The sequence below is a fragment of the Melanotaenia boesemani genome, chromosome 6 (assembly GCF_017639745.1).
Source record: "Melanotaenia boesemani isolate fMelBoe1 chromosome 6, fMelBoe1.pri, whole genome shotgun sequence".
NCBI lineage: Eukaryota > Metazoa > Chordata > Actinopteri > Atheriniformes > Melanotaeniidae > Melanotaenia > Melanotaenia boesemani.
The window spans coordinates 28,203,007-28,316,824 of record NC_055687.1 but is presented as its reverse complement, the minus strand read 5'-3'; the positions used below and the strand labels follow the sequence as shown (position 1 = coordinate 28,316,824).

The window sequence follows — 113,818 nt, the reverse complement described above, 5'->3', positions numbered from 1 at the left end:
TGTGTGTGTGAATCACCTTAGATTAATAAAAGAAAACGTGCTCAAGCCTTAATTAAAGTTAAAGGATTATTTCATGTGGAGATTTTACTATAGGAACTGTAGAAAATAGGATCTGCATCATTTCTTGTTGAACTTGGTACAGGAAGAGGCAGAATAAACAGACGCATGTAGAGCGGTTAACATTTCAGCACTGAGTTTACCAGGTTTTACCGTGAAACAGATGTAATTTCAGTCAGATAACATACATGTGAATGTTTATAAAAATTTATTTAAACACAAAGTTGACATTTGGCAGTTGTGTCCCTGTTCCAACCCACCTGTGGCCTTTAGGGCTCAGTTGAGCAGCCCTGCTTTATTATACACTCATTAAATGCTTAAAACCGACCTTACACAGAAAAAAGGTTTTGGAAAGCAAAAAATGGAGCAATGATAATTCAACGCAGTTTTCTGGCTGTGTGCTGTATTGGCTCCACTGCTTTCCTGTTAATTTCAGGGGAAATTGTGCATCACTTATCACTTTGGCTGGAATAAACAAAAGTGGGCATACTTCAATTAGAAACACTTGATGACAAACTGATTACATTCTTTTTTTTTTATAGAATATTATTTCAATAACTTCTCAAAGATTTTCAGGTGATTTGATTTAGAGGACAGAGAACATAACAATAACGTAAATAATGGATGATGTAAAAACTGTAAGCCCAATTCCCAGAGCTACATGGTTCAGGGTCCTGGCTGTACTGCTGTAGCGCTCTGCTGCCACCTGGTCACCACGTTGAATCGCGTCACGGGTCTGAAAAAAAACAAAAAGTCAATTTTAATAGTTAAACAAAAATTATAAAATTGTCATTAACAAAGCTAATTTTGCCCAAAGTAAGCACATTACAATAAAACAGCAGTTTAATCCAACTGGAGTCGTGTAACAACAGCAGGCCAGAACAAATGAGATGAAGGATTTCAGATAATGTAACACCAAATAAAATAAATAAAAACTCATCATAAAGGAGCTTACACAGATGGTTTAACTAAGATGACAAAATTCTTCAGGGAACTTAGTGAGCATAAAACTTGATTATCTCTTTAGTGCCATAACTCCAGTCCTCGAAGGCCACTATCCTCCAGGTTTAAGATGTTGTCCTTCTCCAGCACAATGGATTCAAATCAAATGGATCCCACATTTTATGTCAAGTTCTGCATAAATGAGCCATTTATTATTGTCCAATGATTTATAATTATGATATAAAAGTTGCTGGGCAGCTCCTACCACCAGATGCTTAGTGTCTTCAAAACAGTCTTTTAAAAAACAAAAAATAAACAAACAAACAACAAAAAAAAGAAAAACAATTACTTTGAGTCATTGTTGCTCAGCACACACCACTGCTGTGGACATTTGGAAACTTCAAAAGAAGGATGTGGAAATTTCCAGCTTTGATAAACTGTCAAAATTTCAGTGGAAAAATATAAAAATTGACAATCCTTTTAAAGACATGTGTTTGCAGTCAGTGATGTCATAATCTTTGAAGTATTTTACCAAATAAACAGCTACCATAAGGACATAAATTGCATAATGTGGTTTTTATGACCCAACACATCACCTAACCCTTGAACTGCTGTCACAACTATATGACACATGAGCTGAGGCATACATTTCTCATAAATCAAAGGTTAATATAGTTTATTGTTCATTTCCAGGATGGTCAGTTTACAGTTGAGTATGCACACGTCTCCTCACTAAAACAGCTGATCTTATTAAACTAATAATTCTCATTGGATTGTGCATCATTAAGTAATTTTCCTGAAACTTACTGTGAATTCAATATCACAATCTTTCTTTAATAACCAACAAGCAGATTTATTGTTTTTAGGGAATACAAAGAGTTCAGAAGAGGGCAGAGCTGGTGTATAAAAGGCATGGCTTCAAAGTATTTGTTCCTGGAATACCCTACACCTGCCAACCTGTTTCACATTGTACTTCTCTTAACAGAATAGGATGTAATTGCTACTGCAAGGAGATTTAGCTATATGTTGCTCTTTTCTCTTTGCAAGATGTGCAACTGCCACGACTCTGTCAGCATTTGACAAAGGTAATACTGTAAGTATGGTTGTAATTATGTACTGACATGAAATTGTATAGCAAGTATCCACAGGTTTGACAACAAATTACCTTTGGCTTTTTGCATGGTTTTCAGACAAAATGCTTTTTTTCTATTAAGAAGTATCAAATTGTATCCTGTCAGTTCATTTCATTACAGTGATTTCTTTTAAAAAATCAGGCATTAACAAAAAATCTTCTCGAACTGTGTGTTAGTTGAGGTGCTGCTCGCCTCTCTTCTCTATGAAATAAAAAAAAGCTGCTACCCCAATGCCTCATTTTATTACCCAATGTTATTTTTTCCTCCTTTTCTGATATCCAGACTTCACTTTCTTTGGGAAGCACATGACTATCCCCTCCGGCTGTCTTGCTGCTCTCTGTGTAACTCGGTTGAACCGACTGCTGCAGGTGCGGACTTAAACCATTTTTGCACATTTTTAGAGGGTCGATAGAACAGCCATCATTACTGTTAGTGCAAAATTAATTCTTTCTGCACCTTGATTCAGGCAAACTGACGTAGATTATGATATTAATTAATTAGAAATTTTAAAATAGAACATAAAAAAATCTTTTAATTCCAGGATTTTCAAGGGCCCCCACCTTGCAGTGAGCCCTGGGTAAATAGTACCGTTCGACCTCTTAGTTGACACCACTGACTAGACTCCTCGTATGGAGCCAGAGCTTGGTCTGCATTGCTGGCAATAAGTTAGATTAATTGGGTTGGACTCCACCAAGGCTGCCCTTTGTCACAGATTCTGTTCTGTTATGGACAAAATTTCTAGGAGCAGCTGAGGTGTTGAGGACCTCCGGTGTGGGTCTCTGCTTTTTGCAGATGATGTGGTTCTGCTGGCCTCATCAGGCTGTGATCTCCAGCTCTCACTGGAGCGATTTGCAATTGAGTGTGAAGCTGAAGGAATGAGAATCAGCACCTCCAAATCCGAGACCATGGTCCTCAGCTGGAAAAGGGTGGAGCCAGATGATGTGGTTTGGGCATCTGGTTAGGATGCTACTTGGACATCGACCTGGTGAGGTGTTATGGGCACGTACCACTAGGAGGAACCCTGGGCAAGACCCAGGACACACTGGAGAGACTACATCTCTCAGCTGGCCTGGGAAAACCTCAGGATCCACCCAATGTGCTGGCAAATTTGGCTGGGGAGCAGGAAGTCTAGGCTTCCCTGCTTAGGCAGGTGCCCCCACAACCCTACCCCGAATAAGTAGCGAGAAAATGGATGGATGGATAGATGAACTTTTCTGCTGCTGCCTGACTCATTTACAGCTTATTTTATTTCTTATAAAGGAAAGTGTATATTAAAAAAACATACAATCTAAATATGCAAGGTTATATTACAGCTAATTTCCATCTTTAGTCCCTTGGCAGGTCAACAAAATACACTATGCTAATATATTGCACATGGGGTCATGAGTCTGTTCTGTTTTCAGCAGTTTGAAAGAAAGTTTGGAAGAGTATACCACTACTACAACTACTTCGAAAGGCAGAGAATTATATCTCTCAAATATCTATCAAAAGAATTATACTGATCTCTAAGACTGCATTGGCTTCCCGTTAGCTTCGGAGTTGATTTTAAGGTTCTGTTACTGGTTTAAAAACTCTTATTAGTCTTGGTCATGGCTGTCAGATATATCAGATCTATTTTTTTGTGTTAACCCTCAAGAACTAGAGGAAGGGCTCTTCTGAAAGAAACCTTTTATTCAGTCGCAGAGTGAGAACAACAACCATGGTGACTGGATTTTTTTTTTTACGATGGTCTTTTTATCATTAGAGTAAGATAATGTTTATTAAAATCAAACTAAAAAACAAACTTTTTGTCTTAATTTCAACAGAACTTTAAAATATTTATTAACATTAGTTATACATTTTCTGTTTCTTCACAAATTGTAATCCACAGTTTATTTAGAGCTGGTGTGGTACAGAGTGGGATATATTGTTCTTAATGCTTGTTTTTATTGTAAAAAATCAATATTGTCAGTATATCCTATTAAATAAACAAATACAGTAGAAGAGATGTGGCAAATCCATCTGAAAGTTGCATTATATTTCCCAGAAATGAAAAAGAACCAGCAGGAAAAGTGTGTCTGTAGCAGCATACAGATGCTACAATGCTCTAAACTTATGATAGAAACAGAATTCTGATTGACATCCTCCTGTTATGAGCAATACGATGACTCATTCATTACTCTTGCATGAAGTACATGATATCAGCCTATTATCTGTAATAGCGTGGCCAGTTATAGCGACGTAGGATTCTGTTGCAATGCAGCGTGCATCATGTCGAAACTGTTCTACTTTCTTTCTTAAATTTTTCCATGACTTCTGTGCTGGTTTGGCTATAGTGTGAGGAAATAGTGGAGACAAAATCTGTTGTTTAATTAAGTAACAAAGGAATGGGACTGAATAATTAGGTCTGGGAAAAAAATGATTAATTAAGCTGAAGATAAATATTTGCAAAGAGAGACTTGAAGACATTTTATAAAACAAGTTAAATCCAAATATATTGGAGCTATTTTATTCTAAAAGGAGTATGGGTTGGGTAGGTAGGAGAAAATAGAGTTTGGTAGGAACCAGCAGACAAACTTCAATGTTCATTCAAGGATTTTGATTTGGAAACAAATACAAACTCTTTTGTGATGCAGTGGTGCAGTCATGAAAGATAAAGAGACTTTGTTTAGGTTTTATTATTCATTCTTGACTTCCTATAGGCCACTTCAGTGTTGTTAAATTACAAAGCACCTGTGTTTAAAATGTGCTGCTCTTAAAGTACCAACCTGTTATTCTATATTTCAGGAAATGCTTTGAATGTGTTAATTTAGAGATTAATGAAAATTATGGCAACTATATTTTGATAAATTTTAAAAGGTTTTAGTTGCAGCCCTATATGAAATACAGTTACAGTATTTTCAAAGTGGCACAAATAATTAAATGATAAACTGAGGACAAATTAAGGGGTGAAGTCTGGTTCTTTTATACAATCCAGTGAAGGAGAAGGCTGCACTACAGGATTATAGCTTATTATACAAAAGTCACAACCCATAAATAGAAACAGGTCAAAAATTGTGATTTATTTATTGTATGAAAGCTTGTTTCATTCTACAGAGCAGGGATAGGCATGCGTCAGTTGCTCTGTGGACTAGGGATGGGGTTTAAACATTCAAATGTGCATCTAATACAGTGCACCAGTCAAGGAAAAATGCTGCACAATTTTTAGAAACTCACCGAGATGGAGTGGACGAGGGCACAAATTCCAAGTGGCAGGCAACAGCAGAGCAAGGTGAAGATGGAGTAGCCCAAGTAGTCATTTACTGGGACTTGTGGTGAGGCTGGATTCCTGAACATTGCCGGCTGCACAGTGATGATCCTTGGCTGTCCTACATACTGCTGGCCCATGGAGTAAGGCTGAGGCTGCTGCTCGTATCTCACACCTGCATAGTGTGGTGCAGCTCCAAAGCCCTGCAGGCCACAAGCACAGAAGTAGCCATTAACAAATGAAGTATTTTATTTCAAGGCTTCAATTTTTCACTATACTGACTGCATTTTAGTATAAAAAAAAATAAAATAAATAAATATATATATATATATATATATATATATATATATATATATATATATATATATATATATATATATATATATATATATATATATATATATATATTTTCATATTCATTTTCTGTACAGCTTAGTCAATTACGGGTTGCGGGTAAGCTGGAGCCTATCCCAGCATTAACAGGTGAAAGACAGGGTACACCCTGGACAGGTCACCAGTCCATCGCAGGGCCAACTCATAGGGACAAACAACCATTCACACTTGCACTCACTCCTAGGGAGAATTTAGAGTCATCAATTAACCTAACATGCATGTCTTTGGGTGGTGGGAGGAAGCCGGAGTACCCAGAGAAGAACATGCAAACTCCACACAGAAAGGCCACCGCCCTCAAGGTATATATATGTATATATATATATATATATATATATATATATATGTATATATATATATAATTTATTTTTTTTCATGCTGTTAATTTGCACTTAGGTCAGTTTCTAAAATATTGCCAGTTTGCTACTTTTTCCCCATGTATTTATATATTTGATGGATGATGGGTCTGGACAGAAGTAAGTTCCAGAGTAAACTTAATTATAAGATAAATGTTCACTGTCCAGTTATGAGTGTTTCTATCTGACCAGCATAATTTCTGAGTCTAATTCTAATAAAAACATCAGTCTTAGCTACTGGGCCTTAACCTAAGATAAGATTTAATTTAATTTAATTTACCATGTATCAAATTGTCCTATTAAGAGGTCTTTTCTGAGCAAGCGTGGCTATGGCTTTAGAGTGTTAGAGTGGAAGGTTTCTCTGCTTAAAATTAAGTATTTAAAATATCCAAACAAAGTAATTTAAACCAACAAAATGAAACAACTAAAACATGAAAAATAGCTGTTTTCCTTATGGCAATTTCAATTTCACACTTATCGTGCAGGTCTACTCTCTCCTTACTCACTCAAAGTAATACTGACTGTTTGGACAGGTGGTAAGATACAGTAATCTGCAAACAAGGTCCAAATGATTTGATTAGAGAAGAATAAATCTTTAGCTCTTATTTTCTGCAAACAGTAAGTGCAGCATTTTAAAGGCTAGGGTGTGTTTTTGCTCCTGTTTTACAACAAAGATTCTTGGACTCCAGAAACACTTGTAGTAATGCCGAACGCTGCAGAACACTTTCATTGTTTGACAAAAAGCATTACTAAACATCATAAAGAATCGCTCACACTCTCGCCAGGTAAAAAGTGCTGCAGCACAAAAGGCAGAACTTGCAGACCAGCAGGTTCCTCCCACAGGCTGTTAGATTGTTGAACTGCTGACTTGTATAACCGTTTTATTAACCAGCACTGGCATTTTAGTCACAGGATGCTGCTTATGGACATTCCAAATAGAGACAATTTTACTATAAATGTCTTGGTGATGTGTGTGTGTGTAGGTATGTGTGTGAGGAATTTTTAAAGTTTTTTATTACTTATGACCATGGAGAAACAATCTTTTTGCTTGCACTACAGTTCTGTGGATAGCTATTTGACAATAATTATGGATTAGATTTATATAGCGCTTTATATAGGCATCCAAAGAGCTGCCAACCAACCGTGGCAGCCAATCCGCACCTACGGCCATCACTGAACATTCATCCACATTTATACACCAGTGTTGCCAACACTGGAGGCAAGGAGGGTAAAGTGTCTTGCCCAAGGACACAACGACAGATGACTGGGGGAGCGGGAATCGAACCGCTAACCTTCCGGTCATTTGTTCAACCTGCTCGAAAGCCTGAGCCACTGCCGTCCCAATAAACCTTGATTTGATTTAAGTTTCATTCCAATGACAGTATATGAAAGTACAAATAGTTTGTGACAGTTTTACTGACTTTTTAAATGGATAACTATGTTTTTATTACTAACACTAAACCTTAGACATCAACTAAAACATATCCCAGCCATAACTAACTGAACAAAAGAGAGAAAAACATTACTTACATCTTGTGAAGAAATAAATATTTCAAGATAACTGCTTTATAATTTATTTACATTAGCTTCCAAATTGCAATGTTGATGTGAATGAATTGTTTCAGAGTTTAGCCCACAAAATGAACATATTTCAGTCTTTTTGGTTCAGCTTACCGGCTGCTGTGCAGAGTATGCTGGGGGAAGCTGAGTGGGTTCCGGGTATTGGTACTGTTGATTCTGGCTTGGTGGCGTGGTTGACTGACCAGTGGAATAAGTTCTGTTCCATCCCATCTGAGAAGTACCTGACTTGTTGTAATCCATGATTTAACAATGTGGTGGTCCCCTTTTCTTTTCACTGTAAGCTTGTTTCTTTTTCCTTCCTTCTTCCTCTGAAGAGCTTAATAGTAACTTCAAGTTCTTAGCACCCCGTCAGATGGACAGTAAAGAGGACTGATCTTTTGAGAACACGTCTACAAGTATAAGGATGCAATAAACATATGAATGAGTTCCGGTCAGGAGTTTCATATCACAAGTATGCTAGAACATGGGCTGCATCCTTAGCAAATCTCTGCGGCCAGATATAGAGCAGCAGTGTCATATAAGGGCCAATGTCCGACTGCACTGCAGTTTATGACAGAAACTGATTCAGAAATTAGAATAGTAAAGTAATTAACTGTGAAGTAAAATAGCATTTATTAACTCACATTTTCAAAGTAGCTTCACTGAGTCTTGAATGTGGTATCATTACACCAAAATGTCCAAGACTTTTATTTCTAATGCAAATGGATTTAATTTCCGGTTGCCTAACAGATTGCAAGCTTGTGTCTCTCTTTACGGGAACAGGGAGGAGCAAAGAAAGGTGAGCTCAGGTGCTATGCAACATCTGGACACTTACTGGAAAATGAAAACCTTACAGCTTATCAACAACATAGAGGTAATTTATGCCAACATGGATTACAGGCACCATAAATTTAACCATTTGATGAATATTGCCACAAATTTGCTGTAAAACCACTTCTGGGCTTGTTTTATTCTTTTTTTTTTTTTTTTTATCAAATTAATTTACATATTTTTATCAAACTCGTTTACATATTTATTTTATAGGACTTATTTACTATTTATCTTTATTTATTCTTTATTAATTGAGTTAATTTTTAATTGTGCTTTTAGTTTGGTCTTTTTCTATTTGATACGTTTTTTTTTTCCAATTTTCTAAAATGTATTTATTGTGTTTATATTTAACTGGAAATAAAATCAGGCATTAAGGGGTTAAATAAAAAGAGTCTCCTAGTCTAGGAGACTATGGACAGCTTAGATAAGATTTACCTATCTGTTGACTGAGCCACAGCCTCTTAACGAACAGGAAAGTGAAATTAAATTCTCTCTGTACAGTACAAGGTATACATTATTAAGCCGTGTTTGTCAGAGGCAGCTGAGCTTCATCACAGCGGCCATTTTGATGTGATATAGACTAGTGGTTTTCAAATTGGGGGTCACGAGATAATTTCAGAGGGTCCTCAGATAATTGAAAAAAACATTATCAAATAAATTTTGGATTTTTACCAGGCTGTCAAAATTTAACCATTAATGAATAGATAAATCTTTGAAATTAGCTTATTAATTCTTTAATGCAATAACGCATTCCATAAAAAATATCAGCGGCCTCTCCGCAGAAAAAGCTGATTTTGGGCATGTGGGTACCGTATCACAGCAGTGAACCACCACAAACCACTTTATCCTCCTTATATGTGAAGACTCTGACAGTTTTCCAGCTTTACATTTAGATGACTGCAAGATGACCTGTTTGATACATGACAACATTAATCACTAAATCATCTCATGGGGGTGGGGGTCACGAATACCAATGCATCTTATCTTGGGGATCATGGCTCAAAAACTTTGAAAACCACTTATATAGAGGGTAAGCACAGATACTAGTCCAAAATAGATCATAACAGGGCCCTTTCACACCTTACTTGAAAAACTCAGGTGAAGTGAAACTTTTTGTTGAGGGCTTTCACTTTCTTTGTAAAAACCCTAACAGTGAGCCGGCATGTTACTTCATGTCCTAATGTCTGCAGTCTGTTGAGTTTTTGTACTGAAAGAGAAAAGAATCATAAAAATTATTACTGGTAATGAGTGTGATTAAAAAATAAATTAAAATGATGAGCTTTGAAAAGAGTCTTTGGTGACCCTTTGTTTTTTTTCTTTTTTCTTTTATTGCATTCTTTAATTGTTTTTTCTGACATTATAAAATCTTGTAGCTGGCAACAGCAAAATCATCACACTGTCTATGATCATTTTAAAACAATAATAATAATAATAATAATAACAAACAATTTGGCCATCGTTGATCTAGTACTCTATTGGCTGGAAGATGCTTGACAGACAGCTCATTCGGAAACCCAAGAGAGAGAAAAAAATATCCAAGAGCAGAAGTTTTGAGAACACAGAGAATGAGTGTGAGGGAAAGAAACCAAGCTTGAGCTAAACTTGAGAAGAGGAGCAGATCTTTGGAAAGAAAAATGACATATTTGAGTGTGAGAGCAGTGTGAGAGTAGAGGGCAAGATGATATTTGAGCATGAAAACAAGAATACGTGCTCTCAAATCAAACAATGATGCTCTTGATTAAAAATAGGGAAATACCCCCATAGCTAGCCCAGTCCATCTGGCAATGACAACCATGCCACATTCAGTACCCTTTCTGTTGATCTGTTTGAATTTTAGCAAGTCTAAATTCCTAAATTCACTGAGTTGCTGCCATGTGATCGGTTGATTAGATATCTGTGTTAAACAGTTGAACAGGTGTACCCAACACAGTGGCTGGTGAGTATGTCACTGTGGATACCAGAAAAAGGGCAAAGGCCTTCTTCCCTTTATAGTTGGAGCTCAGGTACATGTACTGATGAATGAACCACTGGTACATCTGTCTTAGAAACAACAAAAAGGAAGACAAAAATCTACAATTATAACTGATATAACTGCAATATCAGCAGTAAATGTATTAAATATAATAAATGTAAAAAACACTTTACTCTGGCTTGTGCTGAAATTCAGCAGATAACAGAACACAATGAACAATAATGCGCCATAAATTCCATTAACAGAAACTGTAAAAGAAAAAGAAGAAGAAAAAAAAAAAAAAAAAAAAAATATATATATATATATATATATATATATATATATATAAACAATCAAGACATACTGATGATAACAGGTATCAAGTATAGGGCAACTCAGGAGCAGATAAAAGCATGTAGAGCCCTCTTGGGGCAAAAAGATTGCTCTACAGCAGGGGTGCCCAAGTCCAGTCCTTGGGATCTACTGTCTTGCAACTTTTAGATGCATCCCTTCTCCAACACACCTGAATCAAATGAATGGCTTATCAGGCCTCTGCAGAGATGAATGACATGTGGATGGAGGAATTTTGCCACTTGATTTAGGTGTGTTGGAGAAGGGAAGCATCTTGCAGCATAGTAGCTCTGGACTTGGGCGCCCCTGATTCACAGTGCCTTCAAATTTAGGAGAGATCTGTAAACTATAGCTGTATTTACACTTCAACTTACCTCACCAATGGCAACAGCCTAAAGATGATGAAAGATGTATAAGACATTTGTCAGGATAATATTTAAAGTAGCGGGAAAGCGAAAAGTTCAAGGACACCTAATTAAACGCTTGCATCAAAACTACACCCGTTTGCTTGGAGTAGAACACTATGCAGCTAAAACACAGCTAATTTAGATAATTAAAATAAGGAAATTTCGTCCATAATTTTATCCTAAATGAAAGAGGAATAAAGACCTACTGTAGTAAATATTAACATATCTCATATATAAACAGAACAGGCTAAAACAGCTGACCAACTCATGACTTGTCTTCATCAAGTCACACCATGATGATGATGATGCATAAAATTTACTGTAGAATTAAACAGGTTGCTCATTGGCCCCTTCCACCAGCTAAAAAAACTGTTTGCGATAATCTCAGTTTTTCGTTTTGTAGATATTTGTTGGGCCTGTGCAATTTTTATTTTTAATGGTTGCTTCAGTGTTGAAATGTCCTGTCCCATCTTCACCAGTGGGCAACGTAATCTTGAGACGATTCCTTTGTATGTCTTGTACATGTGAAGAAATTGACAGTAAAGCTGACTTTGACTTTGATTACTGGAGAAAAATCTACAGCTAACTAAAACTTGAAATTTAGGTAGCTTAGTCACAAGGTGGGCGCCTAGATTTGGCTCTAAATGATACTGCTGGCCAGTTGTGCTGAAAGGATGCTTCTTGACCGAAAGGGAAACAGAAACCTAATCAAGCCGTAATTAAGGGAACACTTTTATCTTTGCTCCTGGCACATCTGGTACATCATTTGAGATACTTGATTTTGAAATTTGAGGAACAGATATACTTTAAACTTTTAATAGATTTAGTTGAAAATGCCAAGATGCTTAAACTTAAGGTGAAACTAGTGGCATATAGAAAATAACCCTTTGGATCATATTTACTCAACATTTAATCCTCAAGGTGGTAAAAAAAAAGATCCTCTAGCTCCTCCATGTGGTTCTAGTGTGCTTTGCAATAATCCGCTATGAGTGAAAGCACTGCACAAGAGCCAGAGGGAATCTAACCATCAACAGTCTTGTGTCCAAGCTGAACCTCTCCAGTCCAGCTAAATGCTCCCTTTTAGTCAAGACAGAGAAAGAGGTTTATGATCAGAACAAACAACAGACATGAAAACTAAACATCAAGATTTGAAGCTGTAGGTTTGTATTTCTAAATATCTTATTAAAGGAAAAATACAGGAGGGATGCACCTCCAGACTGCACACACACGCATACACACACTGAAGTGATGTCCACTCACATGGTTGTTTTAACAGTTATTTTATAGAAACAACCCTCTGAACAGTACAGTCATCTACAGTCTTCCATGGACTACACATAGAAATGAACAGATTCTTATGAATTACAGACGCCACACTTAACACTCACAACTACATGGATTTCATATATTTGACATGAAAACATAACCAGTGGGTTAGGTTGAATATCTACATCAATGTTTACCTTACACATACAGAATATATATAACAGAAGGGATGCCAGACAAAACCTACAGTATATGGACATTTAAGATTTATTTATTTTTTGGTAATAAATTTACTTTTCTATGAAGCCATTTTCACTTCAGTCAGTTGAGTCAGGTAACGCATAAAAAGATATTTTGGGTGAATGGCCAAGTATTTTTTTTCTTTAAGGAGGATTTCTCAAAAGTTAGCGGCTCACAGCTAGTTAATTCAGGATATGTCAGCTAACTGGAGTTCAACTGAGTGAAATGAAAGTGACAAAAGTGTATGTAGAGTATGTAAGTGAAGAGGTTGCAGGTTGCAGGTCAGTAGCTCTTTTATCAGGCAAAAAGCTTCACACCTTGTATCAGGCACACACTGACTACTTTCTGTGGATCTTACTAAATAACAGCAAAAGCATCATGTCTGGTGTGATGATTCCCACTGCTGCTCCTCTCTGTTATCTGTAGATTGCAGGTTTGGAAAGTTAGTGTGATCTGGCTGACATCTAGCAGTCACAGGCACGACCTGTAGACACATGCAGAAAGACAGGAAGAAGGGTTTTAAGTGAGAATCATCTATCCATCACATCACTTGACATTTCTTTATTTATTATCTTTTCAAATACAAAATTGTTTTAGTTTTAAACTAAACTTTCCACCATTATCAAAATAAAATGAATCTTGTGACAGTTAAGTCCATATTGGCAGAAGTGGTTACTAACGTGTCACACTTCTGCATTTGGCTTAAAAAAAAAAAATCACCATGAGAACAGAGGCTCTGCAACAGCTGGCATCAACTGTAACATGAGAATCTGAACTTCCTGTGAAAGCTCACTCTGCATGTAGAAAATGAGACAAAAGGGTAAAACACTGCTGCTTTTTATCTGAGAACTAGTGGCAGAGAGGAGGGTATAGAGTGTGTAAGTGTACCACTGTATAAGTCCCTATGGGTTCTGGCTGAGTTGCTTACATATTACACACACATACTGTTTTTCCATATGGGCCACAAGGGTATTTTACCTACATCAACAAAGTAGTTAGAATCAGGCATAGCTGGCTTTCCAGTAATAATAGTAACAAAAATGTTATACATTTAATTTTAGATTAAAAGTTTTAACAGAATATTTGTGCATAACATGTAATCCTTGTTTATCTAGCTGTGATGTGCTGTTACGCTGGCCTGTCAGAAGCTCTGGAAAGCTGTGGAGACTTGCGGCAGGTTGTGGCAGATGCAGGAAGTGATGCTGTAATTTGAACTGCCACAATCTGAGCTGCTGTCTGTCACCAGATGAGGATCAGCAGGTAAAGAATAAAGTCCGGTGTTACCTTTACACCCCTCAAAAGCACAAGTCCGTCCCACTGCAGGAATATTTAATCAGAAACTCTGTGAAAGAATAAAAGTCTGAAACTAGCAAATCTATAAGTTCACATCCAATCATATGCGTTGGTGGGCGTGGTTTTTTTTTATGCCTGCAAGGTGAGGATCCATCTATCTGCATCTGGAAGGAGGGGCTGTGGGGTTTTAAAAATTTTCTCACGACGTAGATAACCTCTCTATGTCACGAACAACATGACCTGGTTTTACCCTGTAGAGGGCGCTATGAGCCATTTTTTTTTAACCCATAAAGTCCCATTTTTAAAATAAATAAAAGAAATGCTAATTTTATCAACAGTATAGGTGGTTTCCTTCACAATTAAGTAATACTGTGTTGTTCACAGCTCAAAAAACACATTTTTGGATGCACTACCCCTTTAATTGTTTTGGGTTATTAGTTAGATTAAAAAATATTTATTTTATATAGAAGGCATTCTTAAATTTTTAATATACAAGAAAAAAAACCCAACTAAATAAGTTAAAACCCCCACAGGAATCTAAAGTTTTGATGTGGCATCTTTACATAACTGCACTACAATATAAAACCATAGTGTGGCTGCTTCCAATGCCCCCAGTTTGCCTCCTCCCCTTCTCTGCCTGAAGGGCACCCAGTGTCCCACCACCTGTTCAACAGCAAGGTCCATGATATGTCAGTCCAGCTCTACGAGTGTTTTCCATTCTGTCAGTATGTGTGTATGACGTGAGGCTGTTTTTAGTGAAGCAGATGGACAGAGTAAATATAACCTTAGACCTGGGCTGTGTGCCATGTGGACGATCAAAAAGCAGAGCATTTCAGAGTAGCCACGTTTTACAATAGACTGTCATACATAGAGCCTTGATTTTTCTATACATCATATGAGTTATAATCCAAGTAAACAGATACACTGAACTTAGAAGCTGAAACCAAATTTTTTTAGTTTTGATATTTTCAGCCAACATGCACATATCTACTAAAAATACAGTTACAATATGATTTATAATGTAGGACATAAAATACCTTAGCAGAACTGTACTTAACTGTTGTCAACTTTTCTCAAGCAGTTCAATATTTCATCTCTTTACAAAGATATCAGCATGAGTTTTTGGGTTTAACACAGTTATATTTAAAAAGCATTTGTTAGCATGTGGGTGGACGTTACCTTGGTCAGTGAGCATTGGCTGAGCATTGCTTCCTGTCCTCCTTCTGAATAAAAAGAGAGAAGAGATTCAGAATGAAAGAAAGTGGAATTTCTCTAGTTACATAAATATTTTAATATTTTCCTGTATGATGGATCACCTCTTGTCCTGGTTGAACTTGCACCTGCAGTGGCCACCTACAAGAGAAAAGCATCTTTTCTTTATGTCTGCACCTCTGCGTGTCACCCAGGTCTATAAATGATTATACATCATGTGGGTACAGATGTGTTTAGTATGCATCTTACTGAGCAGGATGGTAATGCCAATGAGACAGAGGACACCAGCTAGAATGAGGCCTCCAACTCTTAGTCTCTGGTCATCTGTACAGGAAGATTAAGTTTATAATTAGACAACAAATCTTTTGCAGTTGTGAAACGTATTAGCACGTTACCCAGTCACAGAAAAGAGAAGGCAATGAAAGATTGCTGGTTTACACCATATTCTTATTTCCATTAATTATAATCGTGTTGAAATAGAGTATTACCAAAGGTAAAGGGGTCATCCTCCGCTGAGGGAGCAGAAATGAAAAATGTCAGTATGAAGAGTAAAAACAGTGAATATTTACAGTAATATCAACATGTAAAAAAAAGGAAAAAGTTCAAAGAATGATGGCCATGCACACAACATTTCAACCTTTGAACTTAATGTGAAGACATGAAAAACAAATAAATAAATGTTCTTACAGTGCTGCTCTTCTGCAAAAACCAGGGACACAACTGCAAAAGGACACATAATGTTGGTGAAATAACACTTTTCATGCTGTTCAGTAAAAGTGGTCAGGGCTGGATAAAAACCACAGTCCACTGATGTGTTTAACCAAACTATTAACTAAAGTCTCACAACATCTAAATCCTGCTGAGAATAGAAAAATAAAAAACATACTAGCACCAACTGTACACACTGCAGTTTACCACCTGAGTTTACAATCAGGCCAGGTGCTTCCTTTCTCATGTTAGAATAAAAAAATGTCTCTTCAACAGACCGTCGGGCACAATTTCCTCTGCTACAAAGTTGAACCAACAGCTTATACATTAACAACTGATGCACTATACACACACACACACACACAAAGATTTGCAATCTAAACATAGATGTTGCACCAAGAATGTGTTGTCACTACACTATTCCCTTTTTTCTTGTAAGTACAATCAATTTTAAAATTCAGATTTAAATGTTTTGGTTGCAAAACTAAAGTTTTATTGAATAAAAGCTGGCAGGATCCACATTGGGCTGAAAGATCCAGCCCTATTGATCTGTCCTGATGAGAGTGACTGCTTTGCCATCCTTCTCCACAGACATCCCCCTCATTGTTGAACTGTGGATATTGCCAGAGTAGTTAGATGTTCGACCGGCCAATAGAGGCATCTCTTACATATTTTAGTGAAGGTCTTGCTTATAAAACTCAGCTTAAAAATGAGTACTAAACTTCTGGGTTTGCAAACAAATCCACTTACTTTTATAGTCTAATTTATCTTAAACCACTTTGTAATTACAACCCTTTACTGCTTCTGTACATAATAAAATATAGTAACTTAGTAAGTGGTTGGTGAGCTGACATTTTCATTTTTTTAATGCAAGCTCACTAATTTAAAATAGTACTTCTTTTCTTTTATAAAAAATGGATTAGATGATAGAACTTCTGACTTTCACTTACATGTCACCAACACCAAAGCCCCGATCTTTGACATCCTTAGCATCGAGTCTGTTCAGATAGAAAGAAAACATTCAGTAAATGAAACATGAGCTAAATATCATTCATTTTGAATGAGAACATGATCGTCAACATGCGGTTCACTAAAAAGTCTATGTCCTCATTGTCATGGGGAAATCAAGTAATCAAATCTTACATGACGTGCAAGAAAAGTGCAGTTAAACATAGTCCAAACTGGCTCAACAAAAATGCCATGTTGGGCCTTTCTGTGTTTTCTGAGGGGCACTTAAGCACACAAAGACACACTTAGTACTCTCACAGGACACTGATCAAATTCAAACAGGCACAAAGTGGTCTCTGTCTTCTTTTTTGTCACACAAACTCAGAAACTTGAGCTGATGTTGATGGGCACCAAGTGCTCTGATGGTGCCTCAAATCTCTCACAGTAACTGCATTACAATACTGCCACGAAAAAGCTTCAAAGCCTCAATTTTTTCTTTGTTCTTGTCTCAGTGCTAACTTTGTTTTTCACTACAATTACGAATTACAGATAAAAAAAAAATCTGAGAATATTATTAAAGTACACTCACCCTTCTTTTCTGAGGGTGTCTGAGATGACACTTTGATCTAATATTCTGTAGTACATCAGAGTATAAGTGATCAGATTTGTTTCTTTTTAGATGCTATTAATTAGAGAATATATTTCTACTTTCCAGAGCTTAATGAACGTTGTGCTTTAAATTAAATATTTATCTTCCTTAATGAATACATACATTTCTAGAGAGTTCTGTTTATAATGCACACACAATCCGAGCTAGTCTGCGTCATGCAGTGTCAGCAGTCATGTTGAAGCAGCACTAGCAGAGGCTCCATGTGGACTGGGAGGAGACGCCTTAAATTACACAGCAGTGATTTTCCACTTACTGCACTTTTCCATTTAGAACACATCACAAAGAGCAAACACACTCAAGCCATTTCAAGTTCACACTCAATCACGTTACAGTCGTGCATGAAAACGCACCATTTAGACATCTGAAAAGTTGACTGACTTCATTAGTTTTAAGATTAGTTTCCCTCCTGCAGCTGCTGGTTATACTTCTCAGAAAGGATCATGACTTTTCTGTTTCACAAGAATTTACTGAATGGGGAGGCAATATAAATCATGCAGATTAAGCTACAAAACCTGAGCAAAAGAAAGATTTTACTGGTTCTACAGAGCAGAGAAAGTCTTCTAGTTACACACTAACTAATGATGCAATGATTGGTTTAGAACATATTTATGGTCTTTGTAGGTGAATAGCCCATCTATTGGTTTTTCAATATAAGAATCACATACTTCAGGCAAAAGTTTAAAGACAAATAGTCCATCAAATCTACTTGCTCTCTAGTGTCATGAAGTATTAGTTTGTGTGAAAACTAATGTAAAAGCAACCTTAAAGACAATGTGATGAGTAGAGGTTGCCATTTAAACAATATCTGTGGGAGTTTGGCAACTAGGGAGAAAAAGAAGAGTGGGATGAGTACTTGTCTCTTGGTGCTTCCCCACAGCAACCCCAGGCGAAGCAGGGGGAATGCAGAGGGATGGGGAACATGCCAACAACCACAAGAGAAGAAAGACAGAGAGGGAAGGAGAGAGAAATGAGAGAGACAGAGGACAAAGACAGAAACAAGAGAAAGAGAGACATAAAGAGCACACAGTTTGAAAACTGAAGGTGAGACGACTGAAAGGCTAAGCAAAGGAGAGATAGAGGGCAGGATACAGTATAAAGACACGTCTTTGTGTCTCTGTGCTCCTCTATGATTATCATATTCTAAAACAAATGTTTGTGTAAGGTGGGGTCGAGAGAAAAGTGTTGTTTTGATGGGAAGCTATAAGCCCAGTGCTCTGCTGGGGAAGTAATGTGTGGTATGTACAAATTATTTTAGTAGAGAGGAGACTTGCTGTCACTCAGTACCACAAAACCTAACCAAAAAATTGCTTCAAGACTAAAAAGTTTTTGCAGCCACTGTTCAATGACTTGGTATGTTTTGTATTTCAGTTAGGTATATGTATATACCTAGGTAACAGTATATGCTTACCTTTGGTCAAACAAAATTTTGGCTCTGAAACATTGACATCTACTGTCCATTATTTTCTGAAATTTAATAGACTCTGTATCCAGCTGATAGATAGATAGATAGATAGATAGATAGATAGATAGATAGATAGATAGATAGATAGATAGAATACACTATAACCTTCACAGATGAACATAATTTGGCTTTCTCTAAACTTTTGAAAGCACATGTACAACTGTTCAAAGTTTAAATAATTATTGAACAGCAGGCTGTTATCTAACAAGATGACCACAAAACCTCCAACAGAAATGCCTGAACCATGGATGGACCACTAAATGTTCTTGCTCTTTTATGCTTCATCAGACTGTTTATATTAGGACATCATGAGACCAAAAAGACACATAACATGACAAGTTATTGAAACATTGACATTTCTAGGTTGGGGTATACCCACACCTCTGTTTTTAGCTTCTTTTTCACTGAGCTGTTTGAGAGGAATGAACTACTTTGGCATGATTCTGCTTACATGTCCTACATTCATGGTGTAATATGAGTGCAGCATGAATGTTTTACATTTTCTTTTTGTAAATAGCATATATTACCAAACAACTGCTGATGGCTGATATATTACAGTAAAGGGTGGTTTGGTTTCCTTGGGCACAAACTCCCTGTGGAGATCCAACTCCAGCTCTGCCTGGTGCGGGGATAAAGACTTCTCTGTTCTGGCTCTGTCATGCTCCTCTGCCTATCTCCGACTGTTGTTTTCAGCTCTTGCTGTATCTCTCTTATTCTTCCTTGTTTGGGAGCATTTTCCCTCTTTTTCTTTATTTTCGCATAGTTGGTTTCTTTCAACTTGTCTTTTATTTCTCAATGTCTGGGAGCTGAAAGAATTGGTTGCTTGTTTGAAACCAGTTTTATACGCCATTCTTTCTTTTGGTTATGCTTCTGTCTCCTCTGTTGTCCTCTTCAGCTGTGTTAGACTGCTTCCCCTTCATAACACACTTATGCATGTCCATGAACCTTTGTCATTTCCCTTATTTAATTCCTTTTGTTCAGCTTTTTCCACTCATTTATCCTTTACATTAAAAACTCCCCAGTGTCACACTCTGGAGGTTCTTTGCTGAAGACCATAATCATCTTCTTTCCACCCACACTTCTTCTCCTCTCTTTAACTGTGATAAAGCTACACAAGAGCAGCAACCCACTCAGTACTAACTCTATTTGTCATGGTGGGGCTTTGTATGTGTGTCTGAAGTTTGCAGGTGGGGCTGAGCAGGTTGCCATGAGGACTTAGGGCGGAGACTGGAGCCACAATTGACACCACCTGCAGCTCATCATCAGGCTCGTTGTCCTGCTCTTCTCCCAGCTATTTAAGGACAAGCAGGAGCTCCAGTCTTTGCCAGATTGTCTCACAATTCTGCGTGGTAATCAGGCCTGCCCTAGTGATCTTGTGCCTTGCTTTGCATTTAAACCTAACCTTGTGATCTCTACTCCTCAGCACATTGACATCCACCCCCTTGGAACTTATTAGCAGCTCTGGACCAAGACATCTCCTTCCACCACCTCAAGTTGTACCTGCCTGCTCGCCCTGCCATCCATCCAACACTTTTCCCACAACTGGAGATCCTTCACTGGCGTACCCCCTCCGCCGTCATTTCCCCACAGGAACACAGTAAGCCGTTCCTCCCCGCTGTTATTTCCCATACCTCGTCATATCCACACTAACCGTCTGCACTCTCTTAGGAACAGCATTCCGGACCTGGACCAAGCCTTTCACACTTATTATCAATAAACACTGTTATTTTCTCCCGCAACTCTGTGTGTTCTGCTTTTGGGTTCTCCTCCACTCTACAGCCTCGGATCGTGACACTATTATTAGGAACAGTCATTTTTAAAATGTCCTTAAGATGTGTGTGTGTTTTACACAACATATCATGAGTTAATCAGCCAACTGTACTGTAGCTGAGGATTTCTGCAATGAATGTACATTTCGCAACTGAAGGTCTCAGAGAGGTGAGTTGGAGGAGCCAGTACAAACTAATCCTAGTGTGCATTAAGGGGATATTCAAAGCTACTGTCCTAGGTCTGTGTTAGCAGAAGCTAACAGCTTCAGAAATGAGTTTATTATATATCAAATGATCATTTTTCCATAATGTTAAAATGCATGTGTCTAATGCATCATTGTTTAGCTAAGGGCCCCTTTTTTACTGCAACATGCTGCTGTGTTGCTGCTTTCTGTTCAGTGACATGTTGCTTTATTGTAAACATTAGCCTGCTGCTGTTGGAGATGACATTATTAGCTGAGAGATCAGTTAATATGATTTACTGTGATGCATATATCTGCAAATAATTCAAAATCTGATTGACATCACTCAACAAAGCAGATTACAAGAAGTCTGGTCTATGTATAGATTAGAGTCATTCTAGATAAGGAACGGCGCTAAGATGATCAAATTTTTCTGTCAGAGAAAAAGAGGAAAAGAAAAAGAATTTATTAAATAAAAAAAGAAAATATATTAAAACAGTGTTCTATAGTTACATTAAACCAGAATTGATTTCATTTTACAAAATTAAAAATATATTCCGGCTGCACTTAGAGCTTCCATATAACTGTGACTTAAGATTTCAATTCAAAAGCTAATATATTTTTAAACAAGCATTATCTAGGTGAAAATGGCAGGATAATGAAATATTATGAGGAAAAATAACAAGAGAAAAAACATGCCATTTATATTAGTTAATGTTTTAGGGAATAACGGGTCTAATCATCTTTCAATGCCTCACATATGTCTCAAATCTACATTTAGGTTGCTGTAAAACTTTGCTAAATCTAAACAATGTTTACAATGCATATCAGCAGTTTGCATAATGGAGACTGTCTCAAGTCTGACTGAATGACAGATCACTGAGGCTGCCCATCTGCTCAGCAATGAGAAATGGGACTATGCTGACGTTTGGTTGTGTTCATATGTGTTTGAAAACATAAGCAATGAATTGGAAAACAAGGTCTCATTTTTCTGATTAGTAGCCTTATTCTGCAACTTGAGTGGTACAGTTGGTGCTGTGACACCTGCTCTGAAGGCAGGAAGCTTGAACACTTCTGCTGGGAGATCTGGGGAGGACTGCAATGGGGCAAGTTGGAGTTTTGCATTTACAAGCAGTCATATGCAAAGTTATAGGTCCCATGAATACAAAACATATGTGTTCGGGTTGAGTCCTAGACAATGCAGACCCAGTTTAATCCGTTTACTAGTGTATGTGATGTATGATCTGATCTTGATATAAACCTTGAGTAGCTTAACAAAACAATTATTTGACTAAATTTCAGGTCTGAGTAGTCCTATTGACCCATAACAGACTTCGCCTGAGACAGTCTATCTATCTATCTATCTATCTATCTATCTATCTGTCTGTCTGTCTGTCTGTCTGTCTGTCTGTCTGTCTGTCTGTCTGTCTGTCTGTCTGTCTGTCTGTCTGTCTGTCTATCTATCTATCTATCTATCTATCTATCTATCTAAACAATATATGATGCCAATCTCAGGTGAAGTATTGAAGGCTTCATTCCACTTCTACACCTGTGTATGCTTGTAAATTGCAGAGCATCCACAAAAGCCCAACTTCCTCCAAGTAGGATGCAGCCCTCGCTAACACATCTGCTTTTTCTTGTGCTTTTTCTTTTTCCAAGTCCAAATGTCTTTGTGATATGGCCACTGTTTTTGCAATATATTGATATTGTGCATCTTAATATTGTGAGGATGGTAAATCAGCTAAAAGCTACTGTTTAAAAACTACTGAGGTTTGTGAAAAGTATTACAGTACTCAACATTATTGGGCTACTGAAAAGCTACTGTTGAAACTCTTTATAAAATTTAGTGCAGAAAATAATAAGCTATGCATTACCAGAGTAGGACTGGCTCAAACAGAGCCAAAGCTAGCAGAAACTCTTCAGGTCAAAACCATGTAAGAGCAGCTGCTGATGTTTGTGACAACTGCCAAAGCCGTTATGGTAGTTTGGTGCTTATATTTTCAGCTCTATGGGCATTGGCTAAAACTAAACCCAATGACTTAAAAAGTATAAAGTTATTTCTTCATTTTGAGTGAAATGTAAAATAGCTGGCAACAACTAATGGGTACATTTTACCATCCAATGGAATAAACTGTGGATTGTGAAGCTAGTTATACATTCACTTGTGTTATCAGCAATAATGTTTTAATGGTTCTATAGATATTTGTATGTTGATCTTTGCATATTTAAAAAAGAAAATTTTTTGCTAAGCTGCAAGATGGGAATATGCCATGGAATTGATGTCTACTGGCAGCAACATCGTGGCATCCCTATAAATTAGGTATAAATTATGAATGTCTCTCACCTCATGCCACCTCAAAAATGAGTCTCAACTCACGTGGCCTCAACAATGCCGCCTCAAACTAAAACTAAAGTTTAATAGAAAGTTGTTTTATCTAAAACTGTATGAAGAACAAAGTCACATATCTTGATATAATAAACTCTAAGTAGAAGGTCATTACTGGAAACCCTGTTATATGCAGGGCCCTCTTTACAAAAGCAACAATAAGTGAACTTTATTAAAGCTTCACTTATTGTCTGATCATAGTCACTGCGATCAGATAGACTTCGGCATTCCCACTACGATCAGCAGCTGAATAATGAATGCGACTGCTATATTAAAGTAATGTTACCATATTTTTTTGATGATTAGCGACATTATGGTAAACATGATAATGCACATTAATATGTTGACATTCAAACAAGTGTCCAGGAAAACATAGTCCCAATTTCTGGTGGCGACGTACTTCTCCATGACGTTAGTCAAACATGGGTGGGAGGCGACGTTAGACACGTGTTGGTAAGTGCAAGTCAGCTTCTCAAACAAACACATTACACGACAAGTCTCTTCCTTAGGCAAGCCATGGCACCTTCCACCCGCCATGCAACTTGTCTCTATTTTCCCCCACGACTCTACACACCCACCCACGTGTTAAAAAGCTGGACATTGGTATGTCTGCACTACAAAGACAGCTGGCTATTCTCAGTGGCGTTTTTTTTTTCCTAAATTAGCAGCAATGCATTCCAGAGAGCAACACATCCTCTTTGTGAGACAAACACACTCGCACACACACAGACAGGGAAGTCTGTGTTGTAGATAAAACACATAAAAGAAAACATGAAACAGCTTTGAAATGTTGAATGAATAATTAGCTTAAACTCAGCTAAAACACAGGTGAACCTCTTGTTATTCAGGAATGATTGATTATATTGGTACAGTATGCTGCACTTGCTTTAGATCAAATAGCTGCAAACTTAGATGATGGTATGCTTGACCTCAAATATATTCCCTAAAAAACGTCCGATTGACGGTGGCTGCTGTCAAATCGCAGCAGGGGGTGGGTGGTGCAATATAGGGAGGAGAGGATAAAATTAACTTGACCTTCTTAGGAGGGCAGCAGTTGCTGTTTGAGTTGGGTGCCCCCTAATATAATGTTAGGGGAAACACTGTAATGGATGGAAAATTAAACAGCTAAGTGATGACATTAATATGAAGACAAATAAGGAAAGATGAAGCATGATGTGGGGAATCAGTGGAGGAAGTACAAGGGAAGGGAACATGGAAGTTTAAAGATTTTTTTTACAGTTTGGAAGCTAAGAGTGAACAAGAGAAGGAGCTAGGAGAAGGAAGAATTTAAGCCTCAGGGTAGAAAGGTGGCAGGAAGACAAGGGAGAGCATTTGGGAAATTGAGGGAAGGAGGAGGGTGAGTGATACAGACAGAGAGCACGAGGGAGTATAACATGCTGGAGCCATGAGTCACACATGGTTACCACAAGTCTAGCAGTGAGCAGCTAGCAATGGACTTCATTCTCACTCCACAGCTGTAATCAGCGGGTGAAAGGAGTACATTTCCCTCCTTTTATCTCACCTCTTGACCTTGAATCACAAATCTTTTAGGTGATGACAACACTTTTCTGATAAACTTTGTGTAAGACTTGACTCATCTGTTGCAGTTTTCTATCAAAAGTAATAAACATATACAGTTAATACATTATCAATGACCTGCTTTGTCTCTGCTGAGCTCTATATAAAAGCTTTGTGGTTACAAAGTGAATGCACTGAAGGTCACAGCTGCAATACTGGTAAAAAAAAAAAAAAAAAAAAAATCAATGTTCTCTGGTTGAGGTTTCTAAATTTGTCTTTTTGAATGTTCAAAGTGCCAAACTGAATAAAGGGGAGAACACAGTGTTGTCTGGGATTGCTCTCTTTCCTCTTCACCTCAATATTTCTCAACAATTTTCATTAGTTCCTTTTGATTTTTCTTCATAATGATCAAGTGAGGAGAAGTGAGGACAGAGAACTAAGTCTGCCTTACTTTAGAAAGGAAAGAGAACTGTCTGTCACCACACACATTCACCCTCTCTCCATCTCTTCCATTCATCCTGCAATCTCTCCATTTTCCTTTTCTCATACTGTGGCAACAACCCACAGTGCACTTCAGACCCATAACCTGAAATTTATTTTTTGTTAAAACTTCTTATCAAGAGGTTCAGCAAATGCTCAGCAATATTAATGTTTTACAGCCATGCCAAAATTAATTACATTATAGGTATAACTCTTTAAAATGCTCTGTGCCTTCTCCTTTTACCAGCTCCTGTCCTCTGTCCTTGCGCCTGTTTGCCCTGGTGGCTCTTAGCAAACTGTAGTCACCATTGCTCTTATCAGGTGGCCTGTTCTCACACACGCACACACTCATATGCACACTATATGACATATGTAATTCAGAAAGCAGGCAACAATATGACCCTGAAAAAAAGACAATGTGAGGACTTAAGCTGACAAGCCCACTGAGTAAAATGTCTCAAGGTGCTAATGGGTAGTATCATATAATGTGCAGTCATGTCATACATTCAGTCGTATCTATTTGATATTACATTTTTAAGTTATCTGGTGAGTTTATACAAGGAAGGCTAAACTAAACAGGCTAAACAGACACAAGATGACGTTTTTTTTGTTACCCTGACTTCTTTTCCTAAAACACTATTAAAAGCGCGTGAACGACGATTCTGTATCCAAGTCCGTTACGCACGTTGGCGAGTGGGCGCGTGCCTTCCGTAGTCCGAAAAATGTGTAAAAACTGCGCTATTGTACATCTCGCTTTAAAAATAGCATTCATTATATACTTTAATAAGGAAGTGTGACGTTTACCATTTTTATCTGAGCGTCTCTTAGTTAAAAAAAACGACCTGAGCCAGTTGATTAAAAAAATCTGTGACTTAACAAACTTGTTTAGAAAGCTCTGGAATGCTTTACCCCATGATCGCCCGAAATTTGTTCAACTGTTTAAGATTTGAGGAAAGGGGGGGCGTTATGGAAAACTTTAGCAACCAAATTTTCAGTCTAAGGAAAACATAACAGACGACAACACCGTGCGAAAGATGAGCTAATTTATTCGTTCAGTACTTACCTAGGACACGAAAACACGAAGATTTTTCTTAAAAAAAATCCGACGTACAGTCGGATACGTGAATCAGAAGCGACAACTTCTCTCCTCTCTGTGCGCCAACACCCTGCCTTCAGCACTTCACTGACACTCAACAGGTTGGCTTGGTTTGTAGAAAAGGGGGCAGTGTTTACAACGCTCCTACAGCTTTGTTGTAGAATTCTGATCCAGGGTCGGTTTCTACTTCTGTCTTGTTGCTGAAGGGCAAACGGTTAAGTGGGGCGTGGAATCTGATCCAGGGTCAGCAGCGCCGTACCGTAAGGAGGACAGCACCATTAATGTTTGCGTGTCGAGAACGAAGGTATCGAAATTAGCAAAAATTGCCAAAGTGACCTCACTGTGATATGTAAAAGGTGGGCCATCAGCATAAACTAACATAGGTAAGCTGTAACATTCAGTATATTTACAAGAACAGTCAGTAAAAGCTAACTTAATGAATTGCTCTTTATTAAAAAGTAACATGAAAATGATTAATTTGAAGACAACACTGTGTAACACATAAGGAAAATTTTAAAATGTACTGTAATTTATTTCACTTGAAAGGTGTTGCATTGATATATTCTTAGCCACATAATAGAACTGATCAAAACTAAAATGGTCCCTAGAAATATATAATATTATAATAAAGAATGAATTATTTTCATGTGTTGTACAGACCCTGTGTATTTACAGACATAAACAGAAATGAAAATAAATTACCCTGAAACCTCAAGGGTGGGAACTTAATTCATTTAATTTATACCAAATAACATGCCAAAATTAGAAGAATGATTTCAGATCATTAATTTTAAGACATAATTAATTAACATTTATTTCAAATAGAAAATAGATTGGGACAGCTCTTTGCATTTCTTCAGTCAAGGTATAACCTTGTTTGAGCAGGTGTGCTTCCATTTAATTCCCATCACACACCAAGTCTCTCCACCAATTCCCTTTTAACGCCTCTTCCGGGATGAAACCGGTTTGTCAGGAGTGTTATCAGATTTCACTTTTGTCAGTTCTTTTGCTGCAAGGTAAGAAAAGAGGGCATGACAGCAATTAACAGTTTGTGAAGAAAAAGACAGAAGTGGGAAAGAGCAAAAGGGGGCACAGCTTTAAATTAAGACGCATTAACTCAAACATCTTACCTTCCTATCATGGAGCATCTCTTATCTATGAAGACAGATGAAGATGTATTTAGACACAACACAATTACTATAGGTATTTTTTTTATGATAGATACTGGCGTGTGCAAATGTTTGGGCAATTTCTGTTACTGTAAAAAAAAAACGTAATTCAATAAAGGATGATTTAGAAAATAAAAAAAAATAAAAATAAAATAAAACTCTAAAGGTATAAAGTTAAAAATTTAAAGAATTCTGAAATTCAACCAATTTCTAATAAATTTTGACCCGTTGGGCTACAATTCCCATGACCCTCCATTGCAATCAGCAGATATAGAAAGTGGATGGAAGGATGGATGGACAGTAAACAAGCCTATGTTGGTCTGATACCTTGGTAAGATTAACATCTCACATTTCTTGAGATTCCCAAGTATTTACACAGTTCCTTTAATTTTTTTCTACTCTAAAATTCTTCAAAATAGCAGCATAATCTTACTTAAAGTGTTGAAACAAATGATTCATCTTGAACTTTTTACTATTTAGATACAGATTCATTGTTTCTGGTAACAGACATGAGTAAACCTTTCCATGCTGCTGTTTACCAGATTTTCTTTTTTTCAGCACTTACAGAGTAAGGTGCTGACCCCTCCAGCTATTAAGAGGCCGGTGAAGATGAGCCCTCCAATTTTTAGCCCTTCGTAATCTGTTGGATACAAAGCAAACCCATCCTGAATTAAGTAAAGTGGAATACAAGTAGAGTGAATATTGTGAATATATATATATATATATGTATATATGTTGGCACTTACTGTAAACAAATGGGTCTGCAGACCCATTTAAAGGGAGAAGGAGATATAGAAGAAAAATGGAAATAGATTAGTGATGCTTTTCACAGAATCAATAAAACAACAGACTGACTTAAATCTTTTACAATCTTTTAAAATAACAGTTTCTTAAGTTTTGGTCAGAAACTAATTACAACATGACCCTAAAAGCTGGTGACCCTGAAATAAACCTTTTTTTTTGGACACCTCCACCACAATATTAATTAATAAAGAGGCAAATAGTTAATGCCAAACTAAAAACTTAGGGGAATGTTTGTTCTGTATTGGTTTTATCTGCTAAAACACCTTTTCTGTGGAAATGATTTATTCACAAACCAGCTCTACAAAAGAAAAGAAAAACAAAGTCTTAGGCCTAAATTAAGTGTAAGTAGAGTTTCAGCCTTACTTGCTTCGGATTCCACGAAAAGGGAAAACAGCACTGCAAAAAATATCAGACAAGTAACTTGTTCATTGTCATCATGGAAAATCTTGTTTTCCACAGCAAAGACATATTAGGTGACACACTATCACATAACATTTTATTTACACACACACTTCCTTGAACAGTATGTACGGTATGTATTCATAGTTACCTGCTGTGAAAGCCACAAGAGTAAAATGTCCCATCTTCAACACAAGTCAGCTAGAGAGAGAGACACAGACAAACATAAAGGAAGAGAGAACCTGATTGTGAGACATTTTTCTCATCACTTTTTCCTCCTAAACACATACTTGCAACACTGTGCACCCTTTGCCCTCTCCCCAGGAAGAACGTCCTTGTGTATGAGAGGTCATTGCCTCGTCAGCAGGGATGCATTGTGAGTGTTTGAAGAGTAAACAGCGGATCACTTTTTGTTATGGAACGAAACCCAGCAGGTGTCCAGACAACTTTCCTTCAGCCTACACTCAGCTACAGAAATAAATTTATGTGCCCCACCAAACACTTTTCCTGTGCTTTTCAGTACAGTTTTCTTTCAACGTCACTATTTACTTCCAGAAAGTCAATATGGATTCAGAACAGACAGATCAACATCTCTGGCATTAACTGACTTAATGGAAAACATTGCAGGTTGTATAGACAGTACAAAAATAGCAGTAGGACCTTATAAAAGCCTTTGATACGACTGATTACAGCACACTATTAACTAAACTTGAAAGGTATGGAATAAGGGGGGTTGGGTTGAACTGGCTGAAAAGCTATTTGTGTAAATATGTAAATATAAATCTCAGAGCATGGAAATCACATGTGGAGTATCACAGGGGTCAGTTAGGTCTGAAGTTATTTATAATATATATCAATGACCCATGCAGAGTATCAATATTACTGAAAATTGTGTTGTTTGCAGATGACACAAAGATTTTCTGTTCTTGGAGATGATTACAACAGAAATAAACTAAAGACGTGGTTTGATAAAATATAAATGATCATTACATCTAAGCAAAATACAGTTATACTGTTTTAAACTAGGAGGAATAACAGAATCACACATAGAAGTGATAATTGATGATACACAAATAAAAAGAGTAAATGAGATCAAATTTCTTGGTGTAATCTTGGACCAAAACATCTGCTGGAAACCTCATGTAAGCCATGTAAGAGCAGCGCTCGCAAAATGCACTGCAATTCTTGGAAAAATAAGTCACATTCTGGATGCCAAATCACTATATATTATATAATCATGCATGTTGAAATGTATGGACTTGGTTAAAAATAAAACAGTGCAAATAATGCACAAAGCAAGAAATAATCTATTACCAAATAATATCCAGAGAATGTTAATGGAAAAGGAAGGAGACTATAATCTAAGGGGAGATCTATATTTAAAAAAAAAGCACAAAGTAAGAAAAACAATGTGCATATCATGCTGTGGGGTGACTTTGTGGAACAGTCTGGAGCAAGACCTAAGCAAAGCACAAACATAAATATATCTAAAAGAGGTATAAAAACTTAATTCTGACAAGGCATATGGAAGATAAGGGATAAAAATAGCTTAAAATCTGGGATATTATAAGTGCATACGGATATTTATGTAGTATATATATATAATGTTTTATATACTTATATGGATGTAATATTTATAGATATGGATACTTAGGTAATGTGTATATGTCTTATATTAGTATGAATGTAGTCAAAATATGATATGTATATTTAGGTTGTATATACGTTAATTTGGATAATAATGTAGTAATGTAGCGACAGGAAATTGCCTTAGAGGTCGGCCATCTTGTCATGTCAAGTCAAAAATGACCTTGTACTTTTAGCAAGTTTAGATTCAGATTTTTAGATTTTTTTTTTAGATTTAACCATCCTTTCTGGTTCCCTGTATTTTTCTCTTTAGCTTTAAAGACTTAAAATCCCTGCCTGTTATTTAAATTATGCAAAGCAAAAGCAGCACTACATGTTAGCTACCACTGCTACCATTATCGAGTACTGGCTCAATGCATTTTTTTTTCTTCCTGCATTTTATCCTTCTTTTGCACATCTTTCCTTGCAGGGATAAGTAGTTCTCAACAAATGGACATCGAATGGAGACAAAGACACTACAAAGACTTATTGTGAGGCTGTTTTTGTCACGTCATCATGACCTTTGTGAGACAGTGCTAAAGGTACGGCATCAGGTAACAAGGCAAAGTCAAGGTTGATCGAGTCTTTGTCTTTTAAACACCCCACACAACATGACAGCAACAGAGAGCTGAAGCAGTGACTATGTTCTGTTGTGTTTGAAAAAATGTCAGTTTGTCTTTTTAGGGTTAGGTCAAACCATAAAACCACAAGCATCTTTGTAATTTGATCAGATTTGACAAGATTTACAAGCTGTGCGAATGTAATAATTTGCTGAAATTAACTTTCATATTGCTGTCTGTTAGAAACAAATTCCCTTAAACTGCTTCACCTATACTGGTCACATGAGAGTAGCTGGTTAAAAGGTTTTAAACCCCCCCCCTTTTTAAAGAAAAACCTGGACTACCATACCAGTGCTTACCTGAGGTGATGGCTCAAGAGCAGAGATGTCTATGTGGACAGCCCAAGCCACTGTCTGGTTAAAAGTGTCTTTTTTTTCTATTTTACCTGAATAAGTACCTTTAGCTCCTCCTCTTTATTTGGGATACAAACACTTGTAGGTGTATGTTCACAGTACAAAAGTGTCATGGCTGCCTAGGCGAGACCAGTGCCGGTGTTATTCCATAAACATCAGCAAGTCCTTGTGCACAGGACAGAGAAGAACATCTGTGATTTGTCTCAAGGAGGTCCTTTTTACACCTAAAAAAAATAGTCTTTATTGTACAGGTCATCCATTCACCCATTCCCAAAACTGTTTAATCCATTTCAGGGGGATGGAGGCAAGAGGAGCAGAAGTGAAGCTCAGGCCTCTCTATCTCCCTGAGAGTTCCCCAGCCACTTTCAGGCTAGCAGGTATATGTTTATCTCAATTGGGGTGACCTTAAAGCCCTCTGTCTGACTGGCCTTGTGGGGAAGTGCACAGGAGGCATCCTTGTCTGGTGCTGGGATCATCACAATGTGGAGTAACAGTGGCTCTCAGCCTTTCTGGGATGTCAGACCCTCTCAACCCATATCCCAAATTAACACCATACACCATCTGGAGAAAGCTTAGCAATTTGTCTTCTATCATTACCCAAAGTTCAGAGACTTGATGTTTGCGCATAAGTTTGGAAGGGACGAAGTTCCTGGTTTATCATTGGCTTTGTATTGTATTTGGTGTATTCAGCAAAGAGACACTCAGCCTATTGATCTCACTGCCCTTTTTCCAATCACTAGAGAAAAAGACAGAAAGATAAACACCTACACCTGAGATTCTTCCCTTCGCTTCAAGGAAGCATGTCATTGTTTTCTGAAAGAAACTGTGAACCGTGATGGAACTAGAGGGAGAAGTTCATCTGCAAAAAGAAAAATATGATATCTCAGTCTGCATGCTGGATGTCTTTCTCAATGTGACAAAGTTTTGAAATCCTATCCATTAAAATCATAGAGTTTAGAGATGAGATGCAGTCTTTTGTTGCCTGCCAGTGCCTGTCTGCTGAGTGGCAAGTTCCACAAGCTAACAAAGCTCAGAATTATTCTTTTTCTCCAGCCTGATGGCTTCTGGTGTCTGTCAGTGGGTCCTTTAATCACCACCATGCTAGGCACAAGACAGGCTTCTGCAATGAGAAAAGAAGAAGATAACACAATATGTTATCTTAATTTTGAAGGTTCAAGTCCAAAGATTTTATTATTTTCAATATATTCCTAAATATAAGAGACAATCATGAGATAGTGGTTGTTTTTCTTCCCCCTTATCTCTCTGCTATTCCTGACATGCAACTTCCTCTAACCCTATTGTTTGCCTTCTGCACTGTGAGGCTCTGTCAGGTATCCAGGTATCTCCTATTTCAGCTCTCCCTACAGAGCAGATTGCACAGTGTTGGTCTGGTGGGTGACGGGCCTTTTCCTTTTATTAGACTTAGGCAGGAGGTAGAGATTTTCCTTCCAGCGTCTTAGTGGAAATCACTTCAATTTTGCCTGAATGTGAAAGTGTTAACATTGTTAGCTCATTTATGTTCACACTGAAATCACACTTGAATCTATTTAAAGCCTTACAGAACAGGAATAAATTATTTCTACTAATTAACACTTCATTTGTACACATCCTACAAAGAATGCTCGTACACTGTATGCTCCAGCATCATGTTGTAGATTTGTTGTGTGCATGAAAAATGTGTGTGTTCCAGCGTGCTGAAATATGTGAGTGCAAATGCCACCATGGTGATGTGACTATTTATACTTCTTTCTGTCACACACTGAAAAAGCAGAGGTATGTATCAGTCTCTTAACAAGTGATAACTGCTAGGACAGGAGAGAAATAGACACAGAAACAAAGACACACAGCTCAAGGTGTGTGTAGTGTTGGTAAGTGATAATACAATCATTTGACAACAGACAGAGGGGCAGCTGGTGACAACGCAGCTGAGAGAATTAAGATAAAAGGTACAGTCAATGCAAGCTGCTTACAATTCACAACAGGGGTATTACTTATTTTACCCCACGGAAATGACTATATGGTCATGTTTTTTGCAAATGTTTAAATAGCTAAAATTGATTTGTAATCCCGTTGAATTAGTTCTACAACGTACAAAAGGAAATGACTGAAGTGCTTTGTAACCACTCGTGTGTATGCTGGTTGTTTGTATCATCATGCATGAGGTTAGATAAAGGTCACAGTGTTCCAAGATATTTGGCCTGTTAGAGATTGAAATAGAGGAATACTAAAGAGAGGATACTCAGTATGGTAATACTTTCAGGAAATGAAAAATATTTCTACATTATCTGTGGTCATTGCTTCAGGAAATCTCCTTACTTTACTCTAGATAAAATTTTTCACCATTTACACACCCTGTAGTGCACATTAAAGTGCATTTTAATTATAAAATTATCAGAATTCCTTCCTTATTAGAAGTATTTTTGTGTTAAACTAATGGTTCAATGCACAATGCATGATTTTTGGAATCTAAAAACAAATACTACTATAGGAATCCCCTTTTTCTGAGACAATATAACTAATTAATCAATGCCACCATGACAAAAAAAAAAACAAACAAACAAACAAAAAAAACCAAAAAAAACCAAAAAAAACCCAAAAACATAAAAAACAACAACAACATAAAAAAAAAGCTCAGTATGTTTTATTTGTCTTCATTTGGAACATTTGAACACTTTTCCATCAGCTGTCATAGATATAAGTAAGAAAAATAGTTTTTTTTTATATCAGTAAAAGGTCAACTTGTAAATGCACAGTAAACAATGTAGGTTATTACACACATGCTTGACAGGACACATCTCTGTTATGGTGGCATTTCAGTATGTTTGCCCATAAACAGGAGAGCTGAAGGTCTAAGGACAAAAGGATGGGGTAGCTCACACAGCAAAGCGAGTCTGACAGCAGATTAAAACAATCCTCTACAATATCTTGTAAAGTCTCATAGATAATAAACTTGTAGGTCATGGATGTGAAAATAAATAACTTAAACCTTCCACTGTCTCTACAGAAATGCTTGTGTCGATAAAAAGAAAGTAGAAAAACTACTTTTTTTTCTTTTTTAAAGAAACCAATCAGAGCAAAGCTAATGTTGGATTTAAATGGGAAATATACTGTAGTTAATCTTATTATCTTTTTATTTGAGAAATCACATTTGGACACTCAGAGAGGTGAATGCTTGTCCTTTGGTTGTTACATTACTCAGATGTTTGGTATTTAAACAGAGTTTTACACATACATTTTCTCACAGGCCGAGCTGAGACGTGAGCAGTTCAGGAGCAAAAGGACCTGAGTAACTCTCAAACACATCACATGACATCGTCTACTGTGCTAAAACCACAGACTCTTCATTCTGGTGTTCAAAATAGGGAAGAATTAGATGTCAGAAAAGGAACCAAACCTATCATGGAGAGAACCAAGTTGTAGATTTGCAGCTGAATCAACAGTTTGCTCCATACTAAGTCTGTTGTATCAGATAAAAACTGAGGGAGAAATCTCTCCTGCTGACTGCTCTTTGTGTGTGCTGAGTGTATGTGCGTACGTGTGGTATGTCAGTGTCTTTCTAGTTATTGAAAACTCATAGACAACAGTTAATAGTTATATGACATTTTATCATTTTATTTATAGAACTTCAATGTCAATTAGAAATCTTTTTCCCTTACAGTGATGGGAACATCTCTAGAATATCTAGTCTAACACGATTAAATAAACGGTGTATTTAGCAAATAAGTAGTTTATCTTTCTTTTGTTCATGTTATCTAAAACAACATAAAGGCAGAAGAATGAACATTTCCTAGATTACAGAGGTCTCAGCTCATGCACGCATGTGAGGTCACAACCAGGGAAATCAAACCCAAGAGGCCACTTATGCAACTCCGTGTGCTTCTTTTACTCTGTGATCTCCACTGTACCTCTCACACATTGCTGTGTTCATACATGCTTTTTATTTATTGATAGGTGAGATACTAAAAAACCAAAACAAAAACAGAAAAAAAATAATAATACCAAAAAACACAGCAACTAGGCTTAAAGAGAAATCCATAAAAGGGGTCATATATTAGACACTAGCATAAAGTTTTAGTTCACCTTGGTTAGTTTTTCTGCACCTAAATTTAACAAAATACATACAAATGATAGGAAGGTATCTGATGTATATGATGAACCTTTGATATCATCAAAGTAGACCTGACATCAGGGTCAGGTCTACTTTCTGTTCCCAGAGTCAGAACTAAACATGGCGTTCAGTTTTTATGCTCCCCACATGGGGAACAAACTCCCCGAAAACTGCAGTGAGAAAAGAAGTTAAAAACTTTTCTATTTGCTGCCTTTTATCAAAACAGCTATTAATTCTTCACACTGTAACTTTTATTTCTTGCATTTTATCTTTTTTATTTGAACTTTTTCTGTCTTCATTTAATTTCTTTTATTTCTTTTAAAAGTTAGTTATAAATGTAATATTTAATGCTTCATCTGCACCCCACCGTAATGCTTTAAATCTTTTATGTTAAGCAATTTGAATTGTCTTGTACATGAGATGTGCTATACAAATAACCCTGCCTTGCCTTGCAGAGCGATTGGAAACATAAAGAACTTCTTTTTTAATCGAGCAAGTGTGCTCAGTTTTTGCTTTGACATCTGTTAAATTTACTCTGGTTATAAAGGCAGTGTGTGCAGAGGGAGCAGACAGCAGTTAAACTAGAAATGAGAGATTTTGTGAGAGGAAAATAGAATCATAGAAAAAAATAGAACCATAAAAAAAACCACACACACAAAGAGTTGTGAGAGGAAAGAACACGGACACGATCAATGGTTGAACTGGCCACTTGTATTTCTCACTCTTCTTCTGTTATTACATCAATCTGTTCAGTTATAGAGCCCCCTGGTGGTGAAGGGGAAACAGATTCTTATACAGTTCCCAGTTTAGGAGCCCTCCACCTCAATAGAAGTATCTGTAAACACAACACAAGGCCATTGCCAGACCAAGTGATACATTACTTAAATTATGAACAAAGTAAACTCCTACATTATTTACAGTGATAAACAAAAGCAACATGCCCTGATATTGCTAGAAACAGTCATTGCTGTCATTGTTATTTCATGTAACTGCTTTCCTCTAGTGGACAAACTGTGACAGTGCAGTTAAACAATGCAGTGTTGAATGAATATGAAGTTTGGTTTTGTGATGCTTTCATGCATAGTCACTAACTTACCCAGAGCAGACAATTGTCAGTTTTCTCATTTTAAAAAAGCAGGCAGGAATTCTGATGAGCTAAGATAATCAAGTAATTCTCATATTACCCACTAACCCCCCAAAAATTCTTCAAACAAACCCCCATGAGTGAAAATTTTACTCACAGTGATGAAGTTTAGATTAAAGTTCAGCTGTTTTTCTTCCTAAAAAATAAAAAACGGCCAGGTCTATAATCACAGACATGTTCTTCACTTTAACAGCATCTTCATAACCACTTTGTGTTCTGATCATTGGCTCAACTTGCAGGAAATAGTGCTTTTTAACATTTTTAATAACATTTCATGAAACTGAACACATTGTCCCTAAGACCTGGGATTTTAAAAACTTTTCTCTGTTTGACAAAATCTCTGCTGTCTACATAAAAACTGTTGGAACATTAGAAACCAAAATAAAGCAGGTTCATTTTGGATCAGTTTAGACAAGATCATCTCCAGACCTTGATTAACCTGACTACTATCTCAGTTTTACTCTGCAGTTACACAGAGCAAGAACAATTACTTCCATTTCTTCCTTTAGTCTTCTCGTATTCTTCTTTTAGTCTTTTGTTACTATTGTGTCCAAGTCGTCTTCTGTGTCATCTCCCTCTAAAAACACAAAGAAATCACAGAATATGCTGTAATTATTCAATCTGTTGTTAGATTCTTTTTCTTTAGTGTAATATTTTATTGCTGTGAGATGAAACAGGGCTTACGGAGGCACAAGGCACGCTGAAGGGTCCCAGAACTTTGCAGTACGATGTAAAGTAGAACAAACACCAACAGGATGCCAAAGAAACCCCCAATTAAACAGCCAATGAGCGTTGCGTGACTCACACCATTATCTAGGACTGAAGAAAAGAGAAACTACATAAATTATCAACACATTTAACAAAAATAATTGGATAATCATGTTGACAAGTAAGAATGAGCAAATCCAGTAAAGACATCACCATAAACATGCAGGACGGCAGCAGCTGCCTCCAGATTCTTTGACTGCTGACAAATGACTTTTGTGCCATTGTCTGAGAGAGAAGTTCCCTTGAGAGTCCACTCAGCCGATGACTCTCCGTTCTTCATTTCACAGCTCCCATAGAGAGCCTAAATTCAGACAAGGGAGTACAGATAAATTCAGAGACGGCAGCAGAAATATTATAGATTTTAAAAGATTAATACTCCTTCATGAGCTGAGACAGATGGAAAAAAAAAACTATGCCACCAGTGGGATTATATTGGTCCTACAATAAGATGGTAAATTTTGTACCAGTGTTTTAATTATTGCTGAATAAAACCACACTGAAATGCATGACAACAGAGTAGACAGAGTAGAAAACATAAAAACTCTTCAATAGTCATCTTTTGTTTAAAATCTTGATCAAACTTCTTCCTCCTCCTTGTATATTTCATAGTTCTTCTTGTCTTTAAGCCAAACCACTAAACCTTCTGTTAGCTTATCTGTAATAGCACTCTTTCTTTCTCCTACCTTGGCACTATCTTCCACGTGACCATGAGGGCAGGTGAGTGTGTAGTTGCCAAGATTCCCATAAAAGGTGAACGTGAGATTCGGAGATCCTTCAGGTACTCCACAGTTAAACACTGCAGGTTCACCCACACTCACATTGACATTCACTGGCCGTGTTTGGTAGCGGAGAGCTGGCGTTAAATTAGTGGCAGTGCTCTGAGGGGAGATGGTTGTCAGGGTGTTCTGTGCTGGAGGAATGATAGGGTGGGGGACATGTGTGGGAGATAGGGATAAAAATGGCAGAGATAAAATGTAAGCAAAATTAATTGGACACACAGAACTTATCAGGTCGCAAATCTACAGAACACTTTGACAAACATCTAACTTATTATTGATATACTCACAATCGCTAACTGAATGTCCCAGAGACCTTAAGCAAAGTCCCTTCTCTGATTTCAACATGCGGAATAACTCATCTAATGACATTCTAACCGGGTTGGGAGGATTTGCAGCAGAAGAATGAGGAAATATTCCCGATTAACTATCTGGCGGATGGCAGTCAGAGTGAACTGAAGCCTTCCTGTCTGCAGCAGAAGTCCAATTTATTGGGTTCCCTTTCAAACAATATCTTCTTAAAACACCACAACAGATTGCTGTGGAACTGCTGCAAATTTACCAATGACATTTATAAAATCAGTACATGTGGTTAGTTACCCGAGGCGAGTGTGCTGATTTGGAGCACAGCCAGAAGCAGCAAGCAGACATGGGGAACTTCTCTTTTCTTCATCATTTCGCCTGTTTTCCTCGTTTTAACTGCTTCTCCAGACAGCGATTCTTATTTCATGGATTAATCTGAACAGTTTGAAAAGTTACTTTTCACACAATGATATAAGAATTCAATAAATAAAAACAGCACACACCTCATTCTGAACATTACATTATAGTTTTTAGATTAAATTTCAGCAATTTTCCAGCTGTTAGATGGCTCGGTTTCACATTCAAAAGCTGCCAAAATTATTTAATATATCCATGTGAGAAAACAGAGAAATCACCAGCATAGCAGATATTTAAAATCAAAGCCTTCATTGGCTGAGAAGTGAAACAGCAGTGGATTCAAATCACTTCAAAATAGTGTAGAAACTGTGCCTGGGGTGTTTCAGATTTACAGACCTAGTCCTATGAGTTTGGATGAACTGGAAAATCTTTTCCAGATGAAGTAGCAATATAAGCAAAAAGTTCTACTTTCTTGTAATTATTATGATGTGCAATAATAATAATATGACTAACATCATGATGTATCTAGACAGTAAAAATGCAGTTATTAATTAAATTAATGAGTCACATATATGTCTTTGAGCAACTAGTCAATACTTGCCCAAGCTAATTCTTAATCACTATTCTTTAAATCAAATAATGCAATCATTCTCTCTTAAAAATAAGTTTAGCGAAATAATGTTAAATGAAAGAAAAAAGAAAGATAACACTAACCACAAAACAAATAGGAAATTCCTCGTTAGTTCTGCAGACGGCTTCCGTATGTTCGGAATATGATGATGGTCCCTTTAAAAGTGAATATTGTATATAAAATTAACTTAGTAAATGTCTTGACATCGTCTCAGCACTGGTCTGACATCTCTTGCTGCTCATGAACGGGGAATGGACTGCCTCTGACTCCTTCTTTTTCTTTTTCCTTCTCTAAGAACAAAAGAACAACAAGACACCTGAAGAATGTGGAAATGTTCCTGATATACAAGTTAGATTTCCGCAAACAACAAACAGGTTGAGCAGGCCCAACCTAAACCAGATACAGCTGTTTGGACAATTACACGTAATGTTTTTCTCAGAGCAATTAACTGTTTACTTACTCATTCTCACACAGACATAAATCTGAAAGAACCCCTCACTCATTCAGCATCCTGTCTTTTTAGACAATTAGATTAAAATTCCTTTTCTTATTTTTAGTTAAGATTCCTCTTTCTGAAAGACAAGCAAGTTGCCCTGGGGTCATCAGCACATAAGTTGCATAACCCTTTTAAACTATACACACACCTCTTTTATTCTGCTTTTTGCTCCAAATCAATGTGGTAACCAGGCTGGCAGCTCTGTGGGGATGTGTTTAGACACAATGGCCATGCTAACAATCTGATGATTGGAAGCTATGTTATTTATCAGGTTCATCATCTCAGTTGTCAAACACAAACATAATGGTAGGAAGCCATGAAAACATGCTTGTTTTTGCAGACATTTGGACAAAGTTTAACTTGCTGAGAAAAAGTCCAGGGCTTACAACAATAACTTGAAACTTGCACCAGGAGATACAGTAATTACTTGTTGACATCCTGTAAGGGGGAATTAAAAGGACTTTCATTCATCAAGTTTTATCAGTAGTTTTTCCTGGCATTAGTAAGTGGGTCACTTGATGTAGTTGATGTCATCTGTCATCGTTTAGTCAGACTTGACAGGCTCCATCGTGACTGCCGGTGATGCAGGACATGCTACATGCTATCTATCTATCTATCTATCTATCTATCTATCTATCTATCTATCTATCTATCTATCTATCTATCTATCTATCTATCTATCTATCTATCTATCTATCTATCTATCTATCTATCTATCTATCTATCTATCTATCTATCTATCTATGCTGGACCATCTTGAAATCTACATACCTGGGAATATCCCACAAAACTAAATGTATAAATGAACTTGAGCCAGTGTGTTTGTAGAAATGTAATAGAAAAACTACTGGTTATAGAGAAAGAATCTGGAGCTCATCTGGGGATCAGATGTACCTTTTCCCAGCATTACAGAAAAAGAAAATCCTTCTCTGCATCTTTTAATGTTTTGGGTGTGTAATTACACAGTTTCAATAGTGAAATATGACAATGATGCTTTTTAGAGCACCAGCAATTCTTCTTACTGAAACTGAGATTGCACCTTTTTCTGAATGTCTTGTGTGTGTTTTATTGTTAATTTATGGAAAAATTACTTTAGAATTGTAGAAGAAGACAAATGAGGAAGGATATTAATTTGATGGACAGAAGAACCGAACATATTACTTAAGTTGAAGCTATCAGTGATTTTTGGCCAGTCTTAAAAACCTCTTTGTTCTCAGTTCCTGTAAAATCTCAGAATATCCTGATGACTCATTGGGTGGCTGGGAAGTTGGGTAAGAGCTAACTCCCCTCCCTTATCATGTAACACTATGTTGTATCTTTGCATGTAACCTCTTTTTATGCATGTCAAGAATTGTGTTACTGTGCTCCAGTTTTCTCATTTTCATCCTGATATACACAGCTTGCTGTCATGCTCACAGATGACCAACCAAATTTAATTTCCAGTCCACAGGTTGTTTGAAAATTTGGTGTTTTGTGCAGATGGTGAGGAAATAATTAAATTGTTGTTGCTTCTGCTAATGAAGCCAGGTAAGATCTCTTTATTACATTAATTTACTCTTTTTTATACTATAGCTATTATAGTTTGTGTATTGACCGCACCTGTTACTTCATATGGCACTTTTTATCTGTTTCTGCGTTAGGTGTATAGTAAGACGCTGAAACTATAAGTAGATGCATTCAGTTGTTCAACTGGTTGTATGCACTGATAAATTAAATAAAAAAAGGACTTTGGGCAAATAGTAAAAAAAATGGTTCTCTTTCATTTTTTAAATTTTTTTTAAATATCCCATATTTGCTAAAACATCTTTAGATAGATTCTGTTACACTGAGCTACAGAATCAATTCCAGTACAAGGCGGCCCTTAATGCCACCTTCTTAATAGGAACAAGAAAGTAAAACCAGACATTTGCATGTAGACACAAAGCGCTAATATTCACGCAGACATTTCTCTTTTCTGTTAAAGCTGCCACTTGATCATAACCACGGGTGTCCCATCAGTTCTTCCACTTTCTCAGTCAGCATCACTCTCCTCACATGTTAGGTTGTTGAGAAAGCAAACGTCGACCATGGCGTTGGTCGAGACATTAAATGAGGGATGTCCATATCTGGTCCTCGAGGGCCACTGTTCTCCAGGTTTTAGATGTTTCCCTGCTCCAACACACCTGATTTAAATGAAATGGATCCACTCAACAGCTTCCCAAGTTCTTTCCAAGCCTAACAATGACTTAAATAAACAAATAACAAATAATGGTACTACTGATGACTACACATAAAGGTTGATCTCTGTCTTATTCATGTGTATGTAAGAAACTGTTTACATGTCAAATGTGAGAGGGTATGCCGGTGTCTATTGTCTATTATGCTCTGTTTTATTTTATTAGAATTTTATTGTGATGTCTTTCTATATGTTGCTGCCTTTTTCTACTTTTTAATGCTTTCTTTGCACCATCTGTAATGCTTTTAATATTTTATGTAAAGCAAATTGTCTTGTATATGAAATGTACGACACAAATAAATTTGACTTGCCTTGCCTGTTATCACTCCTTTTAATTTCAACCTGCTAAATGTAAGCAATAAATTGCTGGAGATAAATTTGCCTCAGTTGTCTTTTATGATTTTTCTTTTAGTGCTGCGTATGAATCGATTAACTGAGCAGAATGCACTGCATGTCATGTTTCATATTCTCTCTACAGGAAGAACGAGTCCTGTTTGGTGCATAACTTTTGAAAATCCAGATTACTGTGCTTTGAAGGGAACATTAGTGGAGTTAAAGTGTTTATACACTTACCCCGATGAAGACATCACTGTGGTTAGACCACAATATGCTGCCCTCCTGAGTTTAAAATAAACATAGACAACATTTTCTGATAAACTTAAAAATGCTTTGTTAGCTGTAGTCTACTGCCTTACTTGTGTGCTTATTAGTATCAGAGGCAGCTATTTCTACAGCTTAGATGAGGTGGGTTAATGTTTCCCATTTTAGATTCTCATGGTTCTTGAAGTATGGCTAATTCAGCAAAGAGACGCAAGACAACATTGTTGGAGGAAGCAAAAAAAAAAAAAAGAATGAGATGAAACAACAGAAAAAGAAAGAAAGAAACGCAGAAAGAAAGAAAGAAAGAAAGAAAGAAAGAAAGAAAAAGAGGCATGGATGTTTGTTGCCCTCTTGTGGTCAGATTGAAAAACTACCAGAAAATTTAGTTAAATGTTATTTTTTTTCCTGTTCACAATTTTGAAGTATTTTAAACTAATTAACCTGAAGAGAGATTAATTAAGTCAAACCTAGATCTGAAACTTAAACATTTTCTTTCTAATGTCAGTGATGGTGCAAATTATTCTTACACACCAACTGTAATAAAGTGTTAACAATGAAAAACGCAGGCAGACTTTAACAGTCCGGTGCCCCAATTCAGCATCTGTTTTATATCCTGTCTCCTCTCTGAGCTAAAAAGTCTGAAAGTCTGTCCAGCATTGACTCATCTTATCTGTTGCTTGGCTCTCTCTTTTTCTCACTTCCTCTGATAATGTCCTTCTGGGTTTTTGCTGAATCAGCCATGGTGTGTATTCTAAAAGGCCTGTGTGTTGATATCCAGTTGCTGGCATGGCATGCAGAGCTGTAAAACAAAATTCAGCTGCCAGGTGTTGTAGGCAGGAAAAATGTTGTTAAGGGGAACAGTCCCATTAATGTGCATAGCAAAAGTCAGTGTGCCTTAAAAACGAGTTAGAAGTACAGAGTTTTAAAGTCAGAAACTTATGTACAGCTACAGTCACAACATTTAATCTTGAATAAATTCTTGCTACTGTACAAAATTTAAATTATATTTTTGTGAAGCAGATTGCCATATGCTATTTATAAGTGATATGGTCCCCCAAATTTTTTTCTGTATTTTTGCATGTTTTGTTAAAAATATATTGTGTTGTATAACAAACTTTTTTTTTAAATTTAAAAAAAATGCTTTTAAACATGACATCTTCCTTACATTTTTATAAATCTTATTGATTTTTGTTATTTTGTAATAAATACATAGAATAAATCTCAGATAGTGAGATGTAAATATAAAAACAGTATCATCATATGTATCCCCAGGAGCCACCCCAAGAACAGACAATAAAATTTGGCTAAATATTTAGCGTAAACTGATCTTTACCTGGATAAACCTCAGAGACCCAAGTGCAGCATGTTATGTACTTCTAAGGTCTACATTACTACTACTGGGTTCTTAAACATATTTTAGCATTGATACAGTATCATCTCATCAGCTACCTTTGTGGGTGATAATGTTAGTCTGTCCAGACCTTATATTTTGTGAAGAAGATGCAAAAGTCCTAATTGCCAACGATTCTTAAGAAAAACAGATCAAATTTGTGAAGTGGCTCAAAGCATTTTTGTCATTAATAATATAGTATAGGTCTCTGGAGCAGTAATAATAATCATGAAAACAATAAAAAAAATGTGTAAGCCAGACAATAAAGGATCATCTTACATAAAGAACTGTTAATAAGAAAACAAAAGAAAATGTGTCTTTTTGCCTTTTTATAATTTATTTTATACATTAAATGAACATTTTAGTTGTATTAAATAAGCTCATTACTAAAATCTACAGCCCATTTTTTTTCCAACCATTTTCCTGGTCTATGCCCCTGACTGACCCCCCCAAAAAAAATTTCTAGAACCGCCCCTGCTTGCACTGGCAAACATCTCTGAACAACCTGCCTTATTCTTCACTTATTTAACATTTAGTAATAAATTTGTGCGTCCCACTTTACATGGCCTTGCTGACACAAAAACAGAAATTAGACAATAATGAAGTTCTAAAAACAGAGCATGAAGAGTGGAAATCCAGGACCATCTTGTAAACAGCTGTGCTGGTGTCAGAGTCACTGTCCGACTGGTTTTCATCGTCCCCCACTTCTGCTTGTGCTCTGGTAAGTGTCTGCTAGAATCAAAAGTTTACTCAAAAACACACAAACATCGCCCAGTCTAAAATGATAACAGCTCTTAATTGGTTCGTGGTGACTGTATGTTCTGTAAATCAAGCTCATTATCGTCATCGTCACTAACCGACTGTTGCTAAGAACTTTTTCTGACCCTACAGATCTTGTTAAACTCCAGTACACTCTCACTGGGACCAGATGTGATTGTCTTCATATGCAACGAACTGAGGCAGATATCCTGTGCTAAAATAAAAAAACAGTTAAAGGGAAAGAAATAAAAAAATCTTTCAATGTTAAAATAAATACATCGACCTCTTGGTTATTTCCTGGCATCAAAGTTGAGCTCATCCATTACTGAAAACACACTTTCACGCAACAGCTTCTTCGTTTATGCCCACATTTATAACAGCACAGCTGAGAAATGACGGGTTGAGATTTGCATCCTCGATGCTTGATTAAAATCTTGGGGCAACTAAAGCCACTGAAAAGAATCTTGGATCTTCTTTTTCTTCTCTGTACTATCTTTAAAGTCATGGACTCGTGTGTAGAGCTCATTATTCATTTCTAGTTTAAGATGTTTGGGAGAATTTCTTGGCAACATGAGATGTTTATATAATGGTATAATAATAAAACTGAGCACTGAAGAAAATTTCTTATTTTCATGCTGGTTGGAAAATGCTGTTGATGAACAGAATAAGTAGAAGAAGTTCTGTTGATATTCAGTCTTTATGGGTCTGTGGCTGTTGTCTCAGTGAGGGCATATGACTGATGTGTGTTTGTCTTCTGTCTCCTGAAAGTGCAACAAAAACTGACATTTACATTTTAAACATTTGAGGAGCTTAAAATTCACAACATACTTAATGTAATGGTAAATTTTTTGGTTACATTTACAGAGCTTTCAAACAGCAGTCATTACAAAAAAGACGTGGTATAAACTTGAGATACTTTGTTGTTTACAATGCTTATTAAAGGGACTCGAGCAATCACCAATTCCACTAAAATAAAAATGCTGACATCAATTACATAGATATATTAATGTGAGAGTATGCAAGAGAAGTAAAGACCTCACCTTTTCAGCAATAAAGCAATTATGGCAATGATAGCCAGAAGGATCCCAATAGTTACGCTGATGAGCAGCACTTTGCTTCCCGAGGAGTCAGATGGAGTCACTGCTGCAGTCACAGAAAAGTTGTGAGGAAAATTTAATTTAATCATTTAAATGGTACAAGCTGTCTTTACTAAAAGACAAACACAGTTAAAAGACAAAAATAGTAAAGGATTCTTTAGTATGGAGGTTTATGTTCTCTGATTGCTTCTAGTTTGATGGCACTCAGTGTAAAGTGTAAAGCGTCTACATATAATATTCACAAGTTTATAATGACACAACCAAAGTCTGAATTGAGTGTGTATGTTTATTAAACATGGGTGAGACACTCTTCATTTACGTACCTCTGGAACCTTTGAGCATTACACTGGAAATCTGTGATCCATGCCTGTTGCGTGCTATGCAGCAGTGCTGTCCATGTTCCTCAGCGGTGATGTTGGCACGGCTCAGTGTGAGGCCGCTTCCTGTTGGTGTAGCCAGGGTTTGTCTTCCTTGATGAAAGCTTTTGTCTGCTGTAGGAAGACACGCTGTGCCCTGATACCAGATGTATGTGTGTACGGGTGGGTTAGCATCACTACTGCAGGTCAGAGTCACAGGGAGCTCGTCCTGTAGCTCTCCGGGAGGCCAGACTAAGATGGTTGTGTTTTGAGGGGGGTCTGGACAGAGGGAGGACCAGTTAATAGATATATGAATTAAAAACCTGAGTGGAGGATGTTGCACATAGATGTTAGTGTGTTTTCAGGATTTTAGATTTGTAATGAATACAACACATTGTTTACATTACACATCATGAATTTAAATAATTTAAAACCTCACTTACATTGTACATTAACTGTTAACGTTGTTGAGTTCTGCTCTTTATCTCCAGTTTCTATGTGACAGTAGTAGCTGCCAGATTCCTTAGATGAAACTGCATTGATGTTCCACACCTGTCCACTATGTAGTAGGCTGGTACTTGTGCTCTTGTACCACGTGAAACGAGCCTGTGAACTGGCTTCTGGGCTGCAGCAAGCCAAACGCAGGGCTGCTCCCTCAGTGATGACAGTGGATGGACCAGCTAAGACTGCAACTGTACTAGAGGAGTCTGGAAAAACATTAAGAGTAGACATTTATATAAAGTTACTTCTCTACATAATGTCTTTTATTAAACAATAATATATTGTAAATATTTTAGCATGATAAATAAGACATACTAAAATTTAATTAATTTTTCTTTGTGGTGTTAAATTTCATTAAATTGTCTTGCAAGGCCTTGTTCAGGATATTAGAAATAAATTTACATGTCTTTAAATGGCATCGTAATTTCTACCTAAAATTAATATTTATCTGATGTTATTCAGTAATTAATATGTGTTGTATTGTATATACATTGATTGAAAAACTGTTTATTAATTGTGACTACTTCTTGAATATCTTTAACTTAAACATGGTTACAGTTATGGCCCACAATTAATGGCGTCTTTGCTCATAGTGACAGACATGTCTCATTTCCTTTCAAAAAGTTGCATCAATTCCCTGCATAAAAAAAACAAACAAAAAAAAAAAAAACAAAACAAAAAAAACCCAACTGTAAACAGGAGTAAAACTGTGACAGTGTCTGAGCTTTACTACATGATTAAAGTAGCCAATATAATTCACAATAATGTTATTATGATGATAATCCACAACTCTGAAATAAATATATTGTTATCAGAATATTCTGCCTTTGTTGTGTCTTTTTTTTTTTTTACATTGTGCTCAAAATGGGGGGTAAGTAGCTTGAATTTGTATAAAAACAATCTGTCTTTATCAGCTGAGATCGACTCATAATATTATCATTGCAATTAATAACATGATAATAATCAATACTGGTAAATTGTGACAACTCCAAAACTCCAAATGCAAGTTATTTTTCTGATATGATTTATTTATTAATTTACCAGTAATAGCTTTAAATATATATATTTTTTAATTCTTTTAGCTCACCACTAAATGTTTGATTCATTTCAATCCTTAGGAGTAGAAACATTAAGAACTTTTTCTATGCACCCTATAAGTTGTCAGTGCTTATTGGGGGTTTGTAAAATACAAATGAAGATGTGGCATGGTAACAAAAGATGAAGTAAAATTTATTTCTAAGTAATTTCAGTTCTCAGAAACATGTGAAGTGTTGTGGTAAAACAACACTTCTTTCCACATCGCTTCTAGTCTTACACACAAAATGAGTCAACCTGGCTGGTTTTCATCAGATTCAAGTTTAAATCCTCTTTTCTAAGTTCAGCAAAAACAGGCTATCCTCATATGTTCAGCTTTGACAGTAATTTGTCAGCAAACACTATGTTATTTATTATATATTGGCTGATTTGTGGATTGTGCGTCAGCTGACTCTTCCTCGGTCAGAAGGATAGACGGACTCCAGTAGAATGGATCAGTTGCATTTAATGCAGAAGATTCAGTAGGTGGGGTGTGGGTCCGGGTATCAAAGTATAATCCGTTTTTCTGACAAAACCAAAAAACGAAATAACAGAAACAGCGCCCCCTTTTCTTTTTTTCGTTTTAAACCAAAAACGGAAAAACGGTTTTTGCTTTCGGCCCAATAAAACGAAAAAACGAAAAGATCCAAATCAAATAACGGCCGAAATTTGGTTTTTGCAAATTCCTTGTTTCGTTTTTTTGTTTCTTATTCGAGATAGTGACGGCTGGCAGACCGGAAGCGGAAGGAGAGTGTTAACACTTCAGAACAAAAGTAGCGTGCAAACAGCTGGTTGTTTGCCAGAACGAGATGTTTAATCATTATTCTATCTGTGTAGGAGCCATATAAGTCGTCATGGATAGTGATCAATGGTTTTATGGATTGTTTTTTTTGGTTGCCATGGTGATGGGGGGCTCTGGCGCTGGTTTGCCAGAGAGAGGAGAGCTGGTCAGCCGTAGTTTTGTTGACCGCTTCAGTTTGTCCAGTTTGCCACGCACTCATTTGTCAAGTTGAATTACAGTTTGCCTTGTTTAATGTTCCACAACTATGTAGCCTACATTCCATTACGCATGTCATCAATCACACAATAAACCGGATCAAAGCAGCAAATCTGCGTGCCTCAATAACGAAGCTGTTAAGTGCGTTTAACTATTTTAACTTTACATAGACCACAGTAGCCTACAGACCTTCGTTGCTGTATGCTGGCACATTTATTGGCACCTCCCTCTACAACGCGTTGTGTTTTTCTTTCTGATGGATGTTAAGCATCATCTCGCCGTTTCCCACCAACGAACCCCTTTGTTGAAGCTACGAATTCACTCATCATTGCATCAATGAATAAACTCAACAGTGTACGTGTGTGTGTGAGCGCGCGTGTTTATGTGTGACAGCAGGTGTGTAGTGCATCCAGGTGGTGGGCGTGTCCAAACAAGGAGCGGCTGCAGCTTTTGACAGATTACAGCAACAGGCTGAAATCTCCGAATCTAAATGTCTGACAGTTCCTCAAACATTTTCTCTAGTCTCGTCTCCTAACTCGCGCACGCGTCTCGTCATGGGTCGTCAATGAAATAATTTCGTCATTGTTCACGAAAACAACTTTCCAGGATCTGGACCGGATCTGGTTTGCGGGTATCAAAACTACCTGACATCACAGCAAAAGTCGCTGATCTAAAATGACAAATGGATTGCGCCTTACAATACTATACACCTGATTTGCACGTTTGCCTGGAGAGAATCTGCATTATGGACATTTCAGCCAGAACGTGCAATGATGACTGGGATGAGACAGCTCTGCACGCACTATTTGAATACTACTGTAATTGTGCGGCCGCTATTTCTGCGCCTTGATTTAACACTTTTTAAAGGCAGGCGCGAGGCTGCACCCTCTGGGTGAGAGCGGAGGCAGCCATCTGCAGGAGTTCAGAGGTGTATCAGTCAGATGTTTGGTGCAGTCATTTAGTTCATTCTTAAATGTATCAATAATCAACACATCAAAGGGAAACCGTGAATCAACCTGAGTTTATATAAATGAAACTGAATATTCAACGCTTTGATCAGCGGTTATTAAATCAGACATGTATTTTGTCTTTCTATTTTTACTTTTAAACTCTGATGTTTGCAGTGCGCTCCTGACCTGGATGGAGAGCTCACCAAGCGCTCAGCTCTCCCTCCTCTACTTCCTGTGTGCCGTTCCCATCTCCAAGTCGCTCGAGACCAGCTGGTATTGAAAGCTATGTACCCCAACTTTGATCCCTTGCACCGGGACATAAATGACCAGCGTTACTCCTGATTCAGCGCTGTCATGGTTTACCTCACTGTATGGTCACAGAAGACGCACCTCATGATGTCAGACCATGTTGGCACAACACAGCAACTGCTTATCCATGTCCTGATTAACTAGCGACTTTTTTGGCTGTGCGGAGATACTTTCATCTATGGATTTTCAATTTTCCAATATTTCTCTTCCAATAATACCTCCATCTCCATCTTGCTAGTTGTGACCTTGGCGCAAGCAATCTTAGCGAATCACCCACAAACCCTGGCAAACTATTACTGTTATTTTTATCCCTCTAATTACAGCAATGTGAGGTTTTTACAATCAGTGGCTGTATCACTCTTCATGAGAGGTGTCCTTACTCTACAAGCAGAGCCTACTTTCACTGGAAGTACAGAATAACAGTGAGAACTGGGCTAAATTAGTACTGTTCTTTCCTCCTTTGTCTATATCTTGGCACACAGATGTTAACCTTTTAAATGCGTATTACTCCAGTGCTGCACAAGATCACATCATCTGAAAATAATACAACCAGTTCAGTTCAGTTGTTACTTATTAGGCAGAGGTCTGGTAGAAAAGGTTGCTGTACCATTAGGGCAGCATTCTTCTCTGCTGCTTTGATTACACTCTGAAACCTCTTCCTGTTGTCCTCAGTGCAGGCCCCGTGCTGTGATAGTTAAACCAGCAGGCTCTCAATACTAGAGTGGTAGAAGGTCTTCAGCAGTTCGGTGTCCATACCGTTCTTCCTGAGGACCCTCCTGGAAGGACACTGTGATGTTGGTCCTCCTCACTGTCGGGCCCATGTCTGGACCGCTGGAAATTACAGTAAAATACACCCTGACATACATTTAAGAGTGGATATGTTAGACCGTGTAATGTAAGGTTGTATTTTGCTAATTTGAAAACAGCCAAAAGCTTGCAAGTGGAATATCATTGTCTTGGTTTTAATGTGCTGAAACAAAACAACTGTATGCATGTCTGTGTGGTGTGTGAATAACTAATGGAACTAACACCTCCAAATGCACAATTCAGGAAACAAATAAGTACTCAGTAAACAAGAGTGCAAACACAATGTCATTTATTCCGACCACATAACACATCTCAACAGAACTATTTAACTAACTTAAACAAGTAACAACAAGAACCATATATAACCATTAACGCAAACAATGACCAAATATGGACAAAAGAAAATTAAACACATATTTCCCTCTAGACTTGTTGTCTCCGCAAAACAGAGATCAGCTCCATTACAGCTTCCTGGAAGGGGCGATGCTGTTGGTTCACGGCACTGTTAAACAGACTCCCCAAGTCTGGGTATGCAATGTTGAACTGCTGTTCTGCATTTTGCTGGTCTTCCAGAGACTGAAAGGGATTGGTGCCAAATATTGACTCTCTGGTCAGGTTTGCCCCCCTCTCCTGCAGGTAGAGATCAGCAGCCTCTGCTGAACCTGGCAGATGTTGTTCTGACAGCTTCACCTGACATCCACCTTCAGCCAGGACATTTGGAATCCCTCTTCCTTATGAAAGACAATGTTGAATCAGTGTACAGTATGTTTCTCTTGGTATTGAGACACACTCTGCTGTACTGTACTGTAACAAACTGTCCCCATCCCAGTATCAGTAATGCTAAAGTCTACTGACATTACACAGAAATAAACTGTTTGTGTCCATGTATGTCTGATTTGGCCTGACAGGCAACTGTAACACCAACAGTAAAGTGTTGTCAGGTGCTTAACTTATGTAATATCAAATTCATGTGAATGTGTCATCAAGAAGGAAATCATTATGTGCTGATTTGCAGCCAAAAAACAATAAATGAGCTAGTTTGTCAGTTCTTATGTAAATCTAATGATTATATTTTTAAAATCCTTTAAAATCCTTTAATTTGTGTTGAGTTATGATGAAAAAATTAAACTTATTATCAAATTAAGTCTATAAAACAAAATGTGTAATAATTGAGGGACTCTTTTAAAATGCTTTTAAGATGAGCTGTATTTACACATCGTTTACGGTAACATTTTGAACTTGAAAATGTTCAGTGGGAACAGAGAAAGCAGCAGGCAATACCAGGTGCTGCTGAGGGGGAAGTTATTCTCATAACAACCTCCCAGGTATGGGAACTTATTTTTGTGTCGCGGTGACAACTCATAAAATTGAAGAAATACCTGAAACTGTGTGAGAATTCCAAGCATCAATAAAGCGTTGGATTCCGATCCTGGCTACCTGACAGGTCAGGTTTGACACACAGTATCGGACTGTGCTGTCGTCCATATCAATAAGCTCTTGGTCCACCAGGTGAACCAGGGCTGCCTTCAGTGGATAGGTGACCCTGTTGTTCACCTCTGGCCACACACGTTCGATCCTGTGGTTCTGTGAAAATGTAGAGCAGAAGGGAATTCAAAAACATCAATAAGTTCTGTTCTGTTCAATTCTGTTGTGAAAAATACATACCCATACACACATATTTCATGTTGAGAAAAATTATATTTTGAAAAGCTTTTAAATACCCTTGTTGATGCTGTCTGCTGGCATGGTTCCCTGTCTTGCCGAAACCTGTACCCTGACAGTTTTTCCTGGATATAGAGTGAGAGATAGAATTCTCCTCCGTGATCCACCCTCAGCTGATCCCAAAGGCCATAGGTCACAACAGCATTCCTTTTCAATCAATGAAAAGAGAAATAAAAGCTCAAAAAAACGTAACCATTTCATTCAAATTGCACACCCTATCACAAATTAATGACATATTTTATATTTGAATGGACTCATCAGTTGGCTGTGGATAATTACAATGTATAATTTTATATTTACTACTACCCAAATACATTCAAAAATTTTTTCTCATCCCTTAATCATGTCATGCTGCATTAGAAAAATTAATAATAATAATACTACAAAACATATAATAAAAAGCCAACAGGGTAAAGACTTTTCATTTTTATTGCTATGAGCTGCACATTGTTTTGATCAGTCCAGTCCAAGCTGGCTCTTATTCTTTCCTATACAACTGTAAGCCAAAACACTATCAAACTTTCTTCAACTTAAACTTCACTTGAAGGGCAGTTGTTAAAAACTTTCATCAGTAAAACATTTTTCATCAGAAATCACACAGCTTTGTACATATATAATCCACATATCAACTCACCTGTACACTTCATCATATATAACAAGATTGTTTTTTACAGGCATGATGGAGTAGGCCACAATCTTGCTGCTATAGCCATCTATGGCCACCACATATGTCACCCCATACATGGCCATCTTTTCATTTTGGTCCATGTGAAGCTTTTGACCAAAATATGCCGCTTGATACGGCATGGGATTGAGATTCCTCAAGCCCTAGAGAAAAGATTGACAATGGTTTCAATGTAACTGAAAGGGATATTTGACTTAAAAGATAGAAATGGGGCAATAAACTGTTTGTAGGCAAGCTGTAAATGGATAAAATTTCATATCTCACAAAAATTGAGCCATTTATTGAAAAGCACTAACATCAACTAGAAGAACATGTTTTTGGGATTGTATGCGTTTAACTGATTCGGGATTGCGCGTCAACTGAATCGTCCTCGGTCAGAAGGAAAAGGCAAACTCCATCAGTACAGTTCAGCCAGATTTACTGAAGGTTCAGGAGGTGCAGATGATTTGTTTCCTGCATAGATGTATTTGTATGGTTGTTGGTGTGTGTGGTTTGTCAAGTACGAACGCACACGGAACTCAGACACACAGGATTAATGCAGCATATAACACAAATGGCAATTTCTGCGGTGTAGCTGCTAGGCTGCTAGGCTCATGCGGTCAGGCCAAAAATGAAACTTAAAACAATTACGACACAACAGAACTACAAGAGGCCTGGTGCATTCCGAGTAAAGTAGTCCCAGTAGGGCACAGACTTTTAAAAACATGAGAAAGGGAAATCCAGACCTTTTCACTGGCTGATTTATTGTCACACATGTGAAATGCATTTGCATTTACCGTTGAACTTAAAATAGGCTACAACACAAAGAAGTTTTAAGTGCATACTCACTTGGCAACGAGTCTCGTGGTAAGGAGGCTGAACAGCCTTCAGTGCAGCTGCAACTCTCATTTCTGAGGCATGGATGCCTTTGCTATGGAGGTATCCCTTCATCAACCTCCGACCATAAGTCGGCCCTGTCTAAAAAAGAATAAAAGGTATTAAACACAAACACACACACAAGCTGAGGTTTGGACACATAAAATGTTATAGTATCATAAAGATACATTGGCTGTGGTTAGACCAGTAGTAGACTGGACGATTATGGAAAAAATAATAATCACAATTCTTCTGATTGATATTGAAATCACGATTAATGTACACGATTATTTATTGATTTTAATAAGTGTTTATTGAACCACCAAAGCTCAACCTCAAATATAACTTTTTAAAGAAACAACTGCAAATAAATTTGAAATAAGTAAAGGAGTAAAATAATATATTAAAATAATAATGGTAATAAAAAAATGAATAGCCAGTCTATATGTGTTCCTGTTATACATGTGACATTAATGATTTTTCTTCGATTACAGTGTTTTTATAATTGTTAGAAGGCATGATTGTAATCATGATTAAAATTCGATTAATTGTCCAGCCCTAACATGTTACTGGGCTTCTAGCGGAGCAAGTTTTTCTCGGCATGCGTACAGGTGCTTTTTTCAGCAGAACACGGGTGACAAATCCGTTCATTGTGTAGTGCCACTGTGGCCAAGAGCTGGCCACCCAGCACCAATATGCAGTTATTTGTGTTGCCATCATGATCTGAAGAGTAATGCATGACAAAAATGTCAGTCTTCAAATCAGGCTATCCCGTTTGTGAATAGGCAGTTTACAACCATTAAATTAAATATGATGCTATCAATTGCTGTTTATGTAGGCCTACTACAGGCAGCGCCGCTGCTCTACCTGGCAGTGAGCAATGTTCAAACTTATTATCATATGAAGGCCGTTTACCTCTTGAATTGCATCCACAACTGCGCCCTCCAACTGACACTTTGACACCAGTCTATTTTTTTTTAGGTTCCGACTTGCGCAGAATTTCTTTATACTCGGGACCGACGCGCCTTTCTCCAAACCCATTGAAACCAACGTATTGGAAATTTCATTGTAAGTTTTGCCATTTGACATCATAGTTTTGATTAAATCTAGGTGTGCATCAAGAGCCATCTCTGTGTGAGTATACGCGGGAGCAACTTCGAATTTGAGCGGGTGAATGTGCGTGATACGTAGGCCTATTAAGGACTACTAATACCCGTTTGACATGTCACAAATTTGAGCGGGCAAAGCATTCGTTTCTGCAAGGCAGACGGTGTGAAACGAATAGCATTGCTCTTAATTCCTCTCTCTGGTTCTGGATATGGATATGGATCTCGGAAGAGTGACTTTGTGGCGTGGGACCCGCAGTGTTAATGTTCGGCACATGGACCTGACACTGGACAACATTTCCCGGATTTTTAAGGTAATTCTTATTTTTCTCATTACAGTTGCTGTAATTACATGATGGTGTTTAACAATAACGTGGTAGAGTTATGTTCAATCAGAGGGAAACTTTTAATGTTCTAACTAAAACTCTTCCATAACAACAGTTAATATGCTCCATTTATGGCTTTGTGTCTGCAGTTTTTGGCTTTGTAACAAAATGTGAGGGAAAATAAAGTTTGGTTGTTGTGGTGGGATGGCACATGGCGGATGCAATCCAAAACTTTATATGTTTGCTCTGGCATTAGATATTCAGGTAAAACTCTAAAACTACATTTAAACAGCAGATATTAGTTTTCCACATGTTATCATTCTTTCATTCATTTCTTTTTCCGAAACAGCACAAATAAGATCATTCCAGCTCAGACCCAGCAAGGTCTCTTTGTCATCCTAAATCAGATTCTTACCTGATGTTTTCAATTACCTCATACTGTGATCTTGTCTCATTTCATCCCACTTTTATACAGTATATCTGTGGTGGGAGAGGAAGGAGGTCTGGATAATAGCTAGAGGGCACTGGATCTAAAAAGTTTGAGAAGCACTGATATAAACCATGTCAGAAAAAAACAAAATCTGCAACACATTAAATTAAAGACTAATAACAGGACAGAACATTGGATGGAAGCATTACAGACCAATGTTATGTGATACCAGCCATAGTTCATGACAATATGCCAACTTGGAAAATATAACATTAAGATCTGGCTGGACAGTGACATGTTGTTCTTTTAGGAATGAAGGAGAAGAAAACAAAGTTTGAAGTGGGACTGTGTGGATGCATAACAGTGTATCAAACTTTTGAAAGTCATTGTCTTCCATTCTCCCTTAGCTGATCCCATCCACAATTTATCTAATAAAGGACGGTGGTGATGTCCTACTGCCCAGCACCACAGGCTACATCGATGATGATGACTTACATCGATGTGAGGTCTGTGGGGATGAGGAGCGGTCTGAAGCGGTTCCTGGTAAGGCCAAAGCATATGATTATTGTAACTGATTTATCTGCTATTATCTGTTATTGATGCGCCTTGAGATGACTTTGTTATGAATTGTCGCTATACAAATTAATTGAATTGTAATTGATTCATTATTGGTTCTGTGTTTCTAAAATGGGTGAGAAATGGTAGGCTACTTTTTCTACTACAGTTAAGATAGCATTGACAATTGTTTGGTCCACATCTAAATTGTACATTATATTTACAATCTTAGAGGAACAAAGACAACCTGTGTGAAGTTGGGCCCCCATCCTCAATAAAACTTGATGAAAATAGTCTCAATAGTACGCAGTTTTGTGCTGCATTTGCGCTGGTTTGTGTTGAAAAAGTGATTGTTGGTGCTGCTTTAGATTTCGAGATATTTAACACTCTTTGAAAAGTGAATTTGAGGTCATGCAGCTTCCCATTTTCCAACTGAGCCTAAAGTGGTCTCATTCGTTTGTGCTGGATTATGCTGAAAAATTATCATTTGTGCTGGTTCAGTTTTTTCCAGTATTGCATAAACTCATATAACTTTCTCTCTGTGGGCTGCCCTTGACACTTTGACGTGTGTTTGATGTAGCATGATTGTGACATCGACCACTCGTGATCACAACTGCAGTTGCATTAATGTTTTTATTACTGACAGTCCCATTTATATAAACCGTGTACTTATTTTAAGTTTGTGATTGTAATGGCCATTTGATATCAATGCATTATCAGTGTTCGCCTTAGATACCACTCGTAAACTCGTGATTTTACATCAGCAGGTGAAGTGCAATGAAAAATGCAAATTTTTGCAGTACTTTGGAAAGAGACCATTTTAAGTTCATGTTGACTACAATGGGAGGCTGCAAGCCCTCAGGTGGGCCCGGTATTTTTGCAGGAAGGAAACTACAAAAACACACGAGCTGCAGTCTGCAGGAGGTAGGTTCTGGTATGAGAAAGAGGCAGCTCCCAGCAAGCCAACACACCCAGCGCTCATTTTGGGAGAAACTCCCTCTGCTGGCAAATTACAGCTATTACACTTACAATTTCATATTTAATTTAAGTAGGCGTTTATAGAGATGGGATCATCCGTAATAAAAACACAAATTAAATTGTAACTGTGATCACGAGTGGTTGGTGTCACAGTCATAGCAATGTTACATCAAAACACATATCACAGTGTCAATAGTAAACTTGCAATACCATAAATTCTAAAACAAGACAAACGCTAATTTTTTTCAGCATAAACTAGTGCAAATGCTGCACAAACAATAGAAACTATATTTTATTGAGGATGGGGGGCAAACTTCATGCAGGTACAGACACCATATTCATCTCCAGGAAGCTAGAGGAGTTAAAAAAAAAAACATGCTTGATCATCAAACCAGCTCCTACTTTTTGCTGAAGCACACGTGCTTGCTGGCTTGCACTGTTGTTTTGGATGTTTTTAAAGGTTTTTGTGGGTTTTTCACTGTTTGTGTTTTAAGCCTTAGCCTATGGAAGTTTGTCCAGAAAATAGCTTTTATTCCCTTGGTCAGCCTCTTGGTAACTCGTGAGTTGGTTTTGATAGTCACCTAACATCATAAATCTCATGAAAAAAAAAAGATTAATTGTCACAGTTCCTCCTGCAAGACAGCCAGCCTTCACCTTTATGACAAGACCATCTACATCCACCGGACATGCTGGGCCCCCTACCCCACGTCCTGCCAAACTTTTCACCAGGTATGAGACCAAATAACCTTCTTTGTCATGGTTTATTAACAGAAAATAAACAAGAAATGGTGATTAAAAACTCTCATGCATAACATGCACAAAAGTTCTAATCATCGCCAAATCTTATGTACCTCTCCCCTCTTTGTCTTTGCATTGGAAGGAATATATTACTTGGAAGGGTGGAAAGAGGCAGCCTGACGATAGATGGTGCCTCACTCATTGTGGAGTTCAGCCTGGCTGATGCCACAATTCCAGCAATGTCTGAAAAAGTGAGGAGGGAGCTGAGGAGCGATATGGACATTGTTCTATGCGATGGACATGGGAACAAGTTAGTGGAGTCTAGTGGGACTAATGGTATGTTAAGTTGTTTACCTTTGGCAGAATGCCTTGTTCACTCGATCCTTTGATGAAATTAAATGTTTTATTCAGGCAAGCTTCAACTCTTTTTCAAGAGGTAAGTGATGTAACCTCATCTGTTGGGTGATACCAATCACCTGTTAGAGCAAATATCTTATTCTTATTCCATAAGCGTCAAATACCACTCATAATTACTAAACAGTAATCAGTAACATAGACTAATCGCAATAGTGTATTTTGTGTTGCTAACATTGCTTTGTTTTGTAACAAACTTTAACTTCTGAATGTTACTCTACTTCTTTTCCTTGCTTATAAATCATTGACATGGGGTGGGGTCAAGGTTCAAGCTCTTCTGTGAATTTGCTGACATCTGTCTGCCACAGGACAGCCCATTAAAGCCATAAGTTCAGAAAGCCTCATGCTTATTCATACATGGAAAGTCTTAAACTAAAACTTATTTTATTGACAAAACAACATTTAACATGCTTATTAAACTGGTAAAGAAACACCAGTAGACATTATCCTCCTTCAGCAAAATAATCAGCGTTGTATCTTTGCTTCAGGCCTAGCCTTCTGGAGACAAAATGCCAGGAAGGTTGTTGCTGTCCCACAACTGGACTTTGAGGAGCTGCAAAGGAGGAAGAAGAGGAGGAGTGGGTAAGAAGTGTTTTTAAATATGATTTTTCATGCTCAATGGAGATAGATATATGGATGACAGTGTTACAATGTTATTTTTTTATTTTTCTTTTATATTTTTCATTCTTTAAATATATATGGTAAAATATGTTATCCTTTTAACTAGCTAACAACTATTTAAATTGCAAGGCCAAGCAAGTAATCTAAGTACTAAGCTGCTTGCTTATCTACTCATGACTAACTACAGTGTCAACAAGTTAAAATTGGAGAACCGCAGGGACCTTTTCTCATTTGCAAATTTGTTTTGCCTTCCACCAGTGTCACAGAGGAGAGCCACATCACAAACATGGAGGAGCTGGTCCTGGCAGCAGAACAGCTGCCAGCAATCACCAAAGCCCTCCAAGACCTCGGACAATTTGCCAGGGCCAATAAAGTTAGCACAATAGCCTTGACGGATGAGGAGGTGGCATCAGTCAAGGCCACATTCAAATGCGTCATATGCAGAGGTGTGTAAGGTAACACATATAAGGCATAGTTAAGCATTTAATAATCCCTAAGTTGTATGAGTTGGTTAATTTCCTTCAATTATCATTGTGTGTTGAGAAGCTCACATCGCTGCCCCACAAATTAAAAAACAAAAAACACTGATAATCATAGGGAATGTACCTACTAATCTATTTAGGGGTAGACCGAATGCAGTTTTCTGGCCGATCACAGATCTTTAAAAAATTTGATCTACCGATACCGATTTTTGCCGATTCCGATTTTTCACCACATAATGCTGCCAAATTGAAGACATGTTTTTCCGGTGGACCTTTGTTAACCCTTTGGACTCCAGGGGGCATTTTTGGGGGGATTTATCGTCCGGTACGTCTTGTGTTATTGCTGATAAAAAAGTTATCTTTAAAAATATAACTTGCAACTATAATACAAATGTCAAAATTGTCCCATTTGCTCACTGTTTCTCATGCCATTCTTAGAGGCAGTTTTTATCTGCTATGAGCTCCATCAAATATTTTACCCTTTGCAGTGTATTTTTCTAATATACAATGAAAAAAAGTTGCACAAAAACAAGTAACAAGGGTAATAGTAGCATAAATTACAGCACTGTGTAAAATTCCATACTATTCCATTGATATATTAGTCCTTAGACGTCAATTATTGCGTTCATAACAAAGTTTCATTCATGGAGACGACTCACAGACAGAGGAGTGAAGCATCTCGACAACTAAAGATCTTTGACACAGCACGTCACCGCAAGAAGCTTTACAATTGGATCTTTCAGCTCATGTGATACAACTCGATAATACGATTTGACACTGAGATTCCAACACAAACACCTTAGCTTAGCTTGGCTTCTCTACGTCCTGAAGAAATACCGGAGCTATCGGCTCAAATCTTGAACTTTTCTTTACAGAGAAGAAGACAGTAAGATCGGTTTCACATGTACTGATCCGCCGATAACCAATCCCCCAAAATTAATGAAATCGGGGACATCCCTAAATCTATTGTTTATAATTATGGGGATAGGTTAATTTCGACAGAGAGCCTCCATTCTCACTCCTAATCTGTCAGGTCATGTAATTAATTATGTCAGCTATTCCGGACCTCCGGCATATTTCCTCTTTAAGTGAATAAACTGACATGAAGCTGCTAATCATGAACAACTAATTGTTCTTACAAACAATTTTCATGCATCTTGCAGATCCAATGAGGAACCCTGTGGCAAGCTCATGCTGCCGTGGCCTGATAGGTTGCCAGGTGTGCATTGATCAATGGGTGGCCCATGAACCCAGCTGCCCAAAGTGCCGGGATGCAGACTTTGTTACAAAAATGTTTGAAATGACAGGCATGGAGGAGACTGTTCAGTTACTCAAAGACACTATTCGTGATTGATTTTTTTAATTTTCTTTTGTCCATATTTGGTCATTGTTTGCGTTAATGGTTATATATGGTTCTTGTTGTTACTTGTTTAAGTTAGTTAAATAGTTCTGTTGAGATGTGTTATGTGGTCGGAATAAATGACATTGTGTTTGCACTCTTGTTTACTGAGTACTTATTTGTTTCCTGAATTGTGCATTTGGAGGTGTTAGTTCCATTAGTTATTCACACACCACACAGACATGCATACAGTTGTTTTGTTTCAGCACATTAAAACCAAGACAATGATATTCCACTTGCAAGCTTTTGGCTGTTTTCAAATTAGCAAAATACAACCTTACATTACACGGTCTAACATATCCACTCTTAAATGTATGTCAGGGTGTATTTTACTGTAATTTCCAGCGGTCCAGACATGGGCCCGACAGTGAGGAGGACCAACATCACAGTGTCCTTCCAGGAGGGTCCTCAGGAAGAACGGTATGGACACCGAACTGCTGAAGACCTTCTACCACTCTAGTATTGAGAGCCTGCTGGTTTAACTATCACAGCACGGGGCCTGCACTGAGGACAACAGGAAGAGGTTTCAGAGTGTAATCAAAGCAGCAGAGAAGAATGCTGCCCTAATGGTACAGCAACCTTTTCTACCAGACCTCTGCCTAATAAGTAACAACTGAACTGAACTGGTTGTATTATTTTCAGATGATGTGATCTTGTGCAGCACTGGAGTAATACGCATTTAAAAGGTTAACATCTGTGTGCCAAGATATAGACAAAGGAGGAAAGAACAGTACTAATTTAGCCCAGTTCTCACTGTTATTCTGTACTTCCAGTGAAAGTAGGCTCTGCTTGTAGAGTAAGGACACCTCTCATGAAGAGTGATACAGCCACTGATTGTAAAAACCTCACATTGCTGTAATTAGAGGGATAAAAATAACAGTAATAGTTTGCCAGGGTTTGTGGGTGATTCGCTAAGATTGCTTGCGCCAAGGTCACAACTAGCAAGATGGAGATGGAGGTATTATTGGAAGAGAAATATTGGAAAATTGAAAATCCATAGATGAAAGTATCTCCGCACAGCCAAAAAAGTCGCTAGTTAATCAGGACATGGATAAGCAGTTGCTGTGTTGTGCCAACATGGTCTGACATCATGAGGTGCGTCTTCTGTGACCATACAGTGAGGTAAACCATGACAGCGCTGAATCAGGAGTAACGCTGGTCATTTATGTCCCGGTGCAAGGGATCAAAGTTGGGGTACATAGCTTTCAATACCAGCTGGTCTCGAGCGACTTGGAGATGGGAACGGCACACAGGAAGTAGAGGAGGGAGAGCTGAGCGCTTGGTGAGCTCTCCATCCAGGTCAGGAGCGCACTGCAAACATCAGAGTTTAAAAGTAAAAATAGAAAGACAAAATACATGTCTGATTTAATAACCGCTGATCAAAGCGTTGAATATTCAGTTTCATTTATATAAACTCAGGTTGATTCACGGTTTCCCTTTGATGTGTTGATTATTGATACATTTAAGAATGAACTAAATGACTGCACCAAACATCTGACTGATACACCTCTGAACTCCTGCAGATGGCTGCCTCCGCTCTCACCCAGAGGGTGCAGCCTCGCGCCTGCCTTTAAAAAGTGTTAAATCAAGGCGCAGAAATAGCGGCCGCACATTTACAGTAGTATTCAAATAGTGCGTGCAGAGCTGTCTCATCCCAGTCATCATTGCACGTTCTGGCTGAAATGTCCATAATGCAGATTCTCTCCAGGCAAACGTGCAAATCAGGTGTATAGTATTGTAAGGCGCAATCCATTTGTCATTTTAGATCAGCGACTTTTGCTGTGATGTCAGGTAGTTTTGATACCCGCAAACCAGATCCGGTCCAGATCCTGGAAAGTTGTTTTCGTGAACAATGACGAAATTATTTCATTGACGACCCATGACGAGACGCGTGCGCGAGTTAGGAGACGAGACTAGAGAAAATGTTTGAGGAACTGTCAGACATTTAGATTCGGAGATTTCAGCCTGTTGCTGTAATCTGTCAAAAGCTGCAGCCGCTCCTTGTTTGGACACGCCCACCACCTGGATGCACTACACACCTGCTGTCACACATAAACACGCGCGCTCACACACACACGTACACTGTTGAGTTTATTCATTGATGCAATGATGAGTGAATTCGTAGCTTCAACAAAGGGGTTCGTTGGTGGGAAACGGCGAGATGATGCTTAACATCCATCAGAAAGAAAAACACAACGCGTTGTAGAGGGAGGTGCCAATAAATGTGCCAGCATACAGCAACGAAGGTCTGTAGGCTACTGTGGTCTATGTAAAGTTAAAATAGTTAAACGCACTTAACAGCTTCGTTATTGAGGCACGCAGATTTGCTGCTTTGATCCGGTTTATTGTGTGATTGATGACATGCGTAATGGAATGTAGGCTACATAGTTGTGGAACATTAAACAAGGCAAACTGTAATTCAACTTGACAAATGAGTGCGTGGCAAACTGGACAAACTGAAGCGGTCAACAAAACTACGGCTGACCAGCTCTCCTCTCTCTGGCAAACCAGCGCCAGAGCCCCCCATCACCATGGCAACCAAAAAAAACAATCCATAAAACCATTGATCACTATCCATGACGACTTATATGGCTCCTACACAGATAGAATAATGATTAAACATCTCGTTCTGGCAAACAACCAGCTGTTTGCACGCTACTTTTGTTCTGAAGTGTTAACACTCTCCTTCCGCTTCCGGTCTGCCAGCCGTCACTATCTCGAATAAGAAACAAAAAAACGAAACAAGGAATTTGCAAAAACCAAATTTCGGCCGTTATTTGATTTGGATCTTTTCGTTTTTTCGTTTTATTGGGCCGAAAGCAAAAACCGTTTTTCCGTTTTTGGTTTAAAACGAAAAAAAGAAAAGGGGGCGCTGTTTCTGTTATTTCGTTTTTTGGTTTTGTCAGAAAAACGGATTATACTTTGATACCCGGACCGGGTCTGTGGGTGTGTGTGTGTGGTCATATGAGTAGGAACGCACACAGAACTCAAAAACACACAGGAGTAGCTTAGGATGGGCCTGAATGGCGATCTTTGCTCGATTAATGTTGCACGTGTACTGTAGAGACTGTCGGACTGTAAAACGAAACTTAACTCGCTATTATTGAGCTGAACTACAATAGGACAGGGGAATTCTGGGTAACGTAGTCCCTGTTAGTCCACAGACTTTTAACACACTATTTAGGATTTGTTTTGACAATGGAATCTGTCTCTTTATAGATCTAATCTGAAACCACAGACCTGTGTCGTTACAACACGAAGAAGCTTGTGGTTGGTTTTAGTTCCACTTTCCTTGAATGACACATGTTAAACTGATGCTTGCATAAAGGAAATGGTTGCTGGCTCAGTAACCTGCTAATAAAGCACTCTTTTCACGAGGTTGTTAAATAAATTAATGAGCAAAGTATAAATAGTTAGATGTCTAATTCCTGGGTGATGATGCAGATTAGCAACCCCTCAGTCATGTGTTTATTTATAATAGTCATGCCATAGCGGAAGGATAGAATTTATGGTAGGTGGTTTGGCTTGTTGACTTGACACAAAGTTTAAAATGGTTGATTATTAGGACATCGAAACCCAACCAGTACATTGTAATATTGTTCTCACTTCTGTATTTATATTTTTGAATTATTTAGGATAATTATGGTGAAAATGCTCTTCAGAAAACTGTTTACACAATTATGATAAATTCTGTTGCATTATTGGGACCCTGGTGTCAGTAATGGTGATGGTAATGGAACTGGAAATGCATATTAGATGATGATAAATGTCTCACCTGCCACCAGGAGCTGTATGCCGTTCTGTGCAGGCATCTTCTCAGTTGGATGGCTGGTGATGAGGTAGAACACGTAGGTTCCACTGTCTGAGATGGTCAGATTGGTAATCTTCAGAGAACAGTTCTTGGTTCCTGGTTTTCCCAGATACTGCACCCTGTCCTGATAGGATGGATCTGGTAAGATACCAGCGCTGTGGAACACATATCTGACAAAGAGAGATGACAAACTTTTTTTAAAAGATTTTAAAATATTTTTATATAAACTTTGCTTTAAATTCTTGCATCTTGTGCATTTTAATACCTTTGAGTAATGCATCGGCTGTCCCCCAGACACCACATCTCAGACAGAACTTTATACTCTTGTATTTGTTCATTTCCTCCTACCTAACACAGAACAATGCATTAGACTCTTGACTTTCAAACAAATAACCTGCAGCCTTAAAATAATAGTACAGTTAGGTAAGGTTTAATAACCATGCTTACTGACTGATTCTTCTCATTCGGTTTACTGAGAAAGGGGGGATGCTCTGGTTAAAAGTACACTGCAGCCTGTATTGCTTTGAGTAACAATGCTTTCTTTATTAAAGTACCTGAGCTGGGGGCTGTCCTTCTTTCTTCAAGTCATTAGAACTTTGGGGGTAGTCATAGGAACAAGGGAGGACCACTGAAGAACCAATCAAAGCACAAATAGGACTAGAGGGGACATGAATTGACCAATCACTGGCAGCAATTCCTAAAGAGGATAGAATATGTTTTACATAACAAAAAGGCACAACTTTATGACAAGGTGAAACAAACTAGCTGAACTGTGATGGTGCTGCACTGCTAAATGTGTGGATGCCACAGTGAATGCCACACAACAGTCATGCATGCTCTTACCTTTTAAACAAAGTGTGAAAAGCAACCAGTAGTTGCATTGATGTGCCATGTCTTGACCAGTAGTGTGATGGCGATGTTATAGTATTGTCCTCTGACTTCCTGGTGTCAGCCTTTTAGGCTGTATTGCCGTTCCTGTGTTTCTTTCAGCCGTGCTGCGTCTCTGTAATTCAGGTCCACCAATCTGCACCTCTTTAATCTGTCCTGAAGTTAGTGATTTCTATTCTTCTCTATCTGGAGGGCAAAGATTTAAACGTCCAATTGTCTAGCTTCCCTTTTATTGTCTCTGCCAATAAGGAACTTGATGACATAGCAGTCAAGTCAGCAAAGGGAACTTACTAAATAAGTGTGTGTGTAAATTGTGGCTAAGGGAAAGAGTCTCTCTCTCTTTCATATTTTGTTTTTTCCTTTGGTTTGTTTTGAGGCTGATCAGGCTGCATGCATGATGAGAGCCCCTCCGTTAGCAATGTCTGATATTCCTCAAGTTAATGAGGCAGCACTTATCTTACTCAGTCTGTGCTCAGTACTTTGATGTTGGACAATGTGTTCAGTTCCAGAAGGCCTGCAGGGTCGGACAGTTCTAAGAGCGCTCTCGTGCCCAGTCTATCCACTCAGAGACGTCGACGTCACTCGTGCACCTCTCGTGCGCAGCTGACCGCTCACAGAAGGACCACACAGCACAAAGAGACGAACTGCGGTTAAACTTTTAATAACTTTGGTTTATTCGCTTTAGTCTTCCAAATGGTGCTGTCTTTTAAAGTAGAAGCTGGCGCAGGTGGTTTTGGTTGATAAAAACGGATAAAACCGTGGCTGGAAACTTTGGTTCACCTTTTTCTCATTTTTCTTTGTTGGGGTCAGTAACCTGTGAAGAGAGGAAAAAACAGGTGAAAAACCGGGATTCATCAGTGGTGGTGTTAAGACTGAAATAGCGCATGTTAGAAGAATTTATTATTGTCTAAAGGCGACAACCAGGATCCACCTGTTTAAACAAGCAAGCAAACAAACAAACAAACAAACTACAGGTGAGTCATCTTTTGGAAGGAAACTCGTGTAAATCTAAAACAAATTAACGTAGCTAGCAAACTCTTTTGTCTAATTAAAGTAATAAGAAAGCTGCTAAGAAAGGACCTGAATTTAAGTTGTTTAATAATTTTAGTTCTTTAAAAATGATAACTTTGGTATTTTGAAGCGGTTCTATTGTCTGTCTTAAATTGTTATAATTAGCCTACCTTGGAGGTAAACACAGGAAATATAGCAATACAAATAGTATACATTATGTTTATAATTAGAGACTTTTTGTCGTGCCATTAACGATGTATATGGTGAAATAATAGTTTCAGAGCAGGGCTGAGTCTAGAAGATTTTTGATAAGGCGGCCTGTCAGGGATACAGACTGGGAAAAGGGTGTGAAATGTAAACTTGACTTTTAAAAAAGGGTCTAGATTTTAGTAAAAAAAAAAAGAAAAACTGGTAAACTTTCTCAAGTATTATTAGCCATTTAACTTTGCACATCTGATGGTTTTATGACATCTTCATAAAATTTAAACAGTTTAAACAGACAAATATTATTATGCACAGAGGTAATGAGTGAGATAATGCTGTATAATGATTAAGAAGATACATGCTGCTTTCACTTGGGAATGAGAGGTTTACCCAGGTCAGTTTAATTTGAATATTTGGGAGAATTTGATCGTTTACTTGGGGTGGTATCTTGGTTCTAGTCAGATTTTAGTCATGGCACCTCTCTGGCCCTGCCTTGGCTTAGAGACATAAAAATGAGTCTGAATGTTATTAAACAGCATGCAACATGTCTGTAATGGTCAGATTTGATTTCATGTCCATGATTAATCACCCAGTTAAATGTAGATTTGAGAGGGCTTGTTTCCCTCTATTATGACAGAAATATCAGGAATAGGCCGTCACTTAACATGTAAAGGGATGTTATTATTCTTGCTTGAGTATAGTCATCTACACTTTGAGTTCTTGTTAACAGATGTGGAAGACTAGGCCTTTAGTTTATGTGTATGTATTTACAAGAAATAACTGAAAACAAAGAGAAAGTATCAGCTTTCCAAACTATTTAATTATTTATGTATCTTTATGAATATCAAGGAGTATTCTTAGAAATTGCTAAATTATTGTCTTCCCATTTAACTAAACTAAATTACTTAGATATTTTTTGTCAGTCTGTGTAATTAGAAAATCGGCATTAAAGAAATATGGAATATTTTTCTGAATACCGGCTGACATTACATCACCAGGTAAAAGGGCTGCCAAGGGATCAGAGGAGGAAAGTAACCAACCCTCATCATTGTCTACTGCTGCCCTCTTCTTCCTACTGTGCTGATATGTATGCTGAGAAAGTTGTGACAGAGGGGAAGATGGGTGAGTGCTCATGTTACATACACCCTCGTTTTTGCTCTCTTTCATCCAGCTTCTGTCCTCTGACAGACTAACACAAACATGCTGTACATGAACAGATTAAAAATGCTATGCGGGTCATGTTGCAGCTCATTTCTGCCTGTTTTGTGTACTGGTACACAGACGTCAGCTCATTTTACAGTTAACCATTAACTGGCTTTTTCAGCACTGTTTAGCTGCCTGTCTGACGTTTCCTGGATTTATTTTTAATTTATTTTATTTTTCATCTTGGACAGCATATACCGTACTTGTCCTTGTTTGCTATATTTTTTTGCATCAAATAAATTGTAATTTCAAAAAAGTAATATCTTCAGTCACAAACCGAAACACCAAAGTTCATATTTTCAGCAACCACAACAAACTCCCTAGGGCATCATAACTCATAATAACATGTTACTGTAAATATCAGGTTTTCCTTCCCTGTTCCAACACAGCCCCATTACAATCAATGCAAAGGATGCTTGTCTTTATCTTTCTAGAAACAGATACAGCTGTGTGTTGCTCAAGTGCTGGCAGGATGTTTTGCTGCTGTATTGCTCCCAGTGAGTTTATTGTGAGTTTTATGAAGCTGTTATGAAAGGAAAGATGAGATCTCTTACCAGAAAGCTCTTATGTCTATGGTTGTTCAAATGTAATCTGATTGGATTTCAGTTATCGGATTGGATCAAATTTTGAAAATGGGTTGTTCAAAAGTGAAAGAAGAATTTCGAAATCGGATTGGATCACGTAATCCAATCCTGGTTGTTATCCGGTTAAAACCCTCAGTTTGTGTTGTTCAAAACTTTTGAGTAGGATCTGGATAACTTTGATCCAAGAAAACAGGATTTCCCTGATCCCAACAGAGGGTAGGATTACAAGGCAGATTTTAGGAGGAAACTGCGGTTAAACCTCAGAATTAAACAAATAATAGTAACTTTTTACTGTGGTAACAGAGAGCGACGTTGCGTCTTTGTGAAGACGTTTCCAGAATATCCATAATATAGTTGTTAACGGATTAGTTTTATATTTGTTGTGGCTCCAATGGGAAGTTATACAGTTATACATAAAAGTAGTGTTAATTTTATCAGCCTTTTTTAAATTTAGTCTCAGTTTTAGTCCAGTTTCAGTCATGCTTGTTAGTTTTTATCACGTTTAGTCAACCTCATCCCGTTTTTATTTAGACACGTTTTAGTCGACTATAATTTGAGCATTTTAGTCTTTATTTTAGTCCAAGAAAACATCATTTATTTTGACATCACAAAACTCTGGTGACGCCAGACATTCAAAACAAAGACAATTTTACATACTTAGAAGTGGAGGTTCATGATTGCTGTGTGTTGTCTTAAAATAACCCCCATACCTGTTGTTCTTCACATAGCCAGAAGGCCACATTATTTTAAATGCTGGTTAACTGGATTTGGTAATCCTGAAAAACGGATTCTGGATCAGGTTGATCCAATCCATTGTTGCTTTGAACAACCAGGATAAAAGTTATTTAGTGATCTTCCATCCTAAAAATGGGATTCCCAAAACCGGATAGCTTTTATCCGGATTAAATTATTTGAACAAACGCCCTATATGATCTGATAATCTCTGTTGGTGGTGTGCACAGAAACATGTTGACCATTCACAGACTGCTATTGCTCTGAAATCCCATGTTGACCTTATGAATTGATAAGATAATATTCTCCCATGTCTAAATATTTTTTGTGACAGCTATTCAACCATTAGTTGTTATTACCTCATACATCTATAAAAAATATTGTGACTTACCTTATATTAGATACAAATGAAGCGCCAGCACAATGAAGCCAGTTGTTTCTCCACAGTTAAAATTGGTTTCAACCAAAAGATAATTTCCACATCTTCCCCTGTTCTTGTCAACACGTCTGCTAGGTCCCTGCGTCCTTGCTGTGATTTACTTTGTGTCTGAACATTGTCAGCCAGACATTAGGTTACTATTGCATGACTAAAAGTAGTCCACGCATAGTGCATTGACTCACGTTGGGTTTTTGGTGTGTGTAATTGCAGGAAAAGAACAGTCAAGCTTAGGAGTGGCACATATGGTGTGGCTTGTTTTGTTCAGATCAAGTTGGTCACCACCTATTTTCAGAAACTGTTTACCTTAGCTATGACATGCTTACACACCACAGATGTGTGCACAAGTACAGAAGAGAAACACAAACAGAGACAATTTTTCTTCGTGCACTGATGTCACTTATGTTTATACATTTCTATTTCAAAGCATGATTGTGTTTATTTTTCTTTTTTGCCATGCCAACATGCACTAGTCAAAGCTTGTGCTGTGGCTTCAACTCTTTGTGTACATGTGAAGTTCTCCCCCTATTATTAGCCTTACTCAATCCCTCTCTTACTGTACCATGCATTTATCTGCTTTAAACCAGCTTATGGGGTATTCCTCAATTTCCATCATGAAAACCCTTTAAGCTCTTTTAATTTTGAAATGGGATCTAATTTGAATCAAGCTCTGATTGGTTTGATGGACAAGTTTATATTAATCTTATTTGTAATGTGAGAATGTGAGAGATGCTAGAAGAACACAAGTTAAGTTGCTGTGAAGAAAAACTTCAGTCTAGACATGTTGAGCATTTTTAGTCAACTCATTAGTAAACATTGCACAGCATGGGCTGAAATCAGATCAACTATTAGTCAACACATCTATCCCCATGACAACCGTGCAAACTGTCTGCTGCTGAAGATTGTGTGATATGGTTAAAAACTCTGGAATGAAGACATAAGAAAACTTGAGCTAAAATTATTTGATCAAATCCACAAATGTAACTCAAATTATCTTTAATAAGTGTTTTAGAGGGGTATCATAAAACATTTCTACCTGGTTGACCTTTTGTGTTTCCTTAAAAAGTATTTTTACCAAAGAGCTCAGCTTAAAAAAATATTTAGGCAAACTTATATTTTTGTTGAAAAATTCCATGGACAAAGTTAATTTTAGATGAACGACTGTTAATTAAGAAATAATGGCTGTGGACAACAAAAATAAATGATTTTATTCTGTAATATATATATATATATATATATATATATATATATATTACAGTTTTGTTTGAGGAGGCAGAGGACTGCAGCCTTTGATCCACAGCTGCTTCTTATTAACCAGCAGTGGGGTGCTACAGTTAGTGGAAGTGGCGGGTGGGGTGGGCGTAGTATACAAGGGTACCCCTCCCAAGATCTCACAGACTAAGTAACATGTGACTCACTGGAGAAGACAGAAACAACCAACAACAGAATGTGTGGATGAAACAAATGAAACGTAAAATGTATAACTATAATAAAACTAAAAAAAAAAAAAAACTTTACATTGTTATTGTTAAGAGCATAGAGAAAGTACTCAACCTGTCCAGGGTGTACCCTGCCTCTCCCTCTTGTGTGAACATAAAGTAGGTGAGTTAGGCTTTGGCCGGTAGACATACTGAAGTAAGTATATGATATACTGTATATAGACGACTGTCCAATAAACAGACAAGTCCTCACAGAGGCATTTAGGTCCATCTGTAACTGCAGAGTTGGGTTTGTATGATCACATAATTTTAATTATTTTTTGCCATCTCCAAGTCCAAGTCTTCTTTCCCAGTTGACTTGTGTGATTGGGAGTGCTGCACAATGTGATAAATGTAGTTTATCTCAGCTGGTGTCATGTCATAAATCGGTTCATCTCCTTTTGAGCTTTGTGTGACTTTGGCAAAAAAAAGACTCTGAAATTTACTTCTCTGAATTACAAGTACTTTCAAGGTGTTGAATTGTCTTGTACTTGAAATGTGCTATACAAATAAACATGCCTTTCTCAGTCTTGCTTGCAGCTTAATTAGCTCTTCTTTGTTGTAGTTTACATAATTTTCCACCAACATCTGTACACACCAAGCAAGGACTTTATAGTTTCTATTTTTAACTGTGTGGAGAGTCTAACGATGATATAAGTACAATATTTGGTCACCAAACAATTCATTTGCTTTTACTATTGCAGAGTGGTAATTCGTATGTTTTACCACAATTATTTCAAAAGAATCCTGCCTCACAGGACACAAAATAACACACAAACACGCCCGCCCGCGCGCGCGCGCACGCACACACACACACACACACACACGCACGCACGCACGCACGCACGCACGCACACACACACACACACACACACACACGCACACACACAGATAAACACACACACACACACACACACACATACCACACAAGGAGGGGTTTCAGGTAGGGGACACAAAGGATTGCTTGTTCTGTCTTGCTATGTGAATGGAAAGAGTACAGTGCAGGGGAATAGAACAGTACAGGTAGAAAACAACTTTGGGAACAAGGTGGGTGGGACCAAAGGTTCCTGTTAACCTATTGTAAGTGTGTATGTGCTGGGACTAAGATATGGAGGAAAGGTTGTGGTACATCCAGCAAAAGACCATCTCAATCTAAAAGAACAGCTACAAACCTTGAGCATCCTGCTGATAATATGTGTGTTCGCTTCTTTTGGTTATAATCCTAGCATGGTTCAAGACGCGGGATACACCCTGGACAGGTTGTTTGTCCATCACAGGGTCAACACGAAAACAAACAAAACAAACAACCATGCACTCACTCTTAAGCCTTGTTTCCACTGAGCAGTTGGTGCAGGTGTGGTCCGGTACGCTACTTTGTGTGTTTCTATTATAAAAGAGGTCCATACAACCGAACCATACCGCACCATTTCTGGACCCCGTTCAGTTGTAGGTCCATAGGACATTGCTACGGTATGGTTAAGGTGGAGGTACTGGTATCTAACAATAAAATCAGTTGATTGGTGGACAGAAAAACGTCACTGCCCATGCAAGTGTGAAACAAGCACAATGTTGCTGTTCAGTTCATGGTTCAGTTGGACGTTGGAAAGATAGTAGGAAAAAGATGCCTACAACAACAGTAAGGTCTGGTCATACAATGCAGCATGTATCATTGGTACAAAGAACCAAAAGCCAAGCAGAACAAAAACAAGTTGCTGACTGGCCTTGATTGTTATGTGTAGTGTCATGTTTGTTGTTGTCGCACTAGTATGATGCCCCGCTAGGCATTTGGTCTGAACCCTGCATGCCCAGTGTTGCACGTAGAAAGGATGTAGAATAGATATATAAAGGGATTCTTCTTGCAGTGAGGCAACAGTGCTAACTATTACTCAGTGCTACTATCACCGTGCATTTGCATTAAGGAAAATACAGTTGCTTATTCTCAAAGCATTATTCGATTATTATATGGCAATACCACAATTTAAAAAAATATGGTGCGCTTTGCCCTTAGCCCCTCTGTAACATAATTTCATATTTCAGGAACTGTTGCCCGTCTGTGTAGTTTGTCTGTCAGTTCAGTCCACTGAACACCTGCATGGGAAATAAGATCTGAAGCTTTGAAGTTTGTCTGTTGTTTCATATGGCTGGCTGTGTAATGCTGGGGCTTTTTGCTGGCTTTCATAATTACTGCCTGGTAAATCTAAGTTGGTTGTTGAATGTGAGGTTGATGGAACACTGTATTTTCAGTTTAAGGTAGGTAACAGAGGCGATGTGAAGGGCACTGCTGCTGCTGTCTGCTCTCAGTCAGTAGTCCTCTCTTTGTCTCTTTCCGAAACTCACACCTGCATATACACTTTCTTTTGTTTGTGCTTCTGCAGAGATGTGCTTTGGCTGACCGTATTTTCTAAAATGACGTAAAAAAAGAGGGCCTGCGTATGGTAGGCAGAAATTCTGCAAGAAATCTGGATACATGTAATCACAAACTGACCAATCACAAGGGAGTACTTCCACATAACCTTGCTGATAACAGGGTTGCAAGTCAGGTCTGGAAGAGGTGTCTCCGCAGATCTCTGTGGAGCTTACAGCGGTGACACCATAACAGACCCTATGCAGATGCTGCACAAGTATAAATCCAGCTTAAAAGAGATTGTTTAACAAAAACACCATTATTAGAATGACTTGCTGTTAGGAGAGAAAAGAGGGAAGAAAAGGGAGGGGAGAAGACTTGAAGCTTAAAGAGGAGGCTGGATTTAGGAAGAGTTTGATACAAAAGGAGCTTAAAGATGGGACGATTTAAAAGAGATGGCTGTAATTGTGGATGTACAGTAGGCCAAGGAGACCCTGTGGTGTGATGGGAGGGAAGAGATGTTAGAGAGAGGTAAGGTCACTGGGCTAGCAGGTCTACACAACTATCATGTTTCCTTGGCAGCAAGATAGACTGTGGGGCAAACCAGTGCCATTGTATTACACTGGTTTCTTGTCATTCCTTGAATTATTTCCTACAGCAAATTGAGGTGCAAGCATCAAAGGCACAGAGAAAAACGTTTGCTGTTGTACATCCGGACTTGGTGTGTGCTAAATGGCTTTGTGCCTGAATTTCATGTTTTTTTTTTGGTTTTTTTTAACGACTTTTTATGGCTTTTTTCCCTTTAATTGTGGGAGAATAGTACAAAAAATGTTAAACAGATGGCGAAAGGAAACTGCCCATGTGAATGTTTTCTTTGATTCAACAGGGGTCACTCATACTTAATGTAGCTCCAGCCACCTCCTGGCAAAAAGAATTTGGTCTTTGGTCTCATGCAATGGGGTAAACAGAAAATAGACATAAAGTCACACAGTATAAATTACCTTGAGAAAGTATTTCTTTGGTATTTTTCTTATTTTGTTGCTTTAAAATCTGGAATTGAAATGGATTTTTATAGGGGTTTAGTTAAACAGAAAATAATATCCCTACCACTACAAAGGAGCAAATCACACAAAATACAAACAAGAAATAAGACAACAGACAGAAAATTTGTGTTTACACAAGCATTCAGTCAAATCTTTGTAAATTTACAGCTACAAATCTCCGGGAAATGTCTTCAAGTTTGGCACATCTAGTCACTGGGATTTTTGCCCATTCTTCATAACAGGATTTTTTTTTAAAGTCAAACCACAGGTATTTAGACACTCAGCATGTCTTTAGTAGTAAGACAACTGCATACAGCCTAACAACTCAGTTAGACTTAGCTTTGAGTTTATTGTCTTTATCAACTAAATACAGATAATGTGAATAAATTACTTAACCTATTAGGATAGAATATCAACAAGCAACAATTTAACCCCCATCTCAGAAAATAACTTTTACCTGCTTTTAATAAATAAAGCTTGAGTGCTAATGTTAGATGTAGCAGCTCTTGGTCTCTTGGTCAACATTTAAAGAGGAGAAAAAAAAATTACTTTGGCTTTTATGGTAAAAGGAAAATATGACCCAGGTGAAACACATTAGGATGTAGCTGATGTTGACTACAGGATGGCAGAAAACGAAGATGCCTGAAATGAGACAAGGCATTAATAAACAAAGTAAAACAGGAGACAAAAACAAAACTGAAACCATGAAAGAAGACTCAAACAGCTTGAAATGTTTATAGCATGCCTTCACCTGTGTCCAGCCCTTTATATTTTTTTTTATTTTTTACACAGTAACTGAATACAGCAAATTCCAAAATTTTTAAGTTCATTCACATATTTTATGTTACTTCTTGTCACAAAGAGAAACTCTAAAATTGTGACTAAAACCAGACGATTAAGACCACATATCAACTCGCGGCCACTCCGTGACCATTTCTAGACTGATTTGACTCTGGTAAATTACAGATATCATAACTGCTAAATCATCTGAAAAACATGCCACCCAAATAATTTAAGGAAACATCTGTTTAGTGACTTTGTCTACATCAACATTTACTATGATGTCCCAAAGAGAAAGTTAGAAAAAATATCTCAAATATTTCGTCATACCGTTCACAGGCTTGTATGATGCACTGCAAGCACAACAAAGCTGAAGCTGCTTCCCAGCACAGCTACCTTTCACCAAGCAGCAGATCAGAGGTAAAGAGAGGTGTTTCTGCTGCAGGACATAGATCTTTGTATGACAGGACTGTAAATCACCAAGTTGGCAAAACTGGTGATGTCTGTCTCTTCTTTTTTACTTATGCTGTATAAGTTTTAGTTTTACTGTGAGAAGAACAAATTAGTGGTGTGATGGTGTGTGAAGATGGAAGAAAAGTACCATATGTGGATCTTATATTTAATATAGACTTGAGAACTCTAAATCCATGACATTGCTGATGCATCATCAGTGAACATTTACTAACACCAGCAAAAATTGATAGAAGAAGTGAAGGAATTGATCATTTGAGAGGCATACAATACTTCGAAAAATGCAGAACCAGTTCCCAGCTTCCATCCCTTTTTGTTTTACATGCATCAATTTTGGCTAACACACCAATGAGAGGCCACTTTTAAGTACGCGATGGAGACAGCAACCCCCCCTAGAGCTTAGATATATTTGCTGCTTTGCTCACGGACAACAGGCTAAAAGATTATTGGAAAATAATGACAGGGAAAATTAAATTATTTTGATACTGCAGGGAAGTAGAATGAGAAAGAGTATAAGTCAGCTGGAATAGCTCATATTTTCCATTAAAGAAATGTAAACACAAGGGAGCAAGTCTTTTATCTATATTGCTATTGGTGATTAAAAACAGCCAGATAAGCAATGATGGACCACTGAATCTGCCTTAAAAGGGGTACCTAACTTTACTTACCTGCTACATCTCTGAAACAGGTTACCTTGATCAATCACAAAGGTTAGATTAATTAACCTTAAAAAGCTTTCCCTGCTGCAAGGCTTGGACAGGGCCAGTGTGCACGGCTGCCTGACTTTAATGTAGTGACTTTTTAAGTTTCTTTGAGAAACATTTAGATGGTGTACAGAAATGTATTTGTATACCACAATGTAACAAAGCAATTCACATACCCTTACATAAAGTATAAATCAAATTTAAGCAAAATATCCATCCATCCATCCATCCATTATCTTGACCTCTTATTCCATATGGGTCGCGGGTGTCTGTGTTGGCCCTGCGACAGACTGGTGACCTGTCCAGGGTGTACCCTGCCTCTCACCTGTTAAAATGCTGGGATAGGCTCCAGCTCACCCGCGACCCATAAGCAAAATATATTAGCAATAATACATACAGTTGTATGCTATAAAAAAACAACCAGACGTGGTAAAAAGTGCAAAAGTTACAAGTTAAAGTTATAAATCATGGCTTCAGTTTGCAGTTTATGTGTTTATCTTCACCTTGCTGTGAAGTTCCTATATGTTCCTATAAAAATTACCTTTTCGCATTTACACAATAGTGAGGATGCACTCTAATCGTACCTCTTTTCTAATTTGTGTTTGTTTCTTTTAATTCCTTTCTCCTCATTTTCTCAACAACACAGAGGAGCACATCACCTTGAAGGATGTCTGTATTCCTATAAAGCATCTGAAAAAGTGAAGAGTAGGATTGCCAGTATAGCTGTTTGCAAGGATGAACTGGTTGTTCTTACCAGCCACATAAGTGATAACATGTTAGGGGTTTCAAAAAATATGATTTTTTTTATTTGGGAAAAAAGTTACCAAAGATCAAATCCAGGGGACTCGATGGTGAGCTGCAGGAGTAAGAGTGTTAAACTCCAGTAAATTCACCTGCAGGGTCTTATATACACATCTTTACATACATTTTCTTAAACACACTATTAATGCTTATCAGAGAGAATATTGTTGTAATGAAAAACAGTGAACATATAGCTGTGCCACATCATAACTAACTGGCTTTGGTTCAAAATTATTATTCTGAAAAATAATTATTGTGATAGGTTTGAAGAAACATAAAGAAGTCCAAGTGTCTCTTTCTGTCATATACCAGAAGTTCACCTAACACAATGATGGAGACAGTGCGTGACTACTAAACCTAGAGTCAAAATTTATAGCTATGATTTAATGATTGGGAGGTGGTCTCTGACAATTGTCTGTGCTGTTGCTCTAATCTTAATGATGGGAATGTTTTCTTGTGCAAATGGACGTTGGTAGGAATTTAAAGAGCTGACCTGCGTTAAGTGATAAAATCACGTTCATGGCAGGCTGACAGTTCACACTGTACTTTTTCTAAAAACAGTTTTACATATCTAACTCAGGCATGCTTAAATAAATTTGTTGTTAGCCTATCTGAGTGCCCCTCAAAGCACCTATAACAGGGTAGAAAGAGGCACACTGAGAAAAAAAAACATTGCATGCAGGTGCAAGCACTTACAAACTGGATGTGCACATGGGCTGCTAGACTTTAGACTATTGATCAAATCAGAGTCATTTGTACTTTATAGTCTGTTCCAGAAAATGAGCTGTGTACCTCTTCACTTTGGGCCAGTGAGCTAAAAACAGCTGTTTGCAAAGCCCAAATCAATCATTAGTCTGAGCTTTTGTATCATTACTGGAAATGTATAATTAAATTAGGAAAATTTATAATTAAATCTAAACTCTTTAGTTGATATTTTAATGTTTGTCTGTACATGTATGTTATATAATGTTTGAATGCACATGCCAAAACACATATGCATATCCTTGTTGCCACTAGCCTGAGCGTATAACATTACGATGATGACATACTCTGCATGTGTGTCTGAATATAGGGAGCAGGGGGATCTCTTTGACCTGTGTGCTGACCCCCTGGCGGGTGATCATGGTATGTGTAACATTGATGACCCTTGGAGCCATTGGAGCTGCTGTTTGGGCCGTAGGTCAGACTACATCACTTCCTCACATACACCATAAATACATATTTTTGTCAAACATGTAATGAGCATTTTTGTTGTTGTTTTGGGTGTTTTTAGATGTTTATACACAGTGTCATGCCGTCAGATGATGAAAAACTCTTCCATCTAACTGAATTGTTTTTTTTTTACACGTCTGTAGTGACATTTTGCACAATGGAGGAAGACACGGGACTCTATGATGGTGAGTTAGAGGACATGCTGATGATTTCAGATTAGGGATTTTGTAGTAAATTTTTGTTTGTGTTTAATTTTAACTAGTTTTACATTTTTCTAATAATAAAAAATACAAACTCAATTGGTCCTTTAGAAATGCGTGCTGCTAATCCGGAGTTTGTCTTTTATTCCATTAAATTAAAAAAAAAGTAACAGTTGTCTGTATGCCTCTATGAAGTCCAGGTAAATTCACCTGACCAACGTCTCAGAGTTTTCGACTCTGCTCAGAGGAGGTGGCGCCAGGTGTGTTCCTCCTCAGCCAATGAACTTCTAGCTAGCATCAGCTGTGAAGAAGTTGGATTTGTCAGGTGAGATAATTATGGTTTTAACATATTCGTTTTCATCATTGCACAGACTTAATTGCCGGTAGTCACAGTATTAGGAAAGCATATTTGTAGCATTGGATCTCATTTGGTATATGATTGGCTTTTTGAGAAATTGTACAAATTGTGACATTAAACAGTGAAAGTAATGTTTCTGTGCTCTTCTCCATCAAAGTTTTTCCTTCCATTATTATTTGCACCAACTAAGTTGGTGCAAGTTATTCTCAGCTGAGCAAGAGAAAGTATAGTGTATGCATAGTTTTGGGCTGAGGTGGAGCTCCAGCCTCAGTACATACAGGTTAACAAATTGTGGACATCAGTGGTTGTAGCAGCCACCCCATATGGAGTCAGAGTTTTTTCTAAGCAAGTTATAGAAAACTTAGGAATAACTGAGAAGCTGATAAATACAGCAGTATACATACATAAAATAATTCATGACTAAAGTGTGTGTATGTGTGTGTGTGTTTCAGTGTGGTAAATTACTCAGTCACATCAGTGCCAGAAGCCAGCGGTGATGGTGGAGAGTTCTTCTGTGTCCGACAGGAAGAACTTAGCTATGGCAAGAAAATCAAGGACTCATTGTTTCCATGGTAACTAACATCCTGTGTGGTTTATCCCGCCACATGTGTCTTACACCAGGGGGCGGTCCTAGAGAGCTGCAGTCCTGCAGGTTCAGGATGTTTCCCTGCTCTAACACACCTAATTCAAATTAAAAGGCTTATCAAGCTTTGCACAGTAACTTATTTATTTGAATCAGGTGTGTCGAAACAAGGAAACCTCCAAAACCAAACTTGCCTACCCCCATCTCACATCATAAGTTCAGATGCTTTTCCAGTCTTTAGTTTCACTCACCTACTCCGTTAACACCAAGGAAAGCTGAACGCTGCCTTCAGTTTGCATGTTTTTCTTTCGTCCGTCAAGCTGTGGCTAACTCTGTCTGTCTTTGTTTCAGTGATTGTGAGAGCAGGGAAGTTCTCACACTTTTGTGCCAGGGTAAGATTTAAAAATCTGCTCTCATTATGTCTGACACACTTTATACTATGTTGATACTGTACACCACCCTCTAGGCTACGTTTGTATTCTGGATTGTAATTCTTCCTAGCAGTACACAGCATTATTTTTACATCTTATTATTTTTATTTGTTATTTTCTTCCTGGCTTGCAGTTTTCTTTCCGCTAGATTCTCACTCAATTATTAAACATAAATTTTTTTTAAAACAGAATAAAAGAAAACAAGAAAGAAAAACAAAACACATAATCAAAATTTTCTTTAAATCATTTTAGTCCAAACAAAAAACAGTGTTATTATCAATGAATATTCAATATATTACACACAAAAGTATGTCCTTATAAAACTATATAAATTATACCTGTATCCATACAGTAACAAGTAATCCATAGTCAAACATTCATGTTACTTCAATGACAAAATAACAATGGGTACAATAGGTCCACACTTTTCCTCCAGTGCCTACTTTTTTCAGCTTGTACTCATTATTATACCCAAATTATACCCAAATTTCCCTGAGGGCTCTCTGAAGGGATTAATAAAGTATTATTTATTTATTCTATTATTATTCTTTTATTCTCCATAAATGTATTTCTTTTGCGCTCTCTCTTTCTCTCTCTCTCCATAGACACCCCTGCAGATCTTTCAGATTTGGTTTGGTTTTTAACATTTTAAGCTTATGTTTTCATATATGTCACCTCTTATTCCTCACTTTCCCTTGCAGACTGTGGCAGACGGAGTTTTGCAGCAGACCGTATAGTAGGAGGTGTGGATGCAAGGCAGGGTAGCTGGCCGTGGCAGGTCAGTTTACAGTATGATGGTGTTCATCAGTGTGGAGGATCCATCATCTCAAACCGTTGGATTGTTTCTGCAGCTCACTGCTTTCCAGAGTGAGTGATACAGCTGATGGATTAGTTATATAGGACTGGTGACTGTGTATTAATTATTGAGAATATGAGAAGGTATTTTAAAGAAAGTTTAGGTTATTATGGAATTATTATTATCATTTTTATGGACATGACAATCACAATGTCTCTTTTTTTTCTACTTCTCCCATGCCAGGCGCTATCGCTTTGTTAGTCACTGGCGTGTACTGCTGGGCTCCATCTATAATAAACCAGTCAATGCTAACGTGGTGGAGGTGAAGACCATTGTTTACCACAGCAGCTACCTGCCCTTTGTAGACCCCAATATTGACGACAACAGCAGAGACATTGCTGTACTGGCCCTTACCCAGCCTCTCACTTTTAATGGTAGGACATGCAGTGGCACAAGAGCATGCAGTTACATTTTTTTAAAAACACTGAATGTCTGTGCATGTACGTGTGATTATTCTTTATCACACACTGGTATGTTTACAACGTGCTGTGAATGTATAGTCATACCAAGAGGCTTGACGTGGTTACAGCAGTGACACTGTACTATTCTTTATAGTTTCAGACACAGTTTACTGGATATTGTCACATCTCAGTGGATGATGTCTGACATCTAGTGTTTGGCATGTGTAACTACAAAACCAGCAAAGCAACGTCTGTTAATTTATTGACATTAAATCTCAGCACACAGGAAGGAAATGCACAACAGTTCATTTTAAGTGCATGAAACAGACAAAGAAAATTACATTATAATCAGTAACACTTTTACTGTTTGTAATGTAATTTGTTGACAGACCATGTTATTGTGATACGAAAAGGAAAAGACAGCACTGCATAGCACAAAGAAAAAAAAAAACAAAAAACAAAAGTAGATATGTGAACAGAGCACAATCTCCTTAAGGAACACTGTACATACAGTACATGCAGGAATTACAGTCTTCCTACATCTCCTGATTTTCTTGCCTGTCGGGCCACAAATTCCCCAGAAGGGTCATCTGTATATGTTTCTGGCAATCATATACTTTCCATCTCCATGCTGAGAAAAAAGTCCTCATTGGGGTTAAGGTATGGGGAAGGATGAGAGGAACTTCATCAGCATCCTATTGTCGGTTGCAAACCAGATGATGTTGAAGATGTTAGAGCGATGGAAATGGACATTGTCCCAAATTATGACGCGCTTTGGCAAGTCATCTCCAATCTGACCCCTCTCTCCCCTGTTCAGGGATGAGTTCCCTTCAGAGAGTATCCAAAAAAGGTGACAAAACGCTCTGCATTGTAAGGCCCATTAATGGGAATAAGCGTTAGCACACCATTCTCAAAGATAGCAGCACCCATGGTTACGTTCCTGCCTTGTTGGTCTGGCACATCAATTGTAGCTCTGTGGCTGATGAGATGTAGATGAAGTTGTGAGGTTTACTTGCTTCCAGTTCCATCATATGCTATATCCAGAAAACACTAAATATGTTTCATAAATGACATGTTTCTAATGTAAGATACATCAAATATAAACAGCACAAATTGCATATTATTTTCTACAGCCATAGCAAATGTGTAACGGTCAAACTTACTGTATATCACTCTACAATGTTGTACTCTTTGCTGTGAGGTACAGTTACTACATGCTCATGCATCTTTTACCTGGACATACTGGTAGTGCAGTCCCTTCACTCTTTCATCATTTCTTTCTATTCTACAATCATTTAGCAGACGCTTTTATCCAAAGCGACTTACATTTGAGAGTAAGAACAACACAAGCAAGAATTCAAACAAGATGGGACATCATAATAAAGTGTTAGTCAGACTGCTTTGAGTCCAGTTGGACCCAGGTGCTGTCATGTTTCTAATGGAAATGTTTTCTTTTTTATTTTATTTAAAGGGGTAGTTTACCCAGATGTGTTTTTTGAGCTGTAAACAACACAATATTACTTACTTGTGATGAAAAACTCCTAAAACGTTGATAAAATTTGTATTTTTCAAAAACAGGATTTTGTGGGTAGAAAATGGCTCATGACGCCCTCTACTGGGTAAAATCAGTTTTTGTTTTTTGTGATATAGAGCCGTCTCTACGTCATGAGAAATTTTATAAACCTCACAGCCCCCTCCCTCCAGATGCAGATAGACGGGCCCTCACCTTGCAGGCATAGAAAACCACGCACCAAATCATTTTTTTATATAAAGACTTATCCAGTGAACTAATGCCTAAATGTTGTGGGGGTGAGACTATTCACCCGAAACCCATTATAATAAATTTTGATAAACATAAGCAATTGATAATGTAGGACACAGCAGAGTATTGTACATAATCATTTGCATGGATGTCCCAAAGCATTTACAACTTGTTCAAAGAAATGAGAAGCTGCTTTTCTTGATGTACACAAGTGACCCGTGTGATGTGAAGATTGAACAGGTAGTTTTGAGAATTTCAATTCTGATCTGAAAAATGTACCAAAGCAACTGAGGAAAAACTGTAAGAGAGGAACAAATTCATGAAATGTAGGGAAAATGACAGCAGGAAGTCTCACCTTAAACAAAATACTGGATTTGTCAGAGTGGTGAAAATTTATTCTGATCAATAAAAATAAACTGAGTGACAGAAAAATGGAGAATCCGTTATTCATCAACTGGACAGCCTGACATGTAAAACATTAAGGTGATAAGCTGACTGTATAACTGTGTAACAGTGTAAGATTTTATTGTACTTTGCATTCAGGCTGTTGTTTTTTTTTTGTTTATTTTTTTAGATGCTATGCTCCCACTTTTTTAGACATGAGTTTAGAGTTTAGAAAGATAGCCATCATCAGATTTCCCTGCTGACATGGGTGTTGTCTGCTTCCCTCCGTGGCATCACAGATGTACAGCGATGCTTGTGATGATTATGTGATAGGTAAATTAGTGAGTTATTAATGAGTTAATAAATTGTGGTGAAGTATGTTATTTCTTGTGTTAATTAAATGTATGGATTGATTGTTGTTGTGTTCTGATTTTTTCATCATGTGCTTGTAGAGTACATCCAGCCTGTTTGTCTGCCAGCATATGGCCAGAGACTTATAGATGGACAGATGGGAACAGTGACAGGCTGGGGAAATGTAGGATATTATGGTGAGTGCACATTTCATTACAGATGTTCTCTTATTATTATTATTTCTAATTTTCATTTTTTGATGATGACATTGTTGCTAAAGTTACTATTTTTCTGTCAGTTTGTTGGCTTCATGTGCATTGACACCAGCATCGGTGTGTTTTATATATATATATATTTAAGCTAAAAATGTGCTGAAAAGCTAAAACAAAGAAACTAAAACCTTCGCAGTCTTTATTGTAATTCTTTTTGATGAAACACACTCACAGCTCATCTAGCAGACGTCCTCCAGGAAGCAAACGTCCCCATAATCAGTGATGCTGTCTGTAATGCTCCTGATTACTATGACAACCAGATCACCACCACTATGTTCTGTGCTGGCTATGAGAAAGGTGGCACTGATGCCTGTCAGGTCAGAGTTGGTGCATGTTTATGACTTTGGCACATAAATCAATGATGTTTATGTTGTTGAGTTTCTAATAGGGGAAATTCTAGTTAATGCATATAATTAGATCCAGTTTTTGTTTGATTTCTATTGAGTCTGACCAGCTGTAATCCTCTGTTGATTTAGGGAGACAGTGGTGGTCCTTTTGTGGCAGCTGACTGCCTCTCTAAGGCCACTCGTTATCGTTTGCTTGGAGTGGTGAGCTGGGGAACAGGCTGTGCCATGCCCAAGAAACCAGGTGTCTACACTAGGGTGTCACGATTTCTGCCCTGGATATCTACAGCCATGAGGGTGAGAGCCTGCTCCCTTGGAGTTTGTTTGTATTTTTTCCTTGTTTGCAAGCTAGAATTTCTTCACATCAAACACATAATTGCCAAATCTTTGGAAGGAAAGTGGAAGGATCCAGATGCAGGACTACAAGACAGGCAGATTTAGAAACAAGGATTTATGTAGAGAAATAAAGGGCACAGCAGTAGCAGGATAACAAAAGACTTGAACCAGTACACAATAACAAACCTCATTACAGAGCAACTGACAAAGAAAATCTAGGGTAACACAGTGATAAACAAGGAGATATTAGAGGATGATCTAGTAATGAATAAAAGAAGACCTGGAGGATTCAAACTGAGGAAGAAAATTGCAAATGATGAGCCAGTGTGACATTTAGCAGCTGATAACCACGTGATGCAGAGAAGCAAGAAGTGAAAGCAAACTAAAATACAGAAGGGACAGACTAAGACAGAAACGTAAGAACTAAAGGTTCCTCAGTCAGATCAGGACAGTAACTTGTTTTAGTCAGACATATAAATTTCTTTTGGTCCTAATAATAAAAATTTTCTTCTTATCTCCAGAACTATCAGAACTCACCTGGTGTCCACAAGCTAGCACGAACATGAAATCCCTGCACCTGTCACTGCACTTGGATGGTAGTATGTCCAGTTCCTGTCGGTGATACTGTGATCATACGAAGATGAAACGCTGTGATCTGCCTTCATGGCTTCAAATATTAGTTCTCATTTGAACATTTACCCAGACTAACATTTAAGACATGAAGCTTGAAAGTCATCAGTAAAGAGAACATTTTTATTATGAAGTTATAAATAAACATTATAATGTAAAAAAATGTTTAAAAAAATCACTGTACTAGATTTAAATTTTCATCAGATGTTCCGAGGTGTACTCTTGAGTTAGAAATAACTAATGTAACTCCTGAGCTAAACAACATTAAATTGCTATTACAATGTGAAACGGAAGTCAAAGAATTCTGGAGATAATCAGAGATTTTATCTGCTTCCTTCAGATGAATCACTTCCCTTAGTGCTGGGCTTCATGTAGACCCCGCTCAGCTCCACCAATTAAAGTAAACTAGCACAGGTGAACAAACCCAAGCTGACTATATAAATAATGATATATTAAATTTTTTTAAAACTATTACACAAAGGTTCTTTTTGGTAAACCAGTTCAGAAATTCAGGTCTGTGGCCTTTTACCTTCACATGTTTGGGCTACTTCCTGTAGCCTTCCTCAGAAGGGTCACGTGATGTTCTTGTAAAGTGTCTTGCAGGTTCTTTCTTAGGTTTTCCAGACAAATAATAATCTCTTATAACAAAATATATTATTAGGGAGATTTATTTTCCTAAATTACAAAACAGTAAGGGTTACCTTTTACGGTATAACACAAATTCTTGTGTGTGTAGTAGTCCTGTACTTTTTATGTGCAGTAGTTTGTCTTTTGTGTGTAGAAAATAATTATCCACACGATTCATTGTATCTCATATAACATATCTAATCCAACTTATACTGATGAAAGGTGCCTATATTTCAATCTGAGTTTTGCTGTAAATATTAGTTAATATCTTGTGTGTGTTGATTTTTTATTTCAGTCATGCTATATGTCTGAAAGATCCACAGACCTTCAGAGCCAAGGGTGCAATAACAATCATGTTCTCATTAGAGATAGAAAAAAAGAAATGTTTTTCCTCACATAAACTGACTTAAATATGTATGTATATATACTGAATGTACAAAACCTGCCCCCCCACAATGAGATTTATCAGAAAGCCCCACAAAAACAAAATATCCCAGCAGAATATTAAGTTTTTAATTGGTACTTACTTATTTGTATTATTTAGAGTAGTGACCACTACACACAAAGATGCTGCTGTACCTTTTATATGTTCTGTTGCAAATTAGAAGGTATTTTATATTGTTAATAAGCAAAGCAAAACAAATGCACCATAAAAATGAAAAGAGAAAAGTAGTTATCACTGAATGTGTGTTGTGTCTAGTACCTCTTCCAAATAAATGTGGAAGCTTTTCCTGGAGTGGATGGAAAACTGTTGACTAAACAGAATGTAATGTGTTTCAGACACAAGAAACTGATCTTCAAGTTATTATGTCCCAAACTACCCACCAGCAGTTTGATTGATGTCTGTTTTATAGCGATTATATGTACATGAGAAATGCATATTGTAAGATGAAAGCTGTTGCATTGAATGTTATATGGAAATAAAAGCTAATTATAAAAACAGGTGTGTTTAAACTATTTATTTACTTTGAAAGCCTTTATTATTTACAGTTGGGACTGTAGTGCCAAACAATTATAAAATCTTTCTGACACAACAGACATGAATAAGATTATGGGCTGTTTCAAGATGATTTTCTAGCTGCAGCTTAAGGATTCATGTCCAGTAAAATAATATTACACCATCTCATATTTCTCTGTAGAAGATCTAATATTAACTGTTATTGTAACACACACTTTAAAACCTATTAAATATAAATACAAAATGCAATTTAATTTTTCACACTTTAAACAACATTGGTGCTACAAATAAATAGCTTAAGAGGACGACTCCACAGGACAAGATGTGGAACATCAGCTGGGTTTAGCTACAGTGGCGTAGATCACAGAGTTGCTGTTCTGTCTTACACTAGACCTGAAGAAAAAGAAAATAGTGGCCCTGTGTTAACAACATATTCTCTGTAATGATACTGATAACATGCTGAAAGTTGCCTTGAAGCCTTGAGCAGCATGCAGAGGAGATAGACTCCACTTTTGTCAGCTACTACCCAAATCATGCCAGGTGTAACTTGATATTTATACTGATTGAGACTGAAGGTCATAACCCATTCAGATATAAGACTTTGTTTTATAAAGCCATTTTAACCTGAGGGTAAATTCCATTTATTATTTATTTTCTTGCTTATATTACACAGTCACTTAAAGCTGCACATACAAACATGAGTATGAACTTACGAGGAGTTGTTTGACAACCTGCTGTTGTTTATGTGGTGTTGAGGACTCTGGTTTTTGGGTTTGATGGTCACTGTGGAGTAGGTAACCAAGTCCTCATTAGAAACTGAAGCCTGACAGAAAAAAAAGGGGGGAAAGATCATCATCGGTCTATTCCATATATCTTTTAGCTGTGAGTAGGGATGTGAACTTGAACAGTGTTGTTGGTGCACAATATTTACTTTGTGATGTGAGTCCTGTGAAGTGACAGCGTGGGCAGAGACAGGCAGAGGAGAGACGGCAAACTTGTCAATATTGGCATAAACAGCATCAGGTGGATGCTCAGCGCATGTTCCTCTTCCAGTCAGCTTCAGGTCAGCGAGGTGGACAGTATAATAAATTAGTCATGAGTTATTCCTTTGTTTACTAAAATTTCTGATCTGTCGTTTACATTATTGAAAAATGTCACTAGTACAACATAAATAAATAAATAATGGTCTAGTCATGGATGTACTTACTTTTTTGTGTGGGGTGGTTTGCTTGTTCTTCCTGATAATGTCCCAAAAAAGAAATAAAGAAAACCCAAGTTAACAGAATGGAAATAAACCTGACACATGAGTATATGAGTTGAAATGTTCACAAAAATGATTCAAGCAGGGAGAAAAGAGAGATGCTGAAACAGTGAAAACACACATGACATAAAAAATGTGACTAATGGAACAATTGACAAAAGTCAGTCACACCAAACCATCCCAGTATTCACTGACTCACCAGAACAGAAGCAACACCACCATTAACACCACTATAAGAAAGACTCCAATTCCAACTAAGACTGGGATGGGCTGGATACCTGAAGAGAAACATAATCTTAGAGTCATTCAATCCCCCCCTTTTTAAAAAAATGAGAACAAATTACCAGTTTGTTTTGTGGTCTGTAAATAAGTGAGACAAACCGTGCTGCTTTTCCGCCATGCCTAGCATCACCTCAGTTGACTTGTTTTCTCCAAAACGGTTCCTGACATTGCAGAAGTAAAAACCAGTGTTGGATGCCCCCATAGAGGGAAGAGACAGAACCTGTCCTGAGCCCACTGGGGCCAGCCAGCTGGAGCCAGGAGAGTCCGTCCTCTTGTACCAGGTGTAGTTATCTGCTGCAGGGTTTGCAGCACTGCTGCATGTCAGGTTTACACTACTGCCCTCCACAACATATTGTGGATCGACTGAAATGGTAATGTTCATGGGACGGTCTGAAAAAAAGTCCAAACATTGTATGTGTTAAATAATTCTGAAATTAAATCACCAAAATGCTCATTAAATAATAAATTATGACCAGTAAGAATCTGTTTGCAACCTGCTGTACAGAGATCACATAACAATTAAAAACCAGACTTCTCTTTCTACTCACACTGGACGTCAAGGTTAATCTCTTCTGAGTAAAACAAATCACTGCCTCGCTGGCTGATGCCATTTGAGGCCTGGCAGTGGTACCGTCCGCTTTGACTGGGCTGAATGTCAGAGATGACGAACGTTGACCCCAAACTGATAAATTCTCCATCTTTGTACAGGCTGTATCCACTTTGAGCCACAGGAGGGCTGGCATCACTGCTGCAGGTGAAAGTAACTGTGTCTCCTATGATAATGTCTCCTGATGGGCTCACTGCCAGAGTTACCTTCTCAGGAGCATCTGTTTGATAAAGAATTTGAAAAATAAATATTAAACACACACATTAGTGATTAAATATTCATGACTCCAATTCCTCTCTCTCTCTCTTTTAAGTATGTTTAACAAATAATTAATTTTCTAACCTTCTTATTGCAGAAGTCTGGTCATGTCAAACAAAACGATAAGCATCAAAGCGATAAACTAACCAATAAATTATTTGTATTGTATAAGAAAGTCATGCAGATGAAACATTAAGGTACACAAAGAAAAGCAGTGTCCCTGTAACAACACAACATGAGACTGCACCACTGTATCTACAGTTAAATGGGGCTTTAAAAGAAGCTTTCAAATATGTTGTGTTAACCACATACTCACAGTGAACACTGAGAACCACAGAGGCAGATCTGGCCGCCTCTTGTCCGGACACAGCACAGTAGTATCTCCCAGCATCCTGCCTCCTGGCCTGAAAACCTGAACTGAAAATTTGTTGTCCATCTCTGTACCAGAAAATATTGACCCTTTTAGGGCAACCTGACCTACAGATCAGCTTGACAGCGTCTCCCTCTGTCACAGTGTTGGGCATCACAACAGCGGTCAGCTCTGATACAGAGACAGAAACATGTTAATCCTCACTGCAGCTATCTTGATTTACTATAAATACATGTTTTTCTTCTTGAGTGATTACCTTTCACAGACAAATAAGCAGAGCTTTTACTTTCCCATGTTCTGAACAATGTTGTAAAAGTAAAAGAATAGGCTCCTTCATCAGAGAACTGGACATCATTGACCTTCAGATTGCAGTCACCCCGCTGGTTGCCAATGTAGTTAAAGTGGTCTGGAGGTGAAGGTAGCTTGGAAAGGGGAAACTGTTTCAGGTGGCCAGATACTTGTATGGCTTTAGACCAGCTGACTGACTGAACAATATTCCCAAGGGGATAGTCATACGTGCACTGTAAAACTATTGATGTCCCACGCAGAGCACACTGGTTTGTAAGGGTCACCTTCCAATTTCCACTCCAGATACCTTTGGATATTTCAATTATTCAATTATTCAAACAATATTTCAAACAATTATTCAATAATTCAAACAAATACAATCATCACTTGGTTGCTATCATATGCTATAAATATAAACAAAGAAAAATGGTTTTCCTTACCTGGAATTATTACCGTGATGATGAGAATCCACCTTTCCATTTTGTGAGATAAACCTACTGTTTCGTGACACTATTGGCAACTGAGAATCATGTGAATAATGAAATTATGTAAGTGGATGAAAGTTACTAAAGTCACTCTGTACATTCCTTGTGGTGAGTTTTCATCTGTAAAAAGCAGAAGTGAAAAGTCGTCCCTCCCTTGTCATTTCCTGTCATATTATCACATTTTCAGATCACTGACTGCATTAGGTTTGAAGTTTCATTATAAAACATCTTTGACATGCTAAAGATAGGATGTGGAGAAATAAGATTGAGACAGTGATTTACACCACATGTTGAGACATAGTACAGAACATTCAGTACCACCTTCACCATTGTACAGTGTAGGGCTACAGCAACACAAAGTAGCACTTGTACATGCCTAATGCAAATGTATTCACTTTATCCTTCCATGCAAATCTAGTGCCACTGTTGGACATGTTTATATGCCAGACTGTGTAAGATTTGTGGCTACTGAATTATTTTAACTTGAACTTCTCATGTCCTTACAAACTACGGTTGCCTCATGTACTGTTCTGTGTTATATTATGTGATGCAAATATCAACAAGATGTGAGTTATGAGTACATAAGAGAGTGAGAAAGATGAAAGCTAAGAGTCGTTTGTATTTAGCAAAATTTCTAAATATTATTTTTGGTTTGATTTATCACAGTCGTGATCTGATGATGTAGTTTACTTGTCTCCTCTGGAAGGTGCATCACTGAAATAAACCTTTTAATACCTAAGGTCCCCCAATTGGGGTATTGTGAGAACAGATGGTGCCAAAATGGCTGTTTTGGAGAAATTTCCTGAGCTGTCTATACTAAAACCTCTCTAATTTAGCTGATTCACTAGATCAAAGTTGACCTTTGCATTAATAATGTTCACAGATTGTACTCTTTTTAATTTATTAGAGGTTTGGAGCTACAGCTTCATCATTCCTCAAGGATATTCAAATTTGACCCGGACACATTTACTTTCTTTTAGGCAAGCCTGAACTTCCTTTGTGCTTTGTGCAGTCTTCATTTATTCTTCACCAATAACTTATATATTGATTATTACACTTCTTAACAAATTCCCCTTAACTATGATTCTGGAAGTATTCTAATAGACCACGTGGTTGCAGAGATGCATTTAATTATGAATATGCCATTTTTAAGCAGAGGCCTAAAAAATAAGCACAGAGTTTAAAGGGTTAAATTAAGGTCATAATCATGCAGCATTTACTATATAAATGTACACACCGGTACACAATTTGTGCAGCTTAATTTTCATATGATGACCTACTTTCTCTTTGTCCACTGGGTGGGGTTACTGGACCATGCAACAGAAACTACAGTGGAAATACAGCTATGCCTGATTTCTAGAACAGTGTGCCATTATTATGGGATTTGACCCTTATGTATCTTTGTCTGAAATGGACCCATCTTCTTTGGTCTCAAACAACCACTGAGACAGATTTATATAACATTTCTTTTACAGGTATGATCACAATTTCTAAAGAGTTAAATTATCTTAAGAAAGAGCAAAATAGCAAAATAATAATTTCAAAAGACATCTTTGCAGCAGTCTCAGGTCTTTAAACTGATCTTGTCTCACAAGAGCCAGTCCTTAAAAAGTTACTAATGCTTGTACCAATTATAGCTTGACACCTGCTCACTGCATTGAGTAATATTATTATTATTGTTCGGACAGATAACTTCACATGACAGCAGTTACAACACTTTTTATGCTTAATGTCCAATACTGATGCAAGTCACTTTGAAAAATTTGGATCATGAAAGTTTCTAAAGGTGTGCAAGCCTTTAAAATCCTTTATATGGACAACAGAGCTGGTGCTTCAGGATTTGTTCAAACCTCAAACTTTTATTGTGTTGTGTTGACTGTTAATAGACAATGTCAGCTGAATTCATTTAAACTAAATGGGTTAAAAGATTAATTCATTGTGATGTCTCATTTAACTTTCATTCATTCATTCATTCATTCATTCATTCATTCATTCATTCATTCCCTGTACCGTTACGTCCAATGAAGGTTACAGGGAAACTGGAGCCTATTCTAACAACTAACAGGCGAAAGGCAGGGTACACCCTGGACAGGTTGCTGGTCCATCGCAGACTTTAACTTTCAATGAGGTGATAAAAGAAATTGCACAAACATCAGCTTACACGACACAAAACACCAATAAAATAAGACAAAAAGCCTAAAGACTCGTTCCTATTCACATCAATATTGAAGGAAGAGAAAATACACAAGTACTAAATACTAAATACGTCAAAGAGTCAAAACATGGACAAAGTATTTTTAACAAACGGATATCAAGAGAACTTGAACAAAAAGAGGTAATCCATCTCAGAAAAGCTTTTTTAAATCTGAAGATGCTTTGAATCAAAATGACTTTATTTAAATTTCTTTTAGAAACAAAAACAATATACAGAGCTATTAATGTGATGAATGCCCACACATTGTCCCTATATTAAGAAAAAAAGTGTGTCTCTATGTTAATTTAACTAACTTAATTTAACTTTGACTTTATCAAAAGGACAGGACTACATTATTTATGGTGAGAATCTCACTTTTGAAAGGATAAAACCAAGTGTGAGTATGCATGAAGAGGGTCACAGAGGAAAACAGGTTGGGAACCACTGCATTACACCACTAAAAATTGCAAGTTATTTGCAATACATTTATGATATCTAGCATTTTCCTAACATTAGAAGTTTATGCAGCAGTATCTGACAGCAGTGTTGAGTTGTGAGTAATGCAAAAACAACTTTGGGATGTTGTGAATTGCAGCAAAAGTTGGAGCAAATACAAACTGAAGGTGAAAAAGTTCCCTTTGTTTTCTTTTGAGGCTGTATCAAAATTTACACAAACCTTCAGAAATAAAATGACTAGAATGGATCAAGTGATGTTTCTGTACCACATGTTTTATAATGTCTTGTCAGTGGTGTAATGGAAGTGAACACACCATCGACGTGGCAACATCTGAACTGATAGCGTCATTGTGGAAAGTCACCACAAAACGGACAGTTTTCACAATGCACTTTTGTTCCAGGACAAAACTGGCTAAACAATCAATAAATAGATCACAAAGCAGGAAATAATTTATAGAACTTTAATTTATTATATGCAAACCACATCTCATAATCAGTAGAATGGAAAATAAAACTAAAGAAAAAGAACAACGGAAGTCATTTGTTTGGTTCTGTTTTTCTTTAGTGTAACAAACCACAAGATGTAAGGGTGCTTCAGTTAAACCAAGCTGCATTCACTCGAACGTTGCAGGATAAGCAATCAGAATAAATCCAGTGCAGTGTGCAAATTCTTTTTAAACTCTGCAAATCTTATAGATTTTCTCCCCTAATATGTCTAATATCACATTTTTATTGGAGACAGATCTGTTTTCATACAAACAATTAGCATTTTCAGTCATCAGAGGATGGAAAGGATAAAGTACCAACCAGTAATGTTGAGCCATCTGTATTTGCTTATTTAGAAATACTGTATCTGTCATGATTTAAGGGGGCAGTGGACCCAAATGTAGGACGGAGAAAGCAGGAGGCAGATGGGTGCAGGAATAAAGCTTTTAACATAGAAACATGAGGCTGAACAAAGGAGACATGTCTGAGAAAAACAACAAATGATCTGACAAAGGACAACTGACAACATGAAACAATGAAATACACTGAGGGACTAAGAAGCAACTGTTGAAGTGAATGAGAAAATCAAACCAGGTGAGCTAATGAACAGGAAGAAAATCAGAACACAATACACGAGGGGAATTAACCTACAAAATAAAACAGGAATTTAGAACTAAACATGACAAGACTAAAAACCTTAAATCAAAACCCTAAGATCATGACAGTGTAGAGAAAGAACAAAAATACAATAACAGATTTATCACATTTTTTTTCTGTGGAAAAAAAGTGCAAGTAAGTTGTATTTTCAGTATTTTGTTTTTCATGTTTTTCCTCTTGAGTTTTTCAAGCATTGTACTTCATCAGGCATTATGGCGTAGTTGGATGCATCAAAAGATAATGGGAAGACATGCAACACAATTCATGCTGCCTGAAGAGAGAATCTGTCTGAGCGCAAATGTTGTCAGGATTCACATGGATAGGTATGCCACAGGGAGACGGAAGCAAGGTGACTTGTTCGTATGAGAATGGCTCCTGTGACGACCACAAAAATAGGGAAATGACTATACAGACAGTAGAATATGAGAAACAGAGTAATTTATTACATTACATTTTTGAATTCAAATAAATGTGTCTTTAAAGAGCAGACATTTTTAAATTTTATGCATAATTTTAAGATGATGCTAGGATTTCAGTTTTCTTTGGTAATAATACAAATCTGCATCTAAATTAAAATCGAGTTTGAGTTTAGAAAAAACAAAACAAAACAAAGAGACAAAAACAAACAAAAAAAAAAAACAATCAAAAATGGATTAAAAACCATACAGCTTGGATTTTTACATGACCACACTGAGAAACATGGTGTCATACCAGATGAGGCCATTTCCTCCTGGTTAGCATCGCGGTTGGGGCAGTAGAGTGTAAACAACTTTTGAAGAATCCTTTGGTTTTTTCTCACTACTCAGTGGCAGACTGTGCACCTGCACCTGATCTGTACTGAACCAACAAAAAACATAAACATAAAAAGTGGATGTTCCAAAACCATAAAAAGTTTAGGCAGCAAACCAGAAAGGCTGCTAGCATGCTTAGTTGAAGGCTGAAAGGAAGTTAATATTATATCTTCACTTCTAGATAAAAATGCAGCAAGACAATATGAAACAAAACAGATTATCCAAATTATGAAGGATTTCTACAGGAATTTATACATGTCAGAATGTAAATATAGTCCTACATTGTGTCACTTTTTTGAAAAAATGGCACTACCGAGCTTATATGGAGATGCGAGGGCAAGTAGATTTCTCTTCTGTGCTACTATAGTAAAGCATTTTTGTAATGTTACATGACTGTGAGTTTTATTTTATTTTATTAGGGGCTGTCATAAGTGTTAAATGTTTGTTGTCTTGTCTATGTGTTTCATTTGTAGTTTTGTGATAATTGTGTATATACATGTTTTGGGAAATTGTACTTAATTTATTATAAAAAATTATAAATTTTTTCTAACTTTATTTTAAAAAGAAAAACGTTTTTTTAATCAACTTCTCATAAAAATGATGTTAATAGAAATCAGCACATCCACAGTGTTGTAATCATCTTAGAAGAAAAACTGCAGAGAGAAAATGAAGACTGTGACAGGATATGGTAGGTGTGTACCTGGCCAATCTGGAGTAGTGGACAGTGATGTAGTTGGAAGCAAGGCTGCGACTCTCTGCTTCTGTGATTGGTGGTGCATCCATCAAAGGAACGATGGTAGGATGAGAGCTGTCACTTAAATCCTCTGGCTCCTCCTATGCTCATACACATAATTATTAAAAAATTATATTGCAATCCTATTCATTTGTAAAATAAGCCACAGAGGACATAACGAGTTGCTTACAGGTATGTCGGACATCTTGCCCTTTCTAGATGGGGGAGTTTGTTCAGCTGACTCATAGAACATGGTGTCAGTTGTCAGCATTGGATGCTGGGGGTCACACACAGACACGCACAACAGAGCAAAACAGAGAATTAATATCTGGCTTTTCTATTTTGAACTATCAGCTCAGGAAAACAGTGTATGTGGAGTAATTCTAAGAATGAATAACAATAACTACAAAAAAAAATAACTGTACCTTTTTTGCATTGTCTACTGACTCTGTGTCTACTCTGTGCATGTTCTTACTGTAAAGTCAAACAGATAGGATTATAAGTGAAAACACTCCTTAACAGAAAAAAAAATAAAATTAAAATAAGAGCATCCATAAAATACTCTGACATGAGGTACTGGACTGATTCAGCTACAGTGATAGTAGTGTTTCATTCACCTGATCATTATGGCCACAGTGAGTGTGATGAGTCCAGCAGACACGCCCACTGCTGATGCCAAGGCGATAACCTTTAGGCGACCTGACAGCAGAGGGATTTATAAGGGTTATCAGCAGGAGCCCAAGCATGAATAAAAAGAGAAGTGCAGCAAAGGAAAACAGAACAAACAAAAATAGAAACAAGAGAAAGTGACAGAGCATCTACAAATAACCGTCTAGACTTGAGTCTTGTATTTCCAGTCCTGATTTCCAAATCTCCACTTCTTCAGCTGTCTCAACTCAAATAATAGTTTTCCACAGCACCTCATTGCCTCCTCCTCTCCTCTTATAGTTAGAGTGCTTTACATGACTCACCGTGACTCATAGAAAAACAGTCAGAAATCATGAAACAATGAAAACCAGAGCCCACACCACTGTGATAGTGACAGGGAGGTTTCATCACTCATCGTTTCAAGCATACAGAGACCATGTCTGAAACTCTCCTGTGGCATAATCACAGCTAAATACTCAGCCAGGTTTTTCATAAAGTGTCTGACCTAATCTGAAACACATCTGCAAATATGAGGCAGGTGTGTTTCACCGTGGTTATCAGTGACACCTCATCTCAAAGAATGCACCATTAATACAGACAGAGACAGATCAAGAAAGAAGCAGTGGGGGGGTGCCAGGGAAAACAGCAAAGATGAAGCACTTTAGGCCTTTAGAGTGAGTGTGAATGTGTCAAAAGTTAGGAGATGACCAGCACTATGAATAATTCATGACCAGCAGCTGCTGAGACATTTCAGGTTGACAACTTCTGAGTGATATTAGAGATTTAAAAGATCAACAAAAACAGCAGGCTTACCAAATGGGCAAACATGTAACCATGCATTAATTCATCAGTACCTCTGACTCTAACAGTGAGGACCGGGGAGCTGTGGGCTCCAATTCGATTCCTGGCCTCACAGTAATACTGACCACTTTCACCGGGGCCAACTTCAGAGAAGGTGAAAACAGGACCAGATTTGGTGCTCCATGCTGCATGACAACAAGAACAAAAAGAAAAAAAGGAGATCTAATCAAGTATTGTACAACAAGACAAACAGATGGATGTGTGACAGGACGAATATGATATGGCTTCACTGATTTCAAATCATCACAAGAGAAAGTTACAGTAAGTGCTAATGATTTTGTAATGTTATCCTTAAGTAGAACCAAATGTTTATGATGCTAACATTGTACAGAACCCCCGTCCAGAGCTAAACGGTGCCAGGTGAAGTTGTCCACTGCTGGGTAGGCCTGACTGCTGCAGGTTAGAGTCAAAGGTCGACCGGCGTCCACCACAGTAGAGGGACGAGCCAGAACTGAAGTGTTCTTAGGAGGATCTGGAGAAAGCATGGGAGAAAATAAGATAAAATATACTATGGTAAATCATTGTTTTACAAAGACACAAACCCACTGGCTAAAGAGCTTTAAAAAAAAACAAATTTTGCACATGACTTTTTCCAAACATGTCTCTCTCTGTCTCTCTCTCTCTCTCTCTCTCTCTCTCTCTCTCTCTCTCTCTCTCTCTCTCTATCTCTCTCTCTCTCTCTCTCTCTCTCTCTCTCTCACACACACACACACACACACACACACTCACTGATGTTCGTTACTTACAGAGCACAGTGAGGGTAGCAACAGGGGAGGTTTGAGAACCGAGTCGGTTTGATGCGATGCAGTAGTACTGACCAGTGTGGTGAGCACGAACAGACAAGAAAGTCAGGTTCTGAAAATTACCTGCAGTTGTCACCTGGTCACCAAGGATACGGTACCAAACATACCTGCAGAAGACATTTTGGAGCTAATGAGGATGATGATTAGAATGATGAAAATGACTCAAGGTACAGGACAAACGTCAACGTTATAGATCATTTTAATGTGATGATTAAAAACAAGAAAAACATTTATTTAACATTTACATAATAATAATAATAACAATAATAATAATAAACATAGTTCCATTGCAGTAATTGAACTGATGTGTTTATCTAAAACAACTTCAAGCAAGGAACAATATTCAAGCTTTATGAGACTTATTTTGTCTGTGGTTGTTGTACCTGCTGGGTGGAGGGTTGGAGTAGCTGGCACAGTTCAGACTCGCATATGAGCCTTCTCTGATATCTCTTTGAGGACTCACCAACACATGCGTGTTCTTCGGTGAGTCTAAACAGGCACAATCAAGCGAAACAAGTACATCATTGCTATATCATGTCAATGAAATTCAACCCATCACACATGTGGCAGATGTTTTACATCTCTATCTGTAAATTTCCCAAATCAACTGTACATTGAACATATTGTGCTGAATTTTTAAACATGAAGCACAGATACAGCACACACATCATGACCAAAGCATGAAGAAAAAGTAGCCAGACTATTTTTTTGGTGATATTTCTGAAATTACTAGTAAAATATGTTATAAATTTTAATTACGAGAAACTCAGAGTGAGAAATCATCAAACATTGACTGATCTTGTGTCACTTCCTATAACCATGTAATGGACTGTTCCCCTTATTGCTGGAGTTCAGCATAACCCAAGTCACTAGTAGCAGATCTGCACAACAGAATCCACAATAAGATGCAGAAATATGTACATACAAAGGTTTCAGTTTAGCTTTTTTTTTTTTTTTTTTTTTTTGCTGAAAAGAAACTTTACACAACAGTTCTCATTCTCATCTGTTCATGTAGACGATGTGGGTCAGATTTTCTGTCTATAATATTAATAAACTTACAAGTGACATTGAGTAGAAGTGATCTGGAGCGATCTGTTCCCAGTGAGTTGCGTGCCACACAGTAATACTCTCCTTTGTCTGAGTATTTGAGGAAGGACATGTGGAGCTGAGGACTAAAGCTGTCTGGGATGCTACCACTCTCCATGTCTAGGAAGATAGGAAAGAGGTTACTACACATTTATAATTGGAATACCAAAATAATCCAAATACATGCATCAAAGCTTTATATCTTTATTACTTCCAAAACCTCAGTTTTTTTGGTCCAGGTTATTTATACAAAACTACAGGACAGAATTAAAATTACATCTATGTGAATAGCTGAGGCCAGCTCTATGATCCAATTAGCATTGATAATATTTAAAAGTGAGATGAGCAGCAAGCTTGAAGTTTTTTATTTATTTATTTTTTCTAGTTCAGTACACACTCTGGGAACAAAGTGCCGGAGTAAATGCAATGGATAAAATCCTGTACTTTTAGTTTGATGGAAACAGAGCAAGTAGAGACTATGCAGACCATCCATCATGCCCATATACGTACCTAGCAAATACACTAACGTTCAAAAGTTTGGGGTCACTTCCCTATTGAATCGCATGGCAAAGTGACCCCAAACTTTTGAACGGTAGTGTATGTTAAGATAGTAAGATATTGAAACATTTTAATACAGTCATAGAGTGCATGCTAGAATGTAGACACTAATGTGGACACCTATCAGGATAAAATAATTGTTAATACTGGTTGTTGCCATGGTAACATGCTGTCTTATACCTTTGAACCATGCATAGCTCTCTACAGGTGGAGCTGCCTCACTGCTGCAGGTCAAAGTGACAGACCCTCCCTCTGACACCTCCCCTACAGGAAAAGCTGTTATGGAGGTGGAGCGAGGACTGTCTGTAGGAGAAAATAACATAGAAAACAGAGACTTTAAAAAATGAAATACAATCTGCTTATACTGTACAAAACCTTTTCAAATAATTAAATTTTTTTGGTCAGTCAGAAGGTCTTGTAGAATAAAGATTATACAAAATTCTAGAAATGTTAGGAAACTCTAAAATCATTTAAACCTTTCTGTTAACTTAACTGTATTTAGAAAATATAAAGAAATTTAAAATCTGATACCAGAAACAAACTTGAAAAAAAGTTGAGAGAGAAGCATAGAAAGGTAGAAAAGCAGAAGCCACCAGTGGCAAGAACAGGTCATAGTCATTTAGTGTCAAACTCCATCAGACGATCATATATAAACCGTGCCACCATGATCTGTATAAGCACATAGGTTCTGGAGAACCTTGGAAAAGCATTTTCCCTTTAGTCTACTGCTGCATCCAGAAATGTAACCTGAAACTATATTGTGTGAAGAGGAAACCATATATCAACTGTGCAAAGAAACGCAGCCAAGTTCTCTGAGCAGAGCTTATGTTAGATGGACAGAAAGACAGTGGACATGTGTTCTGTGGTCAGATGAGCCCATGTTTCAGCCGCTTCAGAAAAAGTAGACATCTGGTTCTACATGTCGAAGACAAGGAAAAGGCTGTCCAGGCTGTAATCAGCAAAAGGTGCAAAATCAATCTGTAAAAGCATGATGGTGAAACAGTGTCCACAACATGGATGCTTGCATATGTGTGGGGACAGCACTGATGCAGAGGCATTCACTGAAATTTTGGAGAAATATACTGTCTGCTCTGGTGCCAACTTTTCCCAGGAAGGTCCATGGTTATTTCAGCTGGAAAATTCAGGTGACTGGCCCTTTACATCGGTCTGCTTCCAGTCAGTGACAGGGGTGATGTAAAAGAACTGTTAACATCCCTTACTCCCAACCTTTTTTGTTTGTTTGTGTCTTTTAACTTGTGGCTGGAATCAAATTTTCTGTACTTTCTACATACAATATAGTTGATTCAAAACTACAGAAAATAATCTCATCTGTCTGTTCAACTAAGATACAAACCATATGACAAATAAAATACTTGAGTTTTATTCCATTTCAGAAATTTCCCATTTTTTCTTAAACTGGGGTTACTTTATCAAAATGACCCCATCTAAAGTTTTAACTATAGATATTAAAATTATGTGTTTTAAATCAGGGGTGGTCCAAAACCGGCCTGCCGGAGGGTTCAGTCTGGTCCGTGGGATGAATTCAGTAAATATGAAAATGACATAGAAGTCAGTTAACTACAATTTCTAATTTTTTTTAGGGAGTAGGGGGATAACTTGTTATATTATTTATATCTTTTTTACTCAATAGATCTTGTATAATGAGGTGAGTTGGTTTTGATGGTCAGGAATACAACACAGATGTGGAAATGTACAGGTATGTACAGTTAAAATAGCTTCTATCCCTTGAAAAATTACTCTAATCATAATATTAAACACTGTATTTTCCAGTTCCAGATACCTGTGATTAAATGTTTTGTAATGTTGTAGATATATTGTGATTTGTAAGTTTCGGTGCGTGTGTAAATGATAAACTGAGGTGACATATTGTTGATATTGTTCATATTAGTTCATTAAAAATAAACATTTTCATGATGTACTTGTACTTGTTTGTGCTACCACAAAGTGAAAAATGTTAAGTTTTCATGCAGTTATGTTACTTGTCTGGTCACTTGGAATCGACACCCCTGGCTTAAATGCTTATTATTTTATGTTTTAATAACAAAATATTGGTTGACTTAGTTTACTTACCCCTGCAATGGACGAGTGACCTGTCCAGGATATACCCTGCCTCTCACCTGCTAAAATGCTGGGTTAGGCTCCAGCTTACCCGCAGCCCTTCAGTGGACATAACGGTATAGATACTGGATGGATGGATAGTTTACTTACGTCCCAGAGTAAGAGGAAGCGATGGTGAGTGCACATTCTGTGGTGGAATCGGTCGGCAGGTGTACACTCCAGCATGCTGCTGGTCAAAGCGGTTAATAATCATCCATTTCTCATAGGAGCCAAGGTTTAGTCCATTCCTGTGTGTGTAGCATCATAGAATGGTGTATTTGCCAGTTTTCCTCTCATTTTACTCTAATAGGAGTTCAGACAAACATACAGCACGCTTACCTGTAGAGTGCAAGGCTCCTTCCTGGTGCACCACATCCTCTGGCCTGACAGCCTACGTAGACTGTCTCTCCAAACCCATACATGTTGGCAGGCCTGGCTGGATGGACCTGGACCTGGAGGTCTGACAGACACACTCACAAATCACTGTCTGCAGTAAAGACTCTTTCAGAAGTAATCACAACACTTGTAGTTTATGTGAACCTACCAGTAACATCCAGTTTAACAGTGTCAGGGGACGTCCATCTCCCCAGCGGCTGGTCTGTCTCAAACCTGAAGTGATACTGGCCCGCATCGCTCAGCTTCACACCCCGAATCTGGACCGAACAGCTGGAATAGCTTCCCCCGATGTAGCTGGAAAGTGGAATAAATTGGTATAATTTATTTTAAATGTGTGGAAACTTTCAAAAACATGTTTCCATTATAAAACATCCACCACATGCAGTTTCCTCCCACCGTGTGCGTCCGCGGTATGACAGGCTGATCTGGTTGGGGTCGGTGTGGTGGGCGAACTCCCTGTGACCCTCAGCAGACACACGAAACCACATGACTCGCTTCACAGTATGACCTGTGAGGATCACAAAATACATACAAAATTAAGGTACTTAATGAGAATAAAACTGTAATGATGGAAGAAAAAGAAGGAGAAGAAGGAATGGAAAACTTTCATAAAGTCTATATCTTAAAGGATTTATTATAATAGATGAACAAAACCAAAAACTACATATATATATATATATATATATATATATATATATATATATATATATATATACACTCAATATCATTCAGAGGATTTGAATAACAAAAACTAAGTAAAGTAAACATTTCTTACCTGATGGATAGTCATAACGGCAGGGCAGAGTGACTGTCGTTCCTGCCCACACACAGATCCCCTTTCTAGAAAATGACACACTCCACCTGCTCTGTGTACCTGCAGGACACATAATCAGGTGTTAGTGTGGACAAATCTAAGAGCATAAACATTCAATACCAGAATATCTATCTTTCAAAATCTGTTCTAATGATCTCTAAGAACCATTCAGATTCTCTGATTATCCACTGTTACGTCCAAATACCATCGAAAATACACTCCTGTTACTGTATGTAAAACATATTTGGAAACTAAATTCAGTGTAAATGTAAATAATCTAACATTTTTCCTTCATTGTGTTTGTGACAAATACTGTGGCTCTCAGAGCTAGGTTCAGACTGTGACATGTAAAAGTGAAGGAGTGACAGTGAGCCTTAATGTGCAGCCGTGGTGTCATCCTGCCTGGCTGACTACCTTGCACAAAAGGCAATCAATACTTATAAATAAACCTGAGCGTAAAGGCAAGGGCACCTGGCTACAGAACATTTTGTGCATTAAAAAAGATCCTTAAAGTCTTTGATATTTTAAAAATATTGTCTTCTTATTCATAGTAAATGTAAAACAGAACATTATATGAATATAGAATTGATTTTCCATCAGCCTCTTAAAGTAAAAATACCTCAAACACCTTGTTTAGTTTTGATTTGGTTTGCACAAAAAAAACCAAACAAACAAAGCCGTTGATTTCTCAGGTATTTTGACATTTGGTTTTTACCTGGTAAAAATGCGAGGATGGTGCCCAGAACTAAGACACCTGCCAACATCTCCGCTGACGCCAGCTCTGTAATGTCACCCAGTGAGATGAAAAACAGAGCTAAACATAACATTCATGTAAATTAAAGGCAATCAACAGTTTAAATATGAAAAACTCACCTCTTAGAGTATTTGCATTCACCTCAGCCAGTGAAACAGAGACAGATGTGAAGGAAGTGTGTGACCCTGATAATGACAGTAGTGAAGAGACTATGACAACAAGAGTTGCATGGTGATTGGGATCGGCTGGTGTGAGATGGGAGGAGTAATGGAAGGAGCGAAAGGAGGTGGAGGGTGTGGTGTGTTTTTTTTTTTTTTTTTCAAAGTAAGCACTGCTGTGTCCTTATTCTTCATTGTTTGAACAGTTCCTGATATCACTTTTCTCTCCACTTCACCCTCTGAAATCACAGGTCAAGGCAGCCCTGATGACTCTAGTTTTCTATTTCTGGCTACTGTGAAAGCATGACATCCTTGTGATCATGTCACTTCCACAGTTGCCTCTTTTAACTGAATTATGCAGGTCAAGTGTCGTGCAGTTTGGCAAGAATAAAAACCAAGCAAAAAAAAAAAAAAAAACCCACTTGTTTTTTCTTTCTTGCAATGGTGGACTTTTTGTTTGCCATTACTGATACTAATATTCAGCCATGAGCCTGGGTTAATGCAGCCAAATACCTCTAGTTTCAGACACAATTTTTTTGCACATATAGGCTGTTAAAATTACAACTAATCAATGCTACTACTTCTAGCCATCCAAAATTCAATCTAACTGGTACGCAATGAAAGCGGACACTGGGGTATAATCTAAACCACTTTTAGCTCTTATGACCTCACATTTGCAACAACATTATTTGCTGTCTGCACAGAACATTTCTGTTTTACAACAAATTTAAAGAAAAAAATGTGAACTCGTTTTTTTTTTTTTTTTTTTTTTTGGTTTGTTCTTGGTTTGGAACTTGACACATGGTCAGCACAAAAATAAACAATAAATAGATAAGTAATAAAAAAAATTAAGCTGTCTAGCTTGTAAACTATAAAAGTCTCTATTCAAATCCAAACCATGACCTTGTCATTGATGTATGTTTTGTTGCCTAAAACTAACAAACCGAATCATAAACATCAGTAAAACAATTTAATGATGTTAAAATGCTGCACTAATGCTGTTATTAGCTCATACTACAGTCAAATCTTCTGCATTCTTTGTCAGATTTGGTATTTTTTTGCACAGAGAAAGAAACATTAAACATCTTTTTTTAAAGTGAAAGGCGAGGAGAGGGTGGGTGGTCTATGTGTGTGTTTTTTTTAAGATTTTTATTAATAATTCAAAAGACAAAGAAAAACAGAGCAAAACAAAGCACAGCTTAGACCAGTAGTAAACAGAAATACATAAAGAAGAATAACCTTTTTCGTAAGTGACCACAGGTCACCCCTGTGTCCTTCCATAATAATGGAAGACAGATTATGTCCAAAATAGTCCAAGCAGGGCTGCCAAACCCTGTAGAAATGATCTGTTTTGTTGTGTACAATGTCTGTAAGATATTCCAGAGAGTTTAGTTCTAATATAACCACCCCATCATTAATGGGCCTTTATCAATAATCCACTGCAACAGTTTATTTTTTCTAGCAGCAAAAGTGAGAGTCTTTTACCATCTCCAGTAGTTTTACTTGGGAAACCAAGAACCAGACACATGGGATCCATTTCCAAGTCTTGATTAAATATATTTTTTTTAAATTTCACATAAAATGTCAGACCAAGATTTCTGCAATTTATCACATGACCACAAACAATAAATTGAGGTACTTCAGTTTTGCATTTAAGACACATGGGAGAAAAAGATGAATAAAAAAATGCCTGCAACTGGGTGATATATGCAGTCTATGTAGTATTTGAAGTGAATTGCCTTTGTCTGTGTACAGATGGATATCTTTTTAGCATTTCTCCAAACTTCTTCCCATGCCTCTTCACTAATTATCAAAGAAATATGAAAATAACTCTAAGAATTTAAGGAAAGATGAGTCTTTATTTGAGCAAACAAGATGCATAGTCTGAAATGTATAATTTCTAATAAAAAAACTTATATTAATGATCCTATCTAGCTTTTACTAAGTCTATTTTATGCCTTTAGGCTAAAAGAATCAGTCCTCCCACCAACGGATTCCACTTCATTTCCTCTTAAAACAAGTCCAATGAGAGTGAACCTGTATTGATTCAAAAATGAGAACAAATGTAATGTAAAAATCACCACTTTGCTCTTAAGTGATCACAGTATTTGCTCAAACCCTGAACTACACAACTGAAGGATATGCATGTATGGTCATTCGTGAAATGAAACCAGGTCCGTTGGCATACATTAATATACATAAGCCAAGCAGACACTGACTCAGCAGCCCAGATGTCCTCCCATCCACGGCTTTAATTGAGAATTGTTGGCACTGAAAGCAACCCGCAACCAGACGTGGGGAGGTTCGAGACCTCTCAGTCAACTGTGTCCACTTAGCCTGATGAGTCTAAATGACTTTAACATCCTACCCTGCCACAACTTGGCCAATAGATGTCAGTTCAGCGTCACGACTTGGACGATTGGCTACTTATCCCAGCTTTGACCCAGGAGTAATGATGATGTACAGTTTAACTTTTAAGTCAATCTTTAGTCACAGGCACCCAAGCAGAGGAAAAAAATGGGCGTTTCCTTCAAGGTTTCAGAGATGATCTTGATCAGTACTTTGTAATGAATCCTGACATTTTTCTGATTAACTGACTGATAATCAGGCTGATAGGGGGGGACACATAAAGGCTGTACAGTCACTCCCTGTATTTATATCCTGCTAGATTTTAGGATCTGCAAGCTGAGTTTTTATTGGTCTTTAAATAAAAACAAGAGCATTAGTAGTCTATTTATATGGCTTATACATGGAGTGTTGGGATAATAGATAAGACTCAATATGTTCTTCATTTGGCTCCTAAAAAGAGGTCTCCATTATGTTTAATGGAAACATTGAGTCCAACTCTAAATGACATCCATAATAGGGGACATAAAGTCTTTGGTTGGGAAAGTTACCTCCAGAACATACACAATATCCTCAGGATATGAAGTTAAATGAACGATATATTCCAGTTCACAGCTTGCTAGGTTGGCTTATGGGTTGGGAACCAAAATGGGTCACAGGCCCTCCTCTAGTGGGTGTCCACATTACTAGAACTCTCATATGATTTAATGATCCCAGATCTCAGGGGAAAGAAAGTGATTTTGGTCCCTAGCTGAACAGTTTTAAAAACCTATACCATTTCCCCCTTCCAAATACTGTCTGTATTATGTTGAGTATAAAGATTGGTGGGATTTGAGCTTAACCTGTAACCACAGAATGACTTCAAAAGGATCATGGCACACTAATAGGTCAAAGCCTGATGTAATCTTAATCGAAAACAGACCGGACTAAATGAATGAAGAGAAACAGATGGATGGAGCTAGATTAAGTGTGACTGACCACAAACAGAGAGAGGAAGAGGGTGAGGGAGAGAAAGAGAGAGAGAGGAATGAGAAAGTTTTTGGGGAAAGGTAAAGAGGGTGGGCAAAAACATAATGAGGCAAAGTTGCTATGAGGGTAAGAAAGAAAGGGAAAGGACGTAGATACAGCAAGAGAAGCACTAAGGAAAGATGAGGAAGCAGAGAAAAGACGTAAAAGAATATAAGAGTTTCATGTGTCAGAAAGATGGAAAAAAATGTTCAAGGGAGCAACAGACAAATGCATGACAGCGTATACTGCCCTTACAGTAGGGAGATATCCATCCACTGACCGCAGCCTGCAGGCCAGATGAAGTGTGACCGTCTGGTGGTCAGGCCGGACCTGAAGATTTTCCGCTGTTGCAAAACACTTCCTGCCTGCTGTTTTCATGTAATGTGACCGCTCACAGTATGCTCCCCTGCCATTCTTTAAGTTGTACAATATGTTATTTCTTATGCCCGCAGATTAGACTCATAGCTCTCCAGGCCCTCCAGCTTTGGACGAACTCCATATAAGCAAATAATGATTTGACTGTCCAACATGTGTTAGTCTTCACATTGAGTGGTGCTCTCCATGGGGGAAGTCTGGGCAAGAATGACGATGATCAGAGCTACAATCATATCTGACAAGGTGATATGTTGTCCCTCTGCTGTCTTTATAGCAGCTCTACATGATGACTTGATGAGCAGGATGTTTGCCAAAAGAATCCTGGAGCCAGCGGGGAATTCAATAAAAGAAATAAGGAGAAACTGTGAAGCAGAAAGCGTTTTTCTTATGATACTATCAATAGCTAAAACACACAGTATTTAGTCTCTTCCACACTTGACTTTACAAATAAGCCAAACTAAACATTTGCTGATTTCTTAAAACTCTTAAATCTTTGAAACTTATTGAAGCTCTATTAAATTTACCCTGGTTTTGCTCATTCCTGTCCCATTCACAAACTCTGCTGTAGGGTCGGATTTCTGCCCCTTGTCTGCCAGAGACCTGTCTGTGGCTGCTGTGGTATTCCACGCTGAATGAGTCATGTCTGGTGGTTATTATGGGCAGCTTTTGGCTCCCCCCGACTCACCCCGTCTAGTGGCAGCAGACAAAATTACATGTTTTTTTGAGCCTCATCCAGCAAAGCTGACTAAGATTGGATCTCATTTAACCAGACACGATGAGTTAAAAGCACATTTTTGTATGATGGTGTAAGAATATATTGCTGCATTACCTATTTTTCCTCTTTTAGGTGACTACAAGCACAAAACGTGCAGGGATGATGATGAATACACCTAAATTTAGCATCAACACATGATTTAGTCAAATTTTGAGGGCTGTTTATTGCCTGAACATTGGTGTTAAAATTTAGACCTTAACACTTTCAAACATATACATTACTTTAAAGCAGGTGTGGATCTACACTTTTCAGTGCATTTATTAATAGATTCTGTAGCTAATATGACAACTTTGGCCAAACTTAACTGTTTTAATTCGACATTTTGAAAACTGTGTTCACTCATTTTCTTGGTGAGGGAAAATAAGCACTCTTGTCATAACTGTGAGGTAAACTTCCTACATGAGCAAGTTAGCTCAACATAAATATTGACAATAGGAAAAACAGCGAGCTATGCTCCGTCCAAAGGTAACAAATACAACTACCCGCCTTCTTAAATCTCTCTAATTAGTTTTTTAAGAAATAATGTATTGAGCTGGATGCAATTCAGCTTTCTGAAGTATTGCCATTATAATGATGGATAACTAATGCATGTCCAAAAACACATTATCAAAGTGCTTCAACCTGCTATTCTTTTCCTTTGGAAAAGAAGCATACAGCATATTGATTAGTGTGAAACAGAGCCAGACTCATTTTCTCCAAAGTACATCTCAATAAGAAAACAAATGAGCATATTTACCAAAATGTTGAACAATTCTATTCATTCTTACTTGTAATCAATAACTCTAAATATGTTTCTAAAGAGAAAATCTGTGGTCCAGGTGTTGTATTAAGGGGAATATGGGGAGCCACACTTGCATTATACTGGCTCAACAGACAGTAGACTATGAAGAGGCAAGCACACCTTGTTCACTTCTGGTGTCCAAATTTTCCCAGCTGGGAATCTTGATCTCCGTCTGCAGTGGCACAAAGTCTCGGTTCAGAGCCAGACTACTTTCTGTCTGTCTGTCCCTGCGTCTGTCTGTCTGTATTTCTTGTGTTCAAATATGAGTGAAAGCCATTTCCTGGTTTCAGGTTGAGGCTGAGAAAGAACATGTGTGTCCATGTATGTGGGAGACAGTGTGTGGGAGTCTGTGTGTGTGTATGTGTGTGTGTTCTGCCTGTGATAGTTTTACCATGTGCTGAGTCCCTGAATGGGACTGAATGAAGTTGGATCTGAAGGAACCTGTCAGGTCTGGGCTACTGTCGGAAACCCTCCCTCTACTATTACTATGTCCTCCTCTTCCTCTTTTTACTCATTCAGCTTTTTAAGAACAGGTTGTACACGAAATAGCACCAAGACGTTTGGACTTTCACATTTATCACATTGCTTCATTAATGTAGATGACACTTTGGTGTTGTACAGCATGTAACAATGGTAAAAGTAAAAGTGACGCAATATACAGACTTTTCTTTTTGGGGAGTTGCATGAAGTAGTCTGTCACATCATGAACTTTTCACTTTATCGCTTTCACATCTGACTTTTGTTTACGCTGTCACTAGTTTCTCAACCAAGGAACATCTGTGTTGCTGCATGGTACTGCATGCATAATGGCTTCCCAGCTTACCCTGCTGATCAGCTCTGACTCACAATTCCACCAGTCTAAAGCTAACAAGTAAAAATGAATGAAAACCCATCAAAAATACATTTACCAGCTCTTAAATTTAGAAAATAATGATGTAATCTATCCAGTATAAAACAACTCCTGACAAACTCATATAATCAGCAGTAGGACATTTTTTCTCCGGCAATAACGTGGATATACAGTACCAGTCAAACGTTTAAACACACTTTCCAATAATGGGAAAGTTTGTCCATATGTTTGACTGGTACTGTATATGGATGATTTTGGTTGAGAAAAATAATTAAAACAGTTCAAACATTTTGTGCTGTGGAATTAAATTTATCAGTTTGAGCTGTTGATGTTAAAATTAGCTTTTTTTGAGTAGCTCTTGGCTCATCTTCCCACTCAGAATTCCTCCCTTCTCCAAAATGAGAGCACTCTGACTGCTCTCTACTACAGGTAAGAAACTGACTTCACACAACCCCATCTTAGAAAAAAAAGCGAAATGACTAGGAATCTAAGGAAAGACCCTAACCCTCTTTTTTTGAGCAAACAAAATGCAAATTGTGAAATATATTATTACTAATATTAATGATCATGTCTAGTTTTTCTAAGTCTTTTTTATGCCTTTAGGCTAAAAGAATCAGTCCTCCCATCAACGGATTTCTCTTCATTTCTTCCTAAAACAATGAAAGTGTCTGCTTTAATTACACCTCATTTATACTTAATAATGGAGTTGGTTGCTAAAACTAGTAATTACAGTGGTTGAAAACAGTATTCCTGTCAGATTACTGATTTTTTCATTTAAGCCAAAATATCTATAAACACCCGTTCAAACTTTATTTTTGTTTTCTTTTTTGTGTTTCGACTGATGTGAAGTTTAATTCCTTCGAAACTGTGTCTGTTGGACTTTAAGAACATCATCAGTGCCACAAGATTAACTCTCTGAGTTAACGGCAAATAGTATCTGTATTCTTATGACAGGAATATATATGAACTGTAAAAAAAGGTTCTAGTTTCAGCTTACAGTGATTCAAGTACTGTATGGGACAGTGTTTTAGAATTCAGTTCACTGACTTGTACACCACAAAATATTTGTGAACAGACAGTCTGATCTCTCCAGACAACATGCAATGAGTGAATTTGTTCACTTGTCCAAAAAATGTGGCAGTGTCATAATTCATGGCTGTAAATTGTGAGAATAATGTGTCCCTATAGGCAAATTTTTTTCTGTTGGGCAGCTTTCTTATGGTACGAATGGAATCACAGCACATGAATATAAAAAATGTATAAGCCTTAATTTATAATTTTGTAACTGTAACCATGTACTTTGTAACATGAAGATTTAACTTTATACAATAATCTTAATCGTAAAGATTTAATGTCTTGATACAGTGATTGCTGAAAACAGTGTGCAGAATGATTCTAGAAAGTTATGTGGATTAATGCCTCCCACCAGCCTCTATAACTTGCAAATAAGTGTTTGTGGCAAAGTAAAAGCTAGTAAATGTGGAAAGTGGATGTCATCGTGGAGGAATGCATGATGTTGACATGCTTATAATTTTATTCTTTAACTGTAATGGACCAGATTAAAAAAAAGAGAGAAATCATATAATTTCTGAGCCTTTAATTACAACTACAAAGTGTTCAGCATAGGATCAGTGTAATTTCATATTGTCATTAAACTGGGTTGGAATAAAATAAACACTCATAAATTCTACTGTTCTATATAAGTCAAAGTGTTACAAATAGCTCTTTTGTCATTGTAGTTCATATCTTACAATAAACTATAACTTTGGAGTGCTACAAAGAAGCAACCATCAGATTTGTCTGGTATCCAGTCCCACCCTGGCAGGCCTCTGACTACGCCCCCTGGTTTCATGTCCTCCACATGGAACAAGCTCAGGCCAGGACTTTCCTGCAATCCCAACCCCAATCCTAACCTTAACCCAAACCCTATAATTAGTCCTTTTGGAGGGAGAACGGTCCACACGAGTCATTTTCTGGTAATTGACTGCAAGTAGAGTTTAAATGGTCACAGACACATGCACAAAAACACATCCCACATGCATGGACACACGCACACACATAAACACAGTTACTCATATATAGCGGTTCGGTGCAGCTGTGGCATGTGCGATAATGAGGCAATCCTTGGAGGGACTCATCTGGACTTTGTTATATCATCTCCCTGGAAACAATCCACTGCTTTAAAATAGGAGTGTTTGCTCTCAGTCAGCTGCAGCATGATGTCATCCAATATAATTTCTAAAATCAAGGGAATTAAAAGATATTTGATGACATTCGAATGTGCAAAGAATGGTGGTTTCCTCCAATTTTGAGATTTTTGTGGTGCAGAGTGATTTAGAGCTCTGTCTGCAGCTAATGTTTGTCTAAACAGAGACTTGCTATAAACAGAGAACATTGCCTTGCACCTGTTTATTGTTCTCTAAATGGATTTAATGACAACCCCCCACCCCTGGAAAAAAACAACTTTGTTTTTTAGAAGTGAGGTACATAATTAAAAGTAAAGCTACTGGTAAATTTTGATCCAAACTTTATGCACATGGAAAACCTAAAAGGGCTAAAATTCTTTAGAAATTTCACACAGCCTTCCAGGTGTTCCTTTTTTTTAATGAGACACTGAACTACTGACTTCATACCACTCAATAGGTGTCCCCCCCTGCCGAGGCTTGTATTACTAACCCCACATCTGGACAGGGGAGTTTTACAGTACATTTACAGTTTTACAGTAGAACCATATGCAGGCAGAGTACATATAATAGGACACGTCAGTAAGAAAATGATCATAAACCATCTAGATCTATGTTTGCTTCTTTTTTTTAGTCTTATTTTGTGCTTAATTTCTTCTCTTTTTGTGTTTAAAAGTTGGAATAATGAAGCAGTTGTGTGAATAAGTTGATGCAAATCTATGTAAATATGAGTGGGACCGTGTCACTCTTGCCTCAGATTGGTGGAGTCTGGTCTGTTTCCCAGGCATAAGCTTTATTAAAGACTGCATCTGGGTGTGTGTGTGAGAGAGTGTGTGTGTGTGTGTGAGTGTAAGGTTTACTAGTGGATTGTGGTGGTTCTCAGGGGA

The 113,818-nt window shown here is 37.6% G+C and overlaps 8 protein-coding genes and 3 long non-coding RNA genes across 15 annotated transcripts; 3 read left to right on the top strand and 8 right to left on the bottom strand.

Annotated features, from left to right (window-relative positions):
* Positions 1 to 643: 643 nt before the first annotated feature.
* On the bottom strand, positions 644 to 8,072 carry LOC121642109 (proline-rich transmembrane protein 1-like). The gene is made up of 3 exons (XM_041988601.1): positions 7,779 to 8,072; positions 5,328 to 5,561; positions 644 to 793 (listed from the first exon to the last, which is right to left on the bottom strand). The coding sequence occupies exons 1-3, from the start codon at positions 7,923 to 7,925 to the stop codon at positions 644 to 646; spliced, it is 531 nt and encodes a 176-aa protein (XP_041844535.1). The 5' UTR covers positions 7,926 to 8,072.
* Positions 8,073 to 12,468: 4,396 nt separating this feature from the next.
* On the bottom strand, positions 12,469 to 26,566 carry fxyd3 (FXYD domain containing ion transport regulator 3). Of its 2 annotated transcripts, none has more exons than XM_041988078.1 (8): positions 26,402 to 26,566; positions 16,874 to 16,929; positions 15,903 to 15,935; positions 15,704 to 15,727; positions 15,465 to 15,539; positions 15,320 to 15,356; positions 15,183 to 15,226; positions 12,469 to 13,194 (listed from the first exon to the last, which is right to left on the bottom strand). In XM_041988078.1, the coding sequence occupies exons 2-8, from the start codon at positions 16,914 to 16,916 to the stop codon at positions 13,175 to 13,177; spliced, it is 276 nt and encodes a 91-aa protein (XP_041844012.1). In that variant the 5' UTR covers positions 16,917 to 16,929; positions 26,402 to 26,566; the 3' UTR covers positions 12,469 to 13,174. The 2 variants fall into 2 exon arrangements, with proteins under 2 accessions (XP_041844012.1, XP_041844011.1); XM_041988077.1 differs by having other exon boundaries at positions 16,874 to 16,921; positions 26,402 to 26,565.
* A 375-nt stretch (positions 26,567 to 26,941) lies between these two features.
* LOC121641042 lies at positions 26,942 to 31,433 on the bottom strand. The gene is made up of 7 exons (XR_006010638.1): positions 31,352 to 31,433; positions 28,958 to 29,007; positions 28,771 to 28,803; positions 28,350 to 28,364; positions 28,169 to 28,243; positions 27,565 to 27,589; positions 26,942 to 27,443 (listed from the first exon to the last, which is right to left on the bottom strand). It is a non-coding gene; the product is annotated as an uncharacterized LOC121641042 (long non-coding RNA).
* Positions 31,434 to 36,204: 4,771 nt separating this feature from the next.
* LOC121641045 lies at positions 36,205 to 39,780 on the bottom strand. Its single transcript, XM_041986903.1, has 6 exons — positions 39,576 to 39,780; positions 38,802 to 38,939; positions 38,109 to 38,335; positions 37,579 to 37,726; positions 37,342 to 37,476; positions 36,205 to 37,234 (listed from the first exon to the last, which is right to left on the bottom strand). The coding sequence occupies exons 2-6, from the start codon at positions 38,875 to 38,877 to the stop codon at positions 37,185 to 37,187; spliced, it is 636 nt and encodes a 211-aa protein (XP_041842837.1). The 5' UTR covers positions 38,878 to 38,939; positions 39,576 to 39,780; the 3' UTR covers positions 36,205 to 37,184.
* Positions 39,781 to 44,532: 4,752 nt separating this feature from the next.
* LOC121642367 (sialoadhesin) lies at positions 44,533 to 66,720 on the bottom strand. The gene is made up of 8 exons (XM_041989072.1): positions 66,009 to 66,720; positions 65,720 to 65,862; positions 65,431 to 65,513; positions 65,130 to 65,335; positions 46,849 to 47,112; positions 46,373 to 46,684; positions 45,993 to 46,095; positions 44,533 to 45,713 (listed from the first exon to the last, which is right to left on the bottom strand). The coding sequence occupies exons 1-8, from the start codon at positions 66,055 to 66,057 to the stop codon at positions 45,650 to 45,652; spliced, it is 1,224 nt and encodes a 407-aa protein (XP_041845006.1). The 5' UTR covers positions 66,058 to 66,720; the 3' UTR covers positions 44,533 to 45,649.
* On the bottom strand, positions 51,311 to 56,580 carry LOC121642368. 2 transcript variants are annotated; one of them, XM_041989075.1, is made up of 6 exons: positions 56,170 to 56,580; positions 54,279 to 54,407; positions 53,400 to 53,593; positions 52,765 to 52,912; positions 52,423 to 52,627; positions 51,311 to 51,774 (listed from the first exon to the last, which is right to left on the bottom strand). In XM_041989075.1, exons 2-6 carry the CDS (start codon positions 54,378 to 54,380, stop codon positions 51,467 to 51,469), a joined length of 957 nt encoding a protein of 318 aa, XP_041845009.1. In that variant the 5' UTR covers positions 54,381 to 54,407; positions 56,170 to 56,580; the 3' UTR covers positions 51,311 to 51,466. The 2 variants fall into 2 exon arrangements, with proteins under 2 accessions (XP_041845009.1, XP_041845007.1); XM_041989073.1 differs by lacking the exon at positions 56,170 to 56,580 and having other exon boundaries at positions 54,279 to 55,576.
* On the top strand, positions 56,607 to 58,719 carry LOC121642370. The gene is made up of 3 exons (XR_006010874.1): positions 56,607 to 56,710; positions 58,327 to 58,429; positions 58,581 to 58,719. It is a non-coding gene; the product is annotated as an uncharacterized LOC121642370 (long non-coding RNA).
* Positions 60,737 to 61,451, top strand: LOC121642369. The gene is made up of 2 exons (XR_006010873.1): positions 60,737 to 60,841; positions 61,119 to 61,451. It is a non-coding gene; the product is annotated as an uncharacterized LOC121642369 (long non-coding RNA).
* Positions 66,721 to 66,733: 13 nt separating the features above from the next.
* On the top strand, positions 66,734 to 86,270 carry hpn (hepsin). The gene is made up of 13 exons (XM_041989071.1): positions 66,734 to 67,027; positions 68,267 to 68,390; positions 78,917 to 79,024; positions 79,200 to 79,241; positions 79,452 to 79,581; positions 80,067 to 80,186; positions 80,549 to 80,589; positions 81,330 to 81,495; positions 81,668 to 81,858; positions 84,484 to 84,579; positions 84,829 to 84,971; positions 85,131 to 85,295; positions 85,856 to 86,270. The coding sequence occupies exons 2-13, from the start codon at positions 68,354 to 68,356 to the stop codon at positions 85,898 to 85,900; spliced, it is 1,284 nt and encodes a 427-aa protein (XP_041845005.1). The 5' UTR covers positions 66,734 to 67,027; positions 68,267 to 68,353; the 3' UTR covers positions 85,901 to 86,270.
* Positions 86,271 to 87,241: 971 nt separating this feature from the next.
* Positions 87,242 to 91,207, bottom strand: LOC121642365 (B-cell receptor CD22-like). 2 transcript variants are annotated; one of them, XM_041989070.1, is made up of 10 exons: positions 91,056 to 91,206; positions 90,584 to 90,922; positions 90,274 to 90,498; positions 89,641 to 89,919; positions 89,192 to 89,482; positions 89,010 to 89,088; positions 88,757 to 88,787; positions 88,481 to 88,606; positions 88,263 to 88,372; positions 87,242 to 87,942 (listed from the first exon to the last, which is right to left on the bottom strand). In XM_041989070.1, exons 1-10 carry the CDS (start codon positions 91,093 to 91,095, stop codon positions 87,882 to 87,884), a joined length of 1,581 nt encoding a protein of 526 aa, XP_041845004.1. In that variant the 5' UTR covers positions 91,096 to 91,206; the 3' UTR covers positions 87,242 to 87,881. The 2 variants fall into 2 exon arrangements, 1 of the variants encoding a protein (XP_041845004.1); XR_006010872.1 differs by lacking the exon at positions 87,242 to 87,942 and having other exon boundaries at positions 88,753 to 88,787; positions 91,056 to 91,207.
* Positions 91,208 to 95,068: 3,861 nt separating this feature from the next.
* Positions 95,069 to 104,974, bottom strand: si:dkey-33i11.1 (B-cell receptor CD22). 2 transcript variants are annotated; one of them, XM_041988242.1, is made up of 19 exons: positions 104,575 to 104,974; positions 104,417 to 104,482; positions 103,663 to 103,761; positions 103,284 to 103,395; positions 103,036 to 103,181; positions 102,831 to 102,951; positions 102,603 to 102,739; positions 100,554 to 100,676; positions 99,789 to 99,935; positions 99,113 to 99,218; positions 98,673 to 98,836; positions 98,249 to 98,398; positions 97,992 to 98,051; positions 97,035 to 97,116; positions 96,843 to 96,891; positions 96,608 to 96,694; positions 96,385 to 96,518; positions 95,605 to 95,730; positions 95,069 to 95,268 (listed from the first exon to the last, which is right to left on the bottom strand). In XM_041988242.1, exons 2-18 carry the CDS (start codon positions 104,463 to 104,465, stop codon positions 95,628 to 95,630), a joined length of 1,869 nt encoding a protein of 622 aa, XP_041844176.1. In that variant the 5' UTR covers positions 104,466 to 104,482; positions 104,575 to 104,974; the 3' UTR covers positions 95,069 to 95,268; positions 95,605 to 95,627. The 2 variants fall into 2 exon arrangements, with proteins under 2 accessions (XP_041844176.1, XP_041844175.1); XM_041988241.1 differs by having other exon boundaries at positions 97,920 to 98,051; positions 104,575 to 104,971.
* Between the last annotated feature and the right edge of the window lie 8,844 nt (positions 104,975 to 113,818).

Excerpts from the sequence above, each read along its gene's own strand:
- LOC121642109 (XM_041988601.1), bottom strand. The coding sequence starts at position 7,925 with ATGGATTACAACAAGTCAGGTACTTCTCAGATGGGATGGAACAGAACT. Across the intron at positions 5,562-7,778 it reads CATACTCTGCACAGCAGCCG|GGCTTTGGAGCTGCACCACA; the intron begins GTAAGCTGAACC and ends TGTGGCCTGCAG. Across the intron at positions 794-5,327 it reads CCCTCGTCCACTCCATCTCG|ACCCGTGACGCGATTCAACG; the intron begins GTGAGTTTCTAA and ends GTTTTTTTTCAG.
- hpn (XM_041989071.1), top strand. The coding sequence starts at position 68,354 with ATGTATGCTGAGAAAGTTGTGACAGAGGGGAAGATGG. Across the intron at positions 79,025-79,199 it reads AGCTGCTGTTTGGGCCGTAG|TGACATTTTGCACAATGGAG; the intron begins GTCAGACTACAT and ends ACACGTCTGTAG. Across the intron at positions 81,496-81,667 it reads GCAGCTCACTGCTTTCCAGA|GCGCTATCGCTTTGTTAGTC; the intron begins GTGAGTGATACA and ends CTCCCATGCCAG.
- fxyd3 (XM_041988078.1), bottom strand. The coding sequence starts at position 16,916 with ATGCTAAGGATGTCAAAGATCGGGGCTTTGGTGTTGGTGACAT. Across the intron at positions 15,936-16,873 it reads GGCTTTGGTGTTGGTGACAT|TTGTGTCCCTGGTTTTTGCA; the intron begins GTAAGTGAAAGT and ends GTCCTTTTGCAG. Across the intron at positions 15,540-15,703 it reads GGATGACCCCTTTACCTTTG|ATGACCAGAGACTAAGAGTT; the intron begins GTAATACTCTAT and ends CTTCCTGTACAG.
- LOC121642367 (XM_041989072.1), bottom strand. The coding sequence starts at position 66,057 with ATGGCACATCAATGCAACTACTGGTTGCTTTTCACACTTTGTTTAAAA. Across the intron at positions 65,863-66,008 it reads TTTCACACTTTGTTTAAAAG|GAATTGCTGCCAGTGATTGG; the intron begins GTAAGAGCATGC and ends TATCCTCTTTAG. Across the intron at positions 46,096-46,372 it reads AATGCTCAAAGGTTCCAGAG|CAGTGACTCCATCTGACTCC; the intron begins GTACGTAAATGA and ends CTGTGACTGCAG.
- LOC121642365 (XM_041989070.1), bottom strand. The coding sequence starts at position 91,095 with ATGGAAAGGTGGATTCTCATCATCACGGTAATAATTCCAG. Across the intron at positions 90,923-91,055 it reads CATCACGGTAATAATTCCAG|GTATCTGGAGTGGAAATTGG; the intron begins GTAAGGAAAACC and ends AAATATCCAAAG. Across the intron at positions 89,089-89,191 it reads CATGGCGGAAAAGCAGCACG|GTATCCAGCCCATCCCAGTC; the intron begins GTTTGTCTCACT and ends GTTTCTCTTCAG.
- si:dkey-33i11.1 (XM_041988241.1), bottom strand. The coding sequence starts at position 104,465 with ATGTTGGCAGGTGTCTTAGTTCTGGGCACCATCCTCGCATTTTTACCA. Across the intron at positions 102,740-102,830 it reads AGGAGCCTTGCACTCTACAG|GAATGGACTAAACCTTGGCT; the intron begins GTAAGCGTGCTG and ends CTACACACACAG. Across the intron at positions 98,399-98,672 it reads TGCTACCCTCACTGTGCTCT|ATCCTCCTAAGAACACTTCA; the intron begins GTAAGTAACGAA and ends TGCTTTCTCCAG.
- LOC121641045 (XM_041986903.1), bottom strand. The coding sequence starts at position 38,877 with ATGATGAAGAAAAGAGAAGTTCCCCATGTCTGCTTGCTGCTTCTGGCT. Across the intron at positions 38,336-38,801 it reads AATCAGCACACTCGCCTCGG|CACAGAACACCCTGACAACC; the intron begins GTAACTAACCAC and ends TCATTCCTCCAG. Across the intron at positions 37,235-37,341 it reads TCAGCGTGCCTTGTGCCTCC|AGGGAGATGACACAGAAGAC; the intron begins GTAAGCCCTGTT and ends TTGTGTTTTTAG.
- LOC121642368 (XM_041989075.1), bottom strand. The coding sequence starts at position 54,380 with ATGAAGGGATACCTCCATAGCAAAGGCATCCATGCCTCAGAAATGAGA. Across the intron at positions 53,594-54,278 it reads ACCACGAGACTCGTTGCCAA|GGCTTGAGGAATCTCAATCC; the intron begins GTGAGTATGCAC and ends TCTTTTCTCTAG. Across the intron at positions 51,775-52,422 it reads GAATTCTCACACAGTTTCAG|GAAGAGGGATTCCAAATGTC; the intron begins GTATTTCTTCAA and ends GTCTTTCATAAG.